Source organism: Abrus precatorius, unplaced genomic scaffold (genome assembly GCF_003935025.1).
Source record: "Abrus precatorius isolate BTA unplaced genomic scaffold, Abrus_2018 Scaffold3, whole genome shotgun sequence".
Taxonomy (NCBI): domain Eukaryota; kingdom Viridiplantae; phylum Streptophyta; class Magnoliopsida; order Fabales; family Fabaceae; genus Abrus; species Abrus precatorius.
Window position 1 is genome coordinate 36,385,083 of NW_020874373.1, and position 110,261 is coordinate 36,495,343.

The 110,261-nt window shown below is 33.4% G+C and overlaps 12 protein-coding genes and 1 pseudogene across 23 annotated transcripts in view; 5 read left to right on the forward strand and 8 right to left on the reverse strand.

Moving 5' to 3' along the window:
• The window catches only part of LOC113861093 (2,3-dimethylmalate lyase-like), a 1,511-nt gene extending 968 nt beyond the window's left edge, over nucleotides 1-543 (reverse strand). The window contains exon 1 of the mRNA XM_027493704.1: nucleotides 69-543. Coding sequence (XP_027349505.1) covers nucleotides 69-422 — 354 coding nt within the window. The 5' untranslated portion in view covers nucleotides 423-543. The remainder of the gene's footprint in view (nucleotides 1-68) is intronic.
• A 637-nt stretch (nucleotides 544-1,180) lies between these two features.
• LOC113861398 (solute carrier family 35 member F1-like) lies at nucleotides 1,181-6,795 on the reverse strand. Its single transcript, XM_027494199.1, has 11 exons — nucleotides 6,475-6,795; nucleotides 6,234-6,328; nucleotides 5,354-5,411; nucleotides 4,864-5,058; nucleotides 4,558-4,634; nucleotides 3,865-3,947; nucleotides 3,668-3,719; nucleotides 2,859-2,927; nucleotides 2,335-2,421; nucleotides 2,168-2,229; nucleotides 1,181-1,571 (listed from the first exon to the last, which is right to left on the reverse strand). The coding sequence occupies exons 1-11, from the start codon at nucleotides 6,593-6,595 to the stop codon at nucleotides 1,436-1,438; spliced, it is 1,035 nt and encodes a 344-aa protein (XP_027350000.1). The 5' UTR covers nucleotides 6,596-6,795; the 3' UTR covers nucleotides 1,181-1,435.
• A 2,969-nt stretch (nucleotides 6,796-9,764) lies between these two features.
• LOC113862752 (probable methyltransferase PMT19) lies at nucleotides 9,765-13,230 on the forward strand. 2 transcript variants are annotated; one of them, XR_003504481.1, is made up of 6 exons: nucleotides 9,765-10,462; nucleotides 10,754-10,964; nucleotides 11,055-11,352; nucleotides 11,699-12,146; nucleotides 12,478-12,555; nucleotides 12,718-12,777. XR_003504481.1 is itself a non-coding variant. In XM_027495925.1 (6 exons), exons 1-6 carry the CDS (start codon nucleotides 9,890-9,892, stop codon nucleotides 12,917-12,919), a joined length of 1,752 nt encoding a protein of 583 aa, XP_027351726.1. In that variant the 5' UTR covers nucleotides 9,765-9,889; the 3' UTR covers nucleotides 12,920-13,230. The 2 variants fall into 2 exon arrangements, 1 of the variants encoding a protein (XP_027351726.1); XM_027495925.1 differs by having other exon boundaries at nucleotides 11,699-12,088; nucleotides 12,718-13,230.
• Nucleotides 13,231-14,269: 1,039 nt separating this feature from the next.
• Nucleotides 14,270-22,773, forward strand: LOC113860710 (DExH-box ATP-dependent RNA helicase DExH9). 3 transcript variants are annotated; one of them, XM_027493206.1, is made up of 15 exons: nucleotides 14,270-14,384; nucleotides 14,667-14,921; nucleotides 15,052-15,252; nucleotides 15,348-15,566; nucleotides 15,657-15,995; nucleotides 16,096-16,200; nucleotides 16,766-16,876; nucleotides 17,965-18,215; nucleotides 18,860-18,983; nucleotides 19,813-20,095; nucleotides 20,187-20,341; nucleotides 20,543-20,692; nucleotides 20,783-21,015; nucleotides 21,594-21,858; nucleotides 22,189-22,682. In XM_027493206.1, exons 2-15 carry the CDS (start codon nucleotides 14,691-14,693, stop codon nucleotides 22,465-22,467), a joined length of 2,946 nt encoding a protein of 981 aa, XP_027349007.1. In that variant the 5' UTR covers nucleotides 14,270-14,384; nucleotides 14,667-14,690; the 3' UTR covers nucleotides 22,468-22,682. The 3 variants fall into 3 exon arrangements, with proteins under 3 accessions (XP_027349007.1, XP_027349006.1, XP_027349008.1); XM_027493205.1 differs by having other exon boundaries at nucleotides 14,278-14,384; nucleotides 14,664-14,921; nucleotides 22,189-22,773; XM_027493207.1 differs by having other exon boundaries at nucleotides 14,278-14,384; nucleotides 14,664-14,921; nucleotides 22,227-22,366.
• A 1,065-nt stretch (nucleotides 22,774-23,838) lies between these two features.
• LOC113860711 (casein kinase 1-like protein HD16) lies at nucleotides 23,839-30,319 on the reverse strand. 2 transcript variants are annotated; one of them, XM_027493208.1, is made up of 16 exons: nucleotides 29,769-30,319; nucleotides 29,540-29,668; nucleotides 29,381-29,454; nucleotides 29,201-29,270; nucleotides 29,059-29,114; nucleotides 28,434-28,505; nucleotides 28,193-28,287; nucleotides 28,039-28,105; nucleotides 27,760-27,889; nucleotides 27,197-27,415; nucleotides 26,159-26,289; nucleotides 25,408-25,582; nucleotides 25,225-25,315; nucleotides 24,908-25,065; nucleotides 24,332-24,520; nucleotides 23,839-24,246 (listed from the first exon to the last, which is right to left on the reverse strand). In XM_027493208.1, exons 1-16 carry the CDS (start codon nucleotides 30,096-30,098, stop codon nucleotides 24,187-24,189), a joined length of 2,046 nt encoding a protein of 681 aa, XP_027349009.1. In that variant the 5' UTR covers nucleotides 30,099-30,319; the 3' UTR covers nucleotides 23,839-24,186. The 2 variants fall into 2 exon arrangements, with proteins under 2 accessions (XP_027349009.1, XP_027349010.1); XM_027493209.1 differs by having other exon boundaries at nucleotides 27,185-27,415; nucleotides 29,769-30,291.
• A 7,218-nt stretch (nucleotides 30,320-37,537) lies between these two features.
• LOC113860714 (transcription initiation factor TFIID subunit 10) lies at nucleotides 37,538-41,804 on the reverse strand. Of its 4 annotated transcripts, none has more exons than XM_027493213.1 (8): nucleotides 41,689-41,736; nucleotides 41,453-41,563; nucleotides 41,298-41,362; nucleotides 39,993-40,055; nucleotides 39,301-39,358; nucleotides 39,175-39,225; nucleotides 38,219-38,347; nucleotides 37,538-38,028 (listed from the first exon to the last, which is right to left on the reverse strand). In XM_027493213.1, the coding sequence occupies exons 2-7, from the start codon at nucleotides 41,543-41,545 to the stop codon at nucleotides 38,267-38,269; spliced, it is 411 nt and encodes a 136-aa protein (XP_027349014.1). In that variant the 5' UTR covers nucleotides 41,546-41,563; nucleotides 41,689-41,736; the 3' UTR covers nucleotides 37,538-38,028; nucleotides 38,219-38,266. The 4 variants fall into 4 exon arrangements, with proteins under 4 accessions (XP_027349014.1, XP_027349015.1, XP_027349012.1 ...); XM_027493214.1 differs by having other exon boundaries at nucleotides 37,634-38,028; nucleotides 41,453-41,560; nucleotides 41,695-41,735; XM_027493211.1 differs by having other exon boundaries at nucleotides 37,862-38,028; nucleotides 41,695-41,804.
• Nucleotides 41,805-44,753: 2,949 nt separating this feature from the next.
• On the forward strand, nucleotides 44,754-65,107 carry LOC113860707 (callose synthase 3-like). 4 transcript variants are annotated; one of them, XM_027493200.1, is made up of 43 exons: nucleotides 44,754-44,922; nucleotides 45,014-45,241; nucleotides 45,330-45,430; nucleotides 45,950-46,074; nucleotides 46,150-46,243; nucleotides 46,389-46,499; nucleotides 46,578-46,694; nucleotides 46,842-46,934; nucleotides 48,148-48,239; nucleotides 49,057-49,183; nucleotides 50,495-50,632; nucleotides 50,763-50,839; nucleotides 51,045-51,138; nucleotides 52,418-52,540; nucleotides 52,649-52,766; nucleotides 52,871-53,205; nucleotides 53,337-53,389; nucleotides 53,491-53,551; nucleotides 54,013-54,094; nucleotides 54,174-54,223; nucleotides 54,312-54,398; nucleotides 54,852-54,986; nucleotides 55,085-55,179; nucleotides 55,286-55,370; nucleotides 55,463-55,623; nucleotides 55,852-55,975; nucleotides 56,068-56,174; nucleotides 56,261-56,402; nucleotides 56,489-56,640; nucleotides 57,211-57,320; nucleotides 57,421-57,549; nucleotides 57,728-57,796; nucleotides 57,936-58,122; nucleotides 59,606-59,756; nucleotides 61,383-61,502; nucleotides 61,590-61,708; nucleotides 61,782-61,865; nucleotides 62,266-62,378; nucleotides 62,457-62,686; nucleotides 62,892-63,692; nucleotides 63,795-63,845; nucleotides 64,066-64,251; nucleotides 64,669-65,107. In XM_027493200.1, exons 2-43 carry the CDS (start codon nucleotides 45,043-45,045, stop codon nucleotides 64,915-64,917), a joined length of 5,877 nt encoding a protein of 1,958 aa, XP_027349001.1. In that variant the 5' UTR covers nucleotides 44,754-44,922; nucleotides 45,014-45,042; the 3' UTR covers nucleotides 64,918-65,107. The 4 variants fall into 4 exon arrangements, with proteins under 4 accessions (XP_027349001.1, XP_027349003.1, XP_027349002.1 ...); XM_027493202.1 differs by having other exon boundaries at nucleotides 56,264-56,402; XM_027493201.1 differs by having other exon boundaries at nucleotides 45,017-45,241.
• Nucleotides 65,108-67,606: 2,499 nt separating this feature from the next.
• On the forward strand, nucleotides 67,607-74,493 carry LOC113860709 (putative E3 ubiquitin-protein ligase LIN). The gene is made up of 8 exons (XM_027493204.1): nucleotides 67,607-69,193; nucleotides 69,760-69,912; nucleotides 70,059-70,086; nucleotides 70,185-70,800; nucleotides 71,190-71,334; nucleotides 72,337-72,600; nucleotides 73,382-73,688; nucleotides 74,375-74,493. Exons 1-8 carry the CDS (start codon nucleotides 67,607-67,609, stop codon nucleotides 74,491-74,493), a joined length of 3,219 nt encoding a protein of 1,072 aa, XP_027349005.1.
• Nucleotides 74,494-75,648: 1,155 nt separating this feature from the next.
• Nucleotides 75,649-78,623, reverse strand: LOC113862608 (annotated as a pseudogene).
• Nucleotides 78,624-79,864: 1,241 nt separating this feature from the next.
• LOC113860713 (casein kinase 1-like protein HD16) lies at nucleotides 79,865-83,542 on the reverse strand. Its single transcript, XM_027493210.1, has 8 exons — nucleotides 83,191-83,542; nucleotides 82,341-82,733; nucleotides 82,207-82,262; nucleotides 81,581-81,652; nucleotides 81,343-81,434; nucleotides 81,189-81,255; nucleotides 80,907-81,036; nucleotides 79,865-80,558 (listed from the first exon to the last, which is right to left on the reverse strand). The coding sequence occupies exons 2-8, from the start codon at nucleotides 82,341-82,343 to the stop codon at nucleotides 80,508-80,510; spliced, it is 471 nt and encodes a 156-aa protein (XP_027349011.1). The 5' UTR covers nucleotides 82,344-82,733; nucleotides 83,191-83,542; the 3' UTR covers nucleotides 79,865-80,507.
• A 2,742-nt stretch (nucleotides 83,543-86,284) lies between these two features.
• LOC113862609 (potassium channel AKT1-like) lies at nucleotides 86,285-89,282 on the reverse strand. Its single transcript, XM_027495685.1, has 7 exons — nucleotides 89,072-89,282; nucleotides 88,582-88,868; nucleotides 87,352-87,462; nucleotides 87,037-87,237; nucleotides 86,732-86,920; nucleotides 86,583-86,658; nucleotides 86,285-86,496 (listed from the first exon to the last, which is right to left on the reverse strand). Exons 1-7 carry the CDS (start codon nucleotides 89,280-89,282, stop codon nucleotides 86,285-86,287), a joined length of 1,287 nt encoding a protein of 428 aa, XP_027351486.1.
• A 3,227-nt stretch (nucleotides 89,283-92,509) lies between these two features.
• On the reverse strand, nucleotides 92,510-108,246 carry LOC113861022 (inositol transporter 1-like). 2 transcript variants are annotated; one of them, XM_027493619.1, is made up of 8 exons: nucleotides 107,984-108,246; nucleotides 107,805-107,875; nucleotides 107,146-107,481; nucleotides 106,835-106,942; nucleotides 106,545-106,730; nucleotides 105,085-105,733; nucleotides 94,256-94,303; nucleotides 92,510-93,019 (listed from the first exon to the last, which is right to left on the reverse strand). In XM_027493619.1, exons 1-6 carry the CDS (start codon nucleotides 108,129-108,131, stop codon nucleotides 105,086-105,088), a joined length of 1,497 nt encoding a protein of 498 aa, XP_027349420.1. In that variant the 5' UTR covers nucleotides 108,132-108,246; the 3' UTR covers nucleotides 92,510-93,019; nucleotides 94,256-94,303; nucleotide 105,085. The 2 variants fall into 2 exon arrangements, with proteins under 2 accessions (XP_027349420.1, XP_027349421.1); XM_027493620.1 differs by lacking the exons at nucleotides 92,510-93,019; nucleotides 94,256-94,303 and having other exon boundaries at nucleotides 104,906-105,113; nucleotides 105,210-105,733.
• Nucleotides 96,147-98,287, forward strand: LOC113862611. The gene is made up of 4 exons (XM_027495686.1): nucleotides 96,147-96,379; nucleotides 96,494-97,797; nucleotides 97,942-98,090; nucleotides 98,162-98,287. Exons 1-4 carry the CDS (start codon nucleotides 96,147-96,149, stop codon nucleotides 98,285-98,287), a joined length of 1,812 nt encoding a protein of 603 aa, XP_027351487.1.
• Nucleotides 108,247-110,261: the final 2,015 nt, after the last annotated feature.

Sequence of the window (110,261 nt, forward strand, 5' to 3'; positions counted from 1 at the left end):
CTAGCATCGGCAGTCCAATTGAATGAGTAGTGAAAAAAGAAGAAAGGGAACCTAACTAACAAACAAACCTGATCTTCGAGAATGATTCCAGCGAAGCCAGCAGCGATGAAACCCTTGACGGTTCGCTTGACGTTCATGGCATTGCCGTAACCGTTGTCGGCGTCGCCAATGACGGGGATGGAGACGGCCTGAGTGATGACACGGCCATGATCGAGGATTTCGCCGTAAGAGATGAAGCCGGTGTCTGGGAGAGCCAGCTTGGAAGCTGAAATGGAGAAGCCGCTGGTGATGCAGTAGGAAAAGCCAGCCGATTGAATGAGTTTGGCGCTGAGAGCGTCGAAGCAAGCGGGGCCTTGGTGAACCCCCGGCGACTCCATGATTCGACGAAGCACCTTCGCCGGTTCCTCTCTCACACTCGCCATCTACAAGATTCGATTGCAACTCAATGGAGGAGAACCTGATTTTCAGTCTCTGTCTCTCTCCCTTTGTTTATCTCATTCATTTATAACTGTTAAAGTGAAAGACTCGAGACGTCAACGCTCGACGCTGATAGGAGGATAGTCTTTGCAAAATATATATTTTTATTATTTAAATAAACTTCTTAATAAATGTATATACACAAATTAAATTAATTTCCTTTTATAAATTAAAATTAACTTAATGTTATTCTATTTTTCTATGTATAAAAAAACTCATTTAACTTTGAATTTTATTTTTAAAATTTACGGTGGATTAATTAATTGTAATTTATAAAAATATTATGTTGATTTTAACTTTTTTTGTTATCTTATAAATACTTATTTATCAGTTCACGAGACATGATAATAAAATTAGGATATTTGAGAATTAATTTAAATTCTTTTAAATTATTAAATTGATTAAAAAATAAATTTCATATAAATTATTATTTGACAAAAACACATTTTTATTCAATTTGTTTTGATTTTCATTATCATGTTCAAAATTAAATTAAATTACATTGGACTTTGAATTTATATTATTTTTTAATATATTTTCAAAGACACCTCAATCCACGTGGTGTTCTTTGTTAATAAAGTATCTCAAGTACCGTTTTAAATTTATCTAGGAGGGGGGGGGGGTTAGGAGGAGAGGATATTATTCATATTAGATTCTTTTTCTCATCTATTTCTTTATGTAAATTATAATATCAGATCATTGGCACCATACTGACTAAAATATTGACAATTAATTTCCAAAATCAGAAAGAATTTCTCAAAATTCTGTCTAAAGAAAATACTGATCGTTCTCTAAACGATAAGACAGGGGAGCAACAGCAGCTATAATAAATTGTTTGCTTCTTGGATTGCTGTCTTGAAGGAGCAGCTAATACAAAATAAAATTAGAATAATCTCCTTTGTTGAAGGAGACTCTTCCTCACGTTGTTCCCTGTACAAATCTGTAGATCTATACTTTCTTAAGCTACCCAAGTTTTTGAGCTTCCAGCCACAGTTCCTTTGCTGTGATTTGCTGAATTGGCTTCCTCATCCTGTTTGCTTGGGCGAAGATCTTCAGCAGCATTAGGAGGGCGCTGATCCTCATCTTTGTCACCTCTGCAATAAATTGTAACCCCAAAGGCAAAATCCTTTATATATTAGAGACATTAAAGGATATTCTACACACGAAAACTAGATTTCGAACTACTGCTTCTGATAAGCACAAGCTTAAACCTACTACAACTGACTATTTGCGAATTGTGAGGAAACCTAAATAATATAGAATTAGGGGCCATTGAAATTATCCTTTACCTTGAGCCAATGGTACATTAGAATAGATCCTTTTATAAACTAATAGACTCAATATATCAAGAAAGCAAAATAGAAGTTCATCATGCAGGAAATCCCACCACAAACGGATAAGTAATAGATCTCGTACAGAAAATAGCTGAGCTATATGATCAGAAGAGTCGCATAGGGCACCCTGCTGCTCAACATAATTTGACAATGGTGCCAAGCCATGCCTACGCTTTTGGTTTAAATGCATAGTTAATGATCATTGACATTCAATGCAGAGGTTAACCCATGAAATAGCATGCTAAAATTAGCTGAATAAGTTTTGAAATCAATCAATTTTAGAAAAACCTTGAAATGAAGTCCTAACAGAAACAACAGTTTCATGAGAACTGAGAAGAAAATTAAATAATACGGACCCAGAGTAGATAACGAGCCCAACAGCAACAGCACCAAAGGCCACAAAGTACATCCAATCAACCTGGAAAGCATAATTAGCCCAAGAAATGTTAGCACACCGAAGATGTGGCTCACATCTAGTAGGAATTAGTGGGTGAGGAAGAAAACCGTAAGATTACTGTCAGACCTTCTCATGGTAAGCAAAGATGCGAATTAAGACAGCCCACATGTCAGAGGTCAACAGTGACAGATTTAGCATGGTAGAACCATTGATCTGTGACAAACGAACAGAGCATAATTTAAAATGATACTTGTCAGTAAAATCTGGATATCATATCAAACGTCTATTTTTGCCACGCTAAATTATACCAAGGCTAAAAAACACCACCTGCCTCTTTAACCAGGTAACTGAAGCAAGCAAGATGCCATTGCTAGTTGGACAATAATAGACTATAAGTAAAAGTTCTTCCATACTAAGAATATCAAGAAATTCGATGAGTGATAATTTTTTCACATTGCTTCATCATATTAGATATTTCTGGTCCAGAAATAAAGATCAGCATAAAAAATTACCAAACACTGAGAGAGAGAGATAAATATCATAACCAAAGAACTGCATTCATTCCATCATTTTATGATCCCCAGTCATAATAGCAAATATGATTTCGAAAAGAAAAATTGCTGAAAACTTGATATAATTTGAATCCACACCTTAAGCAGAACAGGGACTAAAGAGTAAAACATAAACATGGCCACTGCAAATCCAACAAAAGGAAGCGCCTGAAACCAACATTGAAAGAAATGAACATAGATAATAATGCTTACAGACACTGACTCGCATATTGTGACATGACACACAATTGATGTAAATATTAAGACAAATAATAAGAGGATGTGGCAAAATATAAAAACCAAAAACAAAGAAATATCAATAACCATTAAGCGCACAGATCAGCAACCAGTTGAGAGACGGGGTGGTAGATATTAGGCAGCTAGTAAATATATATATTTGTAAGAAATGGAAAGATAAAATCCCAAACAGAAGATACAGTCGTCCAACTTTATTGAATTCACGCCTTTCTGTAAGTAATCACAATATCTTGAGTTCCAAGACTGATAAAAATGAAATCATTCCACACATGCAACAACATCAACAATAAAACTCAAGCTTTTTCTCACTAGGTGAGATTGGCTAAATCATTTCACACATGCATCTACAGACAATTCAAATATTTTATGGAAGAGAAAAATAACAGGTATGGTGACGACTGAATCCACTAAACTCAGCTTGGCTATAACATCTAATGTTCACCATCCTTTCTCATACAATTACCATCAATTTGTTCTTTCTTGAGGGACAAAGAGGAAGGCAACACGAGTAACTATTCATCTTAAATCTATTGAAAAAATGTCAACTGAAGGTATATGTTTGAAAGAAACTTATAGCCATGCATTGCAGGCATTAAGTTAAAGTGGAATCTGGTCAATTACTCAATTATAGTGGAAATGATAGAGCTTACCGCCTCTGCTGACCAATGAATAGATTTAAGTTCATTGCGCTCAAGTATACTTCTGTAATAATCATCAAGGCTACAACAGGAAGAGAAAACTGAGGATGCAATAATTCAAGTCAATGACCATATCTCGTTTTATTTTTCCTTGATTAAATCAATGCATATTAGGCCTGAGCTCATAAAATAATCAGTTCCAAGGATACATTTGAATAGCACTAATAACGCCACCAAAGAAACCTAACATTCCCATGAGCTCAACTCTATCAGCATTTTTCACAAGAAATTCCTGCCATAAAAAAAAAATAATAAAAATGACACAAGGGATATTCCATATAATGAAACACTAATAAGAGCAGTCAAGTGTGCATGTAAGATTTGACCACATCTCAAGAAATTAAGTGCCACGTTACATGACAAGACAGCTCCCATAACACTGCCAATAAGTTAAAGCTACATGTGAGTGACAGATTAAAACACATTGGATATTAGCAATAACACATATTTTAAAATCATATACAGACAAAAAAAATTGTGTTTCAAGTCATGCTAAAACAGTCTATACAAGGAGTTTCTCAGTTTCTGGAAGCAGCAAAGCATAAAGTACAAAACTGAAAAAAGAAAACGAGGTGGGAGAGATAAGAGATGGGAGGATCAAAAACAGGAATCAGAGTCCAGATTCATTATGTAAGAGTGAAAAAATTTGAGATTCAGTGGAAGGAAAACAGTGAAACACCTAACAAAAATTTACATTTAGGACAGAAACCGCAACCTTTGTATAGTAATCAATATTTTCTACAGTAATTAGCGAGTATGCATTTGTTGTGTTGTGCCACTGTCGATTGCAACTTTGCAAGAGTGTTGGAACATGCATTAAAGCAGAAATGTAATTAGCTTACCTCGCTAACATTACTGATTGCATACAAGGTAGCACCAGCAATAACAAGAACGTCTCCTTTACGGGGATTGCTTCCACCTATGACGGGTGAATATGACATCAGACAACGACCATAAATGGAATGATATATGCTACCGATGATAATTAAAGATAGGATCAAAATTACTACTTGCATGATTTCCAGAAATAAAGATATGAAGCACTTGCACGCACACTTTTTCAATGTGCTTGAGTGGGTTTATATATGTGTTAAGTACAAATAAAAGATAACAATGCCAGTATGCATTATAAAAAAAGAACTGCCTACCTGCACGGTCACCTGCATGAACGTCTGAAAACACAACCAGGACAAGGCCGGCAATGCAAACAACTACACCAGTTACCTTTTTGAATCGATACTTTGTTTTCAAGAAAAGCCATGTCAGAAGCATGACTGATGGAATTGACCAGCAGTCAAGCAGCATCACACTTGTAAGTGAGGTGTATTGGTATGCCTTCACAACTGTTCATCAGATGAGAATTAGTTTAGCTGTCATTGCAAGTAAGATCATCCAAGTCAATACATGACTTGCTTCATTTGAATACATTGGAAGAGTCCAATAAATATGCAAGAAAGGAAAATACAATTTAGTGACTTAGATATGAATATTTAAATTTGGGGCATATAGGTTGGTCATTATATTTTAATTCTGTTCTGCCAGCCGGTTGTTTGAGCACACTGCTTATAAGTGTATCAATTCAACCAATGTTTTCTACGTATAACAGTCATTAGGTCTCCACCATTATGAAACACTTACCTAGAAAATTTGCTTCTACATCAACCAATCCAAGAAGTATGTAATAGTACCATTTTGCCTGTGTTAGAATCATATAAAGTTAGTGAAGTTGTCACTAAATGTTAAACATTGAAAGGAAAAACAGAGTAAAATTAGCAGAACACTTGATCTTTCTGAAAGGCAGCACTCTCACACTCTCTTCTGCTCAAAAACCAACAAGTCATTATAAAATAAAAGACCATGTTTTTGTAGTTTGCTACCCACCATCCCAAAAAATATTGTGAAAATTTGCAGATTGCTGGAATAATTTGGCATCTTATGGCAGGCATCTAACGAATCATTCTTTGGCACCAAAATTTTTAGTATCAGTATCGGAGTAACAGAAAGATAGGGATATTTAGACAAACACTCCACCAATCCCAATTGATATCCATTCATTGAATGAACAGCACCAGTTGACAATGGCAGAAGAATCATAACAAGTTTAAACTTGTGCTTGGATGAAGTCATCTAAATTACTAGATTATATGTATTTAGATGGTAAAAAAAAGGTGTTTATAGAATACTACAAAATGTTAAGTGCATAAATTTTATATCAAATGGAAGGAATTTCAAGTAACATGTTTAAAAATCCTTTTGTTATGCTTAACTTTTTATAATTATCATTCATAATTTCTCACCTATTTGATTCTCACTTAAATCATTCCTTATTATTGATTTCATATTCTCCAAAAAAATTTAAAAAATACAGGGAGACCATGCATAAACTGTTGAAATATGTTCTTGCCATCAATCTCTTTCAATTCAATAATGGAATTAATCTTAGAAAAGAAAAGCAATATTTCATCCTATTGACAATATGTAGAGCACAAAATTGGGAAGCAACAATATAGTATATAACCTTGAGTGCTTTCCTTCGGTATATGAGAATACTTCCATAGACAACCGCCAATAACACATAGTTGAGAAACGACTGCGAAGTTGGAGCATTAATTCCTATGATAATGAAAGACAAATTTGTATGAGGCGTTTAATAACAATTAAATTAAATCACATATTCAAAACGGAAGCGAAGTGTTAATATAAGATTGAGCAGAAAGTAGTAAAAGAGAAGAGGAAATAGAAGCGCGCATGGATGGAACCTCTTTTAGCCAATTCAGAAGAAGTGAAGCCGGTGGAAGTGATGAGAAGAGACAGAAACTGGCCCAATCCGAGGCCTATTAACGTGTTTTTGGTCCAAAACCTGTGAAAATCGATCGTCATATTTTCCTACTGAGAGAGAGAAAGGGATTGTGTTGGTGATTTAATTGAAATTAGACGGAAGCGAATGTTTGTCGTGGTGGGGTTGGTGAGAACTGAGAAAGCATTCGATTATTGCTATGTTGTGTTCCGTTTCAGCCGTCGATTATTGCTCACTCTCACTGCAAAGTCCAATCAATCGCATTCGCTGCCCAGCCGCAACTCCATCATGCGCCATTGACCTTTTTATATAACTCTATCCTTGTTATTATGCAAATTAGCAACAAAGTCAATCTGAATTCTCTTTATGAAAACAGATCAATTTAAAAAGTTTTTTTTACTGACCAAAAAATTAACGAGTCATGTTTTCCTCATTAAGAAAAGTACTTTCTATATTTTTTTGCTATTAAATTAGATAACGAATGTCATATGCATAAAAAGAATTATACCAAGTAAATAATCAATTCTCTTTAGGCAAGTCTTGATTGGCCAAGCTTCAATTTGAGCGTGACTGCACATACATACGTAACATATAAAGTCCCTTTAGAGTGTGGAGTGGTCAAAAATTGTATCATGGGTTACTTTTTGCTTTTTGATAAAACAAAGTTATGCTATTCCTTTAATGGTTAACAACTCCTTTCAGCCGCGTAATGTGCTTTTCCTTTTTCGTTTCGGCCGTTTCGTTTTACTTTACATTCCACGGCCAGCAAGGTACAGAAATATCTTGGACCATTATCGAATATGGTTAATTAATTAACTTTGCTATATTATTGGTTCATAGGTAATATTTAATGTACTGTCAACAATGTGCTTAGTGGCAAAGACCATTCAGTTACGAGGGGGCAAGTGGACAACTTCTGTGACGTTGCAGACTCATTTTCCAATGCCCCATCTCAATCATTTTTATCAAGTAAACAGGTCATTCAATTAATTAAAACACTATTTAATTATTCACTCATCTAGTTATAATTCTATTATAATAAAATTAATGGTAATTATATCTGTTTTTAAATAACACAATTTATTAGAAATAAATGTAAAAGTATGAAAATTAAATTATTTAAATTTGAAACTAATTTACACACCATTTAACAATTTTTTATTTCATTAAAAATCCTCAATATAAATATAAGTCTTTATAAAAAAATATTTACAGAAAATGCGTGCGTTATTCATCTTTGTTTTGCTTGCATGTTAAAAAATGCTTTAAATTTAAATTTAAAATTTTCTTTTATTTTAACCAAAATTTAAAATATAAATATAAATTCATTTTTTTATTTTAATCAAAATTAAAATTGAAACTTAATTTTTTATTTTCTTTTTATATTAATTAAAAGTTTAAATTCGAAAATAAAATTTATATTTCCTTTTTACTGTGAGGAAAGTTTAAGTTTAAAAAGTTTATACAAGTCTTTCGTACTAATTCCTGAATCAAGTTTCCACATTGGCATTTTGCGTTCCATTTGTCTGGCCAATTATGCCCTTGGCTCAATGTGATAATCAAACTCTACCACCACGTGACAATATAGAAATAAAAACCAAAAAAAACATATTTTTAATAAAATGAAATTAAATAGTTTTTAAAAATATATAGAGTAAATAAAAAGTTACGTCTGTCTTAACTCGTGTCTTGTTCACTCTAACTTATTAAATTAGAGAATGATGTTATATCAAAATCAAGAACAGCACAATTCAATGAATTCATTCTTAATTTTTAAGTGTGTTAAAATTCAAGTCTTTTAAAATAATTACACCATAATTTTATTTTATATATGCCCTTTTTTCATTTACAGTTTTACGTTCAGAACAAAATATTTACATTTTTAATTGAATTTGAAGAAAAAAATTTTTTAATATATTATTAGAAAATACAATAGTTTATAAAATTTTTCTTATAATATTTTTTTAATAATATTTATAATTATTTAAAAACTAAAAAATTATGTGCGTACAAAATATTAATTATCTTTTTAAGAGTGGTAAGAACACACTTCTAATTAGTTAAAGTTTATTAAAAATTACAAAAATATAAGTGAAAAAGAGAAAAAGTAAAATTTACGTTATTTTTATAAATTTTAATAAATTTTAACTAATACATAAAAGTGTTAAAGAGTGTATTATTAATATTTTTTTAAAATAATAAGTAAATCAAAAAAATTTCATATATTGTATTAGTTCATAAATACATGTGAGATGTATGATATATAAATTTAAAAGTTTTTAAGAAAAAAATAAATATTTTTTATTTAATTTAACCAGTTAAGTATTGTTTTAATGGTAATTTTTAAATATTTCATTGTATTTACTATTGATAAATAAAGCTAATCAAGGTATTTAAAGAAATTAAATATCTCATTTGTTAGATAACCAATCAAAAAGAAAAGAATATTTATTTTAACTCATAAATTTTTATGAAAAATGTGTCACGAAAAAAGTAAATTATAATTAATTAACTTTTGTAAAAATAAATACTCAAATATATATATCATAAAAGTTGTCTGTAGATTAAACTTTTGCACTCCTTGAATAGTTGACATTTGCATCCCATATGGTTGACCAATTATACATCCTTTCCTTGTCGTGATAATCAACCTACTACTTGACAATATATAATAAACTTGCGTAAAGAAGTTTTATAATTTTAATAATAATAAAAATATAAAGCAAATAAAAAGGTTTCATCCATCTTAAGTCATGTCTTATTCACTCTAACTTAATAAATTAGAGAAAGATTTGGTACAAACAATGAACGTATCATTAATATATTTAAGACATAAATTTTTTAAATGTATACTTTTAAAGTTCAGAAAAAATATTTAAAAATGAAAATTCATCTAATATAGCCGTTAAAAGACAGTAATAGTATTTTTACAATAACATTTTAATTTTTGTAAGATACTAAAAAAATTATTTAATGCATAAAAACTGCTATACAGGCATAGGTCAGATGGCTCAGTACAATCAATTAAATTGCCTCATTTGGTATATTTAATAATTTCACAATTCACATGCCATAATAATATCCATTGACGACTAACGCCATATCAATCGACACCAACGATTCCTTTCTCTTTTTATTTTGTTTATCACACAGCGCTTCCCATTGCGTGAATCCTGCTGTGGTGCTTTCTCCATTCTGAATATTGAAAATTAAGATTCTACCCTCACGCAACACAACACAACACAACACAAATAGAGGTTGATATTGTACTGTTCTATTAACCTTAAATATTAAGCTGCAGTCCTAGGTAGATAGATAGATAGATAACATAACGCAGCTTAGAAGCAAGTTGTGAGAAGTCAACACCAACCAGAAACATGTCTCCGCATCATCTCATTCTATCCTCAAAGTTGATGACTACACCCTGTCTCAAAATCATCACCTCCCTATTCCTTTTTTCTCTCTTCTACACCATTGTTTCCACCTTCTTCACCTCACCTTCATCTTCACCTTCACATGAACTCCATCAACACTTGCAAAAATCTCACTTTGATTTCTGCCCAAGTAACTACACCAATTACTGTCCATGTCAACACCCCAAAAGGCAAAAACGCTTCCGCAAAGCAAAACAATTCCGAAATGAGCGTCACTGCCCTCAAAGCACTGAGAAGCTGAGGTGCCTCATTCCAAGCCCCGTGGGCTACCAAAGCCCGTTTCCATGGCCTAAGAGCAAGGAGAGTGCATGGTTTTTTAACGTGCCTTTTCCTAAGCTTGTGGAGTATAAGAAGTCACAGAACTGGGTCAAGTTGGAAGGTGACCGTTTTGTGTTTCCTGGAGGTGGCACTTCGTTTCCCGAAGGAATCAAGGGTTATGTAGGTGCTCTAAACCGTCTTCTTCCTGTGCCTTTGGAATCTGGGGCTATTAGAACAGTTCTTGATGTTGGTTGTGGGGTAAGCTTAGCTTAATTATGCTTTTTGATCTCTTCCTTTAAAGTGCTTCAATGCCTTATCTTTATTTTGTCCTCTCTCTTTTGGCATGTTATGATAGTGAAAAGTGAAGTTGGTTACTTATTCATATGTTTTCTTATCTTGTAGATTTTTAGACTGTTTTTTTAATGATTACTAGGGAAAGAAAAGGCACTTTTTCCTTTTATTTGATTGTCCATTCATGGTGTTGAAGCTGTTTAGTTCTACTAATTATGACCCATTAGTCACAAACTTTGGCTAACTGCATGATTGTAGGTTGCAAGCTTTGGAGCTTCTCTATTGGACTATGATATCTTGACAATGTCAATTGCGCCGAGTGACGAACACGATGCTCAAGTACAGTTTGCTTTAGAAAGGGGACTTGCAGCGATGCTTGGAGTACTAAGCATTCATAGGCTAACATTCCCTTCAAGATCATTTGACATGGTTCATTGCTCTAGATGCCTTGTGAAATGGACTTCTTACGGTACTACTTTAATCTCTGATACTATATGTATGCATTAGAAAAATATCTAGAACTTGGTTTTGACTTACGATGCTAATATATATTTGATAGATGGACTATACCTAAGAGAAATTGATCGGATTTTGCGTCCTGGTGGATTTTGGGTACTGTCTGGGCCACCCATAAATTGGAGGGTAAACTACAAATCGTGGAAAATAGAACCTCAGGTGTTGGAAAAGGAGCAGAACATTCTAGAAGAGCTTGCTATGCAACTGTGTTGGGAAAAAGTTGCTGAGAGAGAACAGATTGCTGTCTGGCAAAAACCCATAAATCATATCAAATGTATACAAAAGCTGAAGACTCGGAGATCCCCCAATTTTTGCAACTCATCTGACCCTGATGCTGGATGGTAAGTTTCTTCTGTTCAAAATTACCATTGTTAAGACAACACTATAGGCAAATTACTATTTTACTAGGATTTTATCAGGGTTATCATAGGCATTCACATTGTATACATAGATACAAATATATTTTTGTTAAAATATATTGCTATACCCTTATCTTAATATTTTAAAAAAATCCATATTTGTGTAGCATACTGTACCCAATACTTGTATCCACACTCTCGTTGTCCGGAATTTAAGCCAGAACTTTGAATTTTCTGTTTTGCTATGGTTTCTGTTGACAAATTTTCTCATAGTATGTTTATTCCAGATTATTGTATTGATACTTGATAGATATGAACTATTCAACAGGTATACCAAAATGACTGCATGCATTTTTCCTCTTCCAGAGGTGAAAGGTGTCCATGAAATATCTGGTGGAGTTCTTGAGAAATGGCCTCTGAGGTTGAACACTGCTCCACCGAGGGTTAGAAACGAAAATACTGATGGTGTCGCACTCAAAAGTTATATTGAAGATAATCAAACGTGGAAAAGGAGAGTATCCAAATATGGGATGATGCTTAAATCCCTCTCTTCTGGTAAATATCGAAATGTTATGGATATGAATGCTGGCTTTGGTGGATTTGCGGCTGCAATGGTGAAATTTCCAGTTTGGGTTATGAATGTTGTTCCCTTTGATGCAAAAAGCAACAATCTTGGCATTATCTATGAACGGGGTCTTATAGGAACTTACATGGATTGGTATGCGCAGCTTGTCATCTTTACTTTCTCCTTTTTAATCTCTGAAGAATCTTCTCAGGTTTTTTTTTTTTGTTTTCACTTTCTGTTTTAAAATATCTATTGTATACTGATTTGGTTTGTTATAAGGATTTCAAGATGTGTTTACTCATTTACTGTTTAGTGTAAAATATTTCACTATAATCTGCTTTTTTGCTCTGTTCTTTTCTCATTTCCCCCATTTTCTTCAATCTAAAATTGTTGCATTGTCCTTTGAGACATGTAGTTTCTCTTATTTTGGACGTCTTGACTGGTTATTCGTTTTTATCTTCATGCGTGTACTTTTTCTGGGTATCTGAGTGTGTACTTTTGAGCTTGTAAATAATGAAGGAAAAACATTGTTTTGCTTGCAGGTGTGAGCCCTTTTCAACATACCCACGAACTTATGACTTGATACATGCTAGTGGTGTATTCAGTATGTATATGGACAAGTAAGCTTAAACATACCAGCATAGATTATTCGGGCAATTTTACTATTATTACAAATGCTCATAAACTTGTATTTATGGTTCAAACAATATCTCTAAGCTCTGACCTAGGAAATAAAAAATAGCTATTTATGATATATTAATATATAATAATGTCTCGTGCAGGTGTGACATTACTGATATTCTTGTGGAGATGCATCGAATTCTTCGTCCCAAAGGAGCTGTAATTATAAGAGATCATGGAGATGCAATTCTTAAAGTAAAAGAAATAACAGATAAAATAAGATGGAAAGGAAAGGTGGTGGCTGGTGATGAGGATGGAGCTTTTCATACAGAAATGATCATGATTATTGACAATGCTGATTAAAGTAATTATATTGTTAGTCCTATTAATAGTAGAACCTTTGTTCATTTCCTCTAGGCTAGCTTTGGATAGATCAATTTTGCAGAATCATTATTTTAGTAGTTTCTTAAACTTTATTTTATACATTGAAGGCCCAAGCATGCACATGGATAGAGGAGGACATGTGGCCATATAGAAAATAAACCTCACTCGGGCTTTATTGTTTTGATAAATGATAGATTATCATTGATTCAAGAAGTGAACGAAGAAAAATACGGCATAAGAAGCCAAACTACCAACAATCTCTATTATAAAATGCATAACATAGTGACACCTTAACCAAGAAAAAACATGGCTGAGATTTACCATGTGCCAAGGTTATACAAGTTTGGTTGCGACTGGAACATGATTTTAATAAATATATGGGATACTTGAAATTGAAATTATAAAGTTGACATTTGCTGATCAATACAAGATAAGTTATAAAACAAGAAATAAAAACTATAAGCCATAAGGAGGTTATAGACAATTTTTTTTACCCTAACTTGTCTCTATAATCACCTCGATTACTACTTACTCTATTGTTAAGTTCGAGTTTTTTTTTTTAGTTTAAAAGCAATTACAAATTCACATAATTAAAATTCAAGGTTCTAAAAAAAATTTAAGTAGCATTCAATTTTATTATTCAACATATAAGTTTTTTCTTGTATAGCAAGGATTTTCTATACCTGAAAATTCAATTATAAGGAATCTAGTTTCCGTCACCCCCTTAATTATGTAATTTATATAAAATATATGATGTACTCTATGTTATTATTTGTTAAATTACCTTACAAGCATTACTTATCACCTAAGATAAATATTTAGAATGTTTGCATCCCCCTCCTATCATATTTATTCTTATCGCGGCATTATCACTAAATGAATTATAAATAATAATCACAAATTATCAAAGTAAAATATATTTTAATATTATTTACTGTATTTACATAAGGTAAATATTAATTAATGTCTCTACTAAAATAAAATAAAAAATATTAGAGAAATATATAATATTGAGAATATAAAAGTTACCTAACACATATTTTAAATGATTAAAACATATGATGCACATAAAGTTCTAAAATTGTTAGAAAGCATTCCTTTTCACAAAATTAAAATCTCATTTGTTTAAAATTTCACTATTTTTTAACTTTAAAAAGTCACCTTTAACTTTTGTAGTGTTTACATTTAAAATAAAAAATATTTATTATTATTTCGAGTAACTTAAAACAATAAAAAAACTAAAATTATAACAAATTTTCAGAATCAAAATTATATTTTACGATTATAACTAAACGAAAAGAAAATACATTATCTAAAATCTTTTGAAGAAAATAACTTTTTGAAAATTTAAAAAGGAGCCCTAAATTTGAGATTGCGGGCAAAGCGTAACCCGTGTTTGTGCGTCTTGCTTGCACTGGTGGAGTAGACAACATACGCGAGGAAGGTATTATGTAACTCTCATCACTGTAATATCAAAATTAGTTCCATTGAACGTTGTTCTCTTCTGCGGCGGCGCGTAGCATTCCTTATCCCTGTGACGCTGTTGTGTGGACTGTGTAGTTATAGTTATTCATTTATAGTGTAATATTGCTACTTCCTTCGTTTCCTCGCTTCACGTTGTTGTGTTAGGGTTTATGGTATGCGCAAGAGAAGAAAAGAGAAGAGAGTGTCTGATTCGTATTATTCTTATACTTACATTAATATTATTTTCGTTGATAAGTAGAAGGCGTAATAACTGAACAATTAAGGTATGGGGTCACACTCGCATTCGCTGAAGAGGAAGTCGCCGGAAGAGCCATCGACTTCAAATTCGCAAATAGTGCATGATTGTGTGCATCACGTCTCATATCCAGATGGTTACGCCCACCCTCCTTCTTCATCACCTCACGCTCACACTGAACCTGCTAAGAAGTTCCCTTTTCCGCTCGACCCTTTTCAGTCCCAAGCCATTGTTTGCCTTGAAAACGGTGAATCCGTCATGGTCGGTATCTTCTCTCTTTCTCTGTTTTTAACCGTTAATTCAAATTATAATGAAACATAAAGTTCTTTAAAAGATAATAATAATTATGTGGATGATTGGCTTTCTCAGTGGTTTTTGTTACTTAACTTAGGTGTCTGCACACACGTCTGCTGGGAAAACCGTGGTGGCGTTATATGCGATTGCTATGTCCCTCCGCAATGGCCAGCGCGTTATATACACTTCCCCTATCAAGGCACTTAGCAACCAGAAATATAGAGAATTCAAGGAAGAATTCTCCGATGTTGGTTTGATGACGGGAGACGTCACCATTGATCCCAATGCTTCTTGCTTGGTAGGTATGCTGCTCTTTTTTACTTTCATATTTAGCTTCTTAATATCGTGTTGCCTTTTGTCTCATAAGTCATGATTGGAATATATTTGTTTCAGGTCATGACTACGGAAATCTGGCGTAGCATGCAGTACAAGGGGTCTGAGATAACCAGGGAGGTGGCTTGGATTATTTTTGATGAGGTGCATTACATGCGAGATCGTGAGAGAGGTGTGGTTTGGGAAGAGAGCATTGTTTTGTCGCCCAAGAATTCCCGTTTTGTCTTCCTGTCTGCCACCGTCCCGAATGCAAAGGAATTTGCTGATTGGGTTGCAAAGGTGGTATAATCTTTATTATTATATTGAATTTGTTCTTTAATTGGGGAATGGGGTGATAAATGGTTATCTAATGCTTTAGGTTACTTGCAGGTGCACCAACAGCCTTGTCATATTGTTTATACTGATTACCGGCCAACTCCCCTTCAGCATTATATTTTTCCTGCTGGAGGTAATGGTCTATATTTGGTTGTGGATGAAAAAGGAAAGTTTCGTGAAGAAAGCTTTCAGAAAGCTTTGAATGCTCTTGTTCCTGCCGGTGATGGTGATAAGAAAAAAGAAAATGGCAAGTGGCAAAAAGGTTTGGTGATGGGCAGAGTTGGTGAAGAAAGTGACATATTCAAGATGGTGAAAATGATCATTCAGCGTCAATATGATCCTGTGATACTGTTCAGCTTTAGCAAAAGGGAGTGTGAATTTCTTGCAATGCAGGTAAAGTCCAATTTGGTATTCATTGTTAGAAGTATCTGTTCATTTTCTTTCCATTTTCTCGTGTATACTATATCACTGATATCCTTTTTGGTTTCTGTAGATGGCAAAAATGGATCTTAATGGGGATGACGAGAAGGACAATATAGAAAAGATATTTTGGAGTGCTATGGATATGCTTTCAGATGATGATAAGAAGCTGCCCCAGGCAAGATATTTCCTTAACTGTGGTGTTTACCCCCTTTGGGGCACATTACCATTGCTTATGTAGATTTATTAGTTTAGTGCTTCTCATTTCTCAAATTGTTTGACAAAATTAAGTAGAGGTTCTAATTGAATATTGATTAAAGGTCCTTCTCAATTGGGGAGAGTTGAAACCAAACTCAATTTCCATAGTATTTATCAGCTTGGTTATTTGGGAACTTTACCTAGTCTCTACTGCATAACCTTTGCTGCTGTTGTGGTTCAAAACTCATCTTCGGATCTTCCTCTATTGCCAGGGGAATGAAAATTCCAATTTGATTGAGGACATTGGGAATTGTTTATGGGGGGAATTATATAGATTTTATAGTTGAGGAAAGCCTCTAGCAAATCATTGCTGCCCTAGAATCCTCCCAAAACTCGCTTGAGGTTTAAGCTTGTCCTTTCTTTATGCTATTTCTTTTTGAGTTATTGTCTAGAAATACAATAATTTCATTCTAGTTGAGCATGATGCTGTTTGTCACATTTTAGGTATCTTTTATTTTTTGTTGATTTTTTCTTTCATTTTTCAGGTTTCAAACATGCTGCCCTTGCTGAAGCGTGGAATAGGAGTACATCACTCTGGTTTACTCCCAATTTTAAAGGAAGTGATTGAGATCTTATTTCAAGAAGGGCTAATCAAGGTTTGTGGAAGAAATGATGACATAAAATACTTTCTTCATCCGTGTAAAATGCGAATCGGTGATATAACTGGATGCTCACACCTTAATTAAAAGGATAAATTATTTACCTCAAATTGTACTTCCTATTGTCTAAACGATAAAATATTACATTATCAACATGAACTTCTTGCTGGTGAAGGGATTTAACAATAGTAGGTTAGCTAGTAGCAAATAGCAATTGTAGCAATCGGTTAGCAAGCATCACATGCTACTATATGTTATATCCTTGCTTTGATTTCTTTTTGGAAGAAAATATTGTTAAAAAGGAGAAATAATTACATCTTTGGGAAAATAAGATATCCTCCTATACAGATAAAGTGAGAAACAAATAATCATCAAGCCCAAATGACTCCAAATTTCCACAAATTTTGTCAATTTCTTTTCCTTGCATACTTATAAAAATTCCCTTGATACAACAATCAGCAGAGTGCCAAAGAAAGGCAGTGAACAAAATTCTATCATTGAAAATACAGGAATTCCTTCCCAGCCAAATAAACCTGATAATTGTATAGGCACACTCTATCATAAATTCGTAATTTTCTTGTTCCTGTCAAAATCTGGAAAACTAACCTGAGGAATTGCTCTGTGGGGAAAGGATGCACCCAGTGTTTACCAACAAAATGTGCCTTCAGAAATCTTTACTTCCTCATCCATTCTTCACATTCTAATGAAGATGAAAATTCCAAGAAACACTATGAGCTTGAATAGATCCTTATATGAATGATTGAGCATAGAAGATAAATATTATAGTCAAGGAAAAGCCTTTTAAATTGATTATTGCTCCAAAACCAAACCCAAAAAAGTTTGTGGTTTAAAACAAACCACTACAAATTATTGTTGCTTTAAAATCTCATTATACTATTCAGGGTTTCCTTTTTCTCATTTTTGCTCAATTGTTTTGTTCTCAACTTTTGATTCTTCTAAGATTACTATTGTATTTTAGTAGCAAATATATTTTCATATCATCTTCTCTGTTAATATTGATACAGTAAAAACTCCCTGTTTTATTAAAGTTACACTTTTCCAAGAGCTGAAATATTTTTCTTTAGTGTTTGTTTGCCACAGAGACCTTCAGCATTGGTTTGAACATGCCTGCAAAAACTGTTGTTTTTACAAATGTCCGGAAATTTGATGGGGACAAATTTAGGTGGATATCCAGTGGAGAATATATACAAATGAGTGGTCGTGCTGGTCGACGGGGGATTGATGAACGTGGAATATGTATCCTCATGGTTGACGAGAAGATGGAGCCTTCTACTGCTAAAAATATGGTTAAGGGGGCAGCTGATAGTTTAAACAGGTAAAATGTTGGTTTAATTTAATTTTAAAGATTTTCATATCATACAACATGCTGCCAGGTAATGGTTGGCTCATTCATTTTGTTAGTGATTTACATAGTCTTAATGAGAAAACGTTTAAAAATAAAGAGGAATCCTAACAACACACTCTTAACACACATTTTTTAAAACACTTCCAACTATTAGCTAAAATTTATTATAAACTACACAAGTATGAGAGAGCAATATTAAATTATGAGTGAAAAAGAGTAAACCTAACTATTTTTTAAAATTTATTGATGGAAATATTGCTATACATCTCACACTCTATTGCAGATGCCAAGATTTACTTATCTGTGACAGCTTAGTGTGACTGAACTTGTTTAGTAACTCAATCTCAAGTTTACTGTAGGTTTTATCAGGAATTGGAAAATCATACATGAGTGACTGTGATGGTGATGTAATTTGTGACATAATATATGATGCCATGGTGAAGACTGTTCAAAATCTAATGCATGATGATATAATGGCTGTCTTATGCTTGGTTAGCTTTCAATAATATGATATTATGATGATAGTCATCCACCAAAAGAAATGTATTTTCTATTTTTCATATTGTAGCTTGCATAAATAAACTGTTGTCTCTTACATTTACCTTGCATTTCAGTGCCTTTCATTTAAGCTACAACATGATTTTGAACCAAATGCGGTGTGAAGATGGTGATCCTGAAAACATGCTCCGTAATTCTTTTTATCAGTTCCAAGCTGATCGTGCCATTCCTGATCTTGAGGTTTGTTTAAATTTATGAAAGCTGCAAAATATGAGTGTTTTGTGTGTGTGTGTAATCTATAGTTTGATGAGGTTATGAACATCATTTTTATATCTTTATAATATTTTGGGCTACCTCTTATCCATATGGTATTCTGTACAATTGTGGGTTTAATAAAACATTTCTGGTGCTCATCGAAAGTCAAGATTGGTTAATTTGTTTCAGACTGAAAATAGATGAAAATTCCCCCTCCTCCTCCCCAATAAAGTAAATCCTTTCTCTGACTTGAAAAGGGAATATTTCAGCAGTTGACCCCTCCCTTCTCCAATAATTTTAATGTCTGTCTCCCATTCTGAAGCAGTAAATAGCAGTCACTAATTCACTCCCGAAACTAACAGAAATCAGCCCATTGGGTTTACATTATGCAATGTTCTGCATCCCAGGGTGTGATGTGCTACATTGTTCTCCAAGAGCCCTTGTCAAAAGGGGGAGCTATACAACAAAAACAAATAAGCTTCTCAGCTTAAAGATTTAGGGTCTGTGGCAACAATCTGAGTTGTATACTTCTTTTCCCACTTTAGACCTGTTAGAATTAAGCTATTAGTCTATTAGGATGTCTATAACAGTTTTAGTTAAAGGTTTTTAGTTGAACTTGCTTTGTCCATGCTTAAAGTCCAAGGCATTGTTGTGTAAAGAAGCATACTAGTTACATAAAAAATAAAACAATTGATGTGCCTCTATTTTCAGTTGGTTCTTGAAAAAAAAATAATAAACTTTCCTTTTATTGATGATTTGGAAATTATATCCATAAAAGAATGATCTTTCTTTCTTTCTTGTGTTTTATGTACAGACACAAATAAAGGCTCTTGAAGAAGAGAGGGAATCGATTGTAATTGAAGAAGAAAGTAGTTTAACAGATTATTTCAATCTGCTGGAGCAGCATAGAAGTTTGAATAAGGAGGTTCGTGACATTGTGCTCTCTCCAAGGCACTGTTTACCTTTTCTACAGCCTGGGAGGCTTGTTTCTCTTGAACGCACTTCAAGTGATGAGGATCTTTGCCCCATTTTTGTTGATGACCACTTGACTTGGGGCTTGGTCATTAATTTTGAAAGGGTTAAGAGTATTTTTGAAGGTGAGAATTCATAATGGCTTATGTTGATTTATATATAGTCTTGTATATTAAAATTTTAGTCCGTTTATCATAAAAGTCAAAACAATTTCAGATGATGCAAGCGTAAAACCAGAAGATGCATCTTACAATGTTGATGTTCTTACAAGATGTGTGGTGAAGAAAGATAAACTTGGAAAAAAATCGGTTAAGATTGTCCCTCTGAAAGAACTTGGAGAACCTTTAGTGGTTTCAGTTCCTCTCTCTCAGGTAAAGTCTCTTAAACAGTTAAACAATGCTGCATGGTTGTTACTCCAAATTTTGACTTTATTCAGATTGCATTTCAACATATGATATTTCCAAATCTGTTGTATGGTTTAGTTATGGTTGAATAACTAACCATTGTTAAAATGTTGTAGGCCTTTTAAGTTTACTTATGATTAGTAAATTATGTTGTTTTACTGTTAACAGATCAATACAATAAGCAGTCTGCGTCTATACATACCAAAGGATCTTTTACCCTTGGAAGCTCGAGAAAACACGCTGAAGAAAGTGTTGGAAACACTTTCTAGATTTGGTGACAAAGGATTGCCACTTCTAGATCCTGAAGAAGACATGAAGGTGTAGTGCTCATCAATTAATTTCTTCTGTATCTTCCTCTTGAATCTTTCTTGATTAATTTATCCTTATTTTGATTCTTTTTGCTATCAGATTCAGAGCAGCTCGTACAGAAAAGCATCTCGCAGAATAGAGGCCTTGGAGAGCCTATTTGAAAAGCATGAAATTGCAAAATCACCACTTATAAAGCAGAAATTAAAAGTTCTACAGAGGAAGCTAGAACTATCCACAAAGATAAAAGCCATTAAGAAAACATTAAGATCTTCAACTGCTTTAGCCTTCAAGGACGAACTTAAGGCAAGAAAGAGAGTTCTTAGGAGGCTAGGGTAATGAAACTTATCAAGTACTTCTGTTATTCTGCCAACCCTTGCTATTATTATTACTTTTTGCTGCAAGACCTTCAAGCGTGGACATGGATAGCTGTTTGTTTTCCTCCTGAGCTGTTTTATGCCAGAAAGTCTATACCTGGCACATTATGATGTTTTTTTGCGCAAACACAACATAATACCTTTTGATCCTGTTCTTTTTTGTCATTTTGGAATCTTATATCTTCTATCTTGAAACGTTATAATGTTTTTTTATGCAAATACAACATTATACCTCATTATACCTCTTGATCCTTTTCTTTTTTGTCATCCCTTACTTTCTTTTTTCTGCTCTTGTAATTACTTTCTTTTGCTTTAATATCATTAATTTAGAGAGACCAAATCATCTTTATATCAAAAGTTTCCATGTGTTTGGTGGTAGAATCTTAATCTTGCGGAGCCAACTATTAATAACCAATTTGTGGATTAGCAAATTCTTTATGGATTTTATATATGCTTCGTTCTATCATAATTTCAACAGCCCCTTTTGATTGACACTTGTTGATAGGAATGATATTCACGTGAGGTTTTCATTGCAGATATGCTACAAATGACAATGTGGTGGAGTTGAAAGGGAAGGTTGCTTGTGAAATTAGTAGTGCAGATGAATTGACCCTAACTGAACTAATGTTCAATGGTGTCTTGAAGGACATAAAGGTGGAGGAGATGGTTTCTCTCCTTTCTTGTTTTGTCTGGCAAGAAAAAATTCATGATGCTGCCAAACCTCGAGAAGAACTTGATCTGCTTTTTGTGCAACTACAAGACACAGCTCGGAGAGTTGCCCAACTTCAGCTAGAGTGCAAGGTAATGGCAGAATATCAATTCATTACATATTTGGCATCTAACTGCTCAATAGACGGTGCTTTCATCTTTGATGCACTTAATTTTGAGTTAGGTATTTAGTTTTCTTTCTCATGTATTAGCAAGTTTATTATATATAATCCGTTTTGCTGTACTTGGTGTCCAATAGACGGTGCTTTTCCTTGAACACTGTAGATCTTGCCCAACTCGTAACCTTTCACCATATCTGTTTGCTGTCTTGTTGCTTTTTAAAGTGTATTCATTTTTTTAGTGGTATAATGCTTTAACGAGTTCTTTTTTCTTTGACATTTTTATCAACACAAAAAAAATCAGGTGCAAATTGATGTTGAGAGCTTTGTTAAGTCGTTTAGGCCTGATATTATGGAGGCTGTGTATGCTTGGGCGAAAGGTTCAAAGTTCTATGAGATCATGGAAATCACACAAGTCTTTGAAGGTAGCTTGATTAGAGCAATTAGACGACTAGAGGAGGTTCTTCAGCAGTTAATAGAAGCAGCAAAGTCAATTGGGGAAACTCAACTTGAGGAGAAGTTTGAAGAAGCTGTATCCAAGATCAAAAGGGATATTGTCTTTGCAGCATCACTGTATTTATAGTTCCTTCTAGAAATTGATTTATTTACATAAATTTGAACAGGACACAGTAATTATAGAGGCACATGCGGAGATTCATGTGGAAGGGCACGAACCCTGTGGAATCAACCTTGTTTCTCACTTTTTGATCTCAGCTGATTGATACCTAGAAACATAAAAATCATTGTATTGATAAACTCATTCCTCAACAATGAGAAAAGTATATGTTGGATATTTGCTCCTTTTAATAGTGTGAAATTATAGAGTATACTGTAAGATTTATGTTCATTTCAATCTTAGTCTAGATGAGCAAGAAATCATTCTTAAAATTACAGGTTCCTTGAGTTCAACTATCCTATACTTAACCATGTATTTAGTGAGTTAGGAGGCACTAGACCACTCGCACAGGAAGCCTAGCTTGAAATTCTCAACGGTGAAAGTTCAGGTTTTGGACCACCTTTAAAAGGGATGTTGGTAAGGTATGAAGCGTATACTATGTGAGGAAACTTAAATTTGAGAGAAAATTAGAATAAAAATAATTTTTTTTAACTTACAATTAATATATTTTTATTATTTTAAAAATTTGGAAAATTCTCATTTAACTGTTTTAAAAATTGATAAAATAAATTAATTTAAGTTATAAAAAAATATTTTTTTATAATAACTATAAATTCTCATTAAGTCTTAATAAAGGAATTCTTTACGAATTCCCCCCTCGTAATCGACAACATACTGTCGGAGTAATCTACATTCTAACACATTGAAGTATACTTTCCTTTTTAAAATTAAAAAAGTTACTTATAATTCTTTACGTAAATATAAAGATAACATGAATCACCCGACGTCATTACGCTTGATACAGTTTTTATGTAAGTTCATTATATTTTCTATTACATTTATTTACAATTTGATTAATTTTAAACATCTTTGATTTTAACATTAAAAGATGAAATATAAATTTGAATAAATTTTTTAAAATACTTATTTTACTTTCCAAATTGCTAAAATAAAAAATAGAACGTACAATTTGTTCATAATACTCTTTTGTAGAAGAATATCATTGGAAATACTTTCATAATTATTTGTAACTGCTAATGAATTTATATTGAAATGGTTTACTGTAATTCATCCAGGAGAGAATAATTGAAGCATTTTTCAAAAGAGAAAGTACAATTTACTTGATATTTTATTATTTATATTGCCTACAAAATGTGTCGTAAAGTTATAATTCTCCAGAAGAAACTGAGTTAAACATTAATAGAAAGAGAAGTAAAATGAACACGAACAGTGACATACCCGTGAAGTTTTTTAATGCCCTCCATGGGTAATGGGTAACAGCATACAAAAGCATATCCCAATAAACGAGTATACCCCGCGAATGGGAAGGGAAATTATAGTTAATATTAGACCCTTTATTCACAATGAAAGATATCCATACAAGTTTTTTTTTTTATTAGACTCGTCAGGGAAACAATCTTCAAAATCATACAAAAATTTTGATAGAACCTACATATACATATTGGAGGAACATATAAAGCTAAGCTGTATACATCAACAGCCACATCCCCCAACCAAAGAACTTGTAATGGATTGGGAGGGGGGAAATACAACTATATTACTGGCAAAGATACAATTCCCTGCTTACACAACTAGCTTTAAACAAAGAGCAAGTTATATATAATTAACGCAATTGAAAAATATATAATTTCACAGTCAACAAAATACTTTGACCTCTAAAGGAAATCAGCATACTGTGCGCCCATAGCACAAACAAGCAAGATAAAGGTTTTTTGACCATTTTTCCTGAACATAAAACAGAACCAAAATGTAAAAAATCAGTTATGCTATTGACTTTACAAAATCAATTAATTCGTTCATCGACCCTTACCTTAACATGTGTGCTAGGAAATTGAGACGTACGCAGAGTTTCCTGGGTTTCATCTCCTGGCCTGCGCCTTGGAATGCTTAATATAAGAGCAGATTGATCCCATGTAGCAGCAGTTGCTGTAATCCTGTACCCATTATCCCAACGTCTGTGGATTCCCTCACTAGGATAGAGAAAATCTAGTTCAACAACCTACATTTAAAAGGTGGATGATGAGACAGTAAGGATTATGCATGTCATGGAGCCAATCATTGCAGTGCAGACAATTTCATCCAAAAAGAAGAACTCTATAAAGTTTGGAAACATTAGAAAAAACAATGGAAAACTGCTCTATAAAGTTTGGACACATTTTAAACTCTGACACAAGATGAGAGCTATTAGATAAGTAGCACTAATACAAAGAAAAGAGGATTTCAGGGTACACGTTTTGGAATATCACTTTGAAACCAAATCTAGGCCATGCAATGTTAGATATACTCTAGAATACAGAACATTCTGAAAGTAGGGAGAACAAATCTCAAATAAAGCAAAAAGGCTTGGTTACAAATCATACAGTAGAGTTCAAAATAAACAGCAAACCTGATCACTGAATCCAGCATTTCGAGACATAACAACACCCCAGCGACTTCCAGCAGTGGCCATTGAGGTCACATGAAACCCTTCTCTCCACTTCTTGTTTATCCATTTGAAGGGGAATGAATCACTTACTTTGTATGATTGTTGCGTATACTGTGTGCCTGCACAGATTTGACAAGTTGCACAAAATCAGATATAGCAACACCAATCTTTGTATAATGTAAGGCTCTACATAAACCCAGATCTTTATCCAAATTAAAGCACCACATGAGATCTTTATCCAGTTTCATTATTTGTAAAAACCAACTTAACAAACAGACCTTTTGACATCACCACAAGAGAGCTTCCATTATTAGCTCCAGCAATAGAAGTTATGTAATAGTTCTTCTCCCACTGCTCCATAATCCATTCCTGAAAAGAAACAGAATCACATGGGCATGTTTCTTCAAATGAAAAAGATAACGAAGTACATGACATCTAATGATGTGATCATACAATTTCACCTTGTGTAAGAAAAATGGTGACAACTTATAAACTTGAGTTGTAAAACCAGTTCCAGCATCCATAATAAGTGCCCACAGATTGGAACAAGAAGCCACACAACTAATAAGAAGGCCATCTGCAATCCCTCTCTCCACATGCTGTGCTAATCTTGTATCCGCTACATTGTAATGATACCTAACATAAAACCAATGCAAAAATCATAACAAAATGATCATACAAAATACTCCAAGCAGTGGACAATTTTGCCTTCCAGTTAAAGCTGTAAATTTGTGCAGATCAAGCACTGCACTCTTGGTAAAATCAGCACTAGATCCACTATTCTAGCTTCAAGAGTTGAGCAAGATGAACTTTGCTACTATTGATACTGCAGCATTTAGTCTATTGCATGTATGAAAATCATAACCACTGCCAGGAAGCTTGACATTTACATGACTACATTATCATGGAAGGACCCATTAAGTTCAACAACTTGAAGGACTCAACTTTTGTATAACAAAGAAAACTGCCAGATCAAAAATGGCTTCAAAATACACTAATAGAGAACAGGGCCTGGATCATTTAGATGTAATTATATGCTGAAATATGATATTGAACAAGTGAATTGATATTAAAGGTTGAGACAATATAAGAGTAAAAACATTTCTTTGATTTGAAAAACATTTTTTACAATATTAATATAATGTAAAGTGCATAGAGATCTAATTGCTCAATTATAAGAAACCACTACAAAGAGTGAAAATGCAGCTCTACCTTTGCTTCATTGGTAGTCTTGCATTATAAACTGAAATCCATTGTGTAGCAGGAACCCCCAAACGAACCTTCTTTTTGGGCTGTGAATCATCCTCTTCCTCAATGTTCAATCTACCCCTCTTTTGCCCAACCTTATAAATTTTGTTCACAGGAATAAAGGATCATGAGAAATACAGAGACCAAAACATGATGATAAGAATAGAGCCAAAAAATAAGACACCTCTATGTTTGTAGGACAGGCAACAACTGTTATCAGGGTTGCTCCATGTCCTACTAGCAACTGCACAGCATAGTTTCAGTATATATATCTTACTATATGTTTGTAACAAATGTAAAGCTTAGTAAGCTTTAACTAAAGGGTCAGTACCAAAATATAAAAAAATATCCAAAATTTTGACTGTATATTTGAGTAATTTAGAGTATCATAGGTTATCTCTAACAGTTAATTTCGATATTGACTAATATTGCTTGGTCCGCTTGGATTGGTTTGCCCATTTCCTTATATTTCATGATTTATTTCCTTATTTAATTTAATTAATATTATGATCTAGTATGTATAAATATGGGTCTTTATACTTTGCATCACATAGTAACACATCAAATCAAATAAATATCAATAACAGAGTATTCATATTCTTTTATCTCCTGTTCCTCTCTCTATATCTGGAACAAGAACTACTGCAACTTCAGCCCAGGCCCATTAAGCCTTGAGGCAGTTTCCTAATTATCTGTGTGCAATACAGTGCAGCGATTAGTAGGATATTTGACCCTAATTAAGGTTACAGCAATTTCTGCCCATGTCCATTATGCCTTGTGGCAGTTTTCTAGTAGTACTTGTGTCAGTGCAGTGCACCAAGTCAGCAACTAATTGTCATATTTACTGTATTTATTGTGCATAATTAATTTTCCTAAAATGGACCACATGGCTTAAGAAAAATAACCAATTTGTTTCTGTACACTGCAGTATCCATATTTTGATATAATAAAAGACATGAAGACTTATAGAAAAACTGACTCTAAAATCACATTAATGATTACCTTTTGAGCACCTTCAGTATTAATTGGCCGCAATGCAGGATTCGGTCCAAGCATACCATCAAACAAAGATATTAGCTTCGAATAATTAGGTTCTTCATCGAATTTCATGTTCACTACAATCTCAAGGAAATGTCTAAAAGGAGGAGGACAGAAACAGCATAGCATTTCAGGGGATGTTCCCATCTTCTTTTTGCAAACAAGAAAGGATTTGTTATCACCCTAAAACAAAGATAATATCAGATTAAAACAATATGTCAAGAAATTCAATCACCGTAGTAAGCATCAGAACAGAAGGATTAAGTAAATCCTAAATTCGAAAGAACATGACCATATGACTAAATTATTCTTTTCTAGAGTGTATATGTCATTAATAATTAAAACTTCATTTCTTGAACAAAGAATAGTTACCTAGCACTAGTTTAGAGGGAGAAGGACAAAGTAGGAAAAAGGTAATGTGTTTACCTGGCACTGTAAAACAATACAGTTTGGAAAAAAATTTGCTAAAATGACACTTGTCTCATAATGGAGGCAGTACATGATGATAATATAAAATATGTATATACCTGATAACCTTGCCAAGGTAACCGGCCTTTATGAAGGAAGATGAGTGTATACGCAAGAGATTCAAGATCATCCCTTCTACTAGCAGTTCTTCCCAAATGTGCATGAACACTGGCATATCGAACAGTCCCTCTACAAAAATTTAGAAAATAAGCCTCAAGAACAATGATACCAATGAAATACAAAGAAAAAAACAACATAATAAAAAAGGAGTGGAAAAGATAATAGCAACCAGTAGCATTTAAGAGAAAAACAACGAGGAAAAGAAGGAAAAAGGTTACCTAAACATATCAGGGCGTTGATCATAATCCACATGCTGCCCACTGGAGCTGTCTCTCCACTTTGTTGCTGCAAAACAATGCTTACATAAGAAAGGTAAAAAAGCAGAGTGAAAATACAAATGAAACTTATCATCCTTGAATTCAAACTACTAACCTAATCCAAGGTCTACAAGAAACAATTTCTTCTCTTGTGGTGTCGCTGGCTGACCTAATAAAAAGTTCTCTGGTTTTACATCTCCATGCACATATCTATGATGAACAATGGGAACCAGAATATCATGTTCAGAAACCAAAAAATTCAAACTAAATCAATATAAGAACTTACAACTCACTCAAGGTATGAAAAATCCAGTAGAAAAAGATTGAATATAAAATATGTTTTGCAAATAGCATACCCTCTTGAGTGCATCTTCTCCAGGATTGACAGGGACTCAACAGCAATACATGCAACCATTTCCGCAGACATCCTATGCAGTCAAAAGACGAGCAATAACAGAATTTCAAAGAAAAAACAAGGAATAAAGTAATCACTGCAGAAAAGGAAAAGCTAAAAAAAAGTGACACACCCAGAAGTAATGCAGTAGAAGGCATAAACACAACTTTGAAGCAAAAAACTACGCATCTTATATGTCATTAATGGATATAATGGATTCAAGTTAAGTTTCATAAGTATTCCATGATGCAATCATTTACATCAAAAAAGGAAATCAATATTTGCTCCCCAAACTTAATGGAGAAAAGAAAACCAAAGGTTGACACCACAAAGAATTTAGTACAATCAATCATCTACAACTATTGCAACTCTAACTTTTTTCTCTCCAGTTTTCTAGTATATTTAGTTACCTATGCATGTGGAAGAAAATGAAACTAAAATTGGAATCACCTAACTTCAACATACACCTAAACAAAGAAAGCTTATAAACACACAAAATCAATCACAATAGCCCTTGTTTTAAAACACAAGACCTATAATAAAATAGCAGATAGCCAGATACAATATACAGGTTAGCTAATACTCACGCCTGGCTGGAGGAATTCCATACGTCCCACAAGCTTGGACCAAGCATGTCCATAACCTGCATGTATACCCCCAAAAAAAAAAAAAAAGTTTAATGGTTAAGTTGGCAATGAGAAAATACAATTAATGTTGTGTGGATCATACCATTACGTAATATTCTCCTTGTCTCCCTTTATAATGTACTTTAGGTATTCCATGACTGCCACCAAGGGTGCTTTAAACAAAATATTAAAAAACAAATCTCAGGCAAATTTATTACAACACAAATCTAGCATATAATCGCAAGCCAATCAACAATAACAAAACAATAAACAGATCACCTACTTGTACACTTGCCACTCATAAGGAGGGCCATAGTTACAGCCTTTACTGTTTCTATGTTCAAATTTCAGAGCCACCTGAAATACAAAAGATAGCAATCAAGTCAGAGCAACACAAAATTCCTCAACATTATACAATCCTACGGTAACAGGAGAAGCATACCTCAGTGGCGCCAGGACCAGAAGCACGGTCATTACCACCGGTAACTCGACGGCCAACAAAAACCTGTCCAAACCCACCTTTACCCAGCTTTCTCTCCACTTTGTACACAGGTGATCCTCCTACTTGAACCTTTCGGATATTTTTAAAAAATTTAAATTAAACAATTAATAAATTAATCCACTAATTACGTATTAAGGAAAACAAAAAAGCAAAAAAATGAAGCAAATACCCTCTCGGGAAAAGGAGCAGCGTTGGTATCATCTTCTTGAGCAACGCCTTTGTTAGCACTCAAACCGCCACTATCATCGCCCATCGCGCCTTCAATTTCTTCCTTATCCTTCTTCGTGTGGCTGTCAGGCTCCGATATCACGATCACCGGCTTTTCCTGTTCCAATTTCTTCGTTGCCAACCGAGTCCTCGGCCTCTCTGCCGCCGCCGCTGCCTCCCTGGCGACTGCAGCACGAGTCTTGACGTATTTTCCCGCCGGAGACGGTGGTTCGGAGCTTCTACGACCTACCGGAGCACGACGTCGTCGCGGTCCACTACGAAGCTCCGGCATTCTCCAAACCCATGCAATCGATTCACAGCGCCGAAAACGAAGTCGATCATTCTATGCCTCACGATGATGGATTCATGGCTCAAATTGCGAGTGAGTTTGAGAAAGAATGAGAGGATTAGGGCTAGGGTTTGATGGATGAGGAAAGTAAGAAAGTGTTGAAGATAATTGAAAAATGAATAATCCAAAGATGAAAACAATTTTACATTTTTTGTGACCCCACCACACTTCTTCTTCCATATTTATTTATTTATTTTTAGTCAGAGGTACGTAGCCGACATTCACATTGCATGATTGTTAGATCATAAAAAATCTATACAACTGTTTATTCATTACCTTAGATTGTCCCATCCCTGTCATTTAATTATTCATCTTAAATTAATTAATTAATATATCTCAGTAACTTCACTTCATTAAAGTATTTCACGCTTTTTATTTTTCAAATTTTACTAGAAAAAAATCTTGTACGATACATAAATAAATTATTATGTTATAATATAATATTATAATTAATAATTATAAAATTAAAAAATAATTATAATAATATTAAATTATTTTAAATTTTAAAACTAATTAATATATATTAATATTATTATTAATAAAATTATTTTATATATTGCATTACAATTTATAATATATTTCTAAATATTTATAAATTAACTTTTAAAGTAAAAAAAATTAGACTCAAATATTATTTTAATTTATAAAATTATAAATTTAATTCTATAAAATTTAAAAATACTCTTATGTAATAATATAACATATATACAAAAATTCATAATAAAAATAAATAAATTTTAATATATTTAAAATTTTTTAAGATAAAAAATTATTAAAAAATAAAATTATATATTCTATCTTATAAAATTATATAACACATAATTTAAAGATAAAAAATATTAATTCTTTTATTGAATAAATCTATTTTATGTTTTTGAAACCATATCATGTATTATAATTCAAACTTTTATTATTAAATTATATATTTTTTATTTAATTTATTATTTTAAAATTTAAAATATAAAATATTTTATATATTGTATTAAGACTTATAATATATTAAAAAAATATTTCGTAAAACTAAAACTATTAAAGGAATAAAAAAATATTCACTATATTTATAAATATTGAAAACATATTTTATTTTATAAAATTATATAACATATAATTTAAGAATAAAAATATATTAAATTCTCGTATTTAAATATAAAATTAATTATTTTTAATATAACAAAAATATAAAAATATTAAATACAAATTTTAATTATTTTTTAAAATAAATTATTTATAAAAATAAATATAACAGTTAAAAATAGTTTATATGTCTTTAAATATTATAAATATTATTAATAATAATTTAATTATAAATAAGTAAATATTTATATGTTACAGAAATTTATTTATATTGTATATTAAATTATTTTATTTTAAAATAAAAATTATAATTTAAATATAACAAATATATAATAATAAAATTATATAATATTGAATAATATCATATATTATTTGTTCACAATGATAATGAAAGACTTAAATTAAAGTGTGTTAATAATTTTTTTAAAAAAATTTAAAAGTTAAATTTATATATTCAAAATTTTGTCCATTTACATTACATTAGTAGAGAATATTATAGTTTAGATATATTAAAATATTAATAAATAACTTGATAACTAAACTTTAAAATAAAAAAAAGTCATATATAAATAAAAAGAAAATTAAATCTATAAAAATTAAATATTTAATTTATTTTTAATGATTAGATTACTTGTATTGTTGTATGACAAATGGCTGTATTAATGACATAAATTAATAGTATAATTTGAATAATAATACATTTAATTTTTTTTATGAAGAATAATACATTAGGTATCACTTCAATATGAGAAGATATTTATTTTTTTAAAAAAATCTTAAAATTTGATAAAAATAAATACATAATTTTTTAGAATAAAATAAGCCAAATGATTTTTTTTTTTTAAATATTCTTTATATGTTTAACTTACAATTACTTATATTTGGATAACTAATGTGATTAGTATAATTGTTAGAGAATTAAAACATAATTTTTTTTTAACAATGATAGAAAAACATTAATAATCATAATGTTATACTCTTTTAGTGTATATATATGTATAAATGTTATATACATACATATTTTTATTAACAATGTGATGACTCCCTCTCTTTCTGAACCCTTACCCTTGCTAAGGGTGGATATTGTTGTTTGATTACGTGACGATTTCCTCTCAATTTGGAGGCCGTATATTTCGCAACTGCAACCTTATATTTTCCAATGCCAACTCTTGTTCCATTATGTAATGACTCCCTCTTATTCTCAGCCCTTTCAGATTCTACAAATACAAGAAACAATAACACAAGACAGGTGGGACCAAGAGTATACAAGTTGTTTCCACTTGCATATTTTCTGTATCGATCCATGTCATCGTTTGTAAGTTAGCTCTTCCATCTAACAAGTCTTTTTGCACAAGTTGATATCCACTTGTCAAAGCTCCCACAAGGGTACATTACCATTAGCATCTGTATGCATAAGAATAAAGGTACAAGAAATAATTAGAATTAATTTGCAGTATTCAAATCACACTTTACAATTTTGCAATGAATTTTTGTCAAAGAATTTTTCACTAACCTATTTACAACGAATTTTTGTAACTAAATTTAGGACTGGGCAAAAAGTCCAGTTCTATAAGTCTAATCTATAATCAATACTAATTTAACTAAAGAAATGAATGTTACTTAGAAATAGTAGATTAACTATCCTCAACTGACTTAAGGAACATGCAAATGGTAAGATGTTTAACTGAAACTAATAACATTAGCAGAGGACGAAATGAAGTCCAAGAAGAACCAAGATTTCATGTAACTAATAACAATTTTACTACAGTTGAGAACTAATGAACGGGTGTCTTTTTCAATATATCCAGTGTTAAATTTGATTATTATATCCAAATAAATGAACACTCAAACAAAATCGCTAGTCCACTCCAACCAAGGATAACGCTTCTCTCGAAACGTCATTATGAATAAGACTATCCATCCAAGGTAAACTCTTACGATACTGATAAAACTTTCCCATTCATACTTGCAAACGAAATTTGTAAACGCACGATTAACATCCAATATAATATAATATTATGTCATTTAACACGTCAAATTTCTTAAGTTTCTTGCTTAGAAACACTGTTAAAACTTCATAATTTTGCGACAGATTTTTGCCAAAGAATTTGTCACTAACCTATTTGCGACGGATTTTGTGACTAAATTTACGACTAGGCAAAAAGTCTATTTTCATAAGTCTAATCCATAACCAATATTAATTTAACTAAAAAAATGAATGTTACTTAGAAAGAAATACGTAAATTAACTCTTTTGGGAAGAAAACATGTAAATGGTAAGATGCTTAATTGAAACATAACACTAGCAGAGTCTAAGAAGAATCAAGATTTTATGTAACTAATAACAATCCTACTACAATTGAGAACTAACGAATGGATGTCTTTGTCAGTGTATCCGGTGTTAAATTTGATTATTATATCCAGGTAAATGAACACTCTAGCAAAATTGCTGGTAAAATACATTTCATTTTTAAAGAACGTAAAATACTTATCTTCAAATATAACAGAATACATTTCAAACAAAATTTCTAAGCACAACAAGTTATTCTTGTGTTCTCTGATGCAAAATATATTTCATTTTTAAAGAAAGTAAAATACTTATCTTCAAATATAGATCAAACAAGTCCTCTAATAAGATGCACCATGGCATGAACAATATCAACTAGGGTGAATTATTTTTTTCCCAAAAGAATCATATTAACATTCAAGAATCTAGGTGTCTTGATAAAAATCAAATGTTTGTCACTGCACATAATGAAATTCTCATAGCTTGCATGAGTCACGGAATGTTAATTTATATAAGGAATGAAGAGTTGCTAATAAACTTTTTACCTCTAACAATGATACATAGCCACCATAAACACCAGTTATACCATACTCAATATATTTTCTTAATTAAGTTTCTTTACATATAAACTATAAACCATGCAAACATGTAATTTTTAAAGTTACACCTAAATTTTTATTGATCAACTACAAGATTAGAATTGTCTTCACCGCGTCTACGGCCATTTCGAAACTCTGCGATAACTCTCAAGAAATTGTTATTTTCACTTGCGTTTTCTCTATATATAAACTATTAGCCCTGCAAAAATGTAATTTTTAAAATCACACCTAAATTTTCATTGATCAACTACAAGATTAGAATTGTCTTCACCGGTTCTACGACCATTCTCATACTTTGCGATGTCTCTCAAAAAATTATTATTTTCACCTGCATCTTTTCCGTATCGATCGATGTTACCGTTTTCAAGTTAGCTCCTGCATCTAACAAGTCTTTTTGCACAAGTTGATGTCCACTTGTCAAAGCTTCCACAAGGGTACATTACCATTAGCATCTGTATGCATAAGAATAAAGGTATAGGAAATAATTAGAATTGTTTTGCAGTAATCCAATCAAACTTCACAATTTTGCGACGGATTTTTGCCAAAGAATTTGTCACTAATCTATTTGCGACAAATTTTGTGACTAAATTTAGGACGGGGCGAAAAGTCCAGTTTTATAAGTCTAATCCATAACCAATATTAATTTAATTTAAGAAATGAATGTTACTTAGAAATGCGTAGATTAACTCTCCTCAACTGACTTAGGGAAGAGAACGCATAAAACATGCAAATGGTAAGATGTTTAACTGAAACTAATAACATTAGCAGAGGATGAAATGAAGTCCAAGAAGAACCAAGATTTCATGTAACTAATAACAATTTTACTACAGTTGAGAACTAATGAACGGGTGTCTTTTTCAATGTATCCAGTGTTAAATTTGATTATTATATCCAAATAAATGAACACTCAAACAAAATCGCTAGTCCACTCCAACCAAGGATAACGCTTCTCTCGAAACGTCATTATGAATAAGACTATCCATCCAAGGTAAACTCTTACAATACTGATAAAACTTTCCCATTCATACTTGCAAACGAAATTTGTAAACGCACGATTAACATCCAATATAATATAATATTATGTCATTTAACACGTCAAATTTCTTAAGTTTCTTGCTTGGAAACACTGTTAAAACTTCATAATTTTGCGACAGATTTTTGTCAAAGAATTTGTCACTAACCTATTTTCTACGGATTTTGTGACTAAATTTACGATTAGGCAAAAAGTCTATTTTCATAAGTCTAATCCATAACCAATATTAATTTAACTAAAAAAATGAATGTTACTTAGAAAGAAATACGTAAATTAACTCTTTTGGGAAGAAAACATGTAAATGGTAAGATGCTTAATTGAAACATAACACTAGCAGAGTCCAAGAAGAATCAAGATTTTATGTAACTAATAACAATCCTACTTACAATTGAGAACTAACCTATCTGCGACAAATTTTGTGACTAAATTTAGGATTGAGCAAAAAGTCTTGTTTTATAAGTCTAATGCATAACCAATATTAATTTAACTAAAAAAATAAATGTTACTTAGAAATACGTAGATTAACTCTCCTCATCTGACTTAGAAAAGAAAACATGTAAAACATTTAAATGGAAGATACTTAACTGGAACTAATAACAGTAGTAGAGGGCGAAATAAAGTCCAAGATATCCAGGTAAATGATCACTTTAACAAAATCGCTAGTCCACTCCAGCCAAGGATAACGCTCTTTGTGGAACGTCATTTTGACTTAGATTATCCATACAACATAAACTCCGACGATACTAATAAAATTTTTCCATCCACACCTGCAAATGAAAGTTCTAAACACAATTAACATGCAATATAATATAATATTACATCATTTAACAAAATTTTATGGTAATATACCTGTACCACCATTTATTAAGATCCAATGGAAAATAATTGAAAATATATATATATATATATATATAAATTTTATATTCTATATAATAATATATAAAATAATTAATAGAAATCAAATAGTTTTTGCTTAGAGAAATCAAATAATTAATAGAAACAAAAAAATTTTTTTTGGTCTAAAGATACTATTAAAATTTTACAAATTTGTGACGTATTTTGTGACTAAACTTAGGACTGGTCAAAAATCTAATTTTATAAGTTTAATCCTCAATATTAAATTTAAAAATCTAGATCTATATTAAACTAGTTTTTTTTATTAACTATATCGGTATAACCGATTTATATTTATATTTAAAAAATTACTTATGTGTTGATAATTGTTAGAGAATTAAAAGATAAAAAAAATTAACAATGATAATAAGAAAATATTAATAATCATAATTTTATACTTTTTTAATGTATTATATTTATATATATATATATATAAAACTGTAAATATTATGCAAATACATGTTCTTTAAGAAAATAATTTATAAATTTAAAATATTTACTATTGTTTCTCAAGTTTATTTAAGTAAGACTGGAAACATAAATTATGAGTATGCAAAATTTAGATTTACTTGCACTCTATCCTTTTTTTTGTTCTCTCCCTTCTTTTTCTTTTTATTGTTTAGAAAAGTTTTAAATCATACTATTTGTTATTAACACAAAATTTTATAACATGCAAAGTTGATTACATAGTAAAAAATTGTCTAACATACTTCGCACAAAAATAAGCTGCTTATAGGTGCTCCAAACAAAATCTATCTTTTTTCATTTTAATTCCTTTTTAACTCCATATAGCTACTTTTGTTTTTTTTTATTATAATACCACTACCATATCTCTTCATTCATGCCCAAACAACCGATAGCAACAATAGAATGTCAATAAAAGATTTTTCTAAAAAAATAATAAAAAACCTTAGGTGCATCACATTACCCGTTCATTTGCTTTATAATATCTACGAAAGTTTTATAATATCTACAGAAGTAAAACTTCGAGGAAAGATTATATAGAGAATAAAAAAAAAAGATTAATTTTATCTCAACACACATATTTCTTTATTGGAGTCGCAAAAAATTAATTTTATCTCTACACACGTATTTCTCTATTGGCATCGCAGAAAAGTTTAGATTTTGTTTTGATCTAACTATATTTTAGAAGCCCAAATGCATATTTACCCACTTAAATATTACGTGGATGAGAACTAATAAGATGCAATATGATCCATATTTGAATTATGTGATATGCCAATTCTTCCATTTCCCAGCTAACAAAAATACGATGAAGTTTATATTTATTGGTCAAAGCTAAAACTTTAATGTATAATAAGTTGTATCGTTGACAAATGTTAAAAAAGTATGGCAGTTTTGTTAGATAAATAACAAAAAACATAACCCTGGAAACATTTTCTTTCGAATAATTCGTTCTTATTTTTATTAAAAATTGATTATTATGCATCTACTTACGGAAGCAATTACAAAAGTCTTCTTTGGATTAGCGATACAGGTCAATCGCGATATTATTATATAAATAAGGTCTTCAGAGTTGATTTTAAGGAGGACGAAGGGCGAACAAATAACAAACCAACACCAAATGGGAGAACAATGCTGCAAACTAATTGCAAGTGTTTCACAAATAAAGTCACGATATACCTTGATCTGTTTTCTTGAGAAATGATTACTTGAAAATGAATGAACCCATCAGCATTTATGCCTTTTCCAATGCATTGTATCAAATCTCATATTTTATGAAAATTCAAAACGTGACACTAACGGGCATTGTTTTTTTTTAAAAAGGGCGACATAAAGGAACTTGCTGATAGAGTAGACTAGTTCATTGCTGATAGAGTACTCCCACAAACCAGAGTCACGAGATATTTCAAGCACCTTTAATGTTAGTAGCGAACAATTGCAGTATTTTGGCGGCGTTGAAAAGAGGTTGCTATAATTTGAGCATCATATCATAAAAATCATTCCACTAGCAACCATGTAACTCCTACAAAACAAATTTAGCAACTGGTTAAATACATAGAATGACACAAATTCAACCCAGTAAAACAACATGTATAAACTACATAAAATGGGCACAGTGGGCTATGACTTCAGATACAGAACACATGACTAGAGAACTAGCAACTTGTCCATAGACTGAACTCAATTCAGCATTCAAATGTAGTATTACTTACTAAATACAAGAATGTAGAAGCCTGAACCCATATATAAACAAAAAGGACTCATTCATCTCTTGTAGCCGGATCCAATCCAGTAGAAGGGCTATCAGCAAAATATTCTTGATGCCTTAAATTCACGCCATACTGTTCATAGAAGATAAATAAGCAGATTCAATGAAAGGAAATGTTAACATACCAGCAAAATTAATGAAAAACTAACAATATCTTTTCTTCTGGTCTTGGCTCAATTAATACCATAGCATTGATCCCAGAAGCAGCTTAAAAAAAGTGCAACAAAAACAGGACCAGAACACCTGCATGGGATGGCAGAAGTGATTATGGTTTGTGTCTGCTGGGGTGATGACCCAAGTTCATTCCCTTGGATTAGAATCCTTTTGGCAGAGGAGTTTACCCATTGTTCTCCCAGCTCAATGGGGAATGGGATCCTGGAGCTGGTCATGTTTACCCATGTCAAATGTCTGAGACTGACCTAAACCCTTTGTGAAGAAAGAATCCACCCAGAAAAGAGAAAAAAAGTCTAGCCCAGTTGGTTAGACTGGGTCAAAAACAGGGAAACTTAAAGACCCAAAGAACTAATTCAAACAGTTCTTCTACCCACCGTGCCTAGTGAGTATTAGCTACAGTACAATTGCCATCTCTAAATTTGCAACACAGCAACAAGCTAAGAACAACTGAGCAATAGAATGTAAAGGGAGTGGAACCATTGATATTAAGAGCCAAAGACCAGGGCTGCTGACTGTATGCAATAGCTAGGTTAGCTAGCAAAGAAAGCTTAAAAAGACGAACAGGGTGTTACAAACTGATCTACACACACACGCACACATAGCGGAGTGTCATTTTGAGGGTCTGTGTAAAGCATAAAGAATACAAATAGTAGATTGCAAGTGTTATACACTTACAATGATGAGAGAGGAAACTTTTGTCCATTCAAAATAGAGAACTATTCTTACCTCTCGCAATGCCTTTGATAGGTCTTCCATGGTCAAAACTAGGCGCTTATCCTGATATAATGAAATGTAAGTACCCGAAATATACAATGAATGTATAGACAAAACCAATTAAAAGTTGTCCAAAACCTTCTGCTGTTTGTCCCTTTTGTCTTTTGGAATTGTTGCCTGTCTTGCTTTGCAGTGCCTACAGTTAACATCTAGTCAACTCATCATGCCAGTACAGACATGTGAAAGAAAGGCAGGGCAACTAAATGCCTAATAACAAAGCACTTACGACTTAGCAAAAATAAATGGTAATGCACTCTTGTTAGATTTGATAATTGTCAAACCAAGAAACAAAATCAATCAGACACAAAAAAAAAAGCATTCAAAATACAAAAGTCAGCTACTGAATATTTAGGACAAGCCAAGTCAAGGAGGGGGGCATGTAGAGTCAGTCAACAGCCTTAATATTATATTTTCTAATTTACATTCTTCCTCTCATTGTAGTGTGTACATTTAAAGACCTTTACAAAAGGGAATAAAAGCACAAAAACCAAATGCAATTGTGCAGAAAATTCAATTGAATTATATCATTGAGTGAAACAATTTTCCATCAGGCACTCATCAACTTCACCCGCATGCATGAACTACCTTTTATCAAAAATTAAATACTGCTTGGGAAACTACAAAGAAAATTCTATCGAAGAACATTTCCCAAATTTAATATGCACATATACTCTGCTGTATGCAGAGATTCAGGGTTATTACTTAAAATAAACCAAAACAGAAGAAAGAAGGTAACGATTCAATAAAAAAGATAGGTTAAATGAACATACTGAAGTGCATCTCCTGCAACTTCAGCAACAAACTTCTGAGTGGCAACAGCTACCAGCCTAGTCCTGAAATAGTGACAAGCATTTATAGTCAATCACACAATAGATGGATGAGAAAAACAAGGGCTAAGAATCCAACTTAAGCAAAAATAAACCAATCAATAACACTTAACAAAAATGGAAGAAATGTTGATCCCTGTCAATTTCACAACAAAAACTTATTTTCAACTTTATTACAAGTATGAAACAACAATAAACAGCATGAAATTCAAAATAATTCCTCGGCAAGAGTAAAAAGAAACTGAGCCTAGATCTAATTTGATTTAGGTATAATGATGTCACCAGTATCATACGGATTCCATTTAGATAAAAGATTAACAAAGAAACAGCAAGACACATTAACATAAATAAAGACAGGAGTTAAAGTCTTGCATAGAAAGCATAAAAGAAATATAAGCTGTTAATCTCTTTATTTGTTTTAGATAACATATCTTCTATATCTCTAAACAACTTAAAAACTCTCAGATCAACATTTACAAAAGATTTGATGGGGTCCATGGCATAACTGGGTTCAAAGACCATATTTTTTCCCTCTCCATCCAGAGATCTATAATTTTTAGAGCAAATATGTAGAGATATCCAATGAGTTTATCACATTGATTGATCTAGCACTCAACATTTTGCGAAAACTTGAGTTAGGAAAAAACTCCCTAAAGAGAGAGAGGGAGAGCAAAATGATAGGCATATGAGAGGCATTAAAAAGTAGAATAATAAGGACGATACAACCCATGATAGAGTAGCAGAAAATGTGAGTCCGATCAGCTCAAGACAAGAAAATGGATTCAAATAAATACAAGAAGCCCAACAAGCACGATGGCTTAATCAAACTGCCACACAGGTGTAAATTTCATATGCATTAGCTAAAAGTCCAAAGTCCAAACTCCAGCAGAATGCAAAATGCAATTAACCAATCTTTTTTGGTCTTTAGAACTTTCCCTCACACCCTCTGGGTGTTAATTACACCCTTAACCCATCTTTTCTTTTTTAATGTTAAAAGAGAGACAGAGAAAGATGGAAAACAAATTCAATATCAAACACCATCTGAACAATTGAAGCCGAGACAGCTTGCTCAAGGGTAACTAGTATGAAATCATCACACCGCAGGAGAAACTCAATTGAAAGCATGGTAAAGAACTTGTTAACCTTGCATAAAATCCAATTCCACTTGTTCTTATTTTCTGAAACTAGCGAAGCAGCTAATAAGCATTGGTACGAAAATAAAAGAATAATAATTATAGGGGTACCCACAATCGAACATCAGGACATTGAAAACCGCTCTTGGCTAAGTAATGCTCCACCAATTCATCAGGTATCTAAATAAAGGGAAAAGGGGTCGTTTAAAATTAGGAACATGTGAAAAGAAGAAAATTAAAATAAAACAGTGAATGATAAGAGAAACTGACAGTGGGAGTATAATCCATTAAGGAAGAGAGGAAATCAGAGAGAGCAGCATCATCATCGTGCCTTCCTTCACTTGATTGCGGGTTGTGGTTCATCTTCGTTACCAATCACTACTGGAAGCACCGTACACAATAATAATCATTCAACAAATTCATAATTATAATATTGATAATGAAGCAAAGAGAAAAGAAAAACAAACACGATAGTGATGAACTTGGAAATTGGAATTCAAACCTACACTTACAAGTTCTTCTTTAGCTCCAACCCACTCCCTCTGTTCGTGCTACGATTATTCGATGGGGTGAATGGTCATGTTGGCAAATTTTTGGGCTTCGCTGGATCAACTCGGGCTAGGTCATGGCCCACTAAAAATTTAAACAAAAAAATCACTAAAAGATAAATTTCATTTAATGTGATTTGTATCCATATATAAAAAGACAATTTTTAAGTTATTTTTTAAATATTTTTTTTTATTTTTAATTGTAATTAAAAATTTGTCTCAATAATTTATGATAATTTTTATTTTTATTTTTTTATCAAAACAAAGTTTAAATTTTAATTAAAAATATTTTTAAAAATACTTAATAAATTGTACTTTAAGTTTTATTGTATATATAAAATTTATATATGAGAAGCATTTAAATCGATAAATTATTTGAACATGGAAACGTGAATACTTTTTTCATCATTCTCTAGATATTGTAATTGTTGTTTAATCTTATTATAAAAGTCATAATATGTCCAACATATATCGCAGCTTATTAAAGTAAAAAAATGGAAAGAAGTAACTTTCTTCCATGTCTACCGATTCATTCGGTTATCATTCAACAGTTTAAGTTAAATTGCCTGAAGGCCATTGCTTTCTTTAGCTAAAATATATATATTGATTTTTGTATCCACATATAATGATAAATGAAAACAAAAGTATATATGATTATAACAATCTTTTAGCTGCTACTTTTAATTATTAGAATTAGTAAACCGCAAGAATGTAGATTATATATTAGGATTAATTAACTACTTTTGTTGAAGACAAATGCATAAAATTAATTTTATAATTATACAGCATTGCTTAATTGGTGAATAACATTATTGAAGTACTTTATGAAAAATTTGAAAGTGAGAATCTAGTTTCTGTTTCAGTAGGTTCACAGATTCTGAGAGTCATTCGTATATTGTTAAATATTATCTTTGAAGTGTATATTTGTAATCAATCCAATATATATTTTTAAGTTCGTGTATAATAGTAATGTGTTGTTTTTCATTAGTTTAAGAATTATAAGAGAAGGCTGATAAATATACAAAACAAAAATAGAGGATTATCACGAGAAGCTTAAAAACAAACCAAGTTACTGACGATGTTATGTCACTGCAACAAGGACCTCTTGAAATAGATACAACGTTCATAGAAGAATATGTAAAATTGGTAGGTTCTCCCTGAATATGTCAGTCAGTATGAATGTGTTTCCTAGATTAGAAGTGGATGTTGAGGCTACTTATGTGGATTTAGACAAGTCATCCTAGGAGGGGTATTTACTTAACATTTCATAGTTAAGGCATGGTTTATTTCTATTTTCCAGCGCTCAGTTTGCTTATGGTGTGTTCCCAGTTTTCAGGATTAATTCATGACTTTATGGTATTTGCATTTTAATGTAAAAGACATTTAGACTGTCGACACAGAAAACGGTGCCAGTTACATATTTAGGAAATTGTTGACATAGTTTGCTGTTCGAAATGTTTTTGTAGTCAATGATGCATAATTTTTTAGTTAAAAATAATAATAAATTTTTGTCTAATGGGTTTTCTTTTATATGAGAGATCATTAGCTGAACAAAGAATAACAACATGTGAAAATACTTCAGATCAAAGTGTACCGCTATCATGTAATCTCCATTATTTACAGGATGGAGTTATCAAGTAGAAAATGGACATTAAGTTAACTCAAACATCATATGCTCACTTTTATGTTCAGAGTTTTTCATTTTTATGCACTGCCATACACGTCAAAAACTAAAAAGAAAACTCTTACGAGCCATAGCATTAAAAAATAAGTATTTATTGACTATACTCTTTGAGATATTCAAATCTTGTATCTTGTATGTAATTCTTTATTTGGTAGACATTAAATAGGTGAAACTTATTTAACATTTAATAATAGAAAAAAAATACAAAACTTAATCGTGATAATCTTTTATACGTTAGAAGATCTGTTGTATTCTTCTAAATGTTTTTTAAAAATTTGTTTTCACAGCAAGTGTGGTGCCAATATTAAGATGGAACTATTTACAGATGCAACAACAAATATATAATTCACAACTTCTTTGATAGCATAAGACTAGTTTTACTAAATAAATTCAACTTATTTGTCATTCTGACACTGTTAATTAAAGTTATCATTCATTGAGTTGTATTTTTTAATAGTATTATAATAATAGGGACCAAAACATGAATATTAATTATAAAAATTAAATATATATTTTAACATTTTTAAAAATTTATTAGTCATTTTATTTTATTTATGAAAAATATTGGAGCAATTGTTCTTTGCAAATTTGAACTTGATTGCAAGTTATAATTGAATAAGCTATTTTAAAATATTTAAGTTTCTTATACAAGAATGACTAACAAAAAATGATTCATGATTTATACAAGGGACCACACCTTAAATCCAAAGCTTGGGGCTTCTACAAACTAAAGTCGTGGAGCACCGACATAGTAACTACCCTTGATAGCAATTAGCAAGTATATAATTTGTTGGATCAATTTACCATAATTAAATAAACTTGTACCATTGCTTTCATTTAATTCGTGGCACCGTTTATTTGCATACCCTTTTTACCCGCACCCTCTCCTACCGTCAGATTTATATTCGGAGTCTCTGGAATCAACTTTTTCAGCCAATATCTTACGTATTTTTAAATTCCGGATATACTACAAGATTTGAATTGAGCCTATTAATACCATATTGATTTGCCAAAGAATGAAAATAATAACAATAATTAGGTGTTGAAAATGAAAAAAAAGAAAAAAGCACAGCTGTGAAGCACGAAGAGTGGCAGGAACGTGATAAGTAGGAAAATTTAGTCCCTTTTGGGCACACCGAAATTGCAAAAGAGGGAGTGACCCCACGCTGAATACAGAAGACAGTAACATCGTGGTCACAGGAAGCAATTAACTAATAACCAATAAAGAAAAGGAAAGAAAAAGAGAAGAAAAGAAAAGCGTTTTGTACGAGAGTGCGCTTGTATCCGGAACTAGCAATAGTAAGAGTAACTCACTCTCCTTTTCTTACTTAGCTTCGAAGTAGCTTGCACTCTTACTCCTTCACGCACCACACGGTTCTCTTTCTCTGCTTCTGCTAGGGTTCCATCGCATTTCATTGTCACTGCTACTGCTGCATTTCAACTTCCTCAGTGCAGATGCCAGAATTTTGATCAGAATCGGAATCTCCACTTTCCTCTCTTTGTCGGCGGTACTTTTTCTCTTTTTTCATCGATGCGATTCAGCTTTGTGCTTCTGTTTTTTATATTAGCGTTCATTTGTTTTGCTTTTGTAGGATAAAGAAGAGTGAGGGAAAAAGAGTTTGATCGGAATGTCATCGTCGTCGTCGTCCAGAGGAGCGGGGCCTTCGGAGCCTCAGCCGAGGCGGATCACGCGGACGCAGACGGCGGGGAACCTGGGAGAGTCGATATTTGACAGTGAGGTTGTGCCATCCTCTCTCGTCGAGATTGCTCCCATTCTTCGTGTTGCTAACGAAGTTGAAAAGACGCATCCCAGGGTTGCTTATCTTTGTATGTTTCTTCGCTTTCGAGCTCCGTTTTTTGTTCTTTCTATTTTTAGCATCGAAATTTGTTGTTATGTTTGCTGCTGATCATGCAGGCCGTTTTTACGCCTTTGAGAAAGCTCATAGGTTGGACCCCACTTCCAGTGGTCGTGGAGTTCGCCAATTCAAAACCGCCCTTCTTCAACGCCTTGAAAGAGTATACACTTAATTTCTTTCTGCCTATACCCTAAAACATCTCCTTGCTGTTTATTGTCGTCCATACACAAGTTCTGCATTGCTTTATTGGTCTTTTGAGTAGACCAACTTTATTCATACATTCATGTGGGTTGCCATCCTGTATACTGTAGTTGGGTGTGTCCTTACCCGTTCTCCTTACTGTAGTATGGCAGTGCGTGAACCATGGAAAATCTACAATTCAGAGTGAAATTCAGTCATTGTTGATGTGATGATCCTCACTGTTTTCTAATTTGTGATACCATAGAATCGTGATTGACTTAGGGTGCAGTGTTTTATTCTTGGATTAAAGAGGTCTCAGATAAAATATTTTCAATCTTGCTCCAAGATGACATTGGCATAAATTCAAACTGCTAAATATAGAATGAATAGTTGCCTCTGATAACATTTGATAGTCTCTATTTCTGTATCTTAATTTATATTATTTCATGCTAAGTCTCTCTAATTTTTTTTTTGGGTCAATCTGTTCCATAATGGTTAGGAAAATGATCCAACTCTGAAGGGAAGGGTAAAGAAAAGTGATGCTCGTGAGATGCAGAGTTTTTATCAGCATTACTACAAAAAATATATCCAAGCTTTAGAAAATGCTGCTGATAAAGCTGACCGGTAGATTCTCCATTTAATATTCTATTTGACATGTTCTCAGCCTATCGTATGACTAAAAGTTTGTCCTTCTTTCAGTGCACAGCTTACCAAGGCATATCAGACGGCTAATGTTCTTTTTGAGGTTTTGAAGGCTGTTAACATGACACAGTCTATGGAAGTTGATCGTGAGGTTATTTCTCCCAAGATGTTATCTTCCTGTTGGGGTCCCCTTCTTCTATTTGAACCTTTATTGTTTATCCATATTCAAATAACTTGCTAGGTTTTTACATGCTGTTACATTACTCATAATTGTCTTGCTATTGCCATTGTCATAGATTTTGGAGACCCAATATGAAGTTGCTGAGAAAACAGAGATCTTAGTCCCTTATAATATTCTTCCTCTTGATCCTGACAGTGCTAATCAGGCTATCATGAAATTTCCTGAGGTAGGATTTTTAGTTTTATACATTGTAATTCTGAGCATCTTACTTTTAATCAGAATACTTATTCATAACTCTTTATAGATCCAAGCTGCTGTTTATGCTCTTCGTAACACTAGGGGTCTTCCTTGGCCCAAGGACTACAAGAAGAAAAAGGATGAAGACATTTTGGATTGGCTTGGGTCAATGTTTGGATTTCAGGTAAAAGACAATCAAGAACCGCAAGGTTATTTATATATTTTAATACTTTTTTTTTTAAAACCAAAAGTTGACCTCTTCATAACTAAGTTATTGAATTGAACTTGTTTGCCTCCTCCTGGTTTTCATATATTTGTATATGCAATGCAGAAACACAATGTTGCAAATCAGAGAGAGCATTTGATCTTATTACTTGCTAATGTTCACATAAGACAATTTCCGAAGCCTGATCAGCAACCAAAGGTTAGTATTTAATTGAACTGATGATGCATATTTTCAATTTTAGTTGTTATAGATAGCATTATTTATTTTTGTTTAATATAAAAGGAAATTTAAAACAGGAAGGAAAACATGTTTTAGTTGGTTGATCCAATGGTATTGGGTACTATACAGTATTCACTTCACTTACTGTGTCCCTTCTTCTGTAACATCAAAGTATTTTGCTATTTAGTTACAGTTTATCTTGGAAGGCTGTTTCTGTCTGTTCCATATTAATACATAAATTTGAATGCGTTGTTAAACTTTTATATAAATGCACTTTGTATGGTTTGGAGGGTAAGGGAAGCATGTAATAGTAAAACTTAATGTTTTCAAGTTATAGTGTTATTGTGCATGGTGATTTCTTTTGTTGATATGATACTGTGCAGCTAATTATTTCTTTCTTCATGCTGGACGCCTTCTTGTTGTTCCTTTTTTAATGAGTTTAAAGGTCATACACCTTTCATAAACTTTCCATCCTGAATCTCGGATATCTATCTTCATTTGTGAATCATGGTCTTATAAACTAAGGTGACATTTGAATTGTTTTTTGTTTTCATCTTCAGTTGATATGATTTTGTTTATAAAAGAAAAACACATCCTTGTTTTCACATTGTTTCTTTTTTCCATGATATTGTGAAGGAAATGGTGAAAACTAAGGGCCTAGTTTGAGAAAATGTTTTTTTTTTTTTTTATATTTACCTTTCTCACACATAATTACAAATTTACAATATGCCACTTTTTTTACTTTGGTTTCCTGTTGTATAAGATTTGTACACTAGTTGGTGAAAACAAGGTATTTCTGATTTTTATTTCCTTGTTTCCTGCATATCCCTACACATCTTTGAAAATAGTAAACAAAGTGAGCACATGGTAACAGTTTTGTAATTATTTGTGAAAACAGGAAATAAAATAACAACAAAATAGGAAATTAAAACCAAAAACTGTTTCTCAAAGCAAAGTGGCCCTAAATTTTGTTGATTTCACTCTTCCCTTCCCTTTGGAAATTCTTGATAGGAGGCACAAAATGAAAACTAGTTGCATTCTTCTAATTGTTAGTGAAAATATATCAAACAAAAATGAAATCTAAAAAAAAATCAAAATTACCTTTTTTTTTTTCAGTTTTCATAAGTATTATATGTATAATACAATAATGTGTATCATATCAGCTTTTGACTAGTATATTTTGTTTGATTAGTTGGATGAGCGTGCTCTGACAGAAGTGATGAAGAAATTGTTCAAGAATTACAAAAAGTGGTGCAAGTATTTGGATCGGAAAAGTAGCCTTTGGTGAGTGTTTCTGTCCTAATGTTGAAAGGTACTGTAGTTATCTTCTTGCGGACTAGCAGCTTGGTTCTGTTCTATGCATTGACAAGAAATATTTTGAAACTTTTTTTAGTTTTACTGTTTAACTTGTATTGGTGTCAATCTGTATATTGGCATTTAATCTGACATGCAATAAAATTGACATGTCAGTTTTAATTGAGCCTGGGTTCTAATTTGCGCCATGTTTTGTCTCTCCTATTTCGCTTTGTCGACAAAGATATATGTTTTTCAGTTCTCCTTGTATTATGCCTTGTGGATGCATAAGTAAAAGAGACTAATTATCAGGGTGCGAACCACAGCCTTGGTGGTTACTACACCAAGGGTGTAGTCATGTTTGGATCCCTTTATTAAGATTCTGTAGTCGAACCATTCCTAAATGGATACCATGGGCAGGCCATGGTTACTTCTGGATTTGTGTTTCTTGCTGTGTATGAACCATGGCTGTGGTGGGGGCCAAGGGCTGGTCATGATTGCTTCTGGGTCATCGTTTTCTTCACCAAATTGCTAGTTTTAGGTCTATTTGGGTCCTCAACTTTTCTAGTCCTTGCTTTTCCTTGTTTTGGGGGGGAGGGGGGGGTTCATGCTTTTCCTTCCCTTAAAAAGAATAGCATATTTCTTCGAAATTCATCCACCTACAAGATAAGCAGACAAAAAGTGATTAAAGTTTCTAACAAACAAATGCATGCTATATATAATGAGTACTAAATGCATGAATATAGGAAAATTAGATGCTCATCCATGTATGAATAATATGCAAATTACGCATGCAACAATGTTGCAGGTTACCAACCATACAGCAAGAAGTACAGCAGCGCAAACTACTATATATGGGTCTTTATCTTCTAATATGGGGTGAAGCTGCCAATCTAAGATTCATGCCAGAATGCCTTTGTTATATATATCACCATGTATGCTTTGTAACTTGAACCTATTTACAATGTTCATTTACATTTCCAAGAATGTTTGTTATTTTTGTTGTTTCAGATTGTTCAGAATTTTAGGGATGTTTTGATGCATTTGCAATGAAAAGCTAATTTTGGATATACATGATGTCTGAATCCCTTATCAAACTAATTGATTCCTGCATTTGTGTGTTTCTGCATGAGCCTGTCTCTATAGTATTCACCTAGGAACAAAAATAACAAACTTATTCTGCTGCATTTATTTGCCTATTTTGCTTGTGTAATCTGTTGTTTCCATAGTTGTCAATAGTGCACAATAGCGGTGGTATGTGGCAGAGCGCCTTCGGCTGCTACAGATCTGGCATACCAGAGCGGCTGTATTCTTGGCACAATAGTGCCACCATAGGGAAAGATACCAACTTTCCTTTTATACCTTCAAAATTTTAGGGTTTTTTAAGGGTAAAAAAAACTTCTAATTTTTAGAAATAAGCTCATTTTTCCTTTTTGTCCTTATGATGACAACCTTTAGGTTTTTTCAAGGGTAAAATAGTTTTCTCTGTTTTCAGACCTAACCTCACTTTTCCCTGCATTTTTCTTCTTCCTTTCTCTCACACCCCTTTCTCTCATCTCTATTTCTGTTCTGCTTTGCTGCTTGAGACACATGACAAAACCCCACTTTTTCTTCACTGTTTTTCTTATCCCCTTCTTTGTTCAATGCTCTCTCCTCTCATCTTTGTGACTTATTTGGTGTTCAATGTTTGGCTATGCATTTTGAAGCTGTATTCTTGGATCCTGGTTGGGAATTGTTCCTTTCAGAATTCCACCATTGAGTGGGACTGTGGTGGTGTGTTAGATGAATTTGCAATTAAATGCAATTATCTAGAATAAGTTTTAGGAGAGCTTATGTTTATGCTTTGTTGGTGTTTAAACCTAAGCAAGATGGAAATTTCGAGGATCAACATCTCCCTATCCTGCATGGGTTGCACATTATAAAACTAATGCATGTAAACTTTTTTTTCTGAGAAGATATTTTTTTAATTGTTGTTGTCTGTTGGTATCCTAGTGATACATAATATGCTGTTTGTATTGGAAGATTAAGTTCTTACATATAGATATTTTTGCCATTTTGTTTCCTGGTGTTGCTTAATCTTCCTTTCATGACTGTTTATATGACAATGTGTGTGCATTCTTCCTAGGGTTTTGGCATTTGTTCACATTGTGGCCTTTTCCATGTTGGTATTAAATGAAACTTTTTGATGGTAACTTACTTTTGTCAAATATTGGTGTGTTGGGATCTTTTCATTATGGCTTCTGTAGATGGCTTTTGAATTGTATGGTATGCTTGCTGGGAATGTCAGTCCAATGACTGGAGAGAATGTCAAGCCAGCATATGGAGGTGAAGAGGAGGCTTTTCTAAGGAAAGTGGTCACTCCTATCTATAACGTGATTGCTAAGGTCTTTCTCCCATTTTTATTTCCTTCTTGTCCTTTTCCTTTTTGGCTTGTTTCCATCACACAAAAATTTCTTTTCTTTCATTTTTCACGTTGATAATATGAAAATAAATTGATATTTCTTTGCTCAAAAGGAAGCTGCACAGAGCAAAAAGGGAAGGTCTAAGCATTCACAATGGAGGAACTATGATGATTTAAATGAATATTTCTGGTATAATTAATTCGTTTACTTTTTTCTTGTATACATTGTTAAGTACAAGTTTGGTAGGGATACTATTTTCTGGGAATTAATCACTTACTTTTCAGTATATCTTTCAGAAAGCTAGCAAAAATAAACAATTGTTTCTTCAAAACAAGTTGAACCAAACACACACTAATATGTGTCTATGAATTAATTTTTAACAACATAATTGTAGGTCTGCTGATTGTTTTCGGTTAGGTTGGCCAATGCGTGCTGATGCTGATTTCTTTTGTCAACCTCTTGAGAAGCTGGGTTTTGATAAATCTAACGTAAGTATTAATTATTAATCTTTCATTTTCTCTGCATAGGTTGGCTATAAGAATTTACTTTTCCTTAAAACGTTCTAAAATGATATTGCATATGTAGTTTTTATGGGGATTCATCACTTTCCTGCTCATTGAAATTTTGAAAATAGCTGCAATCCTTATGGGGTTCATCAGTCTCTTGGGATTTTTATATAGCTCCAGGTCATTTGTAGATAGTTATTATTATTATTATTTGGGATAAAACAATAGATCATTGAGAAAGAAGAGAGATAGAGAGGAGGATAAGTTGTACTCCACAAGAATGAAAATGAAAGAAAACAATACAACAAGACTGAAGAATCAGAAATTAAGATTTATGAGGCATTGATGCACAATGATTTCCCAATCTTTATTCAAATCTTTAATTGTTCCATTGAAATCATTATCGGCTGTTGATTTTGTGCCAGAGCATACTGGGATAATGATTTCTCCTGTGTGGATGTAGTAAAGAGTCAGCCTTACTTCTACTCTGACTATCTGTTAGGGGCTTGAGTCTTGAGATTGAGCATTCCTCAATTGTTTACTATTTAATGTATTTTACTTGTGCTTTTGTTTGTATGTAGAGTTTTCCATATGTAACGATGATGGACTTAAATTCATGTGCCTTTTTGTTAATGGTGTTTTGGTAATTGGTAGACAAGAGGCTTCAGGTTTTTCATGAAGTCCAGCTTTTGGGACAAAAGTCCAAATTTTTGCATTTAATGTGATGATGGTTTTTAACAGAAACTACCATTTTGGTCCTCAAATAATTCATATTTGCTTAAATTGGCTTCTCAACTTTTATTTTTAGCAATGGCATACTGTGATATATTAGCATTGTTTTGTTTTGCCATCCGCATTTATGGAGTATTAAATGATCATAAGAAACATTTGGCAACTCGATCACATCAAATCATGAGAGAGCATATTATGGAAACGTGTAGTTTTCATTGACCATATTGTAGCTTTAAACTCTCTCCTGCCCGATTAAGAAGGCACTCTTATACTCTATTTTGTAAGATTGATTTTCTTTTGGTGTTTATTTATGATTTAGTTATCAGAACAGAAAAATCTTGTAGAAATTTCCTTGTATGCTGTTATTTGGACTGGAAATGATAATTTATACAATGATATGTTGGTTAGACAATCTTTTTTTTTTTCTTTCAAGAAACAAAATCATTATATGCACTAGCTCTATGCTTGGAATGATTATAGTTATACATAATGCTGTGCCCTTAAGCCTTGCTGTAACTTGCATGTACAGGATGACAAGCCACCTAACAAAGACAGATGGGTTGGGAAAGTGAATTTTGTTGAGATAAGATCATTTTGGCATATTTTCAGAAGTTTTGACCGTATGTGGAGTTTTTTCATTCTGTGTTTACAGGTATTAAATATTTTCTGCGTTTTCTTGCTCCTTAAATGTGAGCATTTTTTCCCGTTAATGCTTTGCAAAATAGAATCAATCTCTGAAAATGGTCAATTGGTCTTTTAGGCTATGATTATTGTTGCCTGGAATGGATCTGGGAATCCAACTGTAATCTTTAATGGTGATGTGTTCAAGAAGGTGTTGAGTGTGTTTATAACAGCAGCTATATTGAAGCTTGGTCAAGGTAGGTAATAGCCAATTTCCTGTAGCATGTATAAGAATAGGAACGCTTTGTCATTTCATAAACTGGTGTTACTTATGCTAATCTTTTTTCCCCCACTTGGGCAGCTGTTCTTGATGTGATCCTAAGTTGGAAAGCCCAACGGAGTATGTCGCTGTATGTTAAGTTGAGATACATTCTAAAAGTTGTTTCAGCTGCAGCATGGGTGATTGTTCTGTCAGTTACTTATGCGTATACATGGGATAATCCTCCTGGGTTTGCTCAAACCATTAAAAGTTGGTTTGGAAGTGGTTCAAGTGCTCCTTCATTGTTTATTTTGGCTGTTGTTGTCTACCTATCACCGAATATGCTTGCTGCTATATTCTTTCTGATCCCTTTTATTCGGCGGCATCTTGAAAGGTCAAACTATAGAATTGTGATGCTAATGATGTGGTGGTCACAGGTAGATGGTAATCCAACCCTTTTTCTCTTACTGTATTTTTCTGTTTGGTACATATAAGGACAATGTTGTGTCATTACAGCTTGAGATATTTAGATTCTAACTCAGTGTTTCTGATGCCTTGTAATTGCCAGCCTCGTTTGTATGTTGGTAGGGGAATGCATGAGAGCACATTTTCCCTTTTCAAGTAAGAACATAAATTAAGTGTCTATTTCATGTGAATGGTATAATATTCCTAGGCATCTGATATTAATGTAATGTGTGATGTGTCATTTTTTATAATGTCAGGTACACAATGTTTTGGGTCCTCCTTATAATTACGAAGTTGGCTTTCAGTTATTATATAGAGGTGATGCATTTTCTTTTCTTCCTGTTTTGAAACCCAGTATAAGCTATCATATCTTTTAGATGACTCTTATGGTCATATGCTTTATCATGTTCATTGCCACAATTTCTCACAATTGTGGTTATGGATATATTCAAGGTTTTTTTTTTTTTGGGTGGGGGAGAGATTTCTTAATTTAAATCCTTTTGTCTCGTTGTCACAACATAATTATTTAAGTGTAATTTTCTATTTTTATGAACTACTGGTGTAAGTTTGACTAGTGTTCTTACTGTCAGGGTTGTGTCAATGAAACATCATGGGCCGATACCTATACCTTTTTTGTTTAGAAATATCAATTGATTTTATTTAATTTCATCTCTTTTTTTGTAGGAGGATCTCTTATCCTCCAAACCTTCTCTTTTATCTTATTGGACTGCTCTTTTATCATAATTTCTTGGTTTAACCTTCTTATATTCTTTCTCTAGATAAAACCTCTGGTGGGACCTACACAAGCTATAATGAGTGTAAAAATATCGACTTTCCAGTGGCATGAGTTCTTTCCTCATGGTAATAAGCTTGAATGTTCAGAATGTTATATAGTTCATTTTCTTAGAGAAGATTTTATAAGTGGTTTTGTGTTTTGCAGCTAGGAACAATATTGGCGTTGTAATTGCACTTTGGGCTCCAATTATTCTGGTGTGGGTCTATGATGTACCTCACTTGCATCTTATTTTTAATATCAGTAGTATGATCATGTAACTTTTTTTTTTTTTTTTTTTTTCAGGTATACTTTATGGATACTCAAATTTGGTATGCCATATTCTCAACCTTATTTGGTGGAATTTATGGTGCCTTTCGTCGGCTTGGGGAGGTTAGTAGATTGTCCACACTCCTATTATCACTTTTATAGTCATTTCTTTTGGAAGGAACTTATATTTTTCTTGTTAATTAAGTATTTTTATTTTATCCATGTAATTTGGTGGGAATTTTAAGAAGCTTGAAGTTATTGCTGCTTTCATAGATATACTTATTCTTATTCCTTCCCTCTTGTTGCTTGTTTTGGCCAAATTTTCTTTCCTTGTTGGATAGTACTTAAACATTATGTGGCAGTACATATAGCAATCTTGTTCTGACAAACTTCTGGTCTTCCATCAATTGATTAGACCCCTAATTATGGGATTGAACTTTTCTGTTCTTAATTAACTACAGGACTATAACTCTTGGGCAGTTCTAGGCTTTTATGTATAGAACAATGACTCTTGAATACAATATCTATTTCTTCTAAATAAATTTTTTTATGCATCACTGCTTATCCGTGTTTCAGATACGAACACTTGGAATGCTTAGGTCTCGTTTTCAATCATTGCCCGGTGCCTTCAATGCCAGTTTGATTCCAGAAGAAACAAATGAGCCAAAGAAAAAAGGCTTAAAAGCCACTTTATCTCGTAGATTTGCTCAGGTCTACTGTTTCACGTTTATCATCACTTACTTGAGCTTGTAATTTAAAATTTGAGCATTTGTAACTTTGGAATACATTGCCTTGGCTGATTGATACAGATCCAATCTAACAAGGAGAAGGAAGCAGCAAGGTTTGCACAGTTGTGGAACCAAATAATTACTAGTTTCAGAGAGGAAGATCTTATTAGTGATAGGTAATGTGAGGGAAAGTTTTTTGTTTACAGTTCTTTACCTGCTCTCTATCTTGATAGGCAGCTGTATTTTTCTAAAGTTGCGTGCTGAGGTGGTTATATTATTCAGGGAAATGGACCTTTTGCTTGTACCATATTGGGCTGATACTCAATTGGATCTAATACAATGGCCCCCCTTTCTACTTGCTAGCATGGTTTGTTTATTGTCACTTTGATACAAGACTTTGCTACTATCATTTCCATCTAATCATTCAATAATTGTGTTTGTGGCCCACATGCTCTTTAGATTCCAATTGCACTAGATATGGCTAAGGACAGCAATGGAAAGGATCGAGAGCTGAAAAAGAGAATTGCAGCTGACAACTACATGTCTTGTGCTGTTCGTGAGTGCTATGCTTCCTTTAAGAGCATTATTATGCACTTGGTTCAAGGGGCACGAGAGACACCGTAAGTTATTTGAAGCTGCTTGATGTAGGTGTTTATATAAGTAGTTGTACTTTGTGAGTGATGTTCCAGTGTAATATTCCCACCTAGCTCCAAATATTGGACCATAGGAAACAGCTAGCTTTATCACGTTTGACAGTTTATCTGATCAAGTTCAAAACTCAAACTGTCTTCTGAAAGGTTCTTTGTTTTCTGATTCATTTTTTACTTTGTTGTTATCGATCATTTCAGGTTTATAGAGGCCATGTTCAAAGAAGTAGACAAACATATTGAGACAGGTACAGTGATAAGTGAATTCAGAATGAGTGCACTTCCTAGCCTCTATGGACAGTTTGTCCAGCTAATCAAATATTTGGTAATATTTCAGAACTCTTATGCAATTTGGTACATTTAATTTCTCTCTAGCATGGTTGTCAAAATCTTACCCAGTTATTTAAATTATTGCAGTTGGAAAATGATCCAAAAGATAGAGACCAAGTTGTGATTCTATTCCAAGACATGCTGGAGGTTGTGACTAGAGATATAATGTTTGAGGATCAGGATCCTATATTCAGGTGATGCATGCGTAGATTCTTTTGTGTCTCCATCTTTAGAGAGAACCTTTTTTGTCCTTTCCCTGATTGTATCAATATTGTTTCAGTAGTTTGGTAGATTCAAGCCATGGTGGTTCTGGACACGAGGGGATGCTTCACCTTGAGCCAGAGCCACAGCACCAATTGTTTGCATCTGAAGGAGCTATCAAGTTTCCAATTGAACCAGTTACAGCAGCTTGGACAGAGAAGGTTTGTAACTAATGGTATTATTCTGCTTAAAGTTTGAACAGTGAAGTGCACTTTTAATGACTTGTTTACTTTTTTTTTTTGGGTAGATTAAAAGACTTTACTTGCTGCTTACAACAAAAGAGTCTGCCATGGATGTACCTTCTAACTTAGAAGCCAGAAGGCGCATTTCTTTCTTCTCAAATTCGTTGTTTATGGACATGCCTATGGCACCAAAAGTTCGCAACATGCTTTCATTCTCGTAAGCTCTCTTTTAGTCCCAAATCCTGTGCCATGTTTTGTTGTTGAAATTTGTGAATCATTCTAGTTAAAGATTGCAGAAATCTCTCCTCTTAATACATGATTTGCATTATCTTAATCCTTTGTTCCCTGCATTCTTGTTGTTTGGAGATTCAAAGCTCTGAGATTTTGTTAACTTTTCACAGTATGCATACTTAATCAGTTGATATGTGAAGCATTTAACATTCTAATTTTATGGAGCACTAAGTTCTAGTTGTTAAAGTTTATGGAATGTTCTAATGTTGTGCAACACTTGATAGAATTGAACGTTTAGTTTTGGTTTCTCAAAGTTTTCATATTTCTGGGGAGGATTGGCAAGGAAGAGTCAGAGCTATTATCTATTAAAGTGTGTCTGGCTAAAATCTGCAGAATTTTATTTTCTAGTATTTCTGCTTGAAGTTCTACCCCATAAAAAAATATTAATAGATTGAGTATATGCACTAGGTCAAGTGTTATTTAAAACTATTTAATCCCCCAGTTTTGGTGTATTTGTCTTCTGTTAATTTTTGGTTATTTTGGATTTTGGTTATAGGGTTTTAACACCATACTATACAGAAGAGGTTCTCTTCTCCTTACATGATTTGGATTCACAAAATGAAGATGGTGTTTCAATACTGTTCTACTTGCAAAAGATTTTTCCTGGTTCATCGATACTCCCGAATCTCTTTTGTTACATAAATGTGAAAAATTGATGACAATCTAATGCATTTCTTCATTCCCTTTTTTGATTATCAATGCACAGATGAGTGGAGCAACTTTCTTCAGCGAGTGAAGTCTACTGAGGAGGACATTAAAGGGAGTGAATCTGATGAGTTGGTAGAAGAACTTCGTCTTTGGGCATCATATAGAGGGCAAACTTTGACTAGAACTGGTTCTCTCTATCTCTCTTTCTTGCATGCACACACATACACACACACGTGTGCGCGAGCTGGAACAATGCACTTTCAAATGCTTATATATTTGCTATTTACTCTATATAGAATTATTTTAGCCTCTGTTTAGAATGTAACTTATCATTGCGATCGACTGAAGTATTCTTCTTGATGCAGTAAGAGGTATGATGTATTATAGAAAAGCTTTGGTACTCCAGGCTTTTCTTGACATGGCCAATGACGAAGGTAACAATTCCTTCTCCTGGGGATGATAAAGTGAAATTTCTTTTGTTGCATGTGCATGTACTTTGGTTATCAGTTTGTTGTTAATTAAACTTTGTTATTTTTTTTTGGGTTTGTATGGCTGAAATATTACAAATGGCAGATTTGATGGAAGGTTATAAAGCCATAGAAAATTTGGATGACAATTCAAGGGGGGGAAGGTCATTGTGGACACAATGTCAAGCAGTAGCTGATATGAAATTCACATATGTGGTATCATGCCAACAATATGGCATTGACAAGCGATCTGGTTCTGCTCGTGCACAGGACATATTACGGCTTATGACAAGGTAAGCTTTGGAGCTTTGGTAATTTTAATAATAATAGGTAGTGTTTAACCCAACTAATTTTGAGTTTTTATTCTCTTTAGAAGGAGAAGCTGCATACAGGAACTCTATAAAGTATATAAAAGGAGCTTATATTTTACTCTAGTAAACCAAAATCGAAAGAGCTTTTAGGTAAAGATAGTTTTAGGAGTTTTTTTTAATTCCAAATCCCCAAGACTCAACAGCATGCCACCAACTAGAAAATCATAAAATCACCAAAGCATTTTTAACTTTAGTCTTAAAGTTCTTATTTAAATTTAGTGTAGCTTTTAAGATTTAAAATAGTTAGGCCAAATGCTGCCTTAACGCTTGCCTGTTCTTTAAATTGAAAAACACAGGTGAGAGAATCTGTGCAATGCATGGGCTAAAATGAGCTTTCACTAACTTTTCATATGCCATTATTATTTATTAATCACACAACACTTCTTTTACAATAAAATACACTATTACAATTGTTGCCCTTTACAGCTTGCTACTAGCAAAAAAGATTTCACTTCCTGTAGAAATGTTCTACAACTTCAAACTTAAAAAGCTAAACATGAAATGGACGGGAGTTCCATTGTGAAGTATTAACATAGAAAGCATCAATTGAGGAATTAGAGTGAATAAAGAAAATTACATGGAAAATACTATTAAGAAAAGTGGTTGAACATACAAATGACTATGCTAGAATATTTATACAACTTTAAAAAGTCTCGATGAACTGTGTTATTATATGAACTTGGTAATGTTTTAGAAGACTACGTGACTGAATGAGGGGTAATTTGATTAAAGAAAGAAACTATTTGGGTACTTCCATCCCTTACATTCTTAAAGTGTTCCACCTCATGTTTGATTGTGAAAGGAAAGGATTAGTTTTGTAAGTTTGTGCAACACCTATTCATAAGAATTTACCTTCATCAATTTACATCACCATGGATTGTAATGAATTGAAGCTTTTCCTCAACAACCTTCTTGTAACACTCAATGGATAAGATTCACACAAACCTAATGGCAAAATAATCAATTAAACTACGCACTGTGTTCAAGGACAATAAACATTCAAAAACATTTTATTTTTAATCATTAATTTGACACATATGTGAGAGTATTACAGATTGCTTTCTTATTCACATAACCTATAGTTCATGTAATATATAAACCTACAACTTTTGAAGCTATTTAATAATATTTTTTTGTCTGGTCTGTTGTCTCTTCAATTTAAATTACATGTTCTGGTTTGATGGGTTTGCGAGCAAAGGGGAGGGTCGGATGATTGGAGATGGGGAAAGGTGAAGGTAGGATGGTTTGTTTTGATCAGAAATTATTTAACAAAAAAATTCTTTTAATTAGGCAGGATAACAATTAATGTAGCATGGATGCAAGTAGGAGAATCATTCTCCTTTATATATTGTATAAATTGATAGATTGTTTTTGAATAATTGGTCTACATATTTTCATTTGTCAGATATCCTTCACTTCGAGTTGCCTACATTGATGAGGTAGAGGAACCTGTCAAAGACTCTAAGAAAAAGATCAATAAGGTTTACTACTCTTGCTTGGTGAAGGCTATGCCAAAATCCAGTAGTTCTTCAGAGCCTGAGCAGAATCTGGATCAGGTATTTGGATTTTGATAAATGAGGCCTATAAATGTGTGTTACTGCTACTTTTTCCCTCCTAGTGAGGTTTTGTTTTGATTGGAGAAATTGACAGTAGGGAAATGCCAATTGGATGGATGATAGGAATTCCTATACAAAGAGGAAATATATATACAAAAAGGAACCGTGAAACTAGGAATGTTGCAAGGTTGCTCTATCCCTACTCCCTCTGATGTGAAGGATGGAAGCACCGTTGAAGTAGTCTTGAGTAAAATTCGAAAGAGGATTGATTTCATTCAATCCTATAACATGTTTAGGTTGCAGAATAAAAAGGAGGTGCTGAAATTGGAGTCATCTAATTGTATGAATATATCAACATATGTCCAGCTGACTGCTGACTAATACCCATCTTAAAACACATTTTTAAGCCATCACCTCAAGTCGGAACATCTTTGGCTTAATTAAGTTTTTGGTCATTAAAAATTGCATTTCCCTATTTAGTCCCTCATTTTTTTATTTTTTTTCAAACAAGTCCATAATATGTTCTTTACTAGATGGTTCTTGTGATTTTTGGTTCTCATTTGACCCCTTTAAATAGTTTGAAAATTTTCATTTGGTCCTTCTAAATATCACAAATTTTCCATTTGGCCCACATGAATATTATGAATTTCCTATTTGGTCTACTTAAAATGCGGCTCTAAATGGAAAACTCATGATATTTTGAGGGACCGAATGTGAAAAATAAATGAAAGGGACCATTTTGTAACAAAAATTTATTTTCTGGGAGACTTGTCTGGAAAAAATTAAAAATGAGGGACCAAATAAAACAAATATACATTTTTGCGGGACCAAAATGACTATTGTCGGCGCTTTGTTCTCTCACGAATAGTGGTTTTGTAGAAATATGCTTGTGTGGCTTGATTATCTTTGCCCCATAATTTCATTAGGTAGCCCTTGGCAGCCCTACTTAACATAGAATTCACTTGTGTTGACAACTGACAGAAACTGTATATCTTATTAAGAAGAATTAGGGGTGAACCCCAATTAACTAGGATAAAACACTGAAAATTTTCAAGGGATTGTTCCTCCCAAGCCAAAGGCCCTAACTCACACAATTGACAAGATCTCCCTCCTCAAACCCTTATACTTATCTATAGATAGCATGCAACATATTGTAACTAACTCCTGATGGGTAACTGACATATTGTAACTACTAATGTGGGTTACCGGTTACCTAACAGTAATGCACTAAGTCAAGTATATGTTGTTCAGAAATATTGTGATGAAAAACGGTGATTCATTGCTTCACCATGAAGATATATTTTTTCTCTGTGAGCATTATACATCATAAAATTTCCTTTTGTTTAAACATAAATAAGCTCTTGTATCAAGGAACAATGATTTCTTTTTTAGTTAATTGTAGCTTGGAAGAAACATCTTTTTCTTTCTAACACACTCCATCAGAATAAAATTGAACATACTCTGACTTATATAATGACACCGTTGTTTTATTTAATTCAAGATAAGAAAAGAATTATCATTCTATTTTTCTCTTTCCATAGAACTAAATGCAATTCTTGACTTTAACTGTTGCCTAAACTATCATTTATGTTCTTAATAATATATTCTGTTGATTCTCTGAATCAGGTCATATATAAAATAAAGCTTCCTGGACCAGCGATTTTGGGTGAGGGTAAGCCTGAAAATCAGAATCATGCCATAATTTTCACACGTGGAGAGGGCTTGCAAACAATAGATATGAACCAGGTATGATGGTTAATGGTTATGTATGTGAAAAGAGCTCATCATTGTAAGGTCTCTTTATGGCATGTGCTGAAGTTGCACCATTTATAGGATAACTACATGGAAGAAGCTTTGAAAATGAGAAATTTGTTGCAAGAATTTCTAAAGAAGCATGATGGTGTTCGGTTCCCAAGTATTCTTGGACTTAGGGAGCATATATTTACTGGAAGGTAAATCCATTTTTGTTTATTTGCAACTAGACATAATTTCTATGTTTCTGAGTTTGTCTTGCTCTGGTTTCAGTGTTTCTTCCCTTGCATGGTTCATGTCAAATCAGGAGACAAGTTTTGTGACAATTGGTCAGAGATTGTTGGCTAATCCTCTGAAGTAAGTTGTTCTACTGTTTCAGATGAAGGATAATGTGGACAAAACTTTGGAATAAATGCACTACTTTCTAATATAAGAGAATTGCTAAGTTGCAATCATACATATTGTGAAAGAAAGAAATTTTTAAAAATAAACATAAAATGAATATTAAAACTGTCTGAAATTGGTGGATTGACTTTATTACAGATTTGGGTTTTGTTCTTTGTCAATGGGGGAGTAACAAATTACTCTCTATTTTAATTTAAAGCACTGCTTTTGACTGACTTTTGGTCTACAGTCTACCAATTAATACATCAGATTTCTGCAGGAGGTCTAAGTTATCATTTTCTTGGGCAGTCTGAGTAGTTAAAAATAAATAGAAATGTCTGATCTTTTTCCTTCTTTCCTGTTTATTATGTAGGGTTCGTTTCCATTATGGTCATCCTGATGTCTTTGATAGGCTGTTTCACCTGACAAGAGGGGGTGTCAGTAAAGCCTCCAAGGTTATCAATCTAAGTGAAGATATTTTTGCTGGTACAGTGCCTTTTGATTCCTCATTATTTTTTTGTATATAATTGTATCTTCATTGGACTTTTTTTTTATTGTTTCTAGGCTTCAACTCCACACTCCGTGAAGGAAATGTTACTCATCATGAGTACATACAAGTAGGGAAGGGAAGAGATGTGGGTCTCAATCAGATTTCTATGTTTGAAGCTAAAATAGCTAATGGCAATGGAGAGCAAACACTAAGTCGAGATGTATACCGACTTGGGCACCGTTTTGACTTCTTCAGAATGTTGTCTTGTTATTTCACCACAATTGGATTTTATTTCAGCACTCTTGTATGTTATTGCCAGAGTTACTTTTACTTGCATATTATGTAGTCTGTTTTTTTTACTAGGAACCTATTGGGATCAAAAAGGGAGCAAATATGGCAGTTTTTTTTTTTTTTGGGGGGGGGGTACTGTGTAAACTAGACTCATTTTTTTAAGCTTTTATATCTTGGGCTTTTGAACTTCTTTTCCCCCTGCTTCCATTTTTGTGCAGATAACTGTGCTCACTGTATATGTATTCCTATATGGTCGCCTCTATCTTGTTCTCAGTGGGCTTGAAGAAGGTCTGAGCACCCAAAAAGCCATTCGAGACAATAAGCCTCTTCAAGTGGCTCTTGCTTCTCAGTCATTTGTTCAAATTGGGTTTTTGATGGCCTTGCCCATGTTGATGGAAATCGGTTTGGAAAGGGGCTTTCGAACTGCACTTAGTGAGTTCATATTAATGCAACTACAGCTGGCCCCAGTATTCTTCACATTTTCGCTTGGGACAAAGACTCACTATTTTGGTAGAACATTGCTTCATGGAGGTGCAAAATATAGACCCACTGGTCGAGGGTTTGTGGTTTTCCATGCTAAGTTTGCTGACAACTATAGACTTTACTCTCGTAGTCACTTTGTCAAGGGTATTGAGCTCATGATATTGCTTGTTGTATATCAAATTTTTGGTCATACTTACAGAAGTGCTGTTGCATATGTCTTGATTACCATATCAATGTGGTTTATGGTGGGTACCTGGCTGTTTGCTCCCTTTTTGTTCAATCCTTCTGGGTTTGAATGGCAAAAAATTGTTGATGATTGGACTGATTGGAATAAATGGATTAGTAATCGAGGGGGTATAGGTGTACCACCCGAAAAAAGTTGGGAATCTTGGTGGGAAGAAGAACAAGAACATCTCCAATATTCAGGAATGCGGGGAATCATAGTGGAAATATTGTTATCATTGCGATTTTTTATCTATCAGTATGGTCTTGTATACCACTTAAATATTACGAAGAAAAGCCAAAAAAGTTTTCTGGTAAAGTTTTGACCTATGTTCCCTTTTCCTGCATTCTTATATCTACTGATTATAATTTGGCAAGTTAAATGGAATGATGGATATCCTTTCTGTGGCTAACAGATCTATGGCATTTCATGGTTGGTGATATTTGTAATATTGTTTGTGATGAAGGTTAGTAACAACCTACTAATGTATTTTCTACGAGCATGTTATAATTGTACATGTATGTATGCTTCCACAATGTACACATTTTATTGTCTCACTGGAGCCTTTTCTCATTGATGTAGGGTGTGGATGAGTTTTCTTATACTGAATTAAAATAAAGATGGTTATGTTCATTTTCTTTCCTAAAAAAAATTAACACTATCCTTTGCTTTCCTTGTTGTCTCAGACGGTGTCTGTTGGGAGGCGTAAATTCAGTGCAAATTTTCAACTTGTCTTCCGATTAATCAAGGGTTTGATATTCCTCACTTTTGTCTCGATTCTTGTCACTTTGATTGCCCTTCCGCATATGACATTGCAGGACATAGTTGTTTGCATTCTTGCCTTCATGCCAACTGGTTGGGGAATGCTGCAGGTGAATTCTCTTTCCACTTCTTCCCTACTAAATTAATGAATATTCTTTTGGAGGGGAATGTTATATCCCCAGATAATTTTATATTTATTAATTTGTGAAAAAATTTGGAACTACCAAGGGCTATCAAGAGGGGGTAAAGATCCCCATAACATTGCAGATCATGTTATCTATTTTGGAAAATGTTTGAATGTGAGCCAGAGACTGAACTTGTTGACATGAATTCGTTAACTATTGATTTGAAAGTGATAGATAACAAATTAGGGCAATGTTTAATATAATTTTAGTTCAGTGTGGTTCTGAGATTATTCTCTTTTTTCTTAAGTTTCTTGTTTAGTATCTTGGAGCATATATTGCATTATCTTTGTTGCCATCTACTTGTTTTTAGTTTTGATTTTTTTGTCGTTATTTATTTTGCAGATTGCTCAAGCATTAAAACCTGTAGTACGCCGGGCTGGGTTTTGGGGATCAGTAAAAACTCTTGCTCGCGGTTATGAGATTGTAATGGGTTTGCTTTTGTTCACTCCTGTTGCTTTTCTGGCCTGGTTTCCATTTGTTTCAGAATTTCAGACCCGCATGCTGTTCAACCAAGCATTCAGCAGAGGTTTGCAAATTTCTCGTATTCTCGGGGGTCAACGGAAGGAGCGCTCTTCTCGCAACAAAGAATAGTTCGTCCATCTGAAGGCTTAATTATTAGGAGCTCGAAATTCTTGGTTGCACTATTAGCTGCAGCAAGATTTTCTGTAGCAATTGTAAGTAGTTGTAGCTACGAATAGACACATTCTACGCATCGCTTTCGATATAGCATTGGATTATCACTGTCAAGCATTAAAGTTAATTTGGTTTGAATTTGGCTTCACCTTTCGTATTCTTCGACACCATCTGACGCTAATATATTTTTTCATCAGCCTTAGTTTCATATTTAAGCTCCAAGCGATGCACATCTTAGAAGGGATTTTGATCCGTTTATGTTCTTCCTCCGACAAAACAACTATAATAGGATCCATTGAACTTGCTTTTTTGGTGTGCAATAACGTTAGGGAGAGAAGTATTACATGAGAGGATTTAAATCCGATTTGACTATGGACTAAAAGTGATACCGATATTGTTTGGAAAGATGAGCGGATTTAATTGTCGAGATCAAAATTTAAGTGTCCGCGACATGATATTGCTTTTACGTAATGGTCTATTTGTTTCCATTTTTACTGTATGTACATTATAAATTTACTTTCTTATTTGGATTAGACAGAATTGGGATAGGATAGTCTTTTCCTGCTCTTACATTCATTCCCAATCTTCCTCAAACTCAACCCCTATTCTTGAAGGTAAAGGCAGCTGAGGCATCATGGACTCGGGGAGAGCGTGTCACAGGCCTAGTTGAGTTGACCTGATTCTAAAGGGAAATTTTCGGTTTGGTTTATAAAGGGTCTAAGTTAGTAGGTTGGTTCTTAGATTAGGGATTAAACGTTTGTCTTTTGCTTTATCCTTTTTAAGAACATAACTCAAACATGCTTTTAAATTGTTTATTAAAAACAACAAATAACAGTGACAGTTCGTTTTTTCAAATAGTTTCAACATCGACTCTCTTTTTACTCTTGAATAGCAATGACTACCAATAAAAACTTAAATGTTTTATTTTGTACATTTCTTTTTGTGCAACTATTTTTTTGTCTTGCTCATATTTGGTATTATCAATGTCTTGCTAGATCAAAGCGTTTCGAGTACAATAAAAGAAAGAGTTGAAACATCTTGTGGAACTGAGTAAAACAAATTTAAATTTCTTGTATTTCTATTCTTGCTTATTTCATGTTTTATGCCAATAACCCTTGCCTTTAAGGCTTTAACACTTAACTTTATATTAAAAATTAGTATTTTTTTGTGCACTTTGCTCTGTACAGAATTATTAAATAAAAATAATTTTAAAAATAATTAAATAAATATGCTGCATGATTATTTTTAAATTAAATTATTTTTAAAATAAAATATTATAATTAATAAATAATTTACTGCAACAAATAAATTAAATAAAGATAAAATTTTAAATTAAAAAAAAATTATGAAAAGTTTAAAATTTTAATTAATGTTGAAGTAAAATTACAAATGCTTGATGTTGAAAAAGATTTTTGGCATGATAAAATGAGAACAAACTTCTAAAAGTGCTCCTATTTAATAAAACTTTTAAAAGTACTATCATTTAAAATTCAATACTGACAAATTATCTATCAAGATTAATTAACGATAATTTAAATTTAAAAAGTGAAAAGGGTCAAAGAATCTCATTAAACTTTATATTTGTATCTGTAAAAAAAAACTAATAATCTCACATTATTTTTTAACCAATTGAAAAAGAGATAAATGTAAGAAGAAAGTGAAAAAAAGTCATTTTAAAAAAATTTTATTTTGAGAGAAAATTTTATTGCTTTGCGTATTTGATAAAGATTATTTTATACTTATTGACGCCGGTCTTGCATCGTATTCGTCTTCCGTATACTCTACCAACTAGCAATTTGATTATTTTTATTTTTTATGGTTTGAGACTGGACAATGGACATGATATTTCCACGTGTAACCTAGACAATGTGGAAAGCCAGTTTGGTGGGACCAGTGAGAAAAAGGTGGCAGTTGAAGACAGTTAGCGGTTAGTACCATTCCATTATTACTAGAGAAATGCTGTTTCCTAATTCCTATTAGCATAAATTAATATGAATATAGCTTTTATATTCTAAAGCCTGCAAGGCTGCAAATACAAAATACAGAAACTATTGATGAAGGAAACGACAATGTTTACCGTCTTTGAAACATTCAAATCTGAAACATGTTTTGCAAATGTCCAAAGTCTTCTCCTTCTTTCATTTGTCTCCTTTCACTTGTCCACTGCATTTACCTTGTTGCCAATGCCAATTGTTCTTCTTAACTTCATTTTCGGTTTGTTAAATCAGCTTCATAAACTTTCTTAATATTTATATATATATATCATGGCCTTTCACCCATCAACGTCTCTATCATTCTCCTTTTGTCTCTTTCCTGATATTGTTTCATTTGTCTAAAAAAGACTGAACCACTCAGTTGGAGATGTTTGTTGAACAAATTTGATTCTTGTGGCGTTTAAACCATAATCAACGAGGCAAAAACTCAGGTAAACTGTCTGTTACTCTGATTTACAAGCACATAACTGCATATGGCAACATGCTCAACTTAAACTTATATCAGGATTGTTGTCATCATTCATTTTTCTTTCTTACTTCTCATCTGGTTTTCTACTTTGAACCTTTCTGATCTTTGCCTGCAGGAGGAGTTGCATACAACTTTTGAAATCAATTCACTTTCAACTAGGATTAACCTTTGGGAAGCCATATAAATGGCTTCATCTTTGGAGGAGCTTCTTGCAGAGGAAGGGTTCAAAGGAAGAAGAGTGACAAGGTCTAGATCCTCCTTCCACTATGGCGCTTCAAGTGACCCTCTTTACTCTTTGGAAGGAAGATATTGTGTATCGGGCGAAAGAATTAAAACACAGAGAACAAAATCTGATGCCTCACGATATCAGATTACAAGTGGAGAGTTAAAAGGTGACAATCTTACTGCTAAGAAGCAGAGGTCAAGGGACAATCTTTTCCTGAGAGACAAAATGGATGAACGGTTGAAGAATGAAACCGAAAAGAAATCTTCTTGTGATACAAATTCAGGCAAAGGATTTGAGGTGGTTGAGATTAATGAGGTGATTGAGCAAGAAGCTAGAAGAGTTAAAGAAGCTCATTCAGAAGAAGAGTCTAATGCAAAAAGAGGAAAAGAAAAGAAGTCCAGTGTACATATGCTTAGACACTCAAGTGAAACCAGAAAAAATGTAAAACCACAGGAGGACTCGTACACTAGATCTAATAGCAAAGGCTTTGAAGATTGCATCAGGAATAAAAATAGTGATCATGCTATGCAAGCAGCCTCTAGTCTTGCTCTTGATGACGTTGCTGTCCAAGCAGTTGTTTCCATTCTAAATGGATACATAAAGCATTTTCTAAAAGATGAGGATTTTCGGTCTACATTGCGTCACAAATGTTTCTCCTCCTTGAATTTTATTGAACTGGAAGAAGAGAACATTAGTGAGACCAAAGTCATAGCAAGTCTTGAGCAAGCAATTGAGACCATTGAGCAAACTGCTGAGGAACCTATATCCGCTGCGTATTTGAAAAGAACCACAATGAAGCTTAGCATTATTACAGGTTTGAGTTTAAATGATTTGAAGTATGAGTGCACATGTGGGATCCCAAATTATAAGTTGTCAGCGTGTGCTCATCTTTATCTCAGTGTGATATACATGATGCAGAGAAAAAATAGGGTCTCAGCAAAGCATCTCTTGCAAGTGTTTTGTGATTCACCTTTTCAGGCACGGACTATATTGATGGCTGAACTGTGGGAGCATCTATTTTCTCCACAATTTTCTCATTTGAAGGCATGGTACGACAGGGAAGCAGAGGTTCTAGTAGATGCACCAACCAAAACAAGAAAGCTAAAACTTCTTCAAAAAGTGTATAATGAACATTTGGATTCTGGAACTCATATATTTGCTTTATACTACAAAGATTGGCTCACTGAAGGAGTAGAATCTCCACCTATTCCTTCAATTGGAATTCCATCAGTTTCTGTCAAAGGAAGTCATGATGGAAGTTCACTTGATCATTCTCCTGAGTCTGCTAGCTCCATTGACCCATTCTCACCACAGTCAATGATCAGCAAGAAACTGTATAATTCTGTGTTTGGCAGCTCGAGAAAATCTGGAGTTCATCATGTCAAAGATATTAAGGATGATGACAACCTAGAAAACTGTGTGAGAGGTTCTTATGGTTCTACTATTGTTAAACAGACATTAACTTATGAGTCTGAAACTGTTAAATTTACAGATCAAGATATTGAAGGTTTCGCACAACGTGTAGCCATTGATACATTCAAGCCTGTAAGAAGTTTCTCTTTTCTGTATATTTTTTGCCTGGATAATTACAAACAAGGGATGCATGGTTAATTAAGTCAGTAAGTGGTTATTTATTACCTCTCTTTCGACATGGTTTAACAGTTGGGTCATTAATTGTTCCTAAACTGAACATAATGTTACCAAAAAATTCTTTCGGTAATTTTCGCTCTCCCTTTTCATCTTATCCTTTGACCTGGATTACTACAGTGGTTTACTCTTTTACATCATTTGATTGGATTGATCCTCTACAACATCAAAGAAGTAAGAATGAATAAAAATGACTTTTCTGCTTCAAATTAATTACCATGAGTCTCTTCAATACTTGATATGAAAAAATTCTGAATTATATATTTATGAATTGTATATTTAGTCATTTTGTTTGGAATCATTACCTTTACGTTGGTGGTGTTCTACCTCTTGAATCAAATTATGCACTTTATAGGTTTGGAGTCATATAATTTATAAAAATTAAGTAGCATTAACATATTTGTTTCTATTCTTCTCTTGTTCTACATGTCACTTATGTTTATATTGTCAATGATATTTGACAGCAGAAAGGAACTTCAATAACAGCTAAAGAAGAATGGCAAAAGAGGAATCTCAACAATGACATTCATAACTCTTTCTCTATGCAAAGTAATTTAAACAGCCACATCATTGACGATCTTCCACATGAAAAAGCAATTGAAGTTTCTTTCAGAAAGGTACAATGTCTGTTTTAGGAATGTAAAACGTGTTCTTTCATCCCAGTCACACTACTGTTTCACTGTTCATGTAGTGTTTATGACTTCATATATATATATGTGTGATCATGGATCACCTTCTCTGATTTCTCATCTTTCATGTGCAGCCAAATAAGATAATTTCTGCTTTTGAAGGTGAGAAAAATAGTGTTTGATTGATGTACCTTCCATCGGGTAGCATATTCTATTAAAATTGTATTTCCTAAAGGCTGTGCATTAAAAAACTGGTGCAGGACTATATTTTGCAAACATTCCGGATGAATTTATTTGTCCTCTTACTGGAAAACTCTTTGAGGAACCAGTCACCATAGAGACTGGTCAAACCTTTGAAAGAGAAGCCATTAAATCATGGTTTGAAAAGGGAAACAGAACATGCCCAGTAACAGGAAATACTTTGGAATGTGTGGCCATGCCATTTACCAACCTTATTTTGAAGCGTTTGATTGATAATTGGAAGTCAGAACAATTTGATTACCTTCTGTATCTTGCTTCTCAAACAGTGGATAATTCAAAGGAGCTTGAGTTTAGAGCGAGGGATGAGGCTGCCAGTTTCAAGTTAGAGAGTCTTGTCTCTTCTTTGAAAGAAGAGGAGAAATCAACTTATGCTAAGCATCTCATCTCTTTAGGAGTTCTTCCATTTCTTTTTAGGAGGTTTGAACACGGAAATGTGGAAGAAAAATCACACGTGGTGTCACTCTTGCTAAATTGTATTCAAGCAGACTCTGGTTGCATGTATCAGATAGCAAGAAGTGTTGACAGAAAATGTCTTCTTGAGCTTCTTCATAGCAAGGAGGTTACCCCCGCAACAAATGCAATACTATTCCTTACTGAACTTTTATCAATGAAGAGGTGAATGCTATCAAATTTTGGTAGTCAATTTCATAAGTTTGATTTATAGCCTAGTACAACATATAGGTCAAATTTTTTTGAAAAATCATCCTTTGTTCATCAACTTTTAAGTATTTTCCTTACTCGTCATAGACATGCTATCCAACATTATCAGTTACCTGCACAAAATAAGTTAGAGATACAACTCATGCATTAAACAGAATGATCTAATAGCTGAAGTAGTTAATAAACAGATTCTATTATGGTTTTTCATGACCAGTAGAAACCATTTCGGTCAGTTGTTTATCTGCAAATTTTGGATATTATAATTTTTCAGAAAAAAAATTGTTACAAGGACAACTAATATAGTCCTCTTGAATTATTATTTACTTGACTACTTTTTTGTGCAGGAGAAAGGATGTTACTTCATTCATAAGTGACTTGGTGGGTGAAACAATGTTTAACACAATGCATATTCTACTCATGTATCTTGAGAATTCTTCTCCATTAGACAAGCCCCTAATTGCTGTCCTGTTGTTACACTTCGATCTGCTGGTATGCTCAAGTAATGTTGAAAAAGTAACCTCGGTTTTCACAATATAATCATTTCATGTCAATTTTCTTTTATCATCATTAGAAATAGTCTCATTTGGCCTAACATGAAGGGGAGATGAGTTAATCTGACAGACCTAACAAATGGCTCCTCTAAAGTAACAGATGCACTTTGGAGGGGTGAGGAATTATAACCTTTCATAGAAAATTCAATGGTTAAAATTTTATAATTTCTTAACTTGTTATATAACACACATTTTATCTTAATGACACAATCTGAACAGCTGGTTTCCGAAGGTTATAACTATGCAATTGTACCCTCTAAAGTGAATCCTACTTTAGAGACATTTTCCTGTCTACCAAGTTAACTGTAGGAATCTTGTGATACACAATTGTCAAAACTCCCCTTAGTTCAACATATTTTTTGTATTAAATTAATTCTAGAAGTTAGATTACGACAGTAATGAACAATTTTTTATGTGTAGTTTCTTACCTCTAAATATTGGCATATATAATTGTAGTTGGTAATTGCTTACTTTAGAATGAGCTTTAACATATAAAATGACTCCTATAATTACATGTGACATACAATTAATATTAGCCAAATCGTCTCATTTCAATGAATCTAAAGGATGCTGCTGCATTTGAACATCTTGAAACCATAACATTAGCAGTTTAAGTCTATGCACTTCTTATTTACTACGCTTAATAATTGCTTGTATGTATATTAAGATTTTTTATATAATATGATAACCTTAAATAAAATCTAGTAATTTGCTTCATTATTAACCTTTGCTTTTCAGTGGAAATAGATTAACATATTCTGTAGATTTGTCATATGTAACTGTCTGTATAATATTTAAAGACCAAATGCTTGCATTGTTTTCTCCAACGTTGAGCACTCTTTTGATCTCTTTCGTAAATAAATTTTTATTTAAATTAAAGGTAAATGAAATTCAGCTTCTGCCTCACACTCTTCTTGACTAGAACAAATTTGGACTGCAGGTTGAGCCTCAAAAGTTTAGTGTATACAGAGAGGTGGCAGTGAATGCAATTGCAGTGGCACTTGATGCCAGCTTAAATGATGAAAAGGTCAGGGAAAAGTGTTGCAGAGCACTTTTAATCTTGAGTGGACATTTTTCTTCCACTGGAAAGATACCAACCAAGGTTAGCATCTTAAAACAAGCAGGGTATAATAATGAGAGCTTAGAAGTGAAACCTCCAGGCCATGAAGAGGAGGTTCAACAATCAGGTGTAACCATTTCACATGTAAGTTTTCTTTACTGGGGACTTTGTCATCTCTTAAGGACTTTCTCATTGAATGATAATGTTAAATGAAAGCTATTTTGCCACACATTTACTTTTATAATATCAAATTGCACCTACTTCTTTGTTAGGACCGATGCCACAACTAAGGTTACAATGGTTTTTCATTTGTGTGCATAGACTAGTAAAGTGTATATGGTGGTTCTCAGTATTTTGGATTTATGAAGTGAACTGTGTTGTGTCAAGCTCAGTAGCTGGTCAAATGAAAAATTTAACTCTCTGAAAGGAAAGAGTAGCCTTGGTGATATAGGCCATTTGTAGGAAAGAAACATAATTGATCCAAGGTCTTCTGGGGCAAGGTTTTTGTATCAATGCAATAATTATCAGTCCATTACCAAGTTTCGTCATTTCTCAGTACTTTGTATCTAAATTTTCACAATCGTATGTTTCTTGGTTGATTGTTAACTTTTAATCTACCGAAGCATAATTAGTTATTCTTGTGTACTCTGGATACAACCTCTTGACATGTAAAATACATTTCTTTTACAAAAAGTAAGATACTTATCTTCAAAAAATATAGATCAAACAAATCCTTTAATCAGATGTACCATGTGAACAAACATCAACTAGATTTATTTATTTTTTTCCCAAAAAAATCATATTGACACTCAAGAATCTAGGTGTCTTGACAAAATTCAAATGTTTATCATTGCACATAACGAAATTGTTGTAGCTTGCATGAGTCATTGAATGTATTTTGCTGATAATTTAATTAAAATCATAGGAAGATGAAGAAAAAAGGGGTGAAGAGTTGCTAATGAACTTGTTAGAGTCATTGATTGGTGATGGAGAAAGCCCATTTTTGAAAACCATGTCCAGATGTTTAGATTCTAAGCACCTAGAGTTGGTGACGGCGTGTCTAATGACTGTCACATGGTTGAGCTCTTCATTATCTATGCTATTTAGTGCTGGATTGCATCTTCCCGCCTTCTTAGCCATCATCTCTCAGTTGAAAGGAATCCTGAAAAATGGAGAACTTGAACTCAAGACTCTTGCTTCTATTTCTTTGCTTAATTTCAGTAAAATAGCAGGTTCGGCACCTTCTGCATTTTTGGTTTACCTTTTGTATTTTTGTTAAATATACTGCCATTTTTGGAATGCTTCAAATTACCATAAAAAGTATGTATTGAATGATTTTTATAATTTTGAGGAGATAATGTTTTCATTTCCAATGAAAAGTTTCTATTTTTAACTATTTAACATGTGCCCTTGCGCACACACTAGAAAAACCGTTCTTATTAGTTATTAATACTAACAACTTTTGCCAACCTTCTGCTTCTGGCACCTTGAATTGAAAATATCCATAGGTTTTGTATATCTTAAATCTAGTAACCTATTTCTTCTTTATAATAATGAAAACGACATTTCTCTGAAATACATAATGATATTTCATGAAGTTGTTCTTCTAGAACCTTTGAGCAAGACATTAATATTTTAAACTGCATTTTTCTTAACTAGTTTTTTGAGAATCATCTACGTAAGATAATATTAAGCAAGTTTGTTTTAGAGACCCTCTTTCTCCATTTTCCAATTTCTTTGAAAAGAATTAATCGTTGCCCTGTTTTTAGTTAGATAACTAATTCTGGAATCGGGGAATCCAACAGGAGTGATCAGGACATACTGTGTGAAATATATTCAAAAGGATGGTGCATATGAACATGCGACTGCATTAAGATTATGTCGTGTTGTTTAGTACCTTGTAAATTTTTTGTTACAGAATGCAGAACGCTTTTGAAGACTATGGCAGAGGATATTTCTCCCCTTCTTCATGGACTTGTTGATGTAACATGGACAGCAAAGCAGCTACATGAAATTGTGTCTAGGGAGAATCTGTAGTAATTAGAAAACATATCTTTGTCTCCTTACTTCTAGAGTTCCAATCTTGATGGTATCCAATTTCACATTTTAGAAAATTATGCTTCTAAGATATGAAAAGCCCCAGCCTAGATTGAGTTCTAGAAAAAGCAAATACTTCAACATTGTACATTCTTGTCTAGTAAAAAAATGTAAATTGATTTCATTAAATTATTTATGTTTTATCAGGGTGAATAACCGCAGGATTTGTGTCATTGTCTAAGATTTAAAGTTTCCAAAAGGTTATGATGTGAAAAATGATGAGTGAATCTTCCAATGAGTGTGTAACTGATTATTTGGCTAACATGGTTTGATTTATGGTTACATGTGCAACTAATAACCAATGCATCCCGGTTAGACAAGCACACTAACAAAAAAGAGAAATATTGAATTACTTAGAAAGTTGGCAATTTCTAGAAATCAACTGACTAATCACACCAAACTTCTTTGCTTTGTTGTTGCATTCCATCCGTGTAACTATTAACTACTTTAAACTGTTTTACTGCAAATACAATACCCCATACTAAATAATATACCATCAAGATGGTAATTAATTTTTAAAATTAGTCGAAACGTGCCTTTCTAAACCACAAAAACTGAAGGTTGTTGTTTGTTGTATTTAAAAAATGCTCCCTCAGAATTGAGATGCAGCCACTTCAATCCATCAATGTTTACAGAAAATGAAAATAATCATTTTTAAGTTCAATTTTATGTGATTCTATTTATTAAAATGAAAATTGAAAATGTAAAACCAATTCTAATTCAGATAATATCATTCCTCGTCCTTTAACACGATTCCTGTCCCAATGTCAGAGCCAAGTCCTGAACATTGGATGTCAAAAAGCCTAACGAGTAAATGGATAAATTTGATCCTTTCTCACAAGCAGGCATGCTTCAAAATTCAGAATCAATAAATATAAACAAAGAATTCCTACTAATTCATTTAAATTCACTAAAGCATTTTCAGTGATACAAAGACTAGCATAACACCAAACCAAAACTGCCATGTTATCAAGAAAGCAATCACCCATCAATATTTTTCAATTTTCTCCAATTGTGCTGGTCACGCAATCACCCGAAAGGCCAAATGCTTAGAAAGAAAGAAAAGAAAAATTCAAAAACACCTAAAGCTCTCAGTCAAACTTTATCAACCATTTCATCTTTCTCTTGGCTTCCCTTCTCACTGTCTTCAAGGTTGATGCTCTTGTACCACCTAGCACAGAACAAGTAGAGCACAAAGTCAAGAGCAGTTAGCACTGCAAGGAGGAAGAAAAATCTATCCATGTGCCCCATATTCAAGTTATTGGGAATCCACCCTGCTCTCCCTCCCCTTGCAGTGATTCCCATCACCATGTACACCAACACGCTACTCACATAGTTTCCAAGAGAAATTGAAGCCATGCAAAGGGAGCTCCCAAAGCTTTTTATGCCATCTGGGGCTTGTCCATTAAAGAACTCCAATTGACCCACATACATGAAAACTTCTGAAGCACCAACCAGAACATATTGTGGGATTTGCCAAAATATAGTCAAAGAACTAGTCTTCTCCCCAGGTTTAACCCGTTTGAGTCTTTCAAACTCTGTAGCACCAGCTGCAAGCATAGCTAACATTCCAATAATTAGGCCAACTCCCATTCTTTGAAGCTCAGTTAGTCCTCTTGGATTGCCACTAAATCTTCCTACCACTGGAACAAGGATTTGGCGATAAATTCCTGTGCATAAAAGGACACTGCAGATATCAAACACTGACATGCTGGCTGCTGGCAAGTGAAAATTTCCAATCTTGTTGTTCATCACATCTCCTTGCTCAACGAAAAGAGAAGCCATTTGTGTAAACACAACAGAATAGATAATAGTGCATAGCCAAACTGGTAGCATTTTCAACACGCATTTTGCTTCCTCAACTTGAGTTACAGTGCAAAGCCGCCAATGATCCTCAAGATCATTTGCATCTTTCTCTGTTTTTGTTGCTGCCTTGTCCATGAATCTGCTCAACATCAACAAAAATTAAAACACAACAAGAATATCAGATATTGTTTTAATCAAAATCATATAGCTGTTTTACTCAGTTCTAATCCAAATCATGACATGACATAGAAAGATTTGTTTGTGTTACCGAAAATTTTGGGTGTGCCGAATCTTTCTGCTTCCTTTGATGGCAGATTCAGGACCATCAACCTCAAAAAGAAGGCCTTCCTTGGCAGGATGAACCTTCCACTTCCTAGCAGTGGCCACAAACACTTGGGCTACCCTCACAACCGGATTCCCACATGGCTTTACATATCTATACTTCTTACATCCTGATAAGAATGAAACTAAGGCAATTACAGCAGATCCTAGAGAAACCAAGAACCCCATCGTCCACATCCCCGAATCCTCGTAGTACACTAATATTGTGTTGGAGAACAGAGATCCAACATTGAGTGCAAAGTAAAAATAGCTGAAAAAGGCTTCTCTTGAATTCCTATGTTTTTCGTTCTTCTCATCAAATTGATCTGCACCGAAGGTTGCTAAGGTGGGTTGGTGTCCTCCATATCCAAAAGCCACCAGATATATGGACAAGTAGAAAATCCCAACACCCACTGAGGATGGTTCCATGCATTTTGTTTTCTCATTGCCACAACCATGTGGTTTGAGCAAAAACCGCCAAGATGTCAGCGACAACAGCCCCAAACCCTGTTCAATGAAATTGAAATGTCTTTCAACATGCATCTTCTAATGCCATCAAATTTAATAGAATAGAATAGTATGAATAGAATACCAGAACAAAAATGAGCTGAAATATGGAACATGTTAAATATCGACCCCAGTAAGAATCACTGAGGAAGGCTCCAATGAGTGAGAATATGTAAACAGTTCCTGTCCACTTGCTCACATTATTAGCAGCCTCAGCACTGTCTTGATCCAACACTCGGATCAGAAACAGAACCAAGTTCACTCCAACTCCAAAGAATGCTAGTGTAGCTAGTGCTTGATTTCCTGCATCCATTTTTCACAACAATATTAAATAACACCCTGTTTCATGCATCTATGTTCCAATCCACACTTCAACTTATTATTATTTCAAAAATAAATGTTGAGGAGATTGTTGATCATTCGTTTAGTACCTAGCAAAATCATTGCGGTGTTCCACCCTCCTCCACTCTTCTCATCATTTGTGGCTACCTCTTTTCTGTCGCTACCATTTCCTTCTCTCACCTGCTTATTATATTTTTGGTATATCAAGCACATTATTGTTCATAGTCATAGATAAAGAAAATAACAAGTTTTGATTGTATGTTGTCTACGTTTGATGAGTGCAACAGGTGTAGAATTTGACTAAATCTTAACAAGCTTAAGTGCAAGCTCACACAAATAAGATGCTTGTATTTGTATGAGTGACTCAATTGATCTTATGGCACGACAAGACAACAAAAAATCAGTGATAAAATATTAAACTGTCAAATTGTTTTTCTATTTAACAGTAACACAGAGAGCCCCTTTCACTATGTTTGCCATCGTCTACTAAGAATAACTGACCTCAACCGCTTCAACATTCAAGGACTCGACGGTGTGTGAATTGGCGATTCCTAGTTCCATCTGCGACACGTAAAACTCTGTTTAAAACCATTATTGATATAGATAATGACACAGAGAGTGAGAGAGAGACAGAAAGCATGAATGTTATGCTATAGCATCACTTTGCAAACAAATTTACAATATAAGAAAATCCATACGTGAAGTTGTATTATTTTCAATTCATGTTATACGCAAATGTCATGAGAAGATATCTAATATAAATATTTACTTATGGAAACGAAACAAATGGTGTTGGCTTATTTATACGTCATTGGCGTTCTGTTATAGCATTACTTTTTTAAACAATTGACACAAAGCCTTGGTGCCCAAACATGCACGAACAAAAGAACGAAACTTCAATAGGAGCAGATAGTGAACGAGAAATTTTTAAAAGAGGATGTGAAAAATACAAAATATTGGTGTAACCTTTTGCGAAACTTGGTGACAGATGTAGTGAACTCTTCAGGAATTGTGTCAAATTCTGGTGAAGGCGAAGAGCAAGAAGCAGCAATTACAAACGCCAATAGTCCTTCCCCGTTGAAACTTCTTGTCATTTAGGTTGAAACTTTTTAGCTCAAAAAGATGCCACGAGTTTTCTCAATCTAAGCTCTCATGCAAACAATTTTGCATGCAAGTTTAACTCTTTCTTTTCTGGACCCACCAACCTTATTACCTCAAACCTCACACACCTATTTTTCCTGTCAAAACTAGGTATGTTGCCACAAACACTTGTTTTTCATAACGCTAAATTATAACTTTTTTCTATATTAATTAATTTAAATAGTGTAATTAACGAAGGACTAGGATCTTAACCAGTGTGTTCAAACGAGAGTAGTTAATTAACTCATGTAAACAACCCATTCTTAATGAATGGCCAAGACGAGGTTTTGCATGTTTGAAACTATTTTAACTGTAACTAAATTACGGAAAGTTAGGAAATTTGAAATTCAAGTGGACGAAGGACTTTCTTGATGCGGTATTTTTGGTGTTTTCCCTGAATTTTATTTGTTATTTTTTTAATTAATAAAAAGTCTCTTTTTTTCTCTTTTGGTTGACTTTTTCATTATTTATTAATCAATTGTGATCGATTAATTATGAATGCAAATATCTGTAACTAAGATATAAAAAGTTACATTATTTTGTTTACTCTATTATATAAATTAATAAATAACTAGCTTTTAATAAGTAATATTTGAAATCTTAAGTTTGTTTGCTGTTGTTGAAAATGAGTTTATCTCATTTTTTTCAATTCAAATCTCAATATCACTATTATCTTGAAAGGAAACGGCAAAGGGTTACACTATTTTTTTTGTTTGTTGTTTCTCGCTTTCTGATGAACGAATGTGGAGATTGATGTGTTGTTAATAAATCATCACAATTTCGAGCATAAGGCTACGTCATATTTTTTTAAATAATAAAAATCCTTTTTTTTTTCTTTTGGTATACTTTTTTAATTTTTTATTAATTAACGATCTAATAATTATGAATGCAATTTTCTGTAACTCAGATAAAAAGTTACATTCATTAATTTACTCTCTATAACTAAATAAATAGCTTCTAATTATTTTGAGCAGGATGATACTAATATTTGAAATTTTAAGTTTTTTGTTGTTGAATACAAGTTTATCTCATTTTTGCAATTCAAATCTCAATATTTCACTGTTATCTTGAAAGGGATTGGCTAAGGGTTACACTATTTTGTTTGTTTGTTTTTTATGAAGTATCATAATTAGGAAGGCTGCGTCAAGTTCGAAGAAGGCTGCACCTTATACGTGTTAGTGTAACTATAATTAGTCATAATTGAGACCGTAATAATTATCGTAAAAATTGCACAATGCCTAATTGTGAAACTAAGAACATGAGAAACTTGTAATGTAATTATCAAGTTAATAGCAATTGCTAATAATTACTTTGCCAATTTACAGTGAGCAAGTTGCGTTGAAACACCGGAGAATGTGATGGCGGTTCACGTCAGAACAAAGGGAAAGATACGCACAGGCGTTGAACATGTATTATTGATATGTCATGAGTCCAGAAGGTTGAATGGACTCTCCATTCTGGAAATGTTGCATGCAAATGGCGCAATCATGTGTGAAGATTGTAGGTGCATTACACTTGCTAGCAGCTGTGTTGCTCTTTGATTATGTGATCTTTCCTCTCATTCTGAGGCCCTAACACATTTGCTAACCGTGGTGCTATTTGATTATGTGATCCTCCTCTCTCATGACCAGCCCTTACACTTGCTGACCCTGTTGCTATTTGATCATGTGATCTTTCCCTCTCATTCCGAGGCCCTAACACATTTGCTGTTGCTCTTTGATTACCTGACCTCTCAATACGAAACCGTGCTTCTCTACGTCTTTCCCTCTCAGACTTCGATCCTACCAGTGCTTCTTTTTCCCTTTCATTCCGAGCCCTTTCAATCTCAGCCCTTACTTTCAGGGCTGCCCCATCTTCTTTTTGCAACCAAGAAAGGATTTGTTATCACCCTAAAACAAAGATAATATCAGATTAAAACAATATGTCGAGAAATTCAATCACCATAGTAAGCATCCGAACAGGAGGATTAAGTAAATCCAAAATTCGTAAGAACATGACCATATGACTAAATTATTCTTTTCTATAGAGTGTATATGTCATTAATAATTAATACTTCATTTCTTGAACAAAGAATATTTACCGAGCACTAGTTTAGAGGGAGAAGGACAAAGTTGGAAAAAGGTAATGTGTTTACCTGGCACTGTAAAAAATAGACAGTTTGGAAAAAAAATATGCTAAAATGACACTTATCTCATAATGGAGGCAGTACATGATGATAATATAAAATATGTATATACCTGATAACCTTGCCAAGGTAACCGGCCTTTATGAAGGAAGATGAGTGTATATGCAAGAGATTCAAGATCATCCCTTCTACTAGCAGTTCTTCCCAAATGTGCATGAACACTGGCATATCGAACAGTCCCTCTAAAAAAATTTAGAAAATAAGCCTCATGAAGAATGATACCAATGAAATACAAAGAAAAAAAAAACATAATAATAAAAAAGGAGTGTAAAAGATAATAGCAACCAGTAGCATTTAAGAGAAAAACAATGAGGAAAAGAAGGAAAAAGGTGACCTAAACATATCAGGGCGTTGATCATAATCAACGTGCTGCCCACTGGAGCTGTCTCTCCACTTTGTTGCTGCAAAACAATGCTTACATAAGAAAGGTAAAAAAGCAGAGTGAAAATACAAATGAAACTTGTCATCCTTGAATTCAAACTACTAACCTAATCCAAGGTCTACATGAAACAATTTCTTCTCTTGTGGTGTCGCTGGCTGACATAAAAAGTTCTCTGGTTTTACATCTCCATGCACATATCTATGATGAACGATGGGAACCAGAATATCATGTTCAGAAACCAAAAAATTCAAACTAAATCAATATAAGAAATTACAACTCACTCAAGTTATGAAAAATCCAGAAGAAAAAGATTGAATATAAAATATGTTTTGCAAATAGCATACCCTCTTGAGTGCATCTTCTCCAGGATTGACAGGGACTCAACAGCAATACATGCAACCATTTCCGCAGACATCCTATGCAGTCAAAAGACAAGCAATATCAGAATTTCAAAGGAAAAACAAGGAATAAAGTAATCACTGCAGAAAAGGAAAAGCTAAAAAAAAGTGACACACCCAGAAGTAATGCAGTAGAAGGCATAAATACAACTTTGAAGGAAAAAACTATGCATCTTATACGTCATTAATAGATATAATGGATTTAAGTTAAGTTTAATAAGTATTCACTGATGTAATCATTTACATCAAAAAAGGAAATCAGTATTTGCTCACCAAACTTCATGGAGAAAAGAAAACCAAAGGTTGACACCACAAAGAATTTAGTACAATCAATCATCTACAACTATTGCAACTCTAACTTTTTTCTCTCCAGTTTTCTAGTATATTTAATTAACTATGCATGTGGAAGAAAATGAAACTAAAATTGGAATAACCTAACTTCAACATACACCTTAACAAAGAGAGCTTATAAACACACAAAATCAATCACAATAGCCCTTGTTTTAAAACACAAGACCTATAACAAAATAGCAGATAGCCAGATACAACTATACAGGTTAGCTAATACTCACGCCTGGCTTGAGGAATTCCATACGTCCCACAAGCTTGGACCAAGCATGTCCATAACCTGCATGTATACCCCAAAGAAAAGTTTAATGGTTAAGTTGGCAATGAGAAAATACAATGGTTGTTGTGTGGATCATACCATTACGTAATATTCTCCTTGTCTCCCTTTATAATGTACTTTAGGTATTCCATGACTGCCACCAAGGGTGCTTTAAACAAAACATTAAAAACCAAACCTCAGGCAAATTTATTACAACACAAATCTAGCACTCATGTGTGAAGATTACACTTGCTAGCTGTGTTGCTCTTTGATTATGTGATCTTTCCCTCTCATTCCGGCGCCTTATCCGTGCTTCTCTTTCCCTTTCATTCCGAGCCCTTGCTAACAATGCTGCTCTTCTTTCCCACTCTTCCTCAAGCCTTTCGATCTCACTTTGAGCCCTTATCTCTGCCAACCGCAACCTTACATTTGCCAACGCCAACTCTAATGCATTCTGTGATGACTCCCTCTCATTCTCAGCCCTTTCAAATTCTGCAAATGCAAGAAACAATAACACAAGAAATACGGACCAAGTACACAATGAATATATCATAATCAACTTTATGAGGACTTTTCTTATATAAAAAAATAGAAGCTCCAACCGTAGTAACTGTAACCCATCCAATAAAGAATTGAAGCACTAACATAGGCGCCTCAGGTGAGATATGGCTAGACCTCCAAATCAAATAAATTAACAGATGCATCAGTAACCATAGGCAAATAATGCAGGTAGCATAAGCAATTTCATGTCTTTTCTTTCTTGACAGAAAGATTACACATGTTGGGAATTTATTTGTCGTCTTGCTGGAAAACTCTTTGAGGGTTAGTCACCATAGAGACTGGTCAAATCTTTAAAAGAGAAGCCACTAAATCATGGTTTGAAAAGGAAAACAGAACATGCCCAGTAACAGGAAATACTTTGGGGTGTGTGGCCAAGCCATTTACCAACCTTATTTTGAAGCGTTTGATTCATAATTGGAAGTTAGAACAAGTTGATTACTTTCTGGATCTTTCTTCTCAAACAGTGGATAATTCAAAGGAGCTTAATTTGAAAGTGAGGGATGAGACTTCCATTTTCAATTTAGAGAGTCTTGTCTCTTCTTTGAAAGAAGGGGAGAAATCAACTTTTGCTAAGCATCTCATCGAGTTCTTCCATTTCTTTTTAGGAGCTTTGAACAGGGAAATGTGGAAGAAAAATCACACGTGGTGTTACTCTTGCTAAATTGTATTCAAGCAGACTCTGGTTGCATGTATCAGATAGCAATCAGATAGCAATAAGTGTTGACAGAAAATGTCTTATTGAGCTTCTTCACAGCAAGGAGGTTACCCCAGCAACAAATGCAATACTATTCCTCACTGAACTTTCATCAATGAAGCGTAAATGCTATAATATTTTGGTAGCTAATTTCATTGGCAAATTTATTATAATATTGTAAATTAAAAAAACAATTTATTATTTTATAACAAATCTGAAATAATTTTATAATCTGGAGTTTTTTTCGCCACGTGAATTAATTTTTTGCCATAACAGCTGGCGAAAGTAATTAATTTTTAAATTTATTTACGAAATATGAAATATGACTTCTTAGAGCGGTTACCTTAAAACCACTCTCATAACTCTATTTTAGAGAGCGGTTCCTTATGAACCGCTTTGAAATTTCAATATTAGAGAGCGGTTCCATTTGAACTGCTTTCAAAAGTCATTTTAGTGAGCGATTCCATATTAACCGCTTTCAGAAGTACATATTAGAGAGGTCCTGCCGGAACCGCTCTCTTAGATTTAAAATGACGGCTGAGGAGATTTTGATACATGTGGCAACATCTGAGATGATTCGCGCTGCTACTGGCGAAAGATTTTGATACATGTGGCAACATCTGAGATGATTCGCGCTGCTACTGGCGAAAGTTTATTTCGCCCTGTAGTTAGCGAAATCGTTCAACTTTTATTTAAATATAAAACTCTACTTACTGCATAAAATTAAATTACATTTTTATTAAGTGGGGGTGAGTGAAGAATTTGCTGAAAGTTTATTAAAGGTTAGTAAAAGGAATTTAAAATTTAAATAGTTTTTTATTTATTTATATATAGATTAATATGTTTTTAGAAAAAATGAAATGTGATATAGTTAATTAAAATATAAAATTATAATTAATTGTTAAGAAGATAATTAAGATTTATAAAATTTGTTTACAGGAATTATTATAGATATTTATTAAAATACAGAATAATAAAAATTGAGTTAAATAAAATAATTATATAAAACTAAATATAATAATTTATACTTAGTTTGATTGTAATAAATAATTTTTACACCTATATTGAAGTAAAATTTTAAAATTGTAAAATTTTAAATGCAGTAATCATAATTTATATGAAATGTATGTATACAATTTGTATGTAAATAATAAAATTTTTTACTTTTAAAAACGTAATATTATTTATATGATTAAAAACTAAATGTAATATATGTAAATTTAAATTAGAAAAATGAAAAAAAAAATACAATTTAATTTTATGCCAGTAATTAGAGTTTTGTATTTATATAAAGTTTATGTAGATTTAAATTAGAAATATAAAAAAATAAAAATGTAATTTAATTTTATGCAGTAAGTAGAGTTTTGTATTTAAATAAAAGTTGAACGGTTTCGATAAACTTTCGCCAGTAACAGCGATTTTAAATCTAAGAGCGGTTGATTAGGAACCGCTCTCTAAAATGGAGTTATGAGAGCGGTTCTATTTGAACCGCTCTCTAAAATAGAGGTATGATGAACCGCTCTCTAATATTGTTAAATTTACAGATCTTCCTATTGAAGATTTCGCTCAAAGTGTAGCCATTGATACATTCAAGCCTCTGAGAAATTTCTCTTTTCTGTATATTTTTTGCCTGGAAAATTACAAACAAGGGATTCATGGTCAATTCAGTCGGTAAGTGGTTATTTATTACCTCTCTTTGGACATGGTTAACAGTTGGGCCATTAATTGTTCCTAAACTGAACATATGTAACCAAAAAATTCTTTTGGTAATTTTTGCTCTCTTTTTTCATCTTATCCTTTGATCTGGATTAATGTAGTGGTTTACTCTCTTACATCATTTGATTGGGTTGATCCTCTACAACACCAAAGAAGTAAGAATGAATAAAAATGACTTTTCTGCTTCAAATTAATTACCGAGTAGTCTTCAATGCTTGATATGAAAAAATTCTGAATTATATATTTATGAATCGTATATTTAGTCATTCTGTTTGGAATCATTACCTTTATGTCGGTGGTTCTACCTCTTGAATCAAAGTATGCACTTCATAGGTTTGGAGTCATATAATTTATAAAAATTAAGTAGCATTAACATATTTGTTTCTATTCTTCTCTTGCTTTACGTGTCACGTGTGTTTATATTGTCAATGATATTTGACAGCAGAAAGGAACTTCAATGACAGCTAAAGCAGAATGGCAAAAGAGGAATCTCAACGATGACATTCATAAATCTTTCTCTATGCAAAGTAATTTAAACAGCCACATTATTGACGATTTTCCACATGAAAAAGCAAATGAACTCTCTCAGAAAGGTACAATGTCTGTTTTAGAAATGTAAAACATGTTCTTTCATCCCAGTCACACAACTGTTTTACTGTTCATGTAGTGTTTATGACTTCATATATATATATATATATATGTGATAATGGATCACCTTCTCTGATTTATCTTCTTTCATGTGCAGCCAAATAAGATAATTTCTGCTCTAGAAGGTGAGAAAAATAATGTTTGATGGATGTACCTTCCAAAAAAATCATATTAACATTCAAGAATACAGGTGTATTGACAAAAATCAAATATTTATTCTCATAGCTTGCTGAATGTATCTTCGTTTGTAGTTTAAATAAGGGGTGAAGAGTTGCTAATAAACTTGTTAGAGCCTCTAACAATGATACACAACCACCATAGACATCAGTCAAAGCATACTCAATATATTTTCTTAACAACATTTCTTTACATGTAAACTATCAGCCATGCAAATATGTAATTTTTAAAGTCACAAATAAAATTTTCATTGATCTGCAAGATTAGAATTGTCATAACTATGTCTACGGCTAATCTCAGCAGCTATGGCTATCAACAAATTTCTATTTCCACTTGCATTTTCTTTATATTGACCGAGGTCACCATTTTGCAAGTTAGCTCCGGCACTAGACAAGAGTTCTTGCACAAGTGCATGTCCACCCATCAGAGCTCCCCACAAGGGTACGTTACCATGAGCATCTGTATGCAAATTAATAATCAGAAGTAACGAGAATAAAGGTACAATAAATAATCAGAATAGTTTTGCTGTGATCCAACCAAATTACCTCTGAGGTTCGGATCAGCTCCGTGTGTCAACAAAGTACTGACACAATTCATGTTTCCTTTTGAGGCTGCTGCATTCTGATTTTTCAAACTAATTAATCAACTTGGTTAAAAAGAATAGAGAATTCAAAAGATAAGGTATTTTACTTACTAAAGCTGTGTCTCCTCTCTCGTCCAATTTATCTTTATCCCAGCCCCATTTCAGCAATTGTTCTAATAATGAATCATATCCCATAGATGCAGCACAACAAAGACTCAACGGTAGGTCCATCTTACCACAAGTTAACTTTCCATCCATATCCAGTATACTTTCCTTTATGGTTTCCCTTGCTGATAAGTTCTGTTACATGGAAACCAAATCAGTTTAAAAACTTATGACATATAACATGTGAGTGGACTATATCTACTCTTGGCTCTCATTCTTACCTTAAAAAAATTATTCATCATTGCATTTACCTCTGCATCTTCCAAGTAGGATTGAATGAATTTTAAGAAACGTTTACTCTTTACCTTCAATAAAGTGGTCGTTACCGTTGTTCTAATAGTAAAAGGCTGCAGCCTGTTCAACAACACACCAATATCGCCACAAATGTAACCAGGAGCTATGGTTTCTGTCACGGTTGTTTTAGTTCCATTAGCTTGGGTTATCACAATTTCCTGACAAACAATTTAGAATTTAAAAGAAATCCTCATAACAAACCAAACTTAAGAGTGCATGAACACATCAAAATTTGATATTATATAAAAAAGGCTTCAAGCATCTCAACGAACCAAACCTACCACATCACCATCGACTAGTATGAAGAAGGTCTCAGGCATCTCATTACGTAGTATTATATCTTCTTGCGGTGGAAAAGACTCAACTTTCAACCTCGAGAAGACCTTGTAAATATAATTTAAACAGTAATTAATAAAATTGAAACTGATATAAAAAAATCTAAATTATAAATCATAAGATGAGATGAAATTTTATAATTACCGACGGAAAAATCAAGTCTAGGGACATTCCTTCAAATAAGTAAACAGTGTTCATCGTCTCTTCGAACCGGCGTGCTAAAACACTGGTTCTGAGTGTTCTTGGAAATGAATTAACGATTCCTTGGAACTCCAATCCCTTGTATTTTAAATCTAAATGTTGGATCATGGGACGTGATACATTATCTTCTACATTGTTGATACAAGTAAATCTTGTAATTTTTTCCATCGCACGTCTCTGAGAGTTAACAAGAAAACTAATTTGTTTAATATAAAAATACAACACAGTTAAGTTATTCAAAACGATTATTGTAACAAATGAATATTTTACTTACAAGTTTTCGAGTTTGACCGTAATGAAACAATATGCTCATGCCACCAACGATGTACGTAGTAAATACAATATTAAAAAGCATAAACAGACTACAAAAACACCATTTCTTCTCTATTTGTTGGATGTATGTCTTCGTAACCAACTGTGGTTAGAGTAGACAATGACCAATAAATTGCTGCTACATATCTTGTTGCGAAACCTTCATGATTTGACACTCTCATCCATATTCTAATTGGATCGTGAAATTTGGCAACAATACGATAAAATAAACATGCATTTAAGTGCACTACAAAGTATGTAATCTGTGAAAAAAAAAAATTCAGCATTAATATTGGGTTGCAAGTATACCTAATAAATTTAAACTAAAGAACTTACGTGTAAAAGTTTGATCAGTTGAAGCCAGCCATAATCAAAAACAGTGTTTGTCTGGAGCCTGTGTAACATGACAGTAATATCCTTTAATAATATATAATTAAAAATAAAATTATATGTAATATGACAGTAATATCCTTTAATAATAAAATTATATGTAATATGACAGTAATATCCTTTAATAATATATAATTAAAAATAAAATTATATATATAATTTAAGTAAAGAATTGAATGTTACCTGAAGATATGTAGATTAACTCTTCTCAACTGACTCACGGAAGAAAACATGTAAAATATATAAACCCCAATATACATTACTGGTACAGAGGCGCTAGTAACAGCAGCAGAGGCAGAGATGAAGTCGAAAAAAAACCAAGATTTCAGATAAGTAAGAACAACCATGCGACGATGGAAAACTAACAAACGGGTGTTTTTGTCCATGTATGCTGTGTTAAATTTAATCATTACATCCAGGTAAAGGAATCCTCCAACAAAACCGTTGGTCCACTTTAACCAAGGATAACGCTCCTCATGGAACGTGATAATGACGGGGACTATCCATCCAACGTAAACTCCTACTATAGATAAAACTTTCCCATCCATACCTACACGTAATTTGTAAATACATGTAATATATAATAAACGTAATTTGTAAACACATGTAATATATAATATAATGTAATATTAAGTCATTTGTATACCTGTACCACCATTTGTTAGGATCGAATGGTTCAATTTGAAGCAATGGTTGAATTAACGTAAGCAATGGTTGAAGTGAATTTATCAAGCACTGAAGTAAATTTATCACGTTCAACCCAGCTCCCAGAGTGGCGGTGAATGGCATGTTGAGCTCTTCTCTTACGCAGAAAAACAGAGTAAAGCTCCTCTCTTACGCAGAAAAACAGAGTATTGGAATGGTCGAGAAAGAAAATGGAAAGCTTCCTCTTGTATGTACGTATATGTTGTCCTTCCCCTACACCTGACAGAGCAGAGCAGAGTCGGATTGCTGGCCAGCCCATTTTCTCTGTTGCGCTGCGTGCGTGAGTGAGTGACGGTTGAAGAATGTGTCCTTTCTTCGGTAAAAACACTACAAACATGGCCGGTAGAAGACAAAAGAAAATAAAATAAAAAATTAGAATTATATATATATATATATATATATATATATATAATTTTTATATTCTAAATAAGAATATATAAAATATAGAAAAAAAACAGAGAGAATTTAATTAATTTTTTTTTGTATTTTAAAATTTTAAATTTGAATAATGTATTACATTTATATATTTATATTTAAAAAATTACTTATGTTTGGATAATTGTTAGAGAATTAAAAAATAAAAAAAAATTAACAATATTAATAAGAAAATATTAATAATCATAATTTTATAATTTTTTTAATGCATATTATATATATATATATATGTGTGTGTATGTATGTATAACTGCAAATATTATGCAGATACATATATTTTAAGAAAATGATTTCTAAATTTAAAATATTTACTGTTATTTCTCAAGTTTATTTAAGTAAGACTGTTAAGATAAATCATGGGCAAATTTATTATAATATTGTAAATTAAAAAACAATTTATTATTTTATAACAAATATGAAACAATTTCACGTGAATCAATTTTTCGTTAGAACGGCTGACGAAAGTAATTAATTTTTGAAATATGACTTCTTAGAGTGGTTATCTTAAAACCGCTCTCATAAATCTATTTTAGAGAGCGGTTCAAATAGAACCGCTCTCCTAACTTCATTTTAGAGAGCGATTCCTAATGAACCGCTCTTAGATTTAAAATCGTGCCCGCTGCTACTGGCCAAAGTTTATCGAAACCGTTCAACTTTTATGTAAATACAAAACTCTACTTACTGCATAAAATTAAATTACATTTTTATTTTTTTATATTTTTAATTTAAATCTACATAAATTTTATATAAATACAAAACTCTACTTACTGCATAAAATTAAATTACATTTTTATTTTTTTATATTTTTAATTTAAATCTACATAAATTTTATATAAATACAAAACTCTAATTACTGGCATAAAATTAAATTGTATTTTTTTTTTCATTTTTCTAATTTAAATTTACATATATTACATTTAGTTTTTAATCATATAAATAATATTACGTTTTTAAAAGTAAAAAATTTTATTATTTACATACAAATTGTATACATACATTTCATATAAATTATGATTACTGCATTTAAAATTTTACAATTTTAAAATTTTACTTCAATATAGGTGTAAAAATTATTTATTACAATCAAACTAAGTATAAATTATTATATTTAGTTTTATATAATTATTTTATTTAACTCAATTTTTATTATTCTATATTTTAATAAATATTTATAATAATTCATGTAAACAAATTTTATAAATCTTAGTTATCTTCTTAACAATTAATTATAATTTTATATTTTAATTAACTGTATCACATTTCATTTTTTCTAAAAACATATTAATCTATATATAAATAAATAAATAACTATTTAAATTTTAAATTCCTTTTACTAACCTTTAATAAACTTTCAGCAAATTCTTCACTCACCCCCACTTAATAAAAATGTAATTTAATTTTATGCACTAAATAGAGTTTTGTATTTAAATAAAAGTTGAACGGTTTCGCTAACTGCAGGGCGAAATAAACTTTCGCCGGTAGCAGCGCGAATCATCTCAGATGTTGCCACGTGTATCAAAATCTCCTCAGCTGTCCATTTTAAATCTAAGAGAGCGGTTCCGGCAGAACCGCTCTCTAATATGGAACCGCTCACTAACATGACTTTCGAGAGCGGTTCAAATGGAACCGCTCTCTAATATTGAAATTTCAGAGCGGTTCCTATGAATCGCTCTCTAAAATAAAGTTATGAGAGCGGTTTTATGGTAACCGCTCTAAGAAGTCATATTTCATAAATAAGTTCAAAAATTAATTACTTTCACCAGCCGTTATAGCAAAAAATTGATCCACGTGGTAAAAAAAATCCCAGATTGAGAAATTGTTTCAGATTTGCTATAAAATAATAAATTATTTTTTAATTTACAATATTATAATAAATTTGCCTAAATCATGAGTATGCAATTTAGATCTCCTTGCAGTGCACTGTGTTCCTTTTTTGTTCTCTCTTTTTTACTATTGTTTAGAAAAGTTTTAAATACTACTATTTGTTATTAACACTCAAAATTTTATAAGATGCGAAGTTTATTACGTGACAAGAGTTTGTCTAATATGCTCCTCACAAATACGTGCTTTTATCTTTTTAATCTCTTAACTTTTTTTTCGAACCAAATAAAATCTATCTTTTCTAATTTTTTTAATTCTTGAATTCCATATCGCTACTTCTTTCTTTTTCTATTATAATGCCACTGTCATATTTCTTCCTTCATGCCCAACCTGTGGTAGCCACAATAGAATGCCAATAAGAAATTCTTCTAAAAAAAATAATAAAAAACCTTCATAACGTGTACCATGTTACCCGTTCATTAGCTTTATAATATATACGGAGATAGAAGCAAAAAAAAGATTAATTCTAACCCGACACACACATTCTTCTATTGGAGTCAAAAAAAAGTTTCCATTTTGTTTTGATCTGACTATATTTCGGAAGCCCAAATGCATATTTACCCACTTAAATATAAAGTGGATGAGAACTAATAAGATACAATATGATCCAAATTTAAATTTTATGACATGCCAATTCTCCCATTTTTTCAACTAGCAAAACTAAAATGAAGTTTATATTTATTTTTCAAAGTTAAAACTTTAGTATATAATAATTTGTATCTTTGACAAATGTTAAAAAAACATATGGCAGCTTTGTTAGATAAATAACAAAAAACATAACATGGAAAAAATATTTCGTTCTTATTTTTATTAAAAATTGATTATTATGCATCTACTTACGGAAACAATGACAAAAGTCTTCTTTGGATTAAAACGCGATATTATTATATAAATAAGGTCTTCAGAGTTGATTTTAAGGAGGACGATTTTAAGGAGAACGAAGGGGGAACAAACATCACACCACCAAATGGGAGAACAATGTTGCAGACTAATTGCAAGTGTTTCACAAATAAAGTCACGATATACCTTAATCTGTTTTCTTGAGAAATGATTACTTGAAAATGAACACATTAGCATTTATGCCTTTTCCAATGCATTGTATCAAATCCCATACTATATGAAAACTCAAAACCAAAGGGAAAACGTGACACTAACGGGCATTGTTTTTTCAAAAAAGGACGACATAAAGAAACAGTAGACTAGCTCATTGCTGATAGTGTCCCACAAACCAGGGTCACAAGATATTTCAAGCACCTTTAATGTTAGTGGCGAACAATTGCAGTGTTTTGGCGGCGTTGAGAAGAGGTTGCTATACTTTGAGCATCATATCATAAAAATCGTTCCACTAACAACCATGTAACTCTTACAAAACAAATTTAGCAACTAGTTAAATACAAAGAATGAAACAAATTCAACCCAGTAAAACAACGTGTATAAACTACATAAAATTGGCACAGTGGAATGACTTCAGATACGGAACACATGACTAGAGAATTAGCAACTTGTCCATAGACTGAACTCAATTCAGCACTCAAATGCAGTATTACTTACTAAATACAAGAATGTAGAAGCCTGAACCCATATATAAACAAAAAAGACTCATTCATCTCGAGTAGCCGGATCCAATCAAGTAGAAGGGCTATCAGCAAAATATTCTTGATGCCTTAAATTCACGCCATACTGTTCATAGAAGATAAATAAGCAGATTCAATGAAAGGAAATGTTAACATACCAGCAAAATTAATGAAAAACTAATAATATCTTTTCTTCTGGTCTTGGCTCAATTAATACCATAGCATTGATCCCAGAAGAAGCTTAAAAACAGTGCAACAAAAACAGGACCAGAACACCTGCATGGGATGGCAGAAGTGGTTATGGTTTGTGTCTGCTGGGGTGATGCCCCAAGTTCATTCCCTTGGATTAAAATCCTTTTGGCAGAGGAGTTTACCCATTGTTCTCCCAGTTCGATGGGGAATGGGATCCTGGAGCTGGTCATGTTTACCCATGTCAAAACCCAGCTGGTTAGACTGGGCCAAAAACAGGGAAACTTAAAGACCCAAAGAAATAATTCAAACAGTCTTCTACCCACCCTGCCTAGTGAGTATTAGCTACAGTATGATTGCCATCTTCTCTAAATTTGCAACACAGCAACAAGCTAAGAACAACTGAGCAATAGAATTTAAAGGGAGTGGAACCATTGATATTAAGAGCCAAAGACCAGGGCTGCTGACTGTATGCAATAGCTAGGTAAGCTAGCAAAGAAAGCTTAAAAAGACGAATGGGGTGTTACAAACTGATCTATATATATTTACTGACATGTGAAAGAAAGGCAGGGCAACTAAATGACTAATAACAAAGCACTTACGACTTAGCCAAAATAAATGGTAATGCACTCTTGTTAGATTTGATCATTGTCAAACCAAGAAACAAAATCAATCAGACACACAAAAAAAAAAAAAAAAAAAAAAACATTCAAAATACAAAAGTCAGCTACTGAATATTTAGGACAAGCCAAGTCAAGGAGGGGGGCGTGTGGAGTCAGTCAACAGCCTTAATATTATATTTTCTAATTTACATTCTTCCTCTCATTGTAGTGTGTACATTTAAAGACCTTTACAAAAGGGGATAAAAGCACAAAAATCAAATGCAATTGTGCAGAGAATTCAATTGAATTATTTCATTGAGTGAAACAATCAGGCACTCATCAACTTCACCCGCATGCATGAACTACCTTATATAAAAAATTAAATACTGCATGAGAAACTAGAAAGAAAATTCTATCGAAGAACATTTCCCAAATTTAATATGCACATATACTCTGCTGTATGCAGAGATTCAGGGTTATTACTTAAAATAAACCAAAGCAGAAGAAAGAAGGTAAGGATTCCATCAAAAAGATAGGTAAAATGAACATACTGAAGTGCAGCAACAAACTTCTGAGTGGCAACAGCTACCAGCCTAGTCCTGAAATAGTGACAAGCATTTATAGTCAATCACAAAATAGATGAATGAGAAAAGCAAGGGCTAAGAATCCAACTTAAGCAAAAACAAACCAATCAATAACACTCAACAAAAATGGACGAAATGTTGATCCACTACCAATTTCACGACAAGAACTTGAAGTTTGAAACAACAATAAACAGCATGAAATCCAAAATAAATTAACAGAAGCATCAGTAACCACAGGCAAATAATGCAGATAGCATAAGCAATTTCATGTGTGATAACAATACGATGTATGTTAGCGTCAGGGCAACGCGGCCAAACGCTACCCGAATCACCATAGGAATTAGGGAAGAAGGCGGCAGTCACGTGTCAAAGTTGCAGAGATAATCACAGGAGGTTGTTGATTTATAACAGCATTTTATAATTTAGATAGAGATAAATAAATATTATAAATATTATCACTTTTTAAAAATAAATATTATAATTGTTATCATACATAATTTATCATATCAAATAAAATTAAAATAAATATTGAATGTAAAAAAAGTAATTCATATAATAAAAACAATTAATTCTTTAAAATACTTTTAATTAAGAATACTGTTAACAATACTTTGAAAAAAAGGGAAAAAGTGGAAGGTTGATTGTACGGTAATATTAACTGCATCCTTAGCTGATTTTGGGGAAGGGGTTAATTATCTTCTACTATCTATATTAATTTATATGCAATTTTGATTTCCTTTAATTCTAAATGAATATATATAGGCATCATGATTAGATGTTCATAGTTTGAAAATTTAGTTAAGCCTTTAAAAAAAATTATTCTTAAAATTTGAGAATTTGTTTCATTTAAGTAAATATTTTTTACCTTTATTTTGGAAAATTTTTTCATTTTCAATTTTTGATAAGAAATCCTAATTGCCTTCCCAAGATCTTGGATATATCTAAAAATAGATATTTATTTTAATATTTAAATGCCACAAAAGAAGTATAATAGATCACGTTTGCAATTAACCAAGAGAATTGCACTACATTTTTATTGTTATTTCTGAAATTTAATTTTTAAAAATGAAAATTTGAAAGTAATCATCACACCATAGGAACAGTAGCCTTAGCAAAGTGAATTTAATTTCATGCAACAATCATTTGAGATATAATTCTTCAGCTGCTAAATCTGCTAGAACACTATACCTTGATTCTGTATTTGATTTAGAGTAGAGACCAGTCTTTACTTCTTAAATGATCATGTATGAGCGTTTCTCCTAAGAAGCCCCTTTTTTATCCTCTGTATTGGTTACACATTCAAAATGAAATTATATCTTTGTCAACAACACATGATAATTTCTTCAATTCCAAGATTGGTATGGTTAGAACCTCCACCGTCTTGCGAGGGAGTGTTGGAATACAGTGTTATCATCCAGATTTTGTTTGTTATTTGTAACCGATTGATTTAAGTTGTTGTTGCTTCATATACATACAACACGGTGATGCAGGATATTAGAATTCAGAAGTGATTTCTAGTAATTGACATTGTTAGATTACTTAGTTAGATTTGTTTGTAAATTCATTTGAGTCAGTTAGTTGATTGTACACGTGTAATAAAGATATTCAATGAGTTAGTTAATTCTGTTAGGGAAACCACCTGCTAGATATAACAGGTTTTTGTGAGAAGCTTGGTAGTTCAAGTTTTCGGTTGTGACTCTTGAAATTCTCTTCCATTCAATAAAGATTCTCAGTTCGGTATCCATTCCCCTCCTTGGATTCCCTACCCTATTTTGGTTGTGTTTCGAGATTCATTGATCTTCCTAGAAGAACCGCAACAATTGGTATCAGCCTGTAACCTTCCAAATTGAAATTTGCCATGGCAGATAACACAAGGAATCAGACTCAGATTCGCGACGCTGAGGATCGTCTCAATACGCGGATGGAAGAGCCTTTCATGGAGCTTGGTTCTTCTCTGCAACAAAATCTTGCAGCAATGTTTCAGCGACATGAACAATCTTGTGCCACTGGTTCTGGTAATTCTCCTCGTCCATATTCTTGTCATACTCGTTTGGCACGATTGGATTTCCCTCGTTTTAATGGTGATAATGGGCAAAACTGAATTATTCAATGTGAAACCTTCTTTTCTGTTGATCAAACGCCGAATGAGTATAAAGTAAGGTTGGCAATGGTTCATTTCGAATGAAAGGCTTTGCAATGGCACAGTGCCTATGTGAAAAGTATAGGGTTAGAGAAATTTCCTTCGTGGGAGCACTATATTCAAATCTTGATAAATCGGTTTGGTGCGGTATGTGATGATCCAATGGCTGACCTCATGAAGCTTAGGCAGAAAGGAAATGTGACTACGTACCATGAGGATTTTGATGCTATTGTTGCTCGACTGGATTTGCCAGAAGCCCATCAACTAAGTTGCTTTTTAGGAGGATTGAAGATGGAGGTACAGATGATGGTGAGAATGTTTCAGCCCACCACTGTCATGAAAGCTTTTTCCTTGGCCAAGATGTATGAATCTGCCAATAACACTATTTCCCAGTCTAAAACCTTTTCCAAGATCCCCACACCATCCACAGTATCCAAACCGCCCTTGTTACCTAACCCTCCCAAAACACCGGCCACCAAAAGTTTAACACCAGCCTATATGAGTGAGAGGAGAGCCAAGGGCCTATGCTACTTTTGTGATGAGCCATTCACCCCTGCCCATAGCCTAACCCACAAAAAGTTACAAATCCATGTTCTCGAGATGGAGGATACCACTGATTCTGATGAAGACACTCCACCAGATACAGAACCGAGGGAAAGCAATCATGTGGAACCCTTGATTTCAGTTAATGCCTTGACTGGAGTTACTAGTTACAGAACTATGAGAGTCACTGGTCAGTTTAAAAAGAAGCCTCTTCATATCCTCATTGACAGTGGTAGCACTCATAACTTCTTGGATATTCACATGGCTAAGAAGCTAGGGTGTAAGATTGATAGCATGGACCCCCTACATGTCACTGTCGCTGATGGTACTCGGGTACAAATCAACAGCATGGTTAAAAAGTTTTCTTGGCTCCTACAAAATGCTTCTTTCAGATCTGACATAATGTTGTTACCTTTGGGTTGTTGTGACATGGTACTTGGCATAGAGTGGTTAATTACATTAGGGGACATCACTTGGAATTTTGAGAAATTAACAATGGAATTTGTTTTGCATGGCAGGAGGCATGTACTGGGAGGTGCTTCATTTACAGGACTTAAGACAATCCAGAAGCAGCAATTGCAAAAAACCCTATCTGCGAGAGTCCACATATCCATGCTGCAATTGTGTGACAGGGAGGAAGGATTATTGCTACATTCCTTATCCACTCATGCTGATTCCATTTCTATTCCTGACAGCATTGACAAGTTGTTGCTGGATTTTGAAGATGTATTCCAAGTACCAACTAATCTTTCACCTAAGAGAGCAGAACATGATCATAGAATTCCATTGATTCAAGGCACAAACCCTGTGAATAAAAGCCCTACAGGTATGCAAAGCAGCAGAAAGACATTATTGATGGGATCATACAAGAATATTTGAAGTCTGGCATCATTCAAAAACAGTGGCAGTCCTTACTCTAGTCCAGTAGTCTTGGTGGGTAAAAAGGATAGCACCTGGAGACTTTGCACAGATTACAGAGAATTGAATAAAGAGACAGTGAAGAACCGGTTTCCTATTCCTCTTGTAGATGACCTATTAGATGAGTTGTATGGTTCTAGAATCTTTTCTAAGATTGACCTTCGCTCTGGCTATAACCAAGTTAGAATGGCTAATGAAGATGTACACAAAACAGCATTTAAGATGCATTCAGGGCACTATGAATCAGTGTTGTCAAATGTCGGTTATGGCAGCGCCATGGCGTGGCAGAAATGACAGATGTCGTTACGAAGATGGCGTGGCATGGCGGAATGATGTGGCGGCGCCATGACGGCCGTTACATGCATGGTAGTAATGGCCGGCCATGGCAGAAATCGTGAAAAATGGCGTTTTTTTTTTTTTTTTAAAAAAGAAGGATTTTCTGCACTTTTGGGCCAGATCCGACCCAACCCAGTTCAGAACCCAACTGCCTATAACCAGGTTTTTTCTCTCTCTTCTCCTTACGATCTCCCTCTCTTTGCAATCGCATTCTCTTTGCGATCTCACTCTCCACTCTGCTCATCTCTTTTCTCTCTGCCCTCTATCTCTCTCTCTCTGCGACTGCTTCTGACATCTCTCTGCGACTGCTGAGATCTTTCTGCGACTGCTGAGATCTTTCTGCGACTGCTTTCTCTAAGATCTCTCTGCTGAGATCTCATTTTGTTTTGGGCTCTGTGTTTCTGTTTTGGTGCATTTCGGTCTATATTTTTGGCGACTGCAGCTGCATCTCTGGCTACTGCCCCATCTCCGGCGACTCCAACCTCCATTTCCGGCAACTGCACCTCCATCTCCGGCGACTCCATTTTTCTGGTAACTATTTTTTTTTCATTTTTCCTCTCAATTTTTTCTTTATTTCCTCCATTTAAATTTTACCCTTTCCATCTTTTAATTTCTACCTCTCCCACATCTCTATTTTTCTCTGATTTTCCTCAAAAAAAAAATTCTATTTATTTCAGCTACTCTTAACATGGCTCAACATGAGTCTTCATCAAATTGTTCAAGAACTTCTAATCATTCTGACCCGGGATGTAAATATGCTCATTCGGTGAAAGATGGAGATACAAACAACATTGTATGTAACTTTTGCGAAAAAGTTTGAGTGCTAGAATCACTAGAGTGAAACAACATTTAATTGGAAAGAAGGGTAATGTGAAAGCTTGTCCCAATTGTCCAGAAGAAATTAGAAAAGAGATTGAGACATCAAAAGAAAAAAAAAGAATCAAAATAATTTTGAGTTGCCAAATGTGAGAAGCTTTAAAGGTATAAGCTATGGTGTAAGTGAGGATGAAAAGGATACCTAAACCCGTAGCGTTGCCATTGGAAATCAGAAAGGGCCAATGAACTTGTTTTGTAGAAAGCCTGAAAGTGCAATTGAAAAAAGAAAAAAGGAAAAATTGAGACAAACAAATATAAGAGAACAATGTGACAAAGAAGCTAAGGTAAGGGTCCATCAATACATTGCTCGATTTTGGTATCAAGCTGGCCTTTCCTTTAACCTTGTTAAACTAAAGAACTTTCAAGAAATGCTCACAGCTGTTGGTGCCTTTGGTCCAAATTTACCGGCTCCAAGTTATCATGATATTCGAGTTCCACTTCTTAAGAAAGAGCTAGAATATACTGATTCTTTGATGAAAGATCATAAAGAGCAATGGAGCAAACATGATTGTTCTATCATGTCAGATGCATGGACAGATCGAAAGCAAAGATGTTTGATTAATTTCTTGGTCAATTCTCCTGCTGAGACTATGTTTATGCGGTCCATTGATGGATCTAATTTTATGAAGACTGGTAAAAAATTATTTGAGATGCTTGATGTTCTTGTGGAGGAGATTGGAGAAGATAAAGTTGTGCAAGTGATAACGGATAATGAGAGCAATTATGTCTTGGCTGGTAAGATGTTGGAAGCAAAAAGACAACATCTTTATTGGACTCCTTGTGCAGCTTATTGCATATATCTTATGCTTGAAGATATTGGAAAGCTTCCCTTGATAAAGAAGACAATTCAAAGGGGAATATCTGTTGTTGGCTTTATCTACAGTCATTCAAGTACCTTGAGTTTGTTGAAAAATTTTACAAACAAGAAGAAATTAATGAGGCATGCAGTTACTAGATTTGCAACTTCATTTCTATCATTAGAAAGACTTCATCAAGAAAAAGCAAATCATAGAAAGATATTTACTTCTGAGGAGTGGTGTAAAAACAAATTGTCAAAAGAAGTTAAAGGGAAGCAACCAACCAAAATTCTATTAAATCTTGTATTTTAGAATAATGTGGTATATACTTTAAAAATCATTACTCCTTTTGTTCGGGTGCTACGTTTGGTTGATGGAAAAAGAAGACCAGTCATGGAATATATTTATGAAGCAATGGAGAAAGGTAAAGAAGCTATTATGAAGTCATTCAAAAATAATGAAAGCAAATACAAAGATGTGTTTGAAATCACTGATAATAAATGGACTTATCAGCTTCATCGTCTATTACATGCAGTTGGTCACATTTCAAACTTAGAGTTCTTTTATGACAACCCCCAAATAGAATTTGATTTGAAAGTTACAAATGGATTGTATGATTGTATCAAGAGGTTAGTGCCAAGTCGGGATGTGCAACAAAGCATACTACTTGAATTGTCAATTTATAAGAGTTGTGGTAGTCTCTTTGGGTCCGACTTTGCAAAATCACAAAGAGAAAACATTGATCTTTGTAATTCATCAAAGTCTTCAACTTTTTAATTTTAAGGTTATAATTCATCTTTAGAGTTATACTTTATCTTTCATTTTATAGCTCAATGGTGGAGAATGTATGGACATTCAGCTCCACATTTGCAACAACTAGTTATCAAAATTTTGAGCTTGACATGTAGTGCATCCGGATGTGAACGCAACTGGAGTATTTTTGAACAAGTAATTTCTCATCTATCAAGCCTACTACTTTCTTCTAAAAATTAAAAAGAAACTAATTAATATTCTTTTAATTAAACTCATGTTGCAGATTCATTCAAAGAAGAGGAATAGGCTTGATCACAAAAAATTACATGATTTGGTTTATGTGAAATATAACCAACAACTCAAAGAACGTTACAATCTTAAAGATATAATTGATCTAATTACACTCAATGACATTGATGAGTGTAATGAGTGGTTGGTTAGAGAAATGGATGATGATGCTCATGATGAGGATGCTGGAAATGACTTAGTTTTTAATGGTGATAACACTTTAAATTGGCATTTGTTTATGAAGCTTCTGAAATTGGAGAGCCTACAACATATACTAGGCGTCATTCTAAGAAAAGAAATAGTCCATCAAGTGGTATCACTATCAAAGCTGCAAAAATTTACAAAATCAAGGCATGTTCAACAGCCAAAGAAAAAGAGAAAATGGTTTTTGAGGATGATGATGAAGATTTAGAAGATGAATAGATGTCAGAAGAAACAGAAGATGAATTAGAAATTAATCTTCCACAATCTGAGGGAGAAGAGGAGGAGGGATATGCCTTGGTAGGTGAGAAAGAAGATGATTATGTTGGAATTGAAGAAGATGATTAAAATGATCATCTTTGTTTTTATTGTTAATTTGACATTTGATAATTGCATATTTTGTATTGAATTATATTTTGGATTGTAGGTTATGCTACATATATTTTGAGTTAATTATTTTCTATCATTTTCTGTGACCTATAGTATTTTTTTATATATTTTATTATATACGCCATAATCTGTCATAGCAGCCGCCATAACTTTATGGCAGTTTTTTTGGTTTCCGCCATGAGCCGCCATCCGCCATTGATAACATTGCTATGAATACCTGGTTATGCCTTTTGGCTTTGACAAATGCCCTTGCCACCTTTCAAAGACTAATGAATACTGTGTTCCAGGATTTCTTGAGGAAATTTGTATTAATATTTTTTGATGATATCTTAGTTTATAGCAGCTGCCTTGAGGATCATTTGAGCCATTTACAGAAGGTATTGTCCACCATGAAAGCCAATTCTCTATTTGCCAAAAAGTCCAAATTCTACTTTGGTGTTAGTAGGGTGGAATAACTTGGTCACTTCATAACAGGAGAGGGTGTTTCGACAGATCCGACCAAAATAGCTGCTGTAGAACAGTGGCCTTTACCTCAATCTGTGAAACAGCTGAGAGGGTTCTTAAGCTTAGCCGGCTACTATAGGAGATTTGTGAACAAATATAGTAGCATAGCCAAGCCCTTGAATGATATGCTTAAAAGGGAGAGTTTCTGTTGGTCAGAGGAATCCAAGTCTGCTTTTCAGAAATTAAAGGATCAGTTAAGTCAAGCACCAGTTCTGGCCTTGCCTAACTTCTCCAAGGAGTTTGTGGTTGAAGTGGATGTTTCAGGGCAGGGAGTAGGAGCTGTACTAATGCAAGACCAGCACCCAATAGCTTACATAAGCAGGGCTTTTAATCATCAACAACAATCACTATCAACATATGAGAAAGAATAATTAGGAGTTGTGTTTGCGGTCCAAAAATGGAGACACTACCTCCTGCACAAGAAGTTTATTATCAAAACAGATCATAGAAGCTTAAAATACATCCTTGATTAGAGATTATCTACTGCATTCCAACAAAAATGGTTAGTCAAGTTGATAGAGTTTGATTTCAGCATTGAGTACAAACAAGGGTATGAGAATGTAACTACTAATGCATTGTCTAGGGTGGAATGGGCTGCTCTACTGGTTCATCAACCTACTTCCGAGATGATAGACAAAATTAAAGAAACTTGACAATCTGATACAAACTTACAGAAGATCATCACTGAGCTGCAGCTAGACATCACTACTCATAAGCAATTTTCTTGGCAGAGGGGAGAACTAAGAAGAAAAGGGAAACTAGTGGTTGGTAAGGATCTAGAAGTACAGAGACAGATTCTGATCTGGCTACATGTCACGGCTTGTGGAGGGCATTCAGGGAGAGACTCTACTCTTCAAAGGGTAAAATCAGTGGTATATTTGAAGGGTATGACTAAAGACGTTAGAAGATTTGTACAGCAATGTAATGTTTGTCAGAAATGCAAGTATGATGCTGCTGCATCACCTGGGTTACTGCAGCCATTACCCATTCCAAAGCATGTATGGCAACATATCACCATGGATTTTATAGAAGGGCTACCTAATTCTTTTAGCAAACAGGTCATCTTTGTAGTAGTTGATAGATTGAGCAAAGCAACCCACTTTATGGCTCTCCAACACCCTTACATAGTTGCAACAGTAGCTCAATGCTTCAGGGATAATGTTTTCAAACTGCATGGGTTCCCTATTACCATTACAAGTGACCGAGACCCTGTATTTGTGAGCCAATTTTGGAAGGAGTTTATGGCATTCTAGGGCGTCCAGGTCCAGCTTTCTACTGCATACCATCCTTAAACGGATGGTCAAACGGAAGTGGTCAACAGAGGCATTGAGACATATCTGAGGTGTATGTGCTGTGATGGTCCTAAGCAATGGTCCAAGTGGCTTCCCTTGGCGGAATGGTGGTATAATACCACATATCACAGTTCTATAAAAGCTAGCCCCTATGAAATTGTGTATGGGCAGACTCCTCCTGCCTATTTGCCCTATTTACCAGGAGAATCAAAAGTGGAGTTAGTAGACAGAAGCCTACAAAGAAGAGAGGAAATGCTTAAATTGGTCAAGTTTCACATGAAGAGAGCACAAGAAAGGATGAAGCTACTGGTAGACAAATACAGATCAGAAAGGGAATTACAGATTGGTGACTTGGTCTTTGTAAAACTCCATCCCTATAGACAAGTATCTGTAGCGTTTAGAAGCAATGCCAAATTAGCTCCTAAATACTATGGTTCTTACCCTATACTTGAAAAGATTGGTGTTGTGGCTTACAAGGTGCAACTACCAGCTAATTCATTGATACACAATGTATTTCATGTGTCTCAATTGAAGAAATCAGTAGGGGAAGCAAACACTTCAGCATACTGTCCGCTGTCAGAAGAGGAAGATGTCATAAGGGAACCTGAAGCTATTCTTGATAGAACAACTGTGAAGAGAGGCAACAAAGTTGTTACCAAAGTGCTTGTTAAGTGGAAGCATCAATTACCAGATGATGTCACTTGGGAGTTCTACTATGATTTGAAAAATAAGTTTCCCAACTTCAGTCCTTGAGGACAAGGACTTGCTTAAGGGGAAGGGATTGATGCAGGATATTAGAATTCAGAAGTGATTTCTATTAATTGACATTGTTAGATTACTTAGTTGGATTTGTTTGTAAATTCATTTGAGTCACTTAGTTGATTGTACACGTGTAATAAGGATATTCAATGAGTTAGTTAATTCTGTTAGGGAAACCACATGCTAGATATAACAGGTTTTTGTGAGAAGCTTGGTAGTTCACGTTTTCGATTGTGACTCTTTTGAAATTCTCTTCCATTCAATAAAGATTCTCTGTTCGGTATCCATTCCCCTCCTTGGATTCCCTACCCCATTTTGGTTGTTCTTCGAGATTCATTGATCTTCCTAGAAGAACAGCAACACACGGTATGTAAAGACTATGAGAAATCAATAAACACAAGCTATAGCATTGTATTTAAACCTAATGACTTTTGAGATCAATAAATTTTAAACCATTTTGGCCGTCATGTTGATTGGTCTTCTCGGATGCATCCTATTTTGCCTAATACCATTGAAACTGAAAATTGTACCCAATTTTTGTTGATGTTGTCTGAATGTAGGGTCTATTATGTGATTGTGATATTGGCTTTAACTACGAATATTTTTAAAATAAATAAATTAACATGATCACGTGATAATCATATATTGTCTCCCATTACTACAAGATATCAGTAACATTCACGTTATTATAAAAAACTTGTAATTTTCATGATTTTAAGTGGGTAGTCACTTCTGAAAGCAAAACCCTACGAAAAAAAAAAAGATGTTAAAATAAGCATGGAACTACATGATTTCAAGGATGGCGCCAAGCAACCCGAGAATTTACATTTATTTTTAGGAGTCAAGTAAAGAGGCTAACCAAATCCAACAAGTAATACATATAAATAATATAATATATAAAGTCATAAGATGCATATGTGAAATGTACCAAAGAAATGCTACTCGAGATATCTATTCATGGCAATGGCAATGACAATGGCAATGGCCACAAGCTTACACCTTAGGAATGACTTCCCTGCTCAAGAAGGCTGTGTGTGTTGGGGTTCTTACCCCAAGCTCTCTCCCTCCATATTACTTCCACTTCATCAAATGTCAATCCTTTGGTCTCTGGAACATACAGAAGCACAAATAGAAATGCAACCACAGCTATAACAGCAAGAATCAAGAAAGTAGAACCAATCCCTATACCCTCCGCAATTGAAAGAAAGCTCTCTGAGACGATCAAATTTGAAACCCAACACACAGTAGCTGACATGCCCCCACAGATACCTCGATATTCTTCAGGATATATCTCTGAACTAAGAGTCCAAGGCACAGGCCCCATTCCTGGCGAGAAAAAACCAATATACAAGGCTAAGCCTAAAACTGCAAGCCATCCATACACTTCATTTGAAGATGATGATTGTTTATAAAATGCCACGGCCAAGATGATCAAAGATGCAATTACTCCTCCCAAACTCGAAAGAGCTAACTTTTTCCGTCCTGCATGATCAATGAGGTAAATGCCAAGAATTGTTCCAGCAGCATTCATGCCGGCAACTATGAGGGATAGGAGAAGAGCCAACTCATTAGCATGGAATCCAGCCATTTGGACAATTGTTGGGCTGTAGTACATGACTGTGTTTATTCCTGTAAACTGCTGAAATGCCTGCACAACCACTGGATGCTATAAGAACACATTTCACATACATAATCTGATGTCATTTATGTTCAAAATTTCAAATACAAAACCAACTTCCAAAATGCACTTAACTGCCATTAACAAAAAAAGTAAAAGGAAAGATGTTGATTTTCTTTTAGGAATCAAAACCAGAAATCAAGCCAAAACAGGATCACGGAAAGGCTGAATCAAGAATACTAAGGGCCAGTCTGAAAACTCAATTCAAAGCTGAAATTAAAAGATTTTATACAAATTTAATTTAATGGTGTTTAGTTAATAAATTCAAAAATGAAATTAAGTGAAAATATTCAGCACATGAAAGATCAATGAATGTATTCGGAAATAACATTTACTTATTTCAAGCATCAAATGAAAATAGTTTCTTCAATATTGCATAATTTTCACACTAGAAGGTAACAGTGTCTGTTCAGTACAATTTCAGCTCTAGAAACATTATGATTTAGTGTTAAATATTAAAATTTTGGTACTAAATTTTCATTTTATTAAACAGACTATATAGTATTTTCACACAAGATGCTAACTTAAGTTTCACAGGGCTTGTTGAATAAGTAATCTCTATGGTGATGTAAGCAAGCCATGCTCATATAACTTAAAGCTTTCAAGTATATGCTTCTATTTTAGAGAAACTCTAAAAGTTTTCAGCGACCCTATGATTTCCCATAAATGGCATTCCAAATCTACAAGTTAACATACTGACAGAAAAGAGTATTCAGGTCATTTCACTATGAGAAAGTTAGGTTTTGTATGAACAGTCTTTGTAATGTAAACAATTTATTACCAGAAGTCCGCCTCCAACAAGGAATGCCAGTCTGATTTCTTTTGATTTAAAGACATCCCAGAATCTGATATTGCTCCTTCTTTGGCGCTCTTGCTCCGATTGAGCAGTTAGGAAATCGACTTCATCCTCTAAGCGAGCCAAGTCATAGATCTTAGAAATCACATCGACAGCTTCATTTTTCCTATTCTGCACACAAAGATAAAAATTTTAGATGGCATCATTAACTAGTAGCTTTTGAAGGTAACATTCTAGACATAATTCTTGAGAAAAGCAACAAGGTAGTTTTGAACCTTTATAAATAGCCATCTTGGGGATTCAGGCAGGAAGAGCATGAGAACAAACTGAACAATTGCTGGCACACCAGAAACACCAAGCATCCATCTCCAGGTCCCAGGAACCTGCAAGATTAAAAATGAGAAAAGGTGGTGTGAAATAATACCCAAAAGCAAACATGTAGATAAGAATAACCAAATTTTCAGAACTTTTGGGACAACAAGTGAAGATGGAGAACGATACTTCTACTACTACTATTATTATTATTATTAGAAGAAGAAGATACATTTACAACATCCAATTCAAAAGGAGAGCCTGGAATACTAACCCCTGTAAAAGCAAGGTTTACAAGGTAGGAAAGAAACTGTCCACCAGTTATCATGAGCACATTTGTGCTTACTAATGATCCCCGTATTTCAGATGGTGATGCTTCTGCAATATATACAGGAGCAGTGACCGAAGCTACGCCGACACCAAAACCAACCAGGAGACGTCCCAATATGAGAACATAAGGATCTGGTGCAGCAGCCATGAGAATTGCTCCAAGAGTAAATACAACATCAGCAAAGAGGGTGGCCTTCTTTCGTCCATAAGCATCATTAATCCAACCACCTATTGCTGCTCCAACAATTGCACCAGCAATTGCCATGCTCACAATTGTTTCCTGGGAAGATCCAACACGAAATAATAAGTAAGCAGTTTTTTCTTCAACATAAAAAGAAAAATCCTTAATCGATTGGTTTCCTTTAATTTGGTCAAACAGTTGCAGTCAATTCTACACTCACTGCCAAACTGCTTCAGATATCAATAAATGCTAATGTTGAGAACTAATATTGTAACTATAATGCCAACAATCAAGTAGAAAACAAGCAGCAGACAATCACTCTCCGAATGGTCACAATCATGTATGAAAGTTTCCTGGTAATACACAGGTTTTAGCACGCTAAGAACCGCATAACATGAAAAGAGAATAAAAAAGGACTGTACCTGTAGAAAATTACTGTTTCTAACTTGCTCAAAATCATCCTTAATATATAAAAGGGCTCCCGATATGACACCTGTGAGAAAATCCCAATTAACACAGGAACTGAACTAGATAAATTTGACAGCAGATAAAGATAAAATCCTTGGGGAATTGACAATGAAAAGAGTTAAGAAATGGTTACCAGTGTCGTAGCCGAAGAGGAGACCGCCGATGCCAGCGACAGAAGCGAGTCCGAGAATGTAAGGATTCTTAAAGAAGGACATCTTTCTCTCTGGATACAAATCCAAATACCCAGAGCTTCCCGGCGTCGACTGCATAGTGATCGTCATCTTCAATCACTCTGATTCTCCAATTCTCACTCATACACACCACACCGCAGGAGCATGTATCCAAAGTAAGGGACTTCAATACCATACCATTTGCCACCAATTTCTCGTTTTTATTTTCTCGCTTGCCAAGCAAATAAGAAAAAGAAAGACCCATCATTGATTGTGAGCCAGCTGGCGCTACCACCACCACTCGACGACGTGTTTCCAAATTACTTACGACTTTTATTTTATTTAGGTCTAGCATTTTTCATTTCATTTATACATCACCATTATTATGTTCCCTTATGCTCCCTTCCCTTCCCCTTCATTTTTTTTTCACTATAAATGTCTTCGAATTATAATGCCAATCAATAATTTCCAATTAAAGCGCCCATATTTTCTTCCTTTTATTTTTCTACAACAAAAGCAAAATTCCATGAGCTTTAATTCAAGAACCTAGGATCTCTTTGCTTTCTTGTCTTCTATAGTGTAGAATTTTTGGTTAAAACAGAACACCCGTCTTTTTCAAGATCTTGCAGATGCTGATAAGTATTAAAAATTCACAAGCTGGCAAAAATTAAAATTTAAAAATATTTGTTATTGGAGGAAAAATGGATGAACCCAAGTCCATAATTGAATAAGACTATTATTATGGCTTTATGACCAAACTATTATTTGGAGTTTGGTACTGTAACCGAGTACTGACAGACAAGAGGGCATGATAAAGTTGCTTGCAGATATGAAAAAAACAGGTGTATGGCTGGGATGAATGTGAGAGATGACATTCACGTTAACTTAATGTCAGTTATCACATGAGTCAAGAAAATGGTCCCCCAACAAAAACAATGACCCTCCATTTCAGTTTCAGATCACCTCCTTATTAATTATTGTTTTAGCTTTTTTAAGACTTTTAACTAAAATGAATTAATCATTTTTTAAACTACATTATTTCCACCCATATTATTCCTAGTTAAAAAAGAATAAAAGAATCAGTCAAATGATCACATGCTATAAACAGTTTGAGACATTCAAATTATGCAAAATTCATAATACTTATCCATTTGGTATGACATAACTAAGCCAAATTAATTTATTGTTCAAGTTACGTAATGTGGATAGCACACATTGCTTGACCTTGGAAGCCTATTACGGGTGTTCCATGTTTTTAATTTAAAGCTAAAACACCATGATTAGACAAGTTTAAGTCTTTGTCGTCTAAGAGCAACAACCTGCTTCTGATCGGTTAGTTTGGGTTATGAAAACCATATTTCATGTGTTTGAGGATTAGAAAGACCTATGCATTGTAATTTTTTTTTTATCTTCGTACTCGATCGGATTCCTTGTCACCAATTAAATCTTGTTTGATCTTCTTGAATAAAAATGAATTTGGCCAAAATTATTCTGAATTAATTTAAACACCCGCTAAATAAAACATATTTTCTGTCGTGCATTTATTGTGATTCATTTATATGTCTTTGTTTATGATCAATTTTAGCAATCATACTAACTCTGAATTATTTACTTTTTATTTTGTAATTATTATACATTAATTTACGACATATTCAAAACTACAAAAGATTAACAAGCAAAAGTAATTTTATAAAACAAATTAAAACAAAGTACACTTTAGTAGTGAAGGTTTGGGGTGTTGATCTTGAAGGACAAGCCAACATAGCTTACAAGGGAATAAAAAAGCAAAAAGGAAACAGCCAAATTGAGGTGTGTAAAAGGACAAAATCAAGTGATGTTAACGGCTTTTCACTGATGCATAGAAATTGGAACTCCTTCATAGTTGATATCCACCTGAGAAGCCTCATCTTAAGAGGAGAGTAAAAGGACGTTATCAAGTGATGCCGAGTCACCCAACATAACAAATTCACAAATGCTTCTGATTGCTATTTTTCCGACCCAAAGGGAACCCTGGGCCTAGCTGCCACATACGGGTCCAAACTTTTATTTATTCTTATATTATAAATTTTCATTTTTACTTTATAATATTTTTAAGAGCTTTTTTTCCCATTAAATTAAGTATCTTTTCTTTTCTAGACGAGTAAGTACTCATTTAATTTCTTTTTTATTTTTTATTTTTTCATTACTATTACTTTAATTTAAATTATTTTTATATTTTAAATCTTAATATACCATATAAAA

Coding starts and splice junctions, on each gene's coding strand:
- LOC113860710 (XM_027493206.1), top strand. CDS start 14,691: ATGGGGTCACACTCGCATTCGCTGAAGAGGAAGTCGCCGGAAGAGCCA. Junction 15,567..15,656: donor TTGCTGATTGGGTTGCAAAG/GTGGTATAATCT, acceptor GGTTACTTGCAG/GTGCACCAACAGCCTTGTCA. Junction 20,096..20,186: donor GGTTAAGAGTATTTTTGAAG/GTGAGAATTCAT, acceptor AAACAATTTCAG/ATGATGCAAGCGTAAAACCA.
- LOC113860713 (XM_027493210.1), bottom strand. Junction 81,653..82,206: donor TGGAATTCCTCAAGCCAGGC/GTGAGTATTAGC, acceptor TTGACTGCATAG/GATGTCTGCGGAAATGGTTG. Junction 81,037..81,188: donor CAACGCCCTGATATGTTTAG/GTCACCTTTTTC, acceptor AAATTTTTTTAG/AGGGACTGTTCGATATGCCA.
- LOC113860707 (XM_027493200.1), top strand. CDS start 45,043: ATGTCATCGTCGTCGTCGTCCAGAGGAGCGGGGCCTTCGGAGCCTCAG. Junction 58,123..59,605: donor ATATTACGGCTTATGACAAG/GTAAGCTTTGGA, acceptor TTCATTTGTCAG/ATATCCTTCACTTCGAGTTG. Junction 62,379..62,456: donor AAGTGAAGATATTTTTGCTG/GTACAGTGCCTT, acceptor TATTGTTTCTAG/GCTTCAACTCCACACTCCGT.
- LOC113860711 (XM_027493209.1), bottom strand. CDS start 30,098: ATGCCGGAGCTTCGTAGTGGACCGCGACGACGTCGTGCTCCGGTAGGT. Junction 29,115..29,200: donor AAGGAGAATATTACGTAATG/GTATGATCCACA, acceptor GTATACATGCAG/GTTATGGACATGCTTGGTCC. Junction 26,290..27,184: donor CTCAAAAGGTAATCATTAAT/GTGATTTTAGAG, acceptor AAAATTTATAAG/GTTGGGCAAAAGAGGGGTAG.
- LOC113862609 (XM_027495685.1), bottom strand. CDS start 89,282: ATGGGCTGGCCAGCAATCCGACTCTGCTCTGCTCTGTCAGGTGTAGGG. Junction 88,869..89,071: donor CTCTGGGAGCTGGGTTGAAC/GTGATAAATTTA, acceptor AATTACGTGTAG/GTATGGATGGGAAAGTTTTA. Junction 87,238..87,351: donor ATGGTGATGTGGTAGGTTTG/GTTCGTTGAGAT, acceptor ATTGTTTGTCAG/GAAATTGTGATAACCCAAGC.
- LOC113862752 (XM_027495925.1), top strand. CDS start 9,890: ATGTCTCCGCATCATCTCATTCTATCCTCAAAGTTGATGACTACACCC. Junction 10,965..11,054: donor TGTGAAATGGACTTCTTACG/GTACTACTTTAA, acceptor TATATTTGATAG/ATGGACTATACCTAAGAGAA. Junction 11,353..11,698: donor TCTGACCCTGATGCTGGATG/GTAAGTTTCTTC, acceptor ACTATTCAACAG/GTATACCAAAATGACTGCAT.
- LOC113860709 (XM_027493204.1), top strand. CDS start 67,607: ATGGCTTCATCTTTGGAGGAGCTTCTTGCAGAGGAAGGGTTCAAAGGA. Junction 70,087..70,184: donor GATAATTTCTGCTTTTGAAG/GTGAGAAAAATA, acceptor AAACTGGTGCAG/GACTATATTTTGCAAACATT. Junction 72,601..73,381: donor CAGGTGTAACCATTTCACAT/GTAAGTTTTCTT, acceptor TTAAAATCATAG/GAAGATGAAGAAAAAAGGGG.
- LOC113862611 (XM_027495686.1), top strand. CDS start 96,147: ATGGCAGATAACACAAGGAATCAGACTCAGATTCGCGACGCTGAGGAT. Junction 96,380..96,493: donor CGTTTTAATGGTGATAATGG/GCAAAACTGAAT, acceptor GCAATGGCACAG/TGCCTATGTGAAAAGTATAG. Junction 97,798..97,941: donor TGTGAATAAAAGCCCTACAG/GTATGCAAAGCA, acceptor GACTTTGCACAG/ATTACAGAGAATTGAATAAA.
- LOC113861398 (XM_027494199.1), bottom strand. CDS start 6,595: ATGACGATCGATTTTCACAGGTTTTGGACCAAAAACACGTTAATAGGC. Junction 2,928..3,667: donor TTCATTGGTCAGCAGAGGCG/GTAAGCTCTATC, acceptor TGTTGGTTTCAG/GCGCTTCCTTTTGTTGGATT. Junction 2,422..2,858: donor TAGTCCCTGTTCTGCTTAAG/GTGTGGATTCAA, acceptor CGTTTGTCACAG/ATCAATGGTTCTACCATGCT.
- LOC113860714 (XM_027493213.1), bottom strand. CDS start 41,545: ATGAACCACAACCCGCAATCAAGTGAAGGAAGGCACGATGATGATGCT. Junction 40,056..41,297: donor CAATGTCCTGATGTTCGATT/GTGGGTACCCCT, acceptor TCACTATTTCAG/GACTAGGCTGGTAGCTGTTG. Junction 39,226..39,300: donor AAAGGGACAAACAGCAGAAG/GTTTTGGACAAC, acceptor TCATTATATCAG/GATAAGCGCCTAGTTTTGAC.
- LOC113861022 (XM_027493619.1), bottom strand. CDS start 108,131: ATGACGATCACTATGCAGTCGACGCCGGGAAGCTCTGGGTATTTGGAT. Junction 107,482..107,804: donor GAAACAGTAATTTTCTACAG/GTACAGTCCTTT, acceptor GGATCTTCCCAG/GAAACAATTGTGAGCATGGC. Junction 106,943..107,145: donor TAAACCTTGCTTTTACAGGG/GTTAGTATTCCA, acceptor TTAATCTTGCAG/GTTCCTGGGACCTGGAGATG.